The following is a 144,179-nucleotide window of genomic DNA, read 5'->3' as shown; positions in this document are numbered from 1 at the left end:
GAACCAGCAGTTACTCTGACATAGACTGGATTACCTCCAGTCCAAAATATAAGCGTCAGCAGATGTACAGAGGAAGTGCTGAGCTAAGCTTGGCATTCTTGAAAGCAGAGCCAAATAGGGATTTTCCGTAGGTACAGTCAGCCCGGAAATGGAATTGGGCAATTTTAATCCATCTGTCTCACCCTCTCTGCTTGCTTAGAGACTCACAGAAGCAGGAGTTGCCCCCCTGGCAGACAGTGTTTAATAGGAACAATTGGTTTCTCTGCATGTAACCTGCTCATAAGCACCAGACCTCTCTCTTGCCATCAATGCTTCTCCTGTTCCCAATCTCACCCAAATTTCTGAGTGTTCCTTCTCTTCTCAGAGACTATCCCTGATACTACTTTTGTTTCATTTCATTCAGATGGAAATGGTAAAAACTTGTCTGATCTTAAGAATATCTGAAATATTTATTTTTAAATGTAGCTTCCAAGTGAAGTTAAAGTCGCTCAGTCGTGTCCAACTCTTTGTGACTCCATGGACTTTAAGTCCATGGAATTCTCCAGGACAGAATACTGAGTGAGCCTCTCCTTCTCCAGGGGATCTTCCCAATCCAGGGATCAAACCCAGGTATCCCTCATTGCTGGCAGATTCTTTAGCAGCTGAGCCACAAGAGCAGCCCAATAGTAGCTTCCAAGAGACTTCCAGAATAATCACAGCTGTGTAAATTAGCATCCTAAACCTCCTGGAAAGCATACCCCCCAAAAAGAAAACAATAATAAAACATAAAAACAAATATATAATTTGTATACATAGATGTTCATAGCAGCATTATCCACAGTAGCCCCAAATTGGAAACAACCCAAATATCTGTCAAAGAATGAATGGATTAACAGAATGTGGCATATATACATAATGAAATATTATTCAGCCTTAAAAAGGAATGAACTGGATATATGCTACAAGATGGCTGAAACAAGCCGGACACAGAACAAATACTGTATGATTTCACTTATTACCCAGGGTGGTCGAATTTACAGAGACAGAAGTAGAACAGTAGAACATCTTCCTTTGGGGCAAGAGGAAGATGGAGAATTAGTGTTTAATAGGTTAACAGAGATGAAGCCTAGGAGATGAAAAAGTCCTGCAGTGGACAGCTGCACAGATTCTTATAACAGAGTTCAGAAAACAGCAGGGAAAATAATTCACTCTCTGGACGTCCCTGGTAGTAGAGTGGATAATAATCTGCCTGCAAATGCAGGAACACAGGTTCTATCCCCGGTCTGGAAAAGATTCCATAAGCTGAGAAGCAATTAAAGCCCATGCGCTGCAATTACTAAGCCCAAGTGCCTAGAGCCTGTGCTCCACAACAAAAGAAGCCACCGCAGTGAGAAGCCCGTGCAATTCAACTAGAGAATAGCCTCTGCGAGCTGCAACTAGAGAAAGCCCATGTGAGGCAACAAAGCCCCAGTGCAACCAACAAATAGAAAGAAAACAAAAAAATTCCCTTTCTGAAGTTGAGGAACTCACTTTGCAGCTTAGAGGCAATATCACTTCTTTGCAAAAAGTGCTGTGGAAATCTGGATGATCGAGGCTCTAATAGAAGTCTTCCTGGACACCATACGGTCCAGAGAAGCAGAGGTGGGGGGACTACCCAAAAATCACACAGCTAATTCAAATCTTTGGGAGCAGTATGTTTTTGTACCAACAGAGGAGGAGAGAACCTTTGGTTACAAAGCATGAAGGCCACCCTGACCTGCTTCTCTTGCTGCACAATAGTATGCAAAAAGATGGTTTAAGAAAACCTATCTCATTCATTATTAGGCAATAAAAAATTTTCTGGCCCAGCACTGATACATATAATTTTTTTAATGTAAAAACATTACAAACTTATCAATGGGCAAATCATACCAACCAGGAGAAAAATAGCTATCAAGAAACATGAAACTGTAATCAAAATTTTCACCATTAATTTAAGAAATCTTAATGAAGTAATTGCATCTCTGGAAGACACTCACAAAGTAGAAAAACAAGAATTCTGGAAAGAGATGATGAAACTATAATAGGAGATAAAATATGAACTGAAAGAAGTACAGGAAAAAAGTAATCCCAGAACAGATTAGGACAATATAGAGCAACCAAAAAGAGAGTAGATGCAGAAGGAAAACTAAGGATCACAGAGTATAACAATAAGAAACATGAAATACAGGAACATCCCTGGTGGTCCAGTGGATAGGCCTCTGTGCTCCCAATGTGGGGGACCTGAGTTTAATCCCTGGTCAGGAAACTAGATCCTACATGTCACAACTAAGACCCTGACAGCCAAATAAATACTGAATTTTTTTTTTAAAAAAAAAAGTGAAATAAAGGTTTTAAAGGAAGGCAAATTATACAGGAAACAAGTAAAGAAGCATCCACATACACATAACTTAAAACCTTGAAGAAGAAAATCAAGATAATATTATAAAAAATAAAGATATCCAAGAAAACTTTATACATGGGGACATGAGTGTACATTTTGGAAGAACATACTAAATACCAGAGAAAATTCATCCAAAAAAGATGGGGATAAAAAATAAGTCAGTCAATCTAAAAAAGAAATGGAAAATATTATTTGAGTCAAAGTTGAGGAGTGTAACCTAGGAAGAACATCTCAGAAAGCTCTGAGAACTCTGCCCATTAGAAGTCATGGTATAGTTATGCAAGTTTTTTCAGATGGGGGCTGTACATCAAATGATGTATTATTGACAGTTTGCATAATCCAGATTTAAGCACCGCGTAAGTAATGTTATCTTTAAGGAGATGCCTTATGTTTTTAAAGAAACTTTTGTATTTTTTATTGGAGTATAGCCACAATGTTGTGATAGTTTCAGAGGGCAGTAAAGGGACTCAGCCATACATATACACACATATCCATTCTCCCCCAAATTCCCTCCTATCCAGGCTCCACATAACACAGAGTTCCCTGTGTTATACAGTACGTCCTTGCTGGTTAGCCATTTCAAATATAACGCTATTTACCTGTCTATCTCAAACCCCCTCACTATCCCTTCCCCAAATTCCTCCCCTCCTCCCCCCGGCAACCATAAGTTTGTTCTCTGAGTTTGTTTCTGTTTTGGTAGCTCATTTATATCATGTCTTTTTAGATTCCACATCATACAATGTTTCTGCTTCTCTGTCTGATGTACTTCATTCAGTATGATAACCTCTGGGTCCACCCATGTTGCTGCAAATGACATTTCTTTAATGGCTGTGTAATATTCTTTATTCATTTTTCAGTTGATGGGCATTTAGGTTGCTTTCATGCATTAGCTACTATAAGCAGTGCTGCAGTCAACATTGGGATGCATATATCCTTTCAGGCCATGTTTTTTTCCATATACATGCCCAGGAGTGGGACTGCCAGGCCATATTGTGGCTTTATTTTTAGCTTTTTTTAAAGGAATCGCCATACTATTCTTCATAGTGGCTGAACCAATTCACATTCCCACCAACAACATAGGACAGTTCCCTTCAAGGAGATGCCTTATTGACGCTAAAAGAATACTGTTCTTTGATAGTTGAGCAAGTATTCCTGCTGATGGGGAAGTTAGGTTGACGTTGCTTAATACAGACACACAACGCACAGTGAGAGAAGAGAGAAGGCCAAAGGGCAGACAAATTTTTTTTCTTTACATTTTTCTTGTCTTGCTACGAAATTCAGATTTTAATTTTACAAGTGTATTACTTGTGAAAGTTACTGGGCTGAAAATATAAATTAAAAAAACTGTTTGCACAGTGAGGCAAAAGATTAAACCATTTATAAAGGAGGAAAAAGTCAGGGTAGCCCCAGATTACCCCACAGCAATATTCAATTCCAGAAGACGTTAGAGGTTTGATTGGATACAGATTTCTTTTCTCAAGGTTGTGGCTGGATTTGATAATTCACTGATTAATTAATTTGATAATTACTTAATTCAACAAGCATTTAGAAACTTTTCAATAAATGGTTGTATATGTGGACAACAGAAGTATCATCTGATAACCTGTAATTTTCCTGAGGATTAAAATCACATTCTATTAATTTATATGCCTTTGGGATCTTTAGAAGCTCACAGACTAACAGGGAAGACAAACATGTAAACAAATTATCACAACAGAATTTGATAAGGGTCAAATATCAAGAAATATCAATAACTTCAGATATGCAGATGACACCACCCTTACGGCAGAAAGCAAAGAACTAAAGAGCCTCTTGAAAGCAAAAGAGGAGAGTGAAAAAGTTGGCTTAAAATTCAACATTCAGAAAACTAAGATCATGGCATCCTGTTCCATCACTTCATGGCAAATAGATGGGGAAACAGTGGAAACAGTGACTGACTTTATTTTGGGGGATTCCAAAATCACTGCAGATGGTGACTGCAGCCATGAAATTAAAAAGACACTTGCTCCTTGGAAGAAAAGTTATGACCAATCTAGACAGCATATTATAAGCAGAGACATTACTTTGCCAACAAAGGTCCGTCTAGTCAAATGTATTCTTCCAGTAGTCATGTATGGATGTGAGAGTTGGACTATAAAGAAAGCTGAGAGCCGAAGGACTGATGCTTTTGAACTGGGGTGTTGGAGAAGACTCTTGAGAGTCCCTTGGACTGCAAGGAGATCCAACCAGTCCATCCTAAAGAAAATCAATCCTGAATATTCATTGGAAAGACTGATGCTGAAGCTGAAACTCCAATACTTGGGCCACCTGATACGAAGAACTGACTCACTGGAAAAGACTCTGATGCTGGGAAAGACTGAAGGTAGGAGGAGAAGGGGAAGATTGAGGATGAGTTTTAGTAAGCTCCAGGAGTTAGTCATGGACAGGGAAGCCTGGAGTGCTGCAGTCCATGGGGTCACAAGGAGTCTGAGACAGGACTGAACTGAACTGAACTATCAAGATAGGAACAATAGGAAGGGTGTATTCAGGAATGGCAAGAATTTCAGGGAGAGGTGGAAGAGGAAGACCTTAGGGCCAGATCATTATGAAATTTGACTTTCAACTATAGGTGACAGATATTTTCAATGAAGGGTTTTAACTTTGGGAGTGATAAGGACAGTGCATCTCTCTGTTCTGTGTGTTCACAAGTATAGGGATATTAGTCTTACTGGAGCTCAGATGCCCAGAGAGAGTTAATCATACTTGATAAGTCATGACTTATTATCATTTGTTTTGTCCTGACAAAACTCTCCTTTTGTTTATTCTCTTTTTATCCTAATACTCTTTCTCATTGCCCTTAACTCCTACCATATGCAATCATATTAGGTTTAATGATATACATTGTTGTTCATTGTTCAGTGGCTCAGTTGTGTCCGACTCTTTATGACCCCATGACTGCAGCATGCCAGGCTTCCCTGTCCTTCACCATCTCCCAGAATTTGCTCAAATTCATGTCCATCGAGTCAGTGATGCTATCCAGCCATCTCATACTCTGTCATCCCCTTCTTCTTCTGTCTTCAATCTTTCCCAGCATCAGTCTTTTCCAATGAGTCAGTTCTTCGCATCACGTGGCCCAAGTATCGGAGTTTCAGCTTCAGCATCAGTCCTTCCAATGAATATCAGGGTTGATTCCCTTTAGAATTGACTGGTTTAATCTCCTTGCTCTCCAAGGAACTCTCAAGAGTCTTCAACATCAGTTCAAAAGCATCAATTCTTTGACATTCAGCCTTCTTTATGGTCCAACTCTCATATCTACACATGACTACTGGAAAAACCATAGCTTTAACTATAGGACCTTTGTCACCAAAGTGACATCTCTGCTTTTTAATATGCCATCTAGGTTTGTCATAACTTTCTTCCAAGGAGCAAGTAACTTTTAATTTCATGGGTGCAGTCACTGTCCACAGTGATTTTGAAGCCCAAGAAAATAGTCTGTTACTGTTTCCATTGTTTCCCCATCTATTTGCCATGAAGTGATGGGACCGGATACCATGATCTTAGTTTTTTGAATGTTGAGTTTTAAGCCAGCTTTTTCACTCTCCTCTCTCACCTTCATTAAGAAGCTCTTTAGTTCCTCTTCTCTTTCTGCCATTAGAGTAGTATCATCTGCATATCTGAGGTTATTGATATTTCTCCCAGCAGTCTTGAGTTCAGCTTGAGCTTCATCCAGCCGGGCATTTCACATGATGTATTCTGCGTATAAGTTAAATAAGTAGGGTGACTATATATATATATATAAGATTTATGTGTAATGAGATATATATTAAGATTTTACTTATTTTTGGCCACACTGGGTCTTTTTTCTCTAGTTGTGGTGAGCAGGGTCTACTCTTCGTTTTGGTGTGTAGGCTTCTCACTTTGGAGGCTTCTCTTGTTGCATAGCACGGGCGTTAGGTGTGAGAGCTTCCATAGTTGTGGAACACAGGCCCAGCTGCCAGGTGGCACTTCAAATCTTCCCCAACCAGGGATTGAACCCAACTCCCCTGCACTGGCATTGACTTCTTAACCCTTGGACCACCAAGGAAGCTCTAACAATATTTTTTTTATGTGTTCTTTTAAAATATGCACACTTTTAATTTATGTAAATGATAGTTTGTCATATAGTTCATTCTTAGTGTTTTATTTTCTTTTTTTGCTGCCATTTTTTTAGCACTTTTTAACTAAACATTATGGTTTTAAAATGTATCCATATGGCTCTGTGTATATCTAATCTGTTTACTGTAATTGCTGTATAGTACAAAAGGGTGTACAATCATTACATTTTACTACCCACTCTTCAGAAGATAAACATCCAACTTCTTACTATCATACCAAAAAAAAAGCTACAGTGAAAGTCCCCTTATGTGTCCTTCATATATCTGTATGATAATTCCTTTGGAATATATACTCAAGAGCTGGGACTTGACTTCTCTGGTGGTCCAGTGGTTAAGACTCATTGCTTGCAATGCAGGGGAAAATAGTTCTATCCCTGGCTGGGGACGATCCCACATGCTGTACACCCACCACATCCCCCCCAAAAACCCAAAACACATACTCAAGAGCAGAATTACTGGTCACAGGGTATGCATATATTTTTTTCCCTGAAATTAATATTAATTTAAAAACCTTTCTTAATTGGAGTATAGTTTTTTTACATGTTGTGTTAGTTTCTGCTGTACAACATGCATATACTTAATTTGACTAAATCATGCCAGGCTGCTCTCCAAAGTAGCTACACTAGCTACACAAGGCTACTCTTTCACCAATAATGAATTTACCCTAAAATTCCCTCCCCTTGCCTACACTTTCTAGTATTGGCCAGTTTATTTGGTATGAACTGGTATTTCATTCCTGTTTTTATTTGCATTTCTCTGATTACCAACCAGCTTCTTTTCATAAACAGGTTCCCGCATCTGTAAACATCTTTGGCCCTTTTTTTTTTTTTTAATTCTTAGCAATTTTTACCCATTGGGGCTGCTGTCTTTTGTAAGAATACTTTCAAAATAGTCTACATTCTACTGTCCTCAGGTAGGTTTAGACATTACAAATATTTCTTCCTAGTCTTTCCTTTGTTAACATCATTTATAGAACTACTCAGCTTTGATATAATCACATTTGTTAATTTTTTTCCTTACAGTTGAAGCTTTTATTTAAAAAGTCCTTTCTGACCTGAAATCACAAATATATTCACCTACATGTTCTTCTATTAACTTTGTCATTTAACCTTTTACTTTTAGATCTTACATCCATCCATAGTCCATTCTTTTATATGGTGTTAGGTGAAAGTAAGCATCTTAATTTCACAGCTGCAATCACCATCTGCAGTGATTTTGGAGCCCCAAAAAATAAAGTCTGATACTGTTTCCACTGTTTCCCCAGTTATTTGCCATTAAGTGATGGGACCAGAAGCCATGATCTTTGTTTTCTGAATGTTGAGCTTTAAGCCAACATTTTCACTCTCCTCTTTCAATTCCATCAAGAGGCTTTTGAGTTCCTCTTCACTTTCTGCCATAAGGGTGGTGTCATCTGCATATCTGAGGTTATTGATATTTCTCCCAGCAATCTTGATTCCAGCTTGTGCTTCTTCCAGCCCAGCGTTCCTCATGATGTATTCGGCATGTAAGTTAAATAAGCAGGGTGACAATATACAGCCTTGATGTACTCCTTTTCCTATTTGGAACCAGTCTGTTGCTCCATGTCCAGTTCTAACTGTTGCTTCCTGACCTGGATACAGGTTTCTCAAGAGGCAGGTCAGGTGGTCTGGTATTCCCATCTCTTTCAGAATTTTCCAGTTTATTGTGATCCACACAAAGGCTTTGGCATAGTCAATAAAGCAGAAATAGATGTTTCTCTGGAACTCTCTTGCTTTTTCCATGATCCAGCAGATGCTGGCAATTTGACCTCTGGTTCCTCTGCCTTTTCTCAAACCAGCTTGAACATCTGGAAATTCACGGTTCACGTATTGCTGAAGCCTGGCTTGGAGAATTTTGAGCATCACTTTACTAGCGTATGAGATGAGTGCAATTGTGCGGTAGTTTGAGCATTCTTTGGCATTGCCTTTCTTTGGGATTGGAATGAAAACTGACCTTTTCCAGTCCTATGGCCACTGCTGAGTTTTCCAAATTTGCTAGCATATTGAGTGCAGCACTTTCACAACATCATCTTTCAGGATTTGAAATGGCTAAACTGGAATTCCATCACCTCCACTAGCTTTGTTCGTAATGGTGCTCCCTAAGGCCCGCTTGACTTCCCATTCCAGGATGTCTGGCTCTAGGTGAGTGATCACACCATCGTGATTATCTGGGTCATGAAGATCCTTTTCATACAGTTCTTCTGTGTATTCTTGCCACCTCTTCTTAATATCTTCTGCCTCTGTTAGGTTCATACCATTTCTATCCTTTATCGAGCCCATCTTTGCATGAAATATTCCCTTGGTACTAATTTTCTTGAAGTGATCTCTAGTCTTTCCTATTCTGTTGTTTTCCTCTATTTCTTTGCATTGATCGCTGAGGAAGGTTTTCTTATCTCTCCTTGCTATTCTTTGGATCTCTGCATTCAGATGCTTATATCTTTCCTTTTCTCCTTTGCTTTTCGCTTCTCTTCTTTTCACAGCTATTTGTAAGGCCTCCCCAACAGCCATTTTGCTTTTATGCATTTCTCTTCCATGGGGATGGTTTTGATCCCTGTCTCCTGTACAATGTCACAAACCTCCATCCAGAGTTCATCAGGCACTCTATCTATCAGATGTAGTCCCTTAAACCTATTTCTCACTTCTACTGTATAATCATAAGGGATTTGATTTAGGTCATACCTAGTTGGTGATGGACAGGGAGGCCTGGCGTGCTGTGATTCATGGGATCGCAAAGAGGCAGATACGACTGAGCAACTGAACTGAACTGAATGGTCTAGTGGTTTTCCCTACTTTCTTCAATTTAAGTCTGAGTTTGGCAATAAGGAGTTCATGATCTGAGCCACAGGCATCTTCCGGTCTTGTTTTTGCTAACTGTATAGAGCTTCTCCATCTTTGACTGCAAAGAATATAATCAGTCTGATTTTGGTGTTGACCATCTGGTGATGTCCATATGTAGAGTCTTCTCTTGTGTTGTTGGAAGAGGGTGTTTGCTATGACCAGTGTGTTCTCTTGACAAAACTCTATTAGCCTTTGCCTTGCTTCATTCCGTGCTCCCAGGCCAAATTTGCCTGTTACCCCAGGTGTTTCTTGATTTCCTACTTTTGCATTTCAGTCCCCTATAATGAAAAGGACATCATTTTTGGGTGTTAGTTCTAAAAGATCTTGTAGGTCTTCATAGAACCGTTCAACTTCGGCTTCTTCAGCATTACTGGTTGGGGCATAGGCCTGGATTATTGTAATATTGAATGGTTTGCCTTGGAAACAAACAGAGATCATTCTGTCGTTTTTTAGATTGCATCCAAGTACTGCATTTCAGACTCTTCTGATCATGATGGCTACTCCATTTCTTCTAAGGGATTCCTGCCCACAGTAGTAGATATAATGGTCATCTGAGTTAAATTCACCCATTCCAATCCATTTTAGTTCACTGATTCCTAGAACGTCGACTTTCACTCTTGCCATCTCCTGTTGGACCACTTCCAATTTGCCTTGGTTCATGGAGTGAACTCCAGGAGTTGGTGATGGACAGGGAGGCCTGGCGTGCTGTGATTCATGGGGTCGCGGAGAGTCGGACACGACTGAGTGACTGAACTGAACTGAACTGAACTGAAAACTCTGCTACACAAAAGCTCTTGAGTGATCAAGCCTGGTCCTTGGTCCAAAAGCTAAATCTTCTTCAGAGATCATGAATCCAACACTGTTCACCATAAGCTGCTGCTGCTGCTAAGTCACTACAGTCGTGTCCGACTCTGTGTGACCCCCACAGACGGCAGCCCACCAGGCTCTGCCATCCCTGGGATTCTCCAGGCAAGAACACTGGAGTGGGTTGCCATTTCCTTCTCCAATGTGTGAAAGTGAAAATGAAGTCGCTCAGTCTTGTCCGACTAGTAGCGACCCCATGGACTATAGCCCACCAGGCTCCTCTGTCCATGGAATTTTCTAGGCAACAGTACTGGAGTGGCTTGCCATTGCCTTCTCCAGAAGGAACAGGCACCTGGTTTCAAATCACCTTTATTAAATGCAGATGTATATGAAGTCTAATTGTTCACACTGTCTCAACCAAAAGATCATTATGGTCATTATTCCAAAGAAGCTAGATTCAAAGAGACTTAGAACTGGAAGGGGATTATTGAGATCATCCAGTTTAGTTTGCTCATTTTCCAAAAAGGAAACTGAAGATGAGAAATGTGACTTGCTCTCAGTAACCAGATCATGTGCTCCTTTGGAATCCAAAGGAGTACATCAGGCTATATATTGTCACCCTGCTTATTTAACTTTTATGCAGAGTACATCACGAGGAATGCTGGACTGGAAGAAGCACCAGCTGGAATCAAGATTGCAGGGAGAAATATCAATAACCTCAGATATGCAGATGACACCACCCGAATGGCAGGAAGTGAAGAGGAACTAAAAAGCCTCTTGATGGAAGTGAAAGAGGAGAGTGAAAAAGTTGACTTGAAGCTCAACTTTCAGAAAACTAAGATCATGGCATCTGGTCCCATCACTTCATGGGAAATAGATGGAAAAACAGTGGAAACAGTGTCAGACTTTATTTTTGGGGGCTGCAACATCACTGCAGATGCTGATTGCAGCCATGAAATTAATAGACGCTTACTCCTTGGAAGGAAAGTTATGACCAACCTAGATAGCATATTAAAAAGCAGAGACATTACTTTGTCAACAAAGGTCTGTCTAGTCAAGGCTATGATTTTTCCAGTGGTCATGTATGGATGTGAGAGTTGGACTGTGAAGAAAGCTGATCGCCAAAGAATTGATGCTTTTGAACTGTGGTGCTGGAGAAGACTCTTGAGAGTCCCTTGGACTGCAAGGAGATCCAACCAGTCCATCCTAAAGGAGATCAATCCTGGTGTTCATTGGAAGGACTGATGCTAAAGCTGAAATTGCAATACTTTGGCCACCTCATGCGACAAGTTGACTCACTGAAAAAGACTCTGATGCTGGGAAGGATTGGGGGTGGGAGGAGATGGGGACAACAGAGAATGAGATGGCTGGATGGCATCACCGACTCGATGGACATGAGTTTGAGTGAACTCCGGGAGTTGGTGATGGACAGGGAGGCCTGGCATGCTGTGATTCATGGGGTCGGGGAGAGTCGGACACGAATGAGCGACTGAACTGAACTGAACTGAACCTCAGCAGCAACTGCGCCAAGCCTAAGTTATCCAGTAAATGTGCTAAATTTATATTCATGAAAGAAGGATGAGAAGGGTCACTCTCATGATGTTTATATTCAAGCTGTTCTTTTGGAAGAAGGTTTGCCAAAACAAAGATTTCTAAAACAGGGAAAAGCAAGAATGTGACATAGAATGTGTCACTGAGAAATACCTTTAAAATTTTTTTATTGTGGAAATTTTTAAAAATTAATGAAAAGAGAATACAATGTATGCCTGTGTATCCATCACCACCTTAAATAATTATTGACATTCTGCCATTCTTATTACAATATGTATTATTTTCTTTTGCTTTGTTTGGCTAGAATATTTTTAAACCAAAACTGAGACACTGTATTATTCTATTTATAAATATTTCTAGATGTATCTCTAACAGATGAGGATTTTTTAACAACATAACCACAACTGAAACAGATGGGGGCTTCCTTGGTGGCTCATTGTTAAAGAATCCACCTGCCAATGCAGGAGACAGGGGTTTGATCCCTAGTCCAGGAAGATCCCATAGGCCACAGAGCAACTAAGTCCCTGTGCCACAGCTATTGAGTCTGGGCTCTAGAGCCCAGGAACTGCGACTACTGAAGCCCATGTGCCCCAGAGCCCATACTCTGCAAAAAGAGAAGCCACTGCTATGAGAAGCTCTCATATAGCAACTGGAGAGTAGCCCCTACTCTCTGCAACTAGAGAAAAGCCCTTGAAGCAATGAAGACCCAGTGCAGCCAAAAACGATTATTTTTTAAAAAAGAAAAGGAGAGAAGGGGGCAGGGAACAACCTTTAAAAGAATGACCTTAAAAATGCATGCATGCGTGCTGCGACACTTCAGTCACGTCGGACTCTTTGCAACCCTATGCGCTACAGCCTGCCAGACTCTTCTGTCCGTGGGATTGATTCTTTAGGCAAGAATACTTAAGTGGGTTGCCATGCCCTCCTCCAGGGGATCTTCCCAACCCAGGGATCAAACTGGAATCTCCTGTGGTTCCTGCAGATTCATTACCCCTGAGCCACCAGGGAAACCCGACATTAAAACACAGGACACGAAAAAAACTGGTTAGAAACAACTAGGTCCAAAATGGCAGAAAATCTGACTTGCAGTGGACCTTGAGCCTCATTATAAACTCATTATAATACATTAGCATAAGTCAAGTGACACACCCATCATTGCCAAGACATTCCAAGTATAACCATCAGAGATCAAAAAGTGGGTGATTAAAAAAAAAGATGCATGGCAGCCTAATTTCTAGAAATCTCTGCCCCTTCCCTAAACAGTTGGAATAATCCTCCCATCATTAACCTATGAAATTACCCAGTCCATAAAAAACTAACAAAGCCATATTTTGAGACCTCTCACTTTCTGAGATGGCCCATACTCTATGGAGTGTGTTTCTCTCTAAATAAATCCATTTCCTACCTATCAGTTAGTCTCTCACTGAATTCTTTCTGCGATGAGACATGAACTGAGCTTTATTAGGTCTTGAAACCAGGTGTATTATCTCAGTTAAAAAACCATGGGTTCAGGTCCCAATTTGAATTGCATGGTTTCACAGTAATATTATCATACCCCTTAAAATTAACAATAAAGCCTTAAAAGACTAACATCTAGTCCAGGAGAAATTTAGCTGTATGGAAGTTTTCAAGAATGAATCAAGATTGCAAGTCTTTCAATAAGGCTTGATAAGCTTTCAATAAGGCTAAGAATTCAGAAGAAAAGAACTTCAAAACTAAAAGACTGCAATCTCATTTTTTTCTTGTGCTGCTCTGCAAATATAAATCTGGACACTCAGATTCCAGAAGATGATAAAAATAGTCTATGAATCAAAACCATTAATCATATTGTTATTTTTAGTTATGCTTCTTCCTGATTTTAACTCAAAATCAGTTTAATATGTTTAATCACACCTTTTTTTTCAGGGAAAAAATATTTTAGGTTGAGGTGGAAAATTCTGACCGAAAGATACATTGAAAGCTAAATCAGAGTGGCTGTGAGTCTGTATCCACGACCTTGTATGAAGTGTTACTTAGTCACTTGGGAAGTCTTGTATTAATAATCTGTCCTATGACTCAACTATCTGCCTCATAGAGATAGCACAAAACACCCTCAAAAAATTCACACCTAGAAATGTAAAAACGTCACAAAAAATAAATGATAATTGGGTGAGAGGTCACATTACCTTCCATGCTAAAACCAGATGCTAATAACAGAAATTTTGAGATAGCTTGTAAAAACAAATTTTGGCTCTGAGTAAACTTTACAGTCAAAGTACCAGTGTTTTACTTCTGTTGGAAGACCCCTCCATACACAGGTGCTCAAGAATATCTGCTGACTGGGTTTAATGCTGGAACCAAACTTTTTCAACATAGTGACTATTAAATTCCTTATTATGTAAAATGCAACAGATATGTGTTACTTCACATTCTGGAACTGAGTAGGAGAAAAGTTTTTTTCTCATACATGTTTTGCTCTGCACTCAGTGCTTTTTCTGCTGTCCCCAATTTACACATTCATATTCAGGGTTCGTGCTGAATTTGCATCTGTGTGGACGGAGACTGCAGCATCTCTACTTCAACTCCACTCCGAAATTTCAGGAAAACCAGAGGACTGTCCACGGGGTAGGTAATAATGGGGGCATTTTCTGGACACTGATAGGAAGGTACTTGTCAACATTTTACTTTTACACTAATTCTTCTGGATAGAAAGTCTAGTCGGTAAGAACGTCAGACCTCTCCAGACAATTCTTCTTCATCTTTTCCTGACCTAGAATTCACTAGACTTAAGCAGACTTTACATTATCATGTATGCTTCTAATCACATACCAGCTTACATAAAAACAGATTCCATAAGCCCACATATTAGTCTGGCAGCACACCTGTATTCCCAACAGTAACATGAATAAAACAATAGCGCTTGGCCTCTCTCTGAAATCGTAGGCTGAATTTTGCTGGAGGGATGGTATGGGCAAAAAAATTTGTATTACCTTGAGCCAAAATCAAACCAACCAACCAACTAACCAAAACTGATGTGGCTTGGGCTTCCCTGCTGGTCCAGTGGTTAAGAGTAAAGCCCTGGTTTGGGGAGATCTCACATGCTGCGGAGCAACTAAGCCTATGTGCCACAACTACTGAGCCTGTGCTCTAGAGTCCAGGAGCTGCAACTACTGAAGCCCAAGAACTCTACAGCCTACGCTCTGCAGTAAGAGAAACCACCACAATGAGGACTAGTCCCTGCTCATTGCAACATGAAAAAGCCTGCACACAGCAACGAAGTTCAGTTCAGTCGCTCAGTCGTGTCCGACTCTTTGCCACCCCATGAATCACAGCACGCCAGGCCTCCCTGTCCATCACCAACTCCCGGAGCTTACTCAAACTCATGTCCATCAAGTCGGTGATGTCATCCAGCCATCTCATTCTCTGTCATTCCCTTCTCCTCCTGCCCCCAATCCCTCCCAGCATCAGGGTCTTTTCCAATGAGTCAATTTGTCGCATGAGGTGGCCAAAGTATTGGAGTTTCAGCTTTAGCATCAGTCCTCCCAGTGAACACCCAGGACTGATCTCCTTTAGAATGGACTGGTTGGATCTCCTTGCAGCACAAGGGACTCTCAAGAGTCTTCTTCAACACCACGGTTCAAAAGCATCAATTCTTCGGTGATCAGCTTTCTTCACAGTCCAACTCTCACATCCTTACATGACCACTGGAAAAACCATAGCCTTGACTAGACGGACCTTTGTTGGCAAAGTAATCTCTCTGCTTTTTAATATTCTATCTAGGTTGGTCATAATTTTCCTTCCAAGGAGTAGGCATCTTTTCATTTCACGGATGCAATCACCATCTGCAGTGAATTTGGAGCCCAAAAAATAAAGTTTGACACTGTTTCCACTGTTTCCCCATCTATCTCCCATGAAGTGATGGGACCAGAGGCCATGATCTTTGTTTTCTGAATGTTGAGCTTTATGCCAACTTTTTCACTCTCCTCTTTCACTTTCATCAAGAGGCTTTTGAGTTCCTCTTCACTTTCTGCTATAAGGGTGGTGTCATCTGCATATCTGAGATTATTGATATTTCTCCCTGCAGTCTTGATTCCAGCTTGTGCTTCTTCCAGCCCAGCGTTTCTCATGATGTACTCTGCATATAAGTTAAATAAGCAAGGTGACAATATACAGCCTTGACATACTCCTTTTCCTATTTGGAACCAGTCTGTTGTTCCATGTACAGTTCTAACTGGTGTTTTCTGACCTTCATATAGGTTTCCCAAGAGGCCTATATGGTCAGGTGGTCTGGTATTACCATCTCTTTCAGAATTTTCCACAGTTTATTGTGATCCATACAGTCAAAGGCTTCGGCATAGTCAATAAAGCAGATGTTTTTCTGGAACTCTCTTGCTTTTTCCATGATCCAGCAGATGTTGGCAATTTGATCTCTGGTGCCTCTGCCTTTTCTAAAACCAGCTTGAACATCTGGAAGTTCACGGTTCACGTATTGCTGAAGCCTGGCTTGGAGAATTTTGAGCATCACTTTACTAGTGTGTGAGATGAGTGCAATTGTGCGGTAGTTTGAGCATTCTTTCGCATTGCCTTTTTTTGGGATTGGAATGAAAACTGACCTTTTCCAGTCCTATGGCCACTGCTGAGTTTTCCAAATTTGCTGGCATATGAGTGCAGCACTTTCACAACATCATCTTTCAGGATTTGAAATAGCTCAACTGGAATTCCATCACCTCCACTAGCTTTGTTCATAGTGATGCTTCCTAAGGCCCACTTGACTTCACATTCCAGGATGTCAAGCTCTAGGTGAGTGATCACACCATCGTGATTATCTGGGTCATGAAGATCCTTTTCGTACAGTTCTTCTGTGTATTCTTGCCACCTCTTCTTAATATCTTCTGCTTCTGTTATGTCCATACCATTTCTGTCCTTTATTTAGCCCAATATTCCCTTGGTATCTCTAATTTTCTTGAAGAGATCTCTAGTCTTTCCTATTCTATTGTTTTCCTCTATTTCTTTGCATTGATTGCTGAGGAAGGCTTTATCTCTCCTTGCTATTCTTTGGAACTCTGCATTCAGATGCTCATATCTTTCCTTTCCGCCTTTGCTTTTCACTTCTCTTCTTTTCACAGCTATTTGTAACGCTTCCCCAGCCAGCCATTTTGCTTTTTTGCATTTTCTTCCATGGGGATGGTCTTGATCCCTGTCTCCTGTAAATGTCACAAACCTCCATCCATAGTTCATCAGGCACTCTATCAGATCTAGTCCCTTAAACCTGTTTCTCACTTCCACTGTATAATCATAAGGGATTTGATTTAGGTCATATCTGAATGGTCTAGTGGTTTTCCCTACTTTCTTCAATTTAAGTCTGAATTTGGCAATAAGGAGTTCAGCACAGCCAAAAACAACTAACTGAATACATTTTTTTAAAAAAACTGATGTGGCTTGACTAAGTTTTTCTTATTAGCTATACTCTTTTCTCAGTCATCTTTGTGAACAGGAATAATGCCTTCAGTATATTTGCTTTCTTAGAACACTACATCAGAATCATAGGAAGAATTTTTAAAAACAAGAACCCCCAGCCCTTTATCACAAATCCCAAAGTGTGAGACCCAAGAATCTGTGATCTTAAGTTCCTCAGATGCTTTTTATGTGGCCAGCACCAAGAGTGTGTGAGAGTCACTGCCCAGAATACCTAGAACATCACTCTATATACAGTTACTTTATATAAATTTTTTTAATATTTATTTATTTGGCTATGCTCAGTCTTACTTGTGGCATGTGGTATCTAGTTCCCTGACCAGGAATCAAACCCAGGTCCCAGGTCCCCTGCATTGGGAGGGTGAAGTCTTAGCCGCTGGACTACCAGGGCTATAAAAACCCTACAAAGGTTTTATACACACAAACACATAGACATATATTTGATGAATGAATGAATAAGTCAAGATTGTGGAAATCAGCAACTCTCTGAATTCTAACCACACCCAAGATCTACTGGTGTAGTCTTTTTTTAACATATATGACTTCATTTAATTTTCCTAAAGAACCTTTGATCTCATCCCTCTTGTACAGATAAGGTCTAGTCTCTTCTATCTTGCAACTTGCATTGTCTGACCTAGACAGATGCTGACTGAATTCTGATCTGTGTTACCTCACCCCATTCCACGCCAAGCCGCCACCAACAATCTACTCAACCAAAAAACAGTGATAAGAAAACTGCTTTATTTTTACCCCTCCACTGGTAAAGTAAATAGACTGAAATCATAAACCCTGGCCTCACAGAAATACCTCCTGATATTTAACATAACTACTTATTGGTTATCTACTATAGACTGTATATGTTGCAGGCACAGTATAGGATACTGAAAGACTTGATATTTAACCTTGAATATTCAAGTTGATAAGACAGAAGGATGTGTCACCTCCTGTGCTGGGAGCCTTTTGATATCATCTTATTTATTCCTCAGAGCAATTCTGCAGGGGAGAAAAGTATTATCATCTCTAGGTTACAGTTGAAGAAGTTGAGGCTTAAAGAGGTTAAATACCATCTCACAATTATATACTGACAGAGTTTGTATTTCAATTTCTCTTCTGACTCTAGAATTGAAGCTATAGACCCTAAACTACTATATATTGTTCAATGGAGATTATTATCCATTCAATGTTATCCACTCCAGAAGTATGTAATAAGCATTTACTATATACCAGGTCCTGGCACAGATGCAGATACACAGCGTCTCTGTCTGCATACAGTTTCTAGTTTAACGGGAAAAGGAGGTATTTAACAGGAAATGCAATGAGGATTATAAGGGAGAACGACAGGATGTTATTCAGGAGCCGGTAACCAGGAACTTATTTTGGTCTAAGGATTCAGGAAGTAGCCAAATCCTTCTAAAGTCAGGAACTTCACTTCCCAGCTGCAGGATCTGGGGAGAATTACACTTCCTTATCTGCAAAATAATGACAATAACACCAGTTACAGATTTCGTGAAGGTTAAGAGATACAGTGTATGTAAAGCACAGAACCTGACAAAAAGTAACCAATCAATAATCATTAATTAACAGCTAATTTAAATTTTCATTTATATTTAAGAATACACAAAAGCAGGGGTAAAACAGAGAAAAGAGTAGTAGGAGAAGGAAAATGCAGGGCAAAGGCCCTAAGGCAAGAGGGGCAAAGTATCACATAACTTGCTATAAGATCCAGTCCTGGAGCAGGTCCCCAACCTTTTTGGCAGCAGGGATTGGTTTCATGGAAGACAATTCTTCCACAGGCCTGGGGAAGGGGGATGGTTTCAGGATGATTTAAGTGCATTACATTTATTATACACTTTATTTCTATTATTATTATATCAGCTCTACCTCAGATCATTAGGCCTTAGATCCCAGAAGCTGGGGTCCCCAGCTGTAGTTTATCTTTGTACAAAAGCAACTGAAGCACCTAAAGGAATTTAAGACAAGAGACTTGTTGAGATTCAAATTTTAAAAGACAACCCCAAGGAAGGGTGGAGAGAATTTCTATTACATATATATATATATATATACACACACACATATACATATATATATATATATCTGGTGGCTCAGTGGTAAAGAATCTGCCTGCCAATGCAGGAGACTCAGATTCTATCCCTGGTCCAGGAAGATTCCCCTGGAGAAGGAAATGGCAACCCACTGAAGTAATCTTGCCTGGGAAATCCCATGGACAGAGGAGGCTGTCAGGTGGGCTACAGTCTGTGGGGTCACAAAGAGTGAGACAAGACTTAGCAACTGAACAACAACTATATATGTATTTGTGTGTGTGTAATAATTTCCAATTAGTTTGCACATGCAGCTTTAGTAATTTCAGTGATGAATGTGTTACCTTGTGGTAATAGTTTCACAGGTATATACATAAGTCAAATTTTATCAACTTTTACACTTTAAATATATGCAGTATGTGCATGCATGCTAAGTCACTTCAGCCGTGTTCGACTCTCTGAGACCCTATGGACTGTATCCTGCCACCCTCCTTTGTCCATCGGATTCTCCAGGCAAGAATACTGGAGTGGGTTGCCATGACCCTCTCCAGCAGATCTTCCCTACCCAGGGATTGAACCCATGTCTCTTATGTCTCCTGCACTGATAGGTGTGTTCTTTACCACTGGCACCACCTGGGATGCATATGCAGTATATTTTATGTCAAATATACTTTTCACTTTGACCCAGCTTTCTGGAGCTATTAGTAATTGCCCTCCACTCTTTTCAGTAGCATACAGGACACCTTCTGACCTGGGGGGCTCATCTTCCACTGTCATGATCTTTTTGCCCTTTCATACTGTACGTGGGGTTCTCATGGCAAGAATACTGGAGTGGGTTGCCATGAACTTCAGCGGATCATGTTTTATCAGAACTCTCCTCCATGCTCCGTCCATTTTGGGTGGCCCTGCACATAGTTTCATTGAGTTACACAAGCCCCTTCACCATGACAAGGTTGTGATCAATGAAAGGGATTAAACATAACAAATTATTTTCTTAAAAAATAAGCTGCTGCTGCTGCTGCTAAGTCACTTCAGTCGTGTCCAACTCTGTGTGACCCCATAGACAGCAGCCCACCAGGCTCCCCCGTCCCTGGGATTCTCCAGGCAAGAACACTGGAGTGGGTTGCCATTTCCTTCTCCAATGTGTGAAAGTGAAAGTGAAGTCGCTCAGTCATGTCTGACTCGTGGCGACTCCATGGACTGCAGCCTACCAGGCTCCTCCGTCCATGGGATTTTCTAGGCAAGAGTACTGGAGTGGCTTGCCATTGCCTTCTCCGAAAAAATAAGCAATTTTTATCAAAGATAGGAAGACAAATTGTCAGTGGCCAAAATACTCTACTTAGATGACAGATGGTGAGGGCTTAGATTATGATGGTGGCAACTGAAATGGAGAAAAATCTTGATGCTTCATTGGATTTGGAAGGTATGAAGGATAAAGTCTGAAAGAGAAGAATCTGGGGATTTTCCAGATTACTAGTTTGAGCAAGCTAGGTAGATGGTAGTATTGTAAGTTAAGTTCCCTAGAGAAGAAACAAAAACTAGCATGCAGAACTTTAACCAGACTTCTCTTGGGATCAACACCAGTGAAAGGGGGAGAAGAAAGCAGAATAAGACTGAGAATTAGCTAGCCCTCTGTGGAGCTCTGGAACAGAGATGGCCCTTCAAATAGTCCACAGAGGAGGTGGAAAGGCCAGACCTTTACACCTTCACACCAATGGGACAAGAGGAAGGAGAAGCAGCCTTGGGCAGTTCTCTTCAGATGAGGCAATCCCCAAAGAGGACTCATATCTGCAGGCCACTGCCAGCCAGCCATCTCTCAGGAACTGGAAAAATAAGTCATTTCTTTCTAAAGGGAGATTTGGGCAGCATACATCAGGGTCCTCCACTGTTGGGGACCCTCTCACTGAGAGACACAGGACACTTAGTTCTTAGACTTTACATTTAATGAAGGCATAAACAGCACTCAAGGAGGATTCTATAAACAGTTTGATAACAAAGTCTAAATCTGATGGTTACAAAAGGGTTTTAGAAGACTTACTTTCTGAAATCACACCACTGCAGGAAAAACTCTCCAATTTAAGATGATAATGATGAAGTTTCTTTGAAAATAAAAAAAAATCTGAGGAGACTGACTCTATTTCTCTATTTCTCTCCATCCACACTGTAGGATTCAAACCCACTTCCCCACCCCAAGCCCTGATTACTCCTTTGATTATCATTCTAGCCTCCCAAAATAGCTGCTCCTATGCCCAGCCAACCTGTTCTCTACATTTCAAATACTTACAATTTATACTAGCAGCTAGCACAGTGCCTGGTGCATAGTACCTGCTCAATTAATACTCGTTGAAAGAAAAAAATGACTAAGGAATAATACACATTACACTGTATTCAATGTGTAATGCCATGAAAAATCATGAATTTCACCTAGACTTAATAATATCCCAGTTTAAATTCATCCAAAGGCTCCTCTTGCCCCTGGGGTAGAATCTGACTCAGTTTATAAGGTTCTTGGCAGTATAGTCTCTATCACCTCTGCAGTTTTGCTTTGTACTCCTACCTCTCTTCTTTCTCCTTAAGTCCTCAAGGAGTCCTCGAATATGCCATGTTCCCTTTGGTTTAGGGGTGTGTTTTCACATGATGTTTCCTCTGCCTGGACCATTCTTCACCCTTCTCTATATATAAGCCAACTGCCTCTCTTTCCCTAAACACTGTCCCACCAAATATTGCCATACCTCCCCCATCACAGACACACACTCACTCTTAAAGAACATACATCCACATATGTAGCTAATTCCTATACAATGTTAGGATTCATATTCCCTGACCAGCCCTCTCTGCAAATCTGGGTTAGGTGCCCATTCTTTCGGCTCACATGCTACCTTTTGATTTCCTCATCAGAGCATTTATCACCATTAATTATAACTGCTTGTAATTTTTTTAACCTCACCCCTTTCTCACCCCACTTGATTATACTCTCCCTGAGAGCAGGAGTTTAGACTGTCTTATTCATTTTTAATCTCCTTTGTAGCTGGCACGGTGCCTAGAATATCATGCATGCTCAGCTGTGTCCAATTCTTTTTGATCCCATGGACTGTAGCCCGTCAGTTTCCTCTGTCCATGGCATTTCCCAGGCAAGAATACTGGAGTGGGTTCCCACTTCCTTCTCCAGAGGATCTTCCCAACTCAGTGATCAAACCTGCATCTCCTGCAATGGCAAGCAGATTCTGTACCACTGTGCCACCTGGTAAGTTCTTAATAAATATTTGCTGAAGAAAAAAGAAAGCATAACATATATTAAATGTTACATATTAAAATCAAAGCAAATAATACAGATTCATGATACACATCATGACATTTACAAATAGCAAATATGACATTTGAGGAATGTATTAAGAATTCCCATTCATTTTCTGCTATTCACTTCAAAAAGGTGAATTCTTCCCATGACATAAGGTTATCACATTGACCTCGTGAAGTTCTACGCAACATTCACTTGCAAGATTGATGTCAATTCTTTAAAGCAAAATTCCCTCTAGGCTGATTTAGGGAAACTTTCTTCTAATACAAGGTGACAATAGTTAATTATGATTTGTTAACAATCCACTTCATCTTAATAAGCCCTTAAACCCTCAACTATTACCAGGGGCTGGCTGGCCAGCCCAGAAGTCACATTGCTAGAGAATAGGCAACAAGTTGTTGCTCCTTGTTTTTTTTTTTTTTTCCACTGTACCTGGAAAAAATTACTTTATGCAAATTTCAGTGAACAAAAAGCAATAATGATAATCTTGAGTCCAAATATTCTTTCATATTTTGACTTTAGATTAAAGGTCAAGAAGCTTTCCTGGTGGTCTACTTCCAGTGCACTTCCACTGCAGGGGCACAGGTTCACCCCCTGGTCAGGAAATCTGTATGCAGGTCAGGAAGCAACAGTTAGAACTGGACATGGAACAACAGACTGGCTCCAAATAGGAAAAGGAGTACGTCAAGTCTGTATATTGTTACCCTGCTTATTTAACTTATATTCAGAGTACATCATGAGAAAAGCTGGGCTGGAAGAAGCACAAGCTGGAATCAAGATTGCTGGGAGAAATATCAATAACCGCAGATATGCAGATGACACTACCCTTATGGCAGAAAGTGAAGAGGAACTCAAAAGCCTCTTGATGAAAGTGAAAGAGGAGAGTGAAAAAGTTTGCTTAAAGCTCAACATTCAGAAAACTAAGATTATGGCATCTGGGTCCATCAATTCATGGCAAATAGATGGGGAAACAATGGAAACAGTGTCAGACTTTATTTTTTGGGGCTCCAAAATCACTGCAGATGCTGATTGCAGCCATGAAATTAATAGACACTTACTCCTTGGAAGGAAAATTATGACCAACCTAGATAGCATATTAAAAAGCAAAGACATTACTTTGCCAACAAAGGTCCGTGTAGTCAAAGCTATGGTTTTTCCAGTGGTCAGGTATGGATGTAAGAGTTGGACTGTGAAGAAAGCTGAGCGCCGAAGAATTGATGCTTTTGAACTGTGGTGTTGGAGAACACTCTTGAGAGTTCCTTGGACTGCAAGGAGATCCAACCAGTCCATCTTAAAGGAGATCAGTCCTGGGTGTTCATTGGAAGGACTGATGCTGAAGCTGAAACTCCAATACTTTGGCACCTCATGCAAAGAGTTGACTCATTGGAAAAGACCCTGATGCTGGGAGGGATTGGGGGCAGGAGGAGAAGGGGATGACAGAGGATGAGATGGTTGGATGGCATCACCAACTCGATGGACATGAGTTTGGGTAAACTCCAGGAGTTGGTGATGGACAGGGAGGCCTGGTCTGCTGCGATTCATGGGGTGGCAAAGAGTCGGACACGACTGAGCGACTGAACTGATTCTTTCTGTGCTTTTTAAATAATCACTTTAAATCACATCCTGTCATTGAGTTGAGGGAGATTTCACTTTAATGGTCATGTGGCATAATGCTCTACTGGTAAGAAAAGAGCCTAATCTAGTCAATAGCATCATCACTGTCCCTCCAGGTTAGAGAGCAAGTGATGATGAGATACAGTTCTTGAGTGAAAGGACAGAGAAAGTATGCAAACAGACTTCCAGACAAGCTGGGAGAATGATGATATCAGCCTTGCTTGAAGCTAGACCTAATTTCAAACATCAACTCTAGCGCCAATCAGCACTGTGAGGTCAAAGTAAGCCCCAGATCCTTTTGAGCACAGTTCTATCAACTGCATTGCAATCTGCCATGTAAAATGATATGTGTAAACTACCGCATAATTGCACTCATCTCACACACTAGCAAAGTAATCCTCAGAATTCTCCAAGCCAGGCTTCAACAGTGTGTGAATGGTGAACTTCCAGATATTCAAGCTGGATTTAGGAAAGGCAGAGAAACTAGAGATCAAATTGCCAACATCCGTTGGATCATCAAAAAAGCAAAAGAGTTCCAGAAAAACATCTGCTGTTGCTGCTGCTACATCACTTCAGTTGTGTCCGACTCTGTGTGACCCCATAGACGGCAGCCAACCAGGCTCCCCTGTCCCTGAGATTCTCCAGGCAAGAACACTGGAGTGGGTTGCCATTTCCTTCTCCAATGCACAAAAGTGAAAAGTGAAAGTGAAGTCGCTCAGTCATGTCCAACTCTTAGTGACCCCATGGACTGCAGCCCACCAGGCTCCTCCATACATGGGATTTTCCAGGCAAGAGTACTGGAGTCAGGTGCCATTGCCTTCTCCGGAAAAACATCTACTTCTGCTTTATTGCCTACGCCAAAGCCTTTGATTATGTGGATCTCAACAAACTGTGGAAAATTCTTCAAGAGATGGGAATACCAGACCACCTGACCTGCCTCCTGAGAAATCTGTATGCAGGTCAACAAGCAACAGTTAGAACTGGACATACAACAGACTGGTTCCAAATCAGGAAAGGAATGCATCAAGGCTGTATATTGTCACCCTGCTTATTTAACTTATATGCAGAGTACATCATGAGAAATGCTGGACTGAATGAAGCACAAGCTGGAATCAGGATTGCTGGGAGAAATACCAGTAACCTCAGATATGCAGATGACATCACCCTTATGGCAGAAAGCAAAGGAGAATTAAAGAGCCTCTTGATGAAAGTGAAAAAGGAGAGTGAAAAAATTGGCTTAAAACTCAACATTCAGAAAACTAACATCATGGCATCTGGTCCCATCACTTCATGGCAAATAGATGGGGAAACAATGGAAACAGTGACAGACTTTTTTGGGGGCTCCAAAATCACTGCAGATGGTGACTGCAGCCATCAAATTAAAAGATGCCTGCTCCCTGGAAGAAAAGTTATGACCAATCTAGACAGCATATTAAAAAGCAGAGACATTACTTTGCCAACAAAGGTCTGTCTAGTCAAAGCTATGGTTTTTCCAATAGTCATATATGTATATGAGAGTTGGACTATAAGGAAAACTGAGCACCGAAGAACTGATGCTTTTGAATTGTGGTGTTGGAGAATACTCTTGAGAGTCTCTTGGACAGCAAGGAGATCCAACCAGTCAATCCTAAAGGAAATCAGTCCTGAATATTCATTGGAGGGACTGATGCTGAAGCTGAAACTCCAATACTTTGGCCACCTGATGCAAAGAGCTGACTCATTTGAAAAGACCCTGATGCTGGGAAAGACTGAAGGCAGGAGAAGAAGGGGATGACAGAGGATGAGATGACTGGATGGCATTATCGACTTAATGGACATGAGTTTGTGTAAGCCTCAGAAGTTGATGGACAGGGAAGCCTGGCATGTTGCAGTCCATGGAGTCGCAGAGTCGGACATAAGTGAGCAACTGAACTGAACTGTATTGAAAGGATTCAGAATAGTGCTGGCCCCCATTAAGCTTGTGATAATTTTTTAAAGTTTTTATTGAAGCTGTTACAATACTGTATGTATTTTATGTTTTTCTTTTTGGTCACAAGGCATGCGGGATCCTGACTAAGGATCAAACCTGTACCCCTTGCATTGGAAGGTGAAGTCTTAACCACTGGACCACCAGGGAACTCCCAGCATGTGATAATTTGCAGCTATGACAGGGTCACATGCAGTAGTTAATGCAGCACTAACAGCCAAGTGAGAAACACAGCAACAATGTGTTCAGTTGCTGCCAGGGGCTCCTCAGGCCAAACTTCTTCGTTTTCTGCAACCTGGCTAACTCCTTAAGATTAAAAGAACCTTCTCTGTTTATCATACAAGGCTCCCTTCCTCTTGCGTGCATACACACTAAGTCGCTTCAGTCATGTTCGACTTTTTGAGACCCAGTGGGCTGTAGCCCGCCAGGCTCCTCTGTCCACAGGATTCTCCAGGCAAGAATAACTGAGTGGGTTGTCATGCCCCCCTCCAGGGGTTCTTGCAGACCCAGGGATCAAACCCATGTCTCTTATGTCTTGGCAGGTGAGTTAGTGGTCTCCAGAAAGGGCATCTTCTCAGCAGATCATAGAGATCAAAAGGAGACCTTCATGTGGAAGAACTTTAGAACTAAGATCTATGTCTCTGCTTCATTGTGGCCAGCATAGGGTAACTAACTGCCCCATTCTGCCCTGGACTGTTTCCTGGATCATAGAACCTTCAGTACTAACACCATGACAGTCTCATGCAAACTGAGATGACTCATCATCCTAGCATTTTCCAAGGTTGGGCAGGTGGCCTGATAATATGTAGCCTAACAAGTGGTGGGATGGTTAGTTAGCATCACTGACTAAATGAACATGAATTAGAGCAAACTCCAGGAGACAGTGGAGGACAGAGGAGCCTGGCACGCCACAGTCCACGAGGTTGCAAAGAGTCAGACACGACTTAAGTGATCGAACAACAACAATAAATTTTATTAATACTATAATGATTAAGACTTTTCGATTAAAACTCTCATGTAGGTAATAATGAACATTGAAATGAAGAGTTTCATTTCATTGCAATTTACACAGGTTATTGAAAACTCTGAGAAGCTTTTTCTCAATTTTCTTCGAATCACTATTCCTCTTTTCTTTATAAAGTTAACAATGGTCCAATCCATCGAGTATTTTGCTTACTATTAATTCCCATTTGAGGCAATTAACTCACTGATACTCTCAGCAACACAAAGAACTATTTCTGAAATAACTGTTTAATTAACCCCAGCAGAAACAAGAATGGAGAATACAAAGAAACAGAATCTGAACTGGGCATGAAATTTTGTACCACACGAAATTCTCTTCTTTCATAGAAGCCTAAAGGTTATTCAAAATATCTAGTTACAGTGCTAACAAAGAAATGTACTATCATGAAACAATGCCATTTGCAGGAACTGTGGATGGAACTCGAGATTATCATGCTGCTGCTGCTGCTAAGTCACTTCAGTCGTGTCCGACTCTGTGTGACCCCACAGACGGAAGCCCACCAGGCTCCCCCGTCCCTGGGATTCTCCAGGCAAGAACACTGGAGTGGGTTGCCATTTTCTTCTCCAATGCATGAAAGTGAAAAGTGAAAGTGAAGTTGCTCGGTCGTATCCGACCTTTAGCGACCCCACGGACTGCAGCCTACCAGGCTCCTCCATCCACAGGATTTTCTAGGCAATAGTACTGGAGTGGCTTGCCATTGCCTTCTCCGAGATTATCATACCAAGAGAAATAAGTCAGAGAAAGACAGATATCATATGATATCACTTATATGTGGAACCTAAAAATAGATGCAAATTAACTTATTTTCAAAGAAGAAACAGACTTCGGACAAAACAAACATTATTACCACAGTGGAAGGGGTGGGGGAGGGATAAATTTGGATTTTGGGATTAACAGATACATACTATTTTATATAAAACAGATAACGGAACTACATCTTGTAATGGAACTATATCTTATAATGGAAAAGAATCTAAGAACACAGATGCATATATATATATATATATGTCAATTAAAAAAGAGAAATGCATTATCAACCTTACTTCTTTTCATTACTATGTGGCAGTAAATGATTTGAATTCATGGCTTCATTTACACATTTTATATACAATTGGTTGGTCAACAAAAAAGTTAAACATGACTTATACTTTCAGAAATGCTACAGGTAGCAACCAAAGTTACAATTTTAGACTTAATAACTGAGTACTATATTTGTGTTTATCAGCAACATCTCAAGTTTCTCTTATTTGGCCTAAAACATTTAGAAATCGCCTTTTCTGTCTTTTCAATTGCCACCTGCCTAGCTTCTCTGTAACCATTTCTACTTTGCACTCCGGAGATCTCTCCCTTTCCTTTTGGCCTCAGGATCCTTACCCTACAACTTTACTCACTTCCTGACTGCAGTAACTTCCAACCTGAGGCAAAACCGTACACCAGTCAGTCACTTTCCTCCATCTCCTTCCTCTTCCCCTCCTTCCTTCTCCATGATATTCTCAGTTCATTAATGACATCATACCCTCTTGACTTAAATCCACTGCTCCAAGAACTTAGTGCCTCTTCTCAGCTAAGAAAATTCTGGGGGGTGGACAGTAAATCCCAATTATTCAAATTTCTTTGACACACAACTTGCAATAAATGAACAATTGCTTTTAGCCAAAATGTACCTTTTATTCCATTATTAAAAAGAAGGGTCTGCTAAGCACATTAATAATAGTCTGAGGAATAATGAAAATCTTTAAAGTAATATTCCATTATTTTATACATAACGGAATATTTTCATATAACATACAACATATTTAGTATGTAACTTCTTAGAAGTTCACAAAAGTAATTTTTCAAAGCACTGGCAATATATTTTCTTTATTGGCAAAATTACAATATCTGTTGAGGTTTACAAAATGAGCTTACAATTTCATTCAGTATTTGGGAATTATGGTTTCCATTACATCAGGCTCATACTATTTCACAATTTACTAAATATGATTTGCTGGACTATTGGTGAAAGGAAACTAAAATAGGTACACACAAACATTTAAGAAACACCATTACTAACAAAGCATGAAACCTTCATTGGTTCTTTTATTTTTCATCTCATACCTCATAAATTTTCAGTATCTTCAGGTTTACAGATTCAATTCCAATGAGAAGGGTAGAAAACAATGAAAGCACTAGCAAATAAGGCTGGACAATCACAAACAAAGTAGGTCATACTGTTTGGAGAATCAATTTGTTTTCAGTAAAAAACTGCCCTTATTTCATATATCAACTGGCAATTTGATAATGTTATCTTAATGTTTAAGAAGCAGAACAGGAAATTAAATGCATATTTTCATTCAAACTGTAATGAAAATATTTTTGTTGTGACAAATTTATCTACACCAAAAATGTGTTAGGGGAGATTCGGAAATAATCCAAAACAAAATAAAACTTTTTAAAGAGTACTATTTGGCTTTGGGTGACAATATACAACCTTGACGTACTCCTTTTCCTATTTGGAACCAGTCTGTTGTTCCACGTACAGTTCTGACTGTTGCTTCCTTACCAGCATACAGGTTTCTCAAGAGGCAGGTCAGGTGGTCTGGTATTCCCATCTCTTTCAGAATGTTCCACAGTTTATTGTGATCCACACAGTCAAAGGCTTTGGCATAGTCAATGAAGCAGAAATAGATGGTTTTCTGGAACTCTCTTGCTTTCTCCATGATCCAGCAGATGTTGGCAATTTGATCTCTGGTGCCTCTGCCTTTTCTAAAACCTGCTTGAACATCTAGGAGTTTATGGTTCACATATTGCTGAAGCCTGGCTTGGAGAATTTTGAGCATCACTTTACTAGCGTGTGAGATGAGTGCAATTGTGCGGTAGTTTGAGCATTCTTTGGCATTGTCTTTCTTTGGGATTGGAATGAAGACTGACCTTTTCCAGTCCTGTGGCCACTGCTGAGTTTTCCAAATTTGCTGGCATATTGAGTGCAGCACTTTCACAGCATCACCTTTCAAGATTTGAAATAGCTCAACTGGAATTCCATCACCTCCACTAGCTTTGTTCGTAGTGATGCTTTCTAAGGCCCACTTGACTTCACATTCCAAGATGTCTGGCTCTAGGTCAGTGATCACGTTATCATGACTATCTTGGTCGTGAAGATCTTTTTTGTACAGTTCTTCTGTGTATTCTTGCCACCTCTTCTTAACATCTTCTGCTTCTGTTAGGTCCATACCATTTCTGTCCTTTATCAAGCCCACCTTTGCATGAAATGTAAAGATGAGGAATGCTGGGCTGGAAGAAGCACAAGCCGGAATCAAGATTGCTGGGAGAAATATCAATAACCTCAGATATGCAGATGACACCACCCGAATGGCAGGAAGTGAAGAGGAACTCAAAAGCCTCTTGATGAAAGTGAAAGAGGAGAGTGAAAAGGTTGGCTTGAAGCTCAACATTCAGAAAACAAAGATCATGGCATCTGGTCCCATTACTTCATGGCAAATAGATGGAAAAACAGTGGAAACAGTGTCAGACTTTATTTTTTTGGGCTCCAAAATCACTGCGGATGCTGATTGCAGCCATGAAATTAAGACGCTTACTCCTTGGAAGGAAAGTTATGACCAACCTAGATAGTATATGAAAAAGCAGAGACATTACTTTGCCAACCAAGGTCTGTCTAGTCAAGTGTGTGGTTTTTCCAGTGGTCATGTATGGATGTGAGAGTTGGACTGTGAAGAAAGCTGATCACCGAAGAATTGATGCTTATGAACTGTGGTGCTAGAGAAGACTCTTGAGAGTACCTTGGACTGCAAGGAGATCCAACCAGTCCATCCTAAAGGAGATCAATCCTGGGTGTTCGTTGGAAGGACTGATGCTGAAGCTGAAACTCCTATACTTTGGCCACCTCATGCGACGAGTTGACTCACTGGAAAAGACTCTAATGCTGGGAGGGATTGGGGGTGGGAGGAGAAGGGGATGACAGAGAATGAGATGGCTGGATGGCATCACCGACTCGATGGACATGAGTTTGAGTGAACTCCGGGAGTTGGTGATGGACAGGGAGGCCTGGCATGCTGTGATTCACACGGTCGCAAAGAGTTGAACACGACTGAGCGACTGAACTGAACTGATTTGGCTTTGGACATTGTACCAATACCTAGTGATGGCAGTCACATTTTCCCCAAGATATTTGAAATAGGGATGATAAGACCGCTTCCTGAAAGTTAAACTTTAAGATCATATATAATGGATACGAGCAGAAGTAGTCAAAGTCACCTTTAAAATGCAAACTTGCCTGCCTTGATTGTGACTTGATTTTTACTGAAGAATATTGCTAAAAGTTTTGGGGGCACAAATGCACTCATCTCACATGCTAGTAAAGTCATGCTGAAAATTCTCCAAGCCAGGCTTCAGCAATATGTGAACCGTGAACTCCCAGATTTTCAAGCAGGTTTTAGAAAAGGCAGAGGCACCAGAGATCAATTTGCCAACATCCGCTGGATCATGGAGAAAGCAAGAGAGTTCAGAAAACCATCTATTTCTGCTTCACTGACTATGCCAAAGCCTTGTGTGGATCACAATAAACTGTGGAACATTCTGAAAGAGATGGGAATACCAGACCACCTGACCTGCCTCTTGAGAAACCTGTATGCTGGTCAGGAAGCAACAGTCAGAACTGTACATGGAACAACAGACTAGTTCCAAATAGGAAAAGGAGGAGGTCAAGGCTGTATATTGTCACCTTGCTTATTTAACTTATATGCAGAGTACATCATGAGGAACGCTGGGCTGGAAGAAGCACAAGCTGGAATCAAGATTGCTGGGAGAAATATCAATAATCTCAGATATGCAGATGACACTACCCTTATGGCAGAAAGTGAAGAGGAACGCAAAAGCCTCTTGATGAAAGTGAAAGAGGAGAGTGAAAATGTTGGCTTGAAGCTCAACATTCAGAAAACAAAGATCATGGCATCTGGTCCCATCACTTCATGGCAAATAGATAGAAAAACAGTGGAAACAGTGTCAGACTTTATTTTTTTGGGCTCCAAAATCACTGCAGATGCTGATTGCAGCCAGGAAATTAAAAGACGCTTACTCCTTGGAAGGAAAGTTATAACCAACCTTGATAATATATTGAAAAGCAGAGACATTACTTTGCCAACAAAGGTCCGTCTAGTCAAGGCTATGGTTTTTCCCATGGTCATGTATGGATGTGAGAGTTGGACTGTGAAGAAAGCTGATCGCCGAAGAATTGATGCTTTTGAACTGTGGTGTTGGAGAAGACTCTTGAGAATCCCTTGTACTGAAAGGAGATCCAACCAGTCCATTCTAAGGGAGATCAATCCTGGGTGTTCATTGGAGGGACTGATGCTGAAGCTGAAACTGCAATACTTTGGCCACCTCGTGCAACGAGTTGACTCACTGGAAAAGACTCTGATGCTGGGAAAGGTTGGGGGCGGGAGGAGAAGGGGACGACGGAGAATGAGATGGCTGGATGGCATCACCGAGTCTGTGGACATGAGTTTGAGTGAGCTCCGGGAGTTAGTGATGGACAGGGAGGCCTGGCGTGCTGTGATTCATGGGGTCGCGGAGAGTCAGACACGACTGAGCGACTGAACTGAATTGAACTGAACTGAATGGAAATAGAGAAAGGAGCATACAGAGGCACTTGAGGGCCAGTGTCCATGTCAGGAGAGAAGAAGCCCAAATCAACAGAGCAGCAAGATATCCCTACTGTACTGGAGATCAATATATAAAGCTGCAGCTACTGGAAACTGAGTATTGCTATCTTTGGGACGAAATTGTCCTGTCATGGAGATAGATGAATCAAGAACAGTCTATACACACAACTCAGCTTGTTCTGAATTTGTGCTCATCAAGCAATCTTCTGATAATGTCTTTGGTTTCCTGAGTAAGTTTGTCTATATAGAAAATGCACTGGCTTTCCATCGTGAGTATTCAGGTATGCAAATTACAGGTCCTGGAAATTAATAACTATTCTGGTTGCACATGCCAGTCTTGTGACCTTGGTTAAGGTAAGTTCATCTGATTGCTGGAGCTGTTCCATGTTGCTAATGAAAGATACTTCTGTTCTAACATACTACATACAACATTCCAGAGTATTCTGGAAAATTCACCAAAGTAATGCTTCCTGTCTGCTTGAGGGTGGCCAGCAGGCCTTTCCCTGGCTGCACCACCTAAGCACTTCCACTTCAAAAGATCATTGATATGAATGGTGTGGGGGCTGAATGCCTGTGATTTACCTCTCTTTATTATTTTATTTGTTCCAACACTTCTACAGTGACAATTTCATAATCATAATGGTGTAGAAGACAGCTAACCTGTTTGAGCTTTATTTAAAGCCTTAAAAAATGCAATCTTTTAAAATCTGAAACACAAGGCTATATAGTTACACATGCATGCACACTACATATACATATATATACACTGTATAAATGTACGCACACATTTATCATTTGTTTCTCAAAACAATTTTATGAGTCATGAACTTTTTTCACTACACATTAAAACTCTTCCTGGGACTTCTCCTGTGGTTCAGAGGTTAAGACTATGCCTTCCAACGTAGGGACAAAGGTTCAATCCCTGGTGGGGAAACTAAGGTCCCACACGCCCATGGGTGCAGCCAAAAATTGTAAAACAAAAAAAACCAAACCATTTTTTTGACTGTAAAATCTTGGTATTATAGAAAGGTGAACATAACATTTTTTTTAAAATCTGATGGCTCTGAAAACTATTCATGTGTTTGCCATTACAAATAGTTCAGAATACATTTTAAAGTTTTTTCTATAAATATGTATATATATGCTTTTTTAATATGTGTGTTTTTATAGCATATTTACGGCATAAGCATATTATGGCTTAAGCATTTCCCTTATCTTTAGACATTACTCAGAATTTAATGGCTTCCAAATATTCCATAATATATCATAATGCATTTATCTCTATATCTTTAGCAACACACAGGAATTGGTGTTATGAGTATTGAGTGTTGTGTTTTGCACCTTTCTAGAAAACACCAACATATTGCCAAATATCAAGGTTAAATTTTATGCATAGCTTAATTTAATTTTTTTATCCATAGCTTAATTTTAATTAAACTGCGAAACTGTTGCTTGAACCAAAAGTCATACAACTAACCAGTACCTACCAAATGCGCTCACTTCTCTGAAGCATAACAACCGGTAATGGTCTCGAGTTCTTGGAGAGATCTCAGACAAAATCTTTACCCTGCAGCGCGAGCTCTAATCGTAGGATCTCCCTCCGTCCAGCAAGAGGCGCCGTAGCCTTCCGCCAGGGTTGGGCCGCCACGGAGTTGTCACGTGATCCGGCCGTCTCCGCGCCGTGGGGGCGGTCTTGCGGGGATTCGCCATACGCACGCCGCCGCATGACGTCGTACGTAGGGGCTGGCTAGCCGCCATCTTGCTTCTTTTTCTCGCTCGCTATCTCCCTCTCGGGCGGCAGCGAAAGTGCTTTGGCGGTTTGTCCATCCTGTAGCTTCGGCTTCCCAGGTCCCGTGGTCCTTCCAGCCGCCCCCTACTCCTATTTCCCCCTTCCCTTTCCCCGTATTAGAACTCGGCGGAACCCCTCGAAGTGCGCAAACACACTCAGCTTGACACTCACCCTGGCGGGTAAGGAAAGCGAGGGCGTAGGAACTGCGATCAAAGCGGGCCCCATCGGGGAGGGCTGGCGTGGGGCGGCCGGGGGCATGCGGAGCCGCGTGCAGTGGGGCCTTCGGGTCGGGCATCCCCTTTTTTCTCGTTTACTACCATCGTCTCTGCTTCTGGGGGACCCTCGGCCTCCTGCTCGGGGAGCGGGAAACCGGAGTCGGATCCGCCCCATGTGGTCTGCAGCGGGAGTTCCGGACCCGTCGGTCTCCTCTCACCCAGGCCTCAGCTCAGGCCCTGCAGGGGGATTACGCGTGTTGCCGGTTAAGGGAAGGGAGTTTTCCTTCCCGCGGGATAGACGGGTGTGCGGTTTCTTTTCGTAATGTGGGCACGCGTTCCCCAGACTGAAGGGCTCATGTAGGCCCTTTAATGCCTGCCTCTTCTTCGCGTTCAGTGAGGGTGAAATTTGCAATGAGTCGTGTGCGGGAGAGACTGGGTTAAAGATCGGCTCAGTCAGGGGCTCTTGAGGGAATCAGCACTATTCCTCCGTCCGCTAGGGACGTGCTGCCCCCACTCTAGAGGCGGGTTCGGATAGCCTTTTCTCCCCCTAGGCCTCTCCATCCCCTAACCTGCAGGGTGAATCCCACCCTGCAGCTTCCCGTCTTTGAGATAGCGTTAGTATGGGTGTTACGGTAAAGGCCCCACTTTAGGACTTGAAGAAAAAGGTATGGCGGGTGGGAGCGGGCAATTGGAATCCTGTTAAATTCTTCCTTTCCTCGAGGGGAATGTGTCTCATTCCTTTAAAGTGATGTATATTTGTTTTGACCTGATCTGTTTGAGGTTTCTGACATGCCTGATGTTTGCTGGCTTCTAAGGCTACCCGGATTTCCGCATTGACCGATCTTCAACCTAGGTCCATAGATTCATACCTTGCCAGGGTACTTGAATTGTACAGTAGGCGGCTGTGCTGTAGGATTTTCATTTGGAATGCCCTCAGAAGAATCAGGATTCTTGATTTGAGGGCTTGATAACTTATTCCTACAGATAGAAATGATAGGATGATAACTTAAGCGCCCACCAAGTCCGAGTCCAGCATTTGTTAAAAGTAGATTTAACCGCCCCTGTTGGTAATTAAGATGCTGCTTTGACTGGAGCCATTTTTAGGTGTGTGCCATCAGATGCACTGCAGCATCTTTTCTGGCCCACCTCAGATGCATTGATCTCCTAAAAAGAGGAGGAATAGATGGAATTTGAGTTTCTAGCATACAGTCAACTAATGATTCTCTCGTTTTCCTTAGTGGAATCTTCAGAATATGGACTTTTAATTTTACTTTTATATTTTGGTCGAGTGAGTTCTATATATGGTTGTTTTCCCACCTCCACTAGTTGACCTTTACTGAGCACAGAAATATGCCCTTTACAGACATTCTCTTTGTTAATCTTACAGCAAGCCTTTGAGAGAGGTATTATCATCATCCCCATTTTACAGATGAAGAAATGAAATTTGAGAAATTAAAGTGGTTTGACCAAGGTCACACGGCAGTTTTTGATGGTGTGCATAGATTCAGACCCAGATTGTCTAAATAGAAAGGGGATGCTGTGAGCTATCAAGCTGTCTCCCTGTTCTTTGTAATTTTGTAAACTGTAGTAACTAAGATACAGTATTATTAGCCTAGTTTTTGTTTTCCTTGAGTCAGTATAAAATCATTGTTGCATGTGAAGGTTAAAGTATTGCAAGATGTAAAAAGTAGATTACAGCTATTCTGGGGATGGGGTAGAAGCTAATTTTTGTATTTTCAATGATTTAAAGGCCAATTGAGTAAAACTCTATGGTATAACATGAGTTTTAAATTCTGCTATCTGGCCTATACTGATAAAATATTTTCTCATCTGTAAACTGAAGATGATGATAATAACTCCTTCAAAGTCTTGCTATAGGGTTATCATAGATAATGTATGTAAAGGGCTGATTGCTGTGCTCAGTACATACTAAGAGGTCAGCTAGCAGTGGAAGGAGAATGGCAGGATAATGGTAGAAGAAAATACTGAGCAGAGGGTAACCTGTTTATTATCAGAATAGAGTATACCTTCTTTGAGAACTTAATAAATAGTTCCTCCCCCCTTTTTAAAGATATTTTTAGACCTAAATATCTTTTTTACAAAACACTTATGTGTTAGGTTTTGTTTCTTAAAGATTTCTTCTTGTTCTGGAGTCAGTACACCTGGTATCAATATATTGGGCATGGCTGAAAATATAGAAGTTCTGGCTCATCCCAGTTCCTGTCTCTCCTCTACCCTTACCCCTCTGTCTTTACTGGTAATATCTCTTTGAAGACTAAATTATGTCCTCCAAGACTATATTAAACCTCCAAGTGGTTTCCTCTCTCTGTCATCCCCCAAACACCACTTCGGTATGTAAGTCACTTGAGTAACTTGTGTTTCAGATTCTATTTATGCTGTATTTGTGTAAAGCAAGAATTGATCACTGATAAAATGTTAACACAAATTGGTATAGAACCCTATTCTTACCATGAAGGGGATCCAAAAGTTGTATCTGCTTGAGGTATGACTAATATACCTTCAGTAAAGCAAAACTTGTCAGTTTATTAACTGGCTAACCCCGTGAAAACGTCTCAATCCGTGTTAACTGTTGTTTAGAAGTCTTGAGAATTGATATGTTAGTTTTGAGTCATAACATTTAAAAATTCTCAGTAATGCCATTGATGCATCAGTCAGTACATCTTTTGGGGTAAAAGTGTTCTCTGGGGAGGCTAACTTCAGCAAACTTTTTATTGTGTGTCCACCACCACCACCCTCCCCCCAGGCTAAATATAGTTTGACCTTTTTGCCAGTTATATTTCTAGTCATTATTTTGCTTTTGATTGACAGAATGCCTGTCACATTTTGGGGCCTGTGTGTGAACATATTTGCTGGCAAATCAGAAGAAAGGCTGTTACTGAGTTTCAACAGTTGTCTGGTTGGCAAACAAAGTTTTATGTGATTAGTCTGTACCTAGAGTCGAACACAAGATACCAATGAAATTATCTTTGTCAGTATAATATACTGATCCATATGTGGTGGTGCTGGGTGTTCTACATTAAAAAAGAGTAGGACATCATCAGCATTTGTGGAGCACTTCTAGTTTTAAAAAACATTATGGGTATTATTTACATAACATTATCTAGTAGTAGTCTGTTTACTTGTCTGTTCTGATACTAGTCTGTTTTCCCTTACTAGACAGTTGCTGTGTTCTTATCACTTTGTACAATAGTTGGCATATGCCTAGAGTTTATTATATGTTAATGAATGAGATCAGGAAACATAAAGATTAGACCCACAATTAAGGTTCAACTGACAAATAGTAGGGCAAAAGAATACCCCGTCATCCCCCCCTTTATTTACCTATTGGAATCAAATGCTGTCAGGTAGTTTGTGTTTCTGTACTGTACATTGTGAGATTTACTTGCATCAGATTATCCTTCCTAATTTTTAGATTTATTCAACAAACATTACAGATTCTTTTAATTTTGTAAGGCACAGTGCATCAGAGGAAAATGGCTTTTGGTTCCTGCTGCCAAGATGCTCAGTCTTTAATATTAAAAGTTACTGTGTAATCTTTGGATTCATACTAGAAAATTAAAAATATACAGGCAGGCAATGAAAATTTGGGCAGAAAATTTATATATGGAAAACTGTCTATAGTATAGGTCAAGTGTCCAGTTGATTACAAGTAAAGGCATGATGGCCAGAAGAGACCAACTGTAATTATTAATATTCAATGAGCACTTACCATGCCAGGCACTGAACTAAGAACACTTTGAGGATTCTCTCATTCCATACAGTAAGCCTACAGTGTGGATTATTTTATTAACATGACACAAGTAGAAAACTGGGATTTAAAGAGATTTAGACATTTGTCCAAAGTTACTTAGCTAGTAAGTGAGATTTGAATCATTGACCCAGGGCCTCAGTGCTTAACTTGTATACTACATGAATTTCCTAGTGGCCAGTGTTTCCCAAACTTTAGTCATTTCGTTTTTGCTTTATCTTCATCTGTCAACATTTTTCTTTAATTCAGCTTACTGTCTTTTAATTAAATGAATTTGAAAGAAAAATTTACATGATTATTTGGTGTTAGAGTTTTCCCTCAACATGTGTTGAAGTAAACATGTAATTTTAAATATCCCTCTATGGACCACTTAAAATCATGTAATATACCATCAGTAGTCATTTGTATTCCACCCTTTGGAACAAAACTGCTGTAAGAAATGAATACTGCAGAATCAGGCAGCAGTTAGAATTAATGAAGGCCAGAAGTGGTGAAAGTCTAGAAATAGATTCATCAAACAGGAGATGGTAGCATTGCAGGAGTAGAGATATAAATTGGAACCTTAACTACATACTTGGGTCAGCCATGACCAGGATAAACTGCAAGGTGGAATGAGTTTATTTAGAGGAATGTAATAGGATGTCTAAGACAATCTATGGTAAGAGAAGGAGAACACTAATGAGTAACTTGTCACTACAGAAATCAAAGTGGAAGAGAAAAGTCTGAAAATTAGGTTTTGTTAGAGCCTTATGTAGCCAAATTCAGAAAAATATGTGAAAACTGGCTCTTGGCTTTGGCTTGAGTGATTGGTGGTGGACCCTAAGAGAATATAGGTCAGGTAATGAGGTTGAAAGGTTAAGTATGGAGAAATTAGTAGTGAGACTTCTTAATTTTTGGTAGGTTGAATATTCAAATGAGCTCTGGACTAGGAGTTTTAAAACCTAGGGTTAGTCCTTTTGTCACTTTGTGCCAAAAGCTGTTAAACTTTTGGGGCAAGTGACTTGGCTTCTTCAAATTGTAGATACACTGTATTCATCTGGAAAATAAAGATCATGCCTGTTTTCCCTATCTTAGAGGATTGTTACAAAGATCACATTAAATGTGTTTCCTATGCTTTTTGAATGTAGTAGTCTTTGATATCACGTGAGTCGTCCCTGATGGCTCAGACGGTAAAGAATCCACCTGCAATGTTGGAGACCCAGGTTTGATCCAGGTTGGAAAGATTCCCTGGAGAAGGGAATGGCTACCCACTCCAGTATTCTTGCCTGGAGAATTCCATGGACAGAAGAGCTTGGTGGGCTACAGTCCGTGGGATCGCAGAGTCAGACACATGAGTCTTAACCACATTTAAAACAGAAAAACATGAAAAATAAAAATTTGAAGGCTTCCATTGAGGATATTCTCAATGAGACTGGAAGATCTCCTCTTGGATGTATATGTAGTTAGAGAATGGGTGTTTACAGAAGTTAAAATTGATCTTCCTTCCTCATTCTTTCCTGATATATAATCTGAAAGTGCAGGGCTGCTGTCTATGGTTGTACCGTTTGTGTACTGCACAGAGATGCCAGGCTGAGGGAGGTAGCAAGGGCTGAAATCCATCCCATAATCTGCTTGCAGAGTCCTGTGCCCTGTGTAGGCCTCCTAGGGGAAGTTGTGCCTCCTCTTCTCCCTCCCAAGGCATCAACCCCCTCACCAAGACGGATACCTGTTTTCCCAGAGGGTGTGTTTTTCTATTTGCACAAAGGCCCTGTGAAGGCCAGTGCTCTGAAAGGCTCCTTAAGGAGAGATGTTAAGGATGCGTTTAGAACAACGTCAAAAACAATTGAGAGACTGGAGAAATGGTCTCTCAGAACAGAAAGCTTAGAACTTATTACCAAGATGGGTTAAGTAGTTGCACAACACTAAGTACAGAATTGCAGTTTATCTAGTGTATTTTAAAGATGGGCACTGTAGCTTATTAAATATTTCTAGTAATTTGGGAACAGTATATTAAAGTATACATAGATTATCAGCTTTCAGAGAGGAAAGAGCATACATGAGTGAAACTATACTTACTATTTAATCTTTGAAAAAAAAACTAAATACTTTGGCAATATGATTATTGCTTCTTGACCTGTACTTTTAAGTAACTTAATGTTTGGTTTCAATTTTGTAGATCTTAACTGAAGAATATTACATGAAAAATTGCTTCTGAAATGGGACAGAGGAATTTTATTTCAAAAGCAAGGAAAGGATGTTATTGAAATAAAGCTAGAGATATGGAAGGTTGGTTATATTTGCTGTATAAGTGTTAAAATTTAGATTAAGAAAAATTGGATTTTTCAATGTATAGTTCTGTAAGTTTTGATATGTGTAGTTACATGTGGCTGCATAATACAGAATGTAGAAAGGTGAAATATCTCCCAGCTGTAGAATCACAGTCTTCTGACATTTTGGAGGCAGACAGATTATCTCTCTTGATGAAGAAAGAACTGTTGAATGTGGATTGAAAAGTCAAGAACAGCTTACATGTGCTGATTGCTTGAAATCTGACCTCACCATCACCACCACCAACCCCCAACCCCCCTTTTTTTTTCTTTGTATTTGTCACAAACCTGAAAACATAGTATAAAAATGGAAGTATAAAGAGCTCTGTAAGTTAACATGTCTGGAAACAGATCGTTTTAATGGTGGAGGAATAGAGCCGGTGCTTGGTGGGGAGGGATGCCAACAAGTTTTCTTCACTTAAAAATTTCAACTTTAAATTCCAACCCTTAAAGACAGCTTTTTAGTCATATGAAAAATTTTGAATAATTAATGATGTTGGATGACCATCTTAAGAGAGTGCTTCTCTTTTTCTTCCATAATATCCAACATACTTAATCTTATTAAAAAAAACAAAGTTGACTAAGAAATTATTTATGCGTTAGTTTTTATTACGTATAAGTTTGAAAGTGTTAGATTACCATTTATTAAGCTCATTATTAAGTATTAGACACCATTTAACAGCTCTATACCCACTTAAGACTCACAACAGGCCAGAAGATGTAGCCCACAGGTGGGGAAAGAAAAATTCAGAATTACATTTAATGACAGAAAATGCTTATGCCATAATATGTATATGCTACAATTATGCTATAAAAATATCACCCAGCTATTAAATGTTACAGCTGAGATTTAAACTGAATCAGTTTTTAAGAGAAGTAATTGTGTAATAGGAACAGTTTTAAAATATTTCAGGTTGTCCAAAAGAGTGCCCTGACAGTCAGCTTACAGAGGAAGTGATAGGCACACAGTTTCACTTTGCTGGTTTATAGTACAGAAGATTTGATAGCTACATTTCTTTTCTGATTGTTAAGGCTTTCTTGGCCCCAAAGTCTTAATTTCATGTTTAAGTTACTAAGAGCAGCCTGAGTGCTTCTACCATTTTGATTAGAATGTCAACAGATCTATTTATATTACACTTTGTTTTTTAAAATGACAATTTTTAATGCTTTTGCTGTAGTGATATTGTAGTAGAGGCATTCAACATATAGCGATATTCTTAGCTTTGCTATTACAGAAGCAGATGCTCTTAAGAAATATTGGCCGTCACGCTTTGCTTTATTTTTTTTATTTTTTGTCGAAATGTGGTTGATTTACAATATTATATTAGTGTCAGGTGTATAGCACAGTGACTCAGTTATACATATATATTCTTTTCTATTATAAGTTATTACAAGATGGTGAATATAGTTCCCTGTGCTATACAGTAGATCCTTGTTTGTTTCTTTTATATATAGTAGCTGCTGCTGCTAAGTCACTTCAGTCGTGTCCGACTCTGTGTGACCCCATAGATGGCAGCCCACCAGGCTCCCCCTTCCCTGGGATTCTCCAGGCAAGAACACTGGAGTGGGTTGCCATTTCCTTCTCCAATATATAGTAGTATGTATCTGTTAATCCCAAACTCCTAATTTATCCCCATCTCTTTTCTCATTGGGAATCATGTTTGTTTTCTTTGTCGGTGAATCTGTTTCAGTTCATTTGTTATTTCCCTAGATTCCACATATAAGCAGTATCATATCCTTGTGTTTCTTGTCTGAGTTACTTAGTATGCTAATCTCTAGACCCATCCATGTTGCTGCAAATAGCGTTATGTCATTTTGACTTTAGAATTACTGATTATGAGCCTCCATGGTTGACTCAGTGGTAAAGAATCTGTCCGCAGTTCAGGAGATGTGAGTTCGATCCCTGGGTCAGGAAGATCCCCTAGAGATGAAAATGGCAACTCACTCCAGTTTCTTGCCTGAGAAATCCTATGAACAAGAAGAACCTGGTGGGCTACAGTTCATGGGGTCACAAAAGAGCTAGATACGATTTAGCGACTAAACAACAACAAAGTGATTATAACAATTAAAAATGAAAGTGACCGTAGAACTTGACCAGTTCAACCCTTCATTCAAAGCAGAAGTTACCTTTTAAAATATTTTTGATAAAGGTTTATCTTGCTTCTGCTTGAATGTATCTGGTGCCCAGGAAGATGCTGTAGTTGACCTTTAACATTCATATTTTAAGATCTTCTAAGTTTCCAAATATTTGAACACCGTAATACCTTTCAGACCTCTTCACTGTCTCTTGGCTTCCATCATCTGCACCAGGATTTGGCTTTCTTTTCAGAGCTCTTCTTCCCCTCCACCCCCTTCCCCAGAAATAGTTATGTATCTCTTCACAAGAGTTACTGTTTCTCTGAAAACAAAACAAACCATGGGCATGGAACAACAGGAGAGATAGAGAGTATCTTAGGTTTATTTCCTAGAAGCAAGCTTCTCTCACATACCTCATGGTGTTGGGTGCACATTTTGTGCCTCAGCAAAAATACCTATCACTTCATTTCACAGCTCTTTGGGTTGCTTGGCTAATGGTGAAAGTAGAGAATGAGTTTAAGATATAACTTGTTCCACCTGTGGATAAACTGAACAGAAAGTTTTTCTTTCGTATCCAGTTTAGCTTGTTTTTACTGCTTATCTTAATGAAGACAAGAATTGAGTGTAATGTGATAAGCAAAAGATTCAGTAGAACTGTCACAATTCCAGAGTTGCACATTAGATTTCTGTTAAAGTAGCAGTTTTTATAAAACAGTAGTATCACACCTCTAGCTGTCACTAACTGTCCTTTTTGATATGAACAGACTAGATCTGTATTCTCTATATATGAAAGTCAGTTCTTGAACTTTGACTATATAGCTATTTATTAGATCCAGTTTAGTTCTATTCAACATTCAAAGATCTTTTTAAATCTTTAGAAAGTCATTTAATGTATTGTTACTCTTTGAGATGTGTGTGTCATATGTGGTGTCTACTTTCCAGGTCTTTATTGAGGTTTTTGGCAAATAAGAAAAGAAAGGACAGGGTCCAATATATTCATATTTCTGGTCCCATTAATTCATATTGACTGTTCAAATATAAAATAATTTTCAGCCTCAAATATTCTGCGATTCTCATTTGTCTTGTATTTAAGGAGTACATAAAATTAGTACTTTGATTAGTGTGTTTAAAGTCAAGCAGCTGGAGGAGGGATTAATCAAAAGTAAGCTTTTTGGAAAGATAATATTTTACAACATTGTAAATTAACTAATATTCCAATAAAAGTTAATTTTAAAAAGAAAGGATTTTGTGAATGCTAGTTGACTTGGAACTCAAGAGTGTGGTGAATGTCTTGACTACTTTAAATAGAAGATCTAGTTAAAATTTGAGTGATGAATGCTGTTTTCTGAAGTTATATATCAATCTTCTCTATCTTTGTTAGCTCCAGCTACCATAAGAAAAATACCATAAGCAAGGTGGCTTAAACAACAGAAATGTGTTTACCACAGTTCTGAAGGCTGGAGTGCAAGACCAGGATGCCAGCATACCTGGGTTCTGGGGAAGTCTTCCTGGCTTACACATGGCTGAATGCCTTCTAGCTGAGTCCTCACATGACTGAGAGAGAGCTCTAATGTTTCTTCCTCTTATTAGAGTTCAGTTCAGTTGCTCAATCATGTCTGACTCTTTTTGACCCCATGGACTGCAGCTTGCCAGGCTTCCCGGTCTATCACCCCCTCCTGGAGCTTGCTGAAATTCATGTCCATAGAGTCGATGATGCCATCCAATCATCTCATCCTCTCTCATCCCCTTCTCCTCCTTCCTTCAATTTTTCCCAGCATCAGGGTCTTTTCCAGTGAATCAGTTCTTTGCATCAGATGGCCAAAGTATTGGAGCTTCAGCTTCAATCCTTCCAATAAATATTCAGGACTGATTTCCTTTAGGATTGACTAGTTTGATCTCCTTGCAGTCCAAGGACTCTCAAGAGTCTCCTCCAATACCATAGCTCAAAAACATGAATTCTTCAGTGTTCAGCCTTGTTTGTGGTCCAGCTCTCACATCCATACATGACTACTGGAAAAACCATAGCTTTGACTAGACAGACCTTTGTTGGCAAAGTAATGTCTCTTTACTTATGCTGTGTAGGTTTGTCATAGCTTTTCTTCCAAGAAGCAAGGATCTTTTAATTTCATGGCTGCAGTGATTTTTTGGAGCCCAAGAAAATAAAATCTGTCACTCTTTCCATTGTTTCCCCATCTATAGGCCATGGCCTATAGATGGGACTTGATGTCAGGATCTTCGTTTTTTGAATGTTGAATTTTATGCCAGCTTTTTCACTCTCCTCTTTCACTTTCATCAAGAGGCTCTTTAGTTCCTCTTTGCTTTCTGTCATAAGGGCGGTGTCATCCGCATCCCTGAGGTTATTGATATTTCTCCAGGCAATCTTGATTCCAGCTTGTGCTTCATCCATCCTGGCATTTCGCATGATGTACTCTGCCTGTAAGTTAAATAAGCAGGGTGACGATATACAGCCTTGATGTATATCCTTTCCCAGTTGGACACCAATCTGTTGTTCCATGTCTGGTTATAACTGTTACTTCTCAACCTGCATACAGATTTCTCAGGAGGCATGTAAGGTGGTCTGGGATTCCCTTCTCTCTAAGAATATTCCAGTTTGTTGAGATCCACACAGTCAAGGGCTTTAGGGTAATCAGTGATGTAGAAGTAGATGTTTTTCTGGAGTTCTCTTGCTTTTTGTATGATTCAGCAGATGTTGGCAATTTGATCTCTGGTTCCTCTATCTTTTCTAAATCCGGCTTGAACATCTGGAAGTTGTTGGTTCACATACTATCAAAGCCTGGCTTGGAGAATTTTGAGCATTACTTTGCTAGCGTGTGAGATGAGTGCAGTTGTGGGGTAGTTTGAACTTTTGGCATTGCCTTTCTTTGGGATTGAAATGAAAACTGACCTTTTCCAGTCCTGTGGCCACTGCTGAGTTTTCCAAATTTGTTGGCGTATTGAGTGCAGCACTTTCACAGCATCATCTTTTAGGATTTGAAATAGCTCAGCTGAAATTCCATCACCTTCACTAGTTGTGTTCGTAGTGATGCTTGCTAAGGTTCTCTTGACTTCTCATTCCAGGATGTCTGGCTCTAGGTGAGTGATCACACCATTGTGATTATCTGGGTCATGAAGATCTTTTTTGTACAGTTCTTCTGTGTATTCTTGCCACCTCTTGTTTGTATCTTCTGCTTCTATTAGGTCCATACCATTTCTGTCCTTTATTGTGCCCATCTTTCCATGAAATGTTCCCTTGGTTCTTCTAATTTTCTTGAGATCTCTAGTCTTTCCCATTCTACGTTTGTCCCATTCTAACCCACATATATGTATGTTCCCATTCTATAGTACTTATAAGAGTACTAATCCCATATGAGGCCCAATCTCATCACCTCAGTTAACCCTGCTGCTAAGTCACTTCAGTCGTGTCTGACTCTGTGCGACCCCATAGACAGAAGCCCACCAGGCTCCCCGCACCCCTGAGATTCTCCAGGCAAGAACACTGGAGAGAGTTGCCATTTCCTTCTCCAGTGTGTGAAAGTGAAAAGTAAAAGTGAAGTCGCTCAGTCGTGTCTGACCCCTAGTGACCCCACGGACTGCAGCCCACCAGGCTCCTCCATCCATGGGATTCTCCAGGCAAGAGTACCGGAGTACCTCCTAAAGGTACCAGCTCAAAATACCTTATGTTAATTGGTGTTTAGGGCTTCACCATGTGAATTTTGGGGAGACACAATTCAGTTAGTAGTCACCCCTCCTTTTACAGTATATAGTGCATTGATTCTTATGCTTTTTGCATTAATATACTTCAAAATGATGTTTCTACAACAGTTGAAATACATTTGTTGATTGAGATATCACTGTCTTGTTGCTTTAACTTTATCCTTGATAGTCAACTCTATTGTAATAGAGTAAGTTTTGATAATAAAAACTTCAATCCTTTAAAATCTCTTAACCTCAAATTATATTTATTATTACGTATTTTAAATGATATTTATTATTACATGTTTGATGTTTATTTCTTCTGTAGTGAAAATTGAGTTCTGATTTTCATATGGTGAGTTTGCCTTGGTTACTGGCTTTGACATCAAGTCATCACTTCCTACTTGAGTTTTATTAAAGTTATTTCTTTATCGGTAAGTTTTGGTGACTTAAGCTTTGAGCTCTTATATCCAACCTGATATTTTTACATTCTGCATCTCTGTAGCTCAGATTTAAGTAACAGTTTGTCTTCAAGAGACATTACCAAGTTAGAATGTGTAGAACTTGGATCCCTCTTTATGTTAGAAATGGGAGACATAAATATCAAAGATTACTCAAGGTTTTAAACTAAAGGTTAGGGGAAATGGTTATGGTAAAATCAGGGAGAAGAACATGTTTTGGAAAGCAGATAAACTTTTTTTGAAAACTTCTTTTAGGGGAGGGGAAATAATCTTAATCTCCCAAAAATGATATAAAAATAGTTCCAAGAGGGACTTCCCTGGCTAAGACTCCGTGTTCCCAATTCAGGAGGTCTGGGTTTGATTCCTGGTCAGAGAACTACATGCTCCATGCCTCACCTCGAAGTTTACAGATGACATAAAGATCCTCAAAGCCACAGTGAAGATCTCAAAGATCCCACATGCTGCAGCTAGGACCTGGCTCAATAAAATGAATAAAAATAAATATTTTAAAAAACAGTACAAAGAATTTACACATCTGTTCATCCACATTCCCTGACTATTAACGGTTTATTACTGTATTTGTTTTACCGTTTTCTGTGTTGTACATGTGTACACACTCAATGCATATTATGTGTACTTTTAATGTCTTGTTCTAAACCCTGTCATTACCTGTAAACTTAAATTCAAATGACAAGCTCCTATGCCTCCACTTTTCTCACACAGATAGTACACTTTCTCCTGGTTTTTATTTTGTTGTTGTTGTTAAATGAACAAAGCAATCAGTAATAAACTTGATTCAGCAAGCATTCACTTCAGTTCAGTTCAGTCGCTCGGTCGTGTCCGACTCTTTGTGACCCCATGAATCACAGCACGCCAGGCCTCCCTGTCCATCACCAACTCCTGGAGTTCACTCAAACTCTTGTCCATTGAGTTGGTGATGCCGTCCAGCCATCTCATTCTCTGCCGTCACCTTCTTCTCCCACCCCCAATCCTTCCCAGCATCAGTCTTTTCCAGTGAGTCAACTCGTCGCATGAGGTGGCCAAAGTATTGCAGTTTCAGCTTTAGCATCAGTCCTTCCAATGAACACCCAGGATTTATCTCCTCTAGAATGGACTGGTTGGATCTCCTTGCAGTCCAAGGGACTCTCAAGAGTCTTCGCCAGCACCACAGTTCAAAAGCATCAATTCTTCGGCGATCAGCTTTCTTCACAGTCCAACTCTCACATCCATACATGACCACGGGAAAAACCATAGCCTTGACTAGACGGACCTTTGTTAGCACAATAATGTCTCTGCTTTTTAATATGCTATCTAGGTTGGTCATAACTTTCCTTCCAAGGAGTAAGCGTCTTTTAATTTCCTGGCTGCAATCAGCATCTGCAGTGATTTTGGAGCCCAAACAAATAAAGTCTGACACTGTTTCCCCATCTATTTCCCATGAAGTGATAGGACCAGATGCCATGATCTTTGTTATCTGAATGTTGACCTTCAAGCCAACCTTTTCACTCTCCTCTTTCATTTTCTTCAAGAGGCTTTTTAGTTCCTCTTCACTTTCTGCCGTAAGGGTGGTGTCATCTGCATATCTGAGGTTATTGATATTTCTCCCTGCAATCTTGATTCCAGCTTGTGCTTCTTCCAGCCCAGGGTTCCTCATGATGTACTCTGCATATGAGTTAAATAAGCAGGGTGACAATATACAACCTTGACCTCCTCCTTTTCCTATTTGGAACCAGTCTGTTGTTCCATGTACAGTTCTGACTGTTGCTTCCTGACTTGCATACAGGTTCCTCAAGAGGCAGGTCAGGTGGTCTGGTATTCCCATCTCTTTCAGAATTTTCCACAGTTTATTGTGATCCACACAGTCAAAGGCTTTGCATAGTCAGTGGTTTTCTGAAACTCTCTTGCTTTCTCCATGATCCAGCGGATCTTGGCAATTTGATCTCTGGTGCCTCTGCCTTTTCTAAAACCTGATTGAACATCTGGGAGTTCACGGTTCACATATTGCTGAAGCCTGGTTTGGAGAATTTTGACCTTGACTTTACTAGCGTGTGAGATGAGTGCAATTGTGCGGTAGTTTGAGCATTCTTTGGCATTCCCTTTCTTTGGGACTGGAATGAAGACTGACCTTTTCCAGTCCTGTGGCCACTGCTGAGTTTTCCAAATTTGCTGGCATATTGAGTGCTGCACTTTCACAGCATCATCTTTCAAGATTTGAAATAGCTCAACTGGAATTCCATCTCCTCCACTAGCTTTGTTCGTAGTGATGCTTTCTAAGGCCCACTTGATTTCACATTCCAAGATGTCTGGCTCTAGGTCAGTGATCACATTATCGTGATTATCTTGGTTGTGAAGATCTTTTTTGTACAGTTTTCTGTGTATTCTTGCCACCTCTTCTTAATATCTTCTGCTTCTGTTGCTGCTTCTAGGTCACTTCAGTTGTGTCCGACTCTGTGTCACCCCATTGACAGCAGCCCACCAGGCTCCCCCGTCCCTGGGATTCTCCAGGTCCATACAATTTCTGTCCTTTATCGAGCCCATCTTTGCATGAAATGTTCCCTTAGAATCTCTAATTTTCTTGAAGAAATCTCTTGTTTTTCCTATTCTGTTGTTTTCCTCTATTTCTTTGCATTGATCGCTGAGGAAAGCTTTCTTATCTCTCCTTGTTATTCTTTGGAACTCTGCATTCAGCAAGCATTAGATAATCACTTGTTAGAGTTTTTAATTCAGTCTTTTTGAAATTTCCAGTCCCTTCTACTCTCATTGTTGTACAACTTCTCTTCATTCTTGTGAAGTGTAGACTTTCTTGAAATGTTACTGTAATCATTCTGGCAGTATCCTTACCTCCCTTTTCTTTACACCTATCTGACACAACTCTAATTTCTTATTCAGCCCAGCTGCTTACAAAGCCTCCCATTACTCACCACTCCTAGATGTGCTGCTGGATGTTGTTGTTCAGTTGCTCAGTCGTGTCCAACTCTTTGTGACCCCATGGACTGCAGCATGCCAGGCTTCCCTATTCTTCACCATCTCCCAGAGTTCGCTCAAACTCATGTCCATTGGTGATGCTATCCAACCATCTCATTCTCTGTCGTCCCCTTCTTCTCCTGCCTTCATCTTTCCCAGTATCAGGGTGTTTTACAGTGAGTCATCTCTTCGCATCAGCTAGCCAAAGTATTGGAGCTTCAGCTTTAGCATCAGTCCTTCCAGTGGATATTCAGGGTTGATGTCCTTTAGGATTGACTGATTTAATCTCCTTGTAGTCCAGGAGTCTCTTAGGACTCTTCACCACCATTCGAAGGCATCAGTTCTTCAGCGCTAAGTCATTTTTATTGTCCAGCTCTCACATCCATACGTGACTACTGAAAAAACCATACTTTGACTATGTGGTCCTTTGTTGGCAAAGTAATGTCTCTGCTTTTAAATAAACTGTCTAGGTTTGTCATTGCTTTTCTTCCAAGGAGCATGAGTCTTTAATTTCATGACTGCAGTCAGTCCACAGTGATTTTGGAGGCCAAGAAAATACAGTCTCTCACTGTTTCCATTGTTTCTCCATATGTTTGCCATGAAGTGATGCCATGATCGTAGTTTTTGAATTTTGAGTTTTAAGCCAGGTTTTTTTCATTGTTAACAGTCTTCAAATCACAGTCTTGGGAATACTTGTGTCCCTGGTTTCCAGCTTCTTCTGCGTTTTCAACGCCTCATTTTACTAGTTGACTTTCTTTCCTCCCAGTTCTTTGAACAGCTTTTCCAGCCTTCTCAGCCTGTACTCAGTTGATGGAGATCAGCATGTCTCTTTCATTGTTCCTAGTATTGCCTGGTAATATAGTAGACACTGAGTAAATGTTTTTGTGCTTGAGTGGGGAAATTAAGCATTTTTATTTTGTAATTCTGTCAATAAATTTAAGTGAAGGTATTTTGTTTTATCCACAATTAAAAATACTGTAGCTTGATGGAAGAGTTTAGTTGGAAATTATCCTTACTGAAGCAGTGAACAGTAGATTAGATGGCCAAAGAGGAAAGCACATAGAGAAGAGTGAGCTGACAGAACCAGCTCTCCTGTATAGGGATAGGAAAAAAATGATACAAGTGTCAGTTACAGGAACCAGTGAAAATGGTTTACACATAAGGTCTTTATATTTGTATGTGATGCTTGACTGTTATTAGTATATATTCTTCATTTATTTGTTCAATAAAACATTTGTTAAATGCATCCAGTGTGCTTCTCTGGAAATGTTTGCAGTTTCTTTTTAATGTTAAACAATTTAAATAAGTGGGACGTTGTGCTGTGTTTCCTAGAGAAACTATAAACAATCACCATAAGAACGATGAGGGAAGAGAGGTAAACAGATCTTTGATACCTAGAAGCTCATGGAGGCCAGAAAGATTATAATTCTGTCATTTAATTGAATTTTGCAGGTTGGTGATTTACAAAAGTATGAGGTTCGCCCCCCCCCCGTATACTAGATTTTAAATATCACTTAATATTTTTGGTGTGGAATACTTATAAATCCTTTTGTAATTATAAATCAGTCACCTTAGAATTTTGCCATTTTTGGCACTGAAGAAATTTTAGAAATGGTACCTAATCTCTTTATATGTGGATATCCCTTAAGATTTTTTCCCACAAATATTCAGCCTGCAATACCTATCCTTTCGTGAAAACCATCTTTGTCTTACCATTGTTCCATTCTTTCATTTCAAAAAGTTGATGTTTATATTATGGTAAACTGCTGCCTTTCAAATTTCTCTTGAGACCTTTTGGAAACAAGACTGTTTGCTTTGAAAGCACTGACTTCCTTTTTTTTTCCACTCTCCTCCATTTCTTCCTTTCATTTTAACTTATTTTTTGGTATTTGTTCAAAAAAGGTAACATATTCACTGTTCGAAATTTTGAAAATGTAGGTGCATGTTTTGCTACATCTAATTTCAGTGGGAAGAACAACTAGTTTCTTACCAGCTTTGCTCAGTCATAGAACTTTGAATTTAGATGTTTACTTTTTCTTTCTTTAAACAGAGAAAGAGGATATATTATTCACATAGCTTTGTTTTTGCAGACTGACCCTCAAATCATAATGATTTAGACTTTTAAGTACATAGTAGACAGGGTAGTAATATAATATATATATTTTAAAAATCAGTTTTAAGTCCAGAAAATGCAAATATTCGTGGTTTATGATATATAAACCATGTATATATTAAATATAAATATGTATGTATGTTTGTATTTTGACCTCACTGTGCAGCTTATGGGAATCTGTTTCCTGACCAGTGATTGAACCCAGGCCACCACGGAACTAAAAACTATTCTTTATAGTATACAAATGATAAAAAACTTTCAAAATTAAAAGAGATACAAGTAGAGGATATAGTTCTTTGGTCTCTCATAACTGTCCATGTGTTTTTTTGAAATCAGAAGATAGCAAGTTTGAAGAGAGAATTGTACCCTTTTGTTACTCAAGATGTGAGTCTGCTGAATGCAGCCATGCATCTGCTCAGAAATTGAGCCTTTTTTTGGTATTATTTTCTCCTCGATTGGAGAAGGAAATGGCAGCCCACTCCAGTATTCTTGCCTGGAGAATCCCCACGGACAGAGGAGCCTAGTGGGCTCCAGTCCATAGGGTCGCAAAGAGTTGGACACAACTGAGCGACTTCACTTTCACTTTTTTTCCTCCTCCATTGGCTCTTCATGGCATTTAGAACAAACACATGGGCAATACTTTTTTATCTTAGGCTAAAATATTCTGCAAAATTTGACCTCTGTCTACTTGACTTCCTCTCCTGCCTTGTTTTCAAGATCAGAATTGCTTTGTTTTTCTGGTGGTTTCCAATCATAGCTATCCTTTAGAGACACTTGGGGAGCTTTTTAAAGAATGCCATTGTCAGGACCTAGCCCCAGAAATTCTGATTTAACTGGTCTAGCACTGAGACCTGGACATATATTATCTTTCAAAATCTTCCTGGATAAGTCTTTGCAACCTACGTTGAGAACCACAGATGGATTTTCTTAACTCATATCCCCTTGTTCATAGAGGTCTTCCAAACCTTCATCACCCTGTCTAAAGTCTCTTTCCTCTCTTTGCTGTCCCTTTATCCAGTTTTTTCATTTCCATGTTTTCATTTACTTGTTTATTGTTACAAGTTCCATGAACACAGGGGCATCATGGGGAGTTGATAATGGACAGGGAAGCCTGGCATGCTGCAGTCCATGGGATCGCAAATAGTTGGACGCAACTGAACATTTAAAACAACATTTGGCAGTTTATTAGTTCTCAGCACATGTGTTATATAAGTGTTGTTGAGTGAATATTGTCACTGCAGCAATAGGGAGGTACTTCAGAAGACTTCTTTCTGTGTAACCTGTAGAGGGTTGCTTTGCTAAATTATATTTCAAAGACTATACTAATTACTCCAGCAGGCTTTAAGAGAACATAGGTTTCATTATTTCAAGTTTTAGTATCCAAGGGCAAGAGTACACAAGAGAGAAGATATGTTGTCCCTTGGATACAGTGTTGTTGACGTGGGTTAGGTTCCCATGCCAGTGCTCAAAAGGAAGAGCCATTTCTCATTACCACACTTGGAAGCACCTTTTACCATATAGGTAGGAATAATGACAATGGTGTTGTACTCAATGAACACAAAGTATTTTCATACATGTATGTTGGATATTACCTTTTTCTGATTTTTATTCATTGTGTAAACTACAAGGCAGATCAGGAGAAGTCAAACGAACTCACCAGCTTCTTTTGCTTTCTTCCCCTGTGCACGCATGGTAAGTCGCTTCAGTCGTGTCCAGCTCTCCACCAGGGTCCTCTGTCCATGATTTCTTCAGGCAGGAATACTGGAGTGGGTTGCCATGTCCTCCTCCATGGGATCTTCCCAACCCAGGGATTGAACTTGCATCTCTTAGGCAGGTTCTTTACCATTAGCCTTACCTGGGAAGTTTCTTTCTTCCGCCATCTTCTCTAAATCTAGTCTTTCCACCTTACTTAATGTCTAGTTTTTCATGCTCATATTTTTCATTCTTCTTAGTGTTAACGTAAAATTTGACTCATTGACTCCTTGTCCTTGACTCCTCTTTCCTACCCTCCTGTGTCTAGTCTCCATTTTTCAGCCACGGGCTATCTCTTGTCCCTAGGCTGTGACAGTCTGGTATCTTCATATTCCACATCTAGGCCCCTGCAATCCATCCTCCACATTGTTGCCAGAATGATACATGTATTTTTGGCCATGCCAAGAGGCTTGTGGGGATCTCAGTTCCCCCACCAGGGATTGAACCTGGGCCCCAGCAGAGACAGTGCCAGATCCTAACCACCGGGGAACTCCCAGAATATCTTTAAAACAAAAAGACAGCCTCTACTCAAAGTTTATTTGCTTCAGAGATAAAATTTTAAATCCTAATGGTCATCCAGCCAACCCTCCCTTTCTTAATAGCTTCCACTTCACCACTTTTTTGTTTTTGAACATGATTAGCATATCAGTGTTGGAGAAGGCACTGGCGACCCACTCCAGTACCCTTGCCTGGAAACTCCCATGGACGGAGGAGCCTGGTAGGCTGCAGTCCATGGGGTCACAAAGAGTCGGAAACGACTGAGCGACTTCACTTTTACTTTTCACTTTCATGCATTGGAGAAGGCACTAGCAACCCACTCCAGTGTTCTTGCTTGGAGAATCCCAGGGACAGGGGAGCCTGGTAGGCTGCCATCTATGAGGTCAAACGGAGTCAGACACGACTGACGTGACATAGCAGCAGCAGCAGCAGCATATCAGTGTGGGAGGGCCTTTGCATTTGCTTTTTCTTAAGCCTTGAAGCTGCCTGCTTCTCTGTTAGATTCAGGTCAGAAGCTCTCTCTAGAGAGGCTGATAATGATCCACTGATCTAAAGTACTTTAGTTCTACCCTTTCGTACTTTCTCATGTGCTGTTTGGTTTTATTTATGGTATTTGTCACCATGTGAAATGATTTTATTTACCTGTTATTTGAGTTATCAAACTGAAAAGATTTGTAAGAGCAGATTCTTAGCTCTTATATCTCCAGTCCACAGAATAATATACATACTAGATGTTCAGTAAATGTTTCAAAATATGGATCACTTAATGACTGACCTAGGTTATAAATAAATTTTATCACATACCATATCATAGTGAATATCCTTATGTGTATGTGCATGTTGCACGTTAGTATTTTTTTAGGATAGATTCTTATACTTCAGTTTAGAACCCAGCAGCACAACTTAAAAACATTCTTAGTTCCCAAGCCTTACAAAACAGGCCACAGACTGGATTTAGCCATAGGCCTTAGTTTGCCAAGGCCTGCATTTAGTTCACTGTAAATAGCATGTGAATTGTCTCTGTTTAATGTCAGAATTCTCTTGTGAAATCACCTGGGCCAGACACTGTTTGAGGATGGGCAGTTTTTGAATAACGGTTTTTTTCCCCCCTTATTGTTTTTGCCTATTTATTTTGAGCCAAATCTAGTAATTTCTGTTTTCCTAGAAAATACTTATTACAGAGCATTCTCTTCATGTGTGTATTTCATTGTATTTATCTCATTCTTCTTAGTGTTTAACTTAAAATTAGAGCGATTCAGCTGATTTCTGTATTATTTTTTCCAAAAGAGTCAGCTGTTGAATTTATCAGTTATTATTCTGTTTTTTGTTTTAATTTGATTTTTCTTTTCTGCACTTTTTGAGGTAACTTAAAATTATTTGGTAACTAAAGTACTTAAGAGCATTCCTTTCAATTATATGATGTATGCAGCATAGTTTGACAAGAGATGTGTTTATTTTTCATTTCCAGTTGATTTTCTTGTATGTTTCTAGTTTTGTGCTTTGGTTAACTTTATAGCCACAAGAATCTTAAACTGCTTTCTTATCAATCCCAGGAACAAAAGCAGTTTGTTGATTTCTTGCTTATTATGTTCTGACATTTTCTTTTGCTCCACTATTAGCCCTATTTTTACATTGTTTTTCATTATTCCTTATCAGGCCTACCAGTTTCTCCAGTTTCATATCTTGCCAGCCTATTTCCCTCCCTGCTGTCCCCGTCTTCTTCCCTTGTACAAATTAAAAACACTATTTTATGTCTCCTATACTTTTAATATTCTTCTTTACTTCTGACATTTCTGGTTGCCTTGTGGGGTGTGGGGAGAGTCCCCACACCAAGCAATTAGATTCTCGAGCCGTTATCCAGCTATCTTAAAATCTTAACTCATGTCTGACCTAGGTACCTGGAGATGGCATCACATCCCAGAGATTAGTACAGGCTCAGTCCCATAAGACTGTCCCTCATCCCCCCAGCACTTCAGATGCCAGTCGAAAGTGCAGATTGTTACCCATGCTTCTGACTGGCAGGCTGGCTATAAATCGGGTTTGATTAATTTGCTAGAGCAGTTCACAGAATCCAGGAAAACAATTTACTTATTAGATCGCCAGTTTATTACAAAGTATTAAAGACTCTTTGTGACCCCATGGACTGTAACCCACCAGGCTCCTCTGTCCATGGAATGCTCCAGGAGGGTTGCCATGCCCTCCTCCAGAGGATCTCCCCAACCCAGGACTCAAACCCAGGTCTCCTATTTTGCAGGTGGATTCTTTACTGTCTGAGCCACCAGGGAAGCCCTCTCTTTCTTAAGTTTGCCCTGGTAGATTTGTATGGTAATATTCTTGTTTGCTTTCAATCTAGAGGGCCTTGATCTTTTTAAAAATATTTTTTATTGACAAGTAATAAGCTGTACATACTTAAAGTGTACTATTTGATATTTTGCATATATACATCATGAAACTTACCATAGTCAAGATAATGAACATATCAATAAAAATTCCTTCTGTTCCTACCCATTCCCTGTACCATAGATACGTTTGCATTTTGTAGTGTTGACTACAACGTAAAAGTTGAGAATTACATTTTATTTGGTGGACAAAACTGAAGACTTAAGTCTGGGAGTTAACTTCTCAGGTGACTCTTAGAAATCAGTTCAAAGAGGTAAGGGAGGAGCCAGGATATATAGAAATTTTACAAAGAAACCCAGGTAGTTGGAACATCGAAAAATTACTGTTAAAGAAAACCAGACATCTCAAGTTAATGAACTTAGTGTTTTTCTATGTATGATTCAAGGGTCTGGGCCCATTGAAATCATTCCTTTTATATGCACCTTAACTGTCTTGGGCCAGTGTCCTCCTTTTCTTCATCCTGAAACCCCTCAGGGTGCACAGTTGGCATTGGCAGCTGTAGCTGCTGGCTTGATGGCAGTAACATCCTTTGTTTACTGATAATGGAAGACAGTATTTTTCATCCAGAGTTAAATTCTGTATATAGTGTATATGTTGGAGATCTAGCTTCTTTCATCATAATCACTTTGAGATTTATCCATGTAGTTGCATTTACCAGTAATTCATTTTTATTGCTTGGATATTCATTTATTTTATACAACAATATGGTTTTCCAGTCACCTGTTGGTGGACAGTTGGGTTGTTTCCAGTGCTTGCCTTTTAGAAATAAAACTATGAACCAGAGTACAAGTCTAAGTCTTCACATGGACATATATTTTCATTTCTTTTATGTAAACATTATTAGCAGAATTGTGATTGTATGGTTGTTGGATGTTTTTTCTTCTTTAAGAACCTGCGAACTGTTTTCCCAAGTGTAACATTTTACACTCCCATGAGCAGACTTAGAGTTCCACTTCTTCCACATCCTTATCAACACTTGGTTTAATCTGTGGTTTTAGCCAATACAGTAAAAGTATAGAGGTATCTTACTGTGGTTTAAATTTGAATTTCCCAAATATTAATGATACTGAAATGCTGAGCATCTTTACATGTGTTTATTTGCCACTTATGTATCTCTGGTGTCAAATCCTGTGCCCTTTATTTTATTTTTTTAATTTTTATTTAATAAATGGTACAAAGCACAATGCCATAAACATTAACAGTTAAAATTTCACCAAATGAAAAAAATACTATAGAATACACAGTTGCAAAAAGCTACATTAAGTTATTTTACAACTGCCTCAAGCTGCAAAAAGAAAAAAAACCCAATGCCATACCTAAGTTATCCCTCTCTCAAAATAATGCCATTTATATTATAAACCACAAGCTCCCCATCAAAAGACGGGAACTGCTTTTGTTAATTCATATATATATATATATATGACTGTATCACTTTGCTGTACACCTGAAACAAACACAACACTGTAAATAAAATATAGTACAATATAAAATAAAAATAAGTAACAGATCTTTGGGGCTTTACACTGAGTTAGAGTTCGTATCAGAGGGATAACAGCACCACAGCCGCACTGAATCCTCATGAAGGAGGCACACGAATGACTGGGTTACAAGAGTTACAGGAATGAGAGCTGCTCACTTCCCAGAAACTACAGCTCACAGAAAGATAACAAAGGCACGAGATACAGACCATTCACTTATGAATGTGTAAAACTCAAGAAAGTCCACATCACTCCTACAACATGTCGGAAGTGCCTCAGAATTCACACAATACCAGCTTTCTCATGGTTCTGGTTAAATTACATATACCAGTTTATAACAAATGGCAAAATCTGTAACTGTTCAAAGTCTTAAAAGATTACTTAAGAATAGTTTCTTGTATTTCTATGCCACCTTTATAGTTCTGGTTTCTCATTTCTTAATTAGTAAATTCAGCGTGCAGGTTCTATCCCAGGCTAATTTATACACTTCCGGAAGGAACGGCCTCTTAAATCCACAGAGTGTTGTGGTGGGGAGCCCCCAACCACGTCAGATTCGTTTCACATATGATAATATACATGTTTCAATCCATTCTCCCAAATTATCCCACCCTCGCCCTCTCCCACAGAGTCCAAAAGACTGCTCCACACATCCAAGTCTCTGGTGTTGTCTCATATACAGGGTTATCGTTATCCTCTTGCTATATTCCATATATATGTGTTAATATACTGTATTGGTGTTTTTGTTTCTGGCTTACTTCACTTTGTATAATAGGCTCCAGTTTCGTCCACCTCATTAGAACTAATTCAAATGTATTCTTTTTAATCGCTGAGTAGTAAAAACAATTGGATTGTACTGTTACTAGGTATGAGAGTTCTGTACATGTTCTAGATAAAAGTCTTTCATCAGATACATGATTTGCAGATGTTTTTTTCCCAGATAGTAGCTTATGTTTTCGTTCTCAACAGTGAGAACTTTCAAAAGGCAAAAGTCCAATTTAGAAATTTCACCTTTTATGGATTGTGTTCCCCACCCCCGATATGGCTTGTTCAGAGTCCTAACTACTGGACTGCTGGGGAATTCCCTATAGATTGTGCTTTTAGAGTACTAAGCAGTCTTTATATAGTGTGATCCAGGGTTGCAAAGACTTTCTCCTATGTTTTCTCTAAAAGTTTTATAGTTTCAGGTTTTACATTTTGTCTGTGTCTGTGGTTCTTTTTTTTTTAATAGTTGTTATTGACATATGATATTGTGTAAGTTTAAGGTGTATTTATAAAATTGATATACATTTGCTTAATGGTATTATTTCTCTAGTTAACATATCATTAATAATTGGATTTCTTCAAGTTTTTTCTTCAGTTTGTGAGTTCTTGTATAACATTTGCATTTTGTCAAATGTTGAGATATTTTTCCTGTTGACTCAGCTTTTGGGGGGTTGAACTATGCTGGATCTTCTCTGTAGTACATGGGCAGTGAGTGGACTTAATTGTCCTTTGGCATGTGGGATCTTAGTTCTGTGACCAGAGATTGAACACTGTTCCTTTCATTGGAAGGCAGATTCTTAACCACTGGACCACTAGGGAAGCCCCCCAACTTAATTTTTTTTTAATTTTAATTGAGGGATAACTGCTTTACAATATTGTTGTTTCTGCCATATATCAACATGAATCAACATATGAATAGGTATATGTTCCCTCCCTCTTAAACCTCCCTCCCACCTCACCTATCCAACCCCTCTAGGTTGTCACAGAGCACCCGTTTTGAGCTCCCTGCATCATACAGCGAATTTGTGGTCATTGTATATGTTTCAGTGCTGCTCTCTCAATTCATCCCATCCTCTCCTCCCCCCTCTACAGTTCCTCACATGCTTTGTAAACATTCCGTTGGTCTGCATCTGAAACCCTTAATGTGAAATAGATGCCTGTGTTCCAGGTAAAGTTGAAACACTGGTCAAAACAAAGGAGAAATGTAAACAGGCAATGGGATTCTTTAGGAACACAGAATTCTGGGCTAGAGATATAAATTTGACATACACAGTTGGTAGTTGAAGCCTTAGAAGTGGGTGAGATTTCCTGCAGAGACAAATTTAGAAGGGGAAAGGAAGTAGTGACAGGATGGGTAGCACAGAAGGGAGGCTTGGTCTTGGATGGAATGTAAGGAAAGGTACCCTTTCCTTTATTGCAGTGATTCTGAAGACTGCTTACATGTTTAGAATTGCCTGAGGAGTATTTTCAAAATAAGAATTGATAATCAGATCCCACCTCACAACTCTAGAAACTGGTATGTTTTAAAATCCCCAAGTGAGTTTAATTTGCAGCAAGGATTAAGGACCACTACTTAGCATATATATGAAGGTGAAAGTTGCTCAGTTGTGTCACCTGAGCCACTAGGGAAGCCCAGGAATACTGAAGTGGTTAGCCTATCCCTTCTCAAGCGAATCTTTCCTACCCAGGAATCAAACAGGGGTCTCCTGCTTTGCAGGCAGAATCTTTTACCAGCTGAGCTACCAGGGATGCCCTAGCATATATACATATGTGTGTGTATATATATATATATGCTTGTAGTAAATCATTATATCTTGAACTTTTTTGTTTTTTCAGTCACTGAGAGGGCTTTTTAAAGCACAGTGGTCTTGTCCTCAGTTTGATTCAGTAGGTATGAGTTTGATCCTGAGAATTTGCATATCTAACAAGTTTCTGGATGATCCTGAGAACCACTTTCAACAACAGGTGAAGGAGAGGCAACCCTTCAGAAAGATGGATGTAGATGCAGGTGGACTTGTAGGTTTGCCCTAAGGAAATTTAAGTTTCTTAATGTTATTGCTTTTTTTATGATGTAGGCAGGTGAGAGTCTCCATGAGTAATTGTGGTATTAAGAGAGGTTTGGAGATTCTTAGGTGTTAAATTGTCATCAAATGAGGGTGAAAGAAGTTGACAGTTTTTATTTTACACCGGTTACCTTATTTTCACCTGAAGAAGGATCTCCTTGAATCTTAATTTTGTCATCTAGTGAATATACACTGTCCTCTTTTTGTCACTGGAGAGGAATATTCTTCCTGTGTATCTTTGTTCATGTTATTGGTAAAAATGTGTCAACAGGAGAGATTCTCTGAGTATAGCTGTCTTCACACTATCATCATTAGCACCCTTGGGATAAAATTAATCACATACATCCTTCCACCTATGATTGCAAGCGATCTATATGTTAATGTAGTTCTTTGGTTGCAGGTGAGTGGTTTACACAGTTTATGTCAAAGAAAGACTCTCTATTGTAAATGTATACTTGGAGAAGCTAAGTAATTACAGTTATATGAGGCAGCATGGTATAAACCGACTGACCAGAAGCCTTGATTTCAAAGCCAGTCTTGATTACCTATGAACATCAGTTTCCTCATCTGTAAAACCAGAATATTAACGATATCATAATGTTTTTAGTCTAAAATGAGATAATAGATGTGAAGATTATGGATAAACTTTATGGAACTACATAAATACGGTATGTTAGTTGATATGAATGTAAAATCATACCTCTGGATGTGGTGCTTATTCTGTAATTGACAAATGTAAAACCAATACATGAAAGGATCTTTATGATGCTAGTATGTACTCAGGCATTCCTTGACTCTGAATGCTTTTTGCATTATATCCTGTTCTGTACTGTCTTTAGCACCCATGCTTTTAGCTACTGTTAGTTTCTTGTTAGATTCACTACCTCCTGCCCTGCTCCTACTCTCAAAACAAAGCAAACATGTACAAAAACATAATTCCTAAGATTGATAATGTATACCTTATTAAATTGAAGAGAAATAGTATGGGAGCTAATCCGTATCTCCTCCCCTGTGTATTATTAGGCTAGTTTTTAATTAGGGTATATTAATTCCAAAGATGAACATTCTCTTTGTATATGAATGTTCATTAAAATACTGTTTACCTCTCTTATATACAGAGACTTTTGACAAGTGTACACTGTTTCTTGAACACTTACTCTGTAGTGAAATAGAATATTGTTTTAAAATATTGTGTCTTAGGTTTATGAGGGAGTGTTCTACCCTTTGCAGAATGCAGAGAAAATAGAATGTTCTTTCTATTCTAGACTGTTAAACAAATAGATTCTTATTAGACACATATTGCCTGAAAACACAGCCATGCAGTTTATAAGAAAAGGATGTTATCCTTCTGTCATGTTTGGATTCCATATGTGTAAGCTGATCATGCCAGTCATCTCAGTCCTATTAAGTTGAATAATATTTGTTTATTAAATAGACAGTCTCCATCGATTAACTGTAGTTCAACTATTCATCTCAGTATGGCTTAAAACCCTTATTCTCTATAGAACAGTTAAGTGGTTACAAACCATAAATAATATACTCACCAAGCACGTGGCAGTTTATTTTGTTTAACTTTGTCACATGTTGGTTGTTGGAATTTTACAGTATTAAACAGGCTCATGAAATTATTATTAATGTGAGTTATTAAAGATTGATGTAACTTCTTATTTTTACTTTTCAGAATTTCTGTGAACATTTGAATTTACTCAGTTTTTAGTAAACTAATTCTAAAATGTTCCTCTTTATTTCTCTTTCTTCTGTTAATCTTACAGACTGATTTTAAGGGGTGTGGCAGAAGGTTCTAGACTCGATGAGTTTCCACCGAAATGTCGGAGAAGTCAGGCCAGAGCACAAAAGCAAAGGATGGGAAAAAGTATGCGACACTCAGTTTATTTAATACTTACAAGGGTAAATCATTAGAAACTCAGAAAACCACAGGTGAGTAAAATCAAGTGGCTTTTATGTTTTTTATAATTTTCATGGAGTCATTTTATTACTCTAAGTGACATACTAGAGCTGTTGCTGTTAGGATCTAGGCAAACCTGTGTTAAAGCAGCCCTGTTTGTATTGGGCTTTTTATGTACATACATATCTTTGAGGGGATATGAAGTTTTTAAAGTTAAAAGTTTATAAGTGTTTTTAAATATGTTTATTTTTTTCCAGTTTGTTGTCAGCAGAAAATAAGTTAAATTTTATGGTTCCAAAGGGGAGACTTGGTTAATGAGATTAATAGGTATAATGCTGAAATTATTTTAATCAAGTGTAGTTGATTTACAGTGTTTGTTAATTTGTGCTGTATAGCAAAGTGATTCAGTTATACGTATACATTTTTTAATATTCTTTTTCCATTATGATTTATCACAGTATATTGAATACAGTAGGACTTTGTTTATCCATTCTATATATACTAGTTTGCATTTGCTGATCCCAAACTCCCATTTTACCCACTTCCCCTGGGCAACCACAGGTCTGTCCTATATGTCTGTGAGATTGTTTTATATCATATTTATTGTTTCACAGACGAAGTTTTAAGTTTAAAATCAGTTCCTTGGAAAAAAGTACAAAACAGCACTGTCAGTGTTTTCTTTTTTGCAGTTTATAGAATTAGTTCAGCTGTTAGAATTTTTCAAGCATCTGTTCAGTGACTTGATAGTTAATTTAAATACGGCTTCTACCTTGGGTTATGTTGCAGGTTTGTGGCTTAGTTTTAAAATTTTTTTCTTAAAGTATTAGAAAATAATAACTCAAGATTCCATTAATTCCTGTTGTCTTTTGTGTTGTTTTAAGAATAAAATAGTTACTAAGAAAGTTGATGTTACTGATCTTTAGTTGCAGCTCGCCATGGATTACAGAGTCTTGGAAAAGTTGGTATTTCTCGGCGTATGCCTCCACCTGCTAACCTCCCAAGTCTCAAAGCAGAAAACAAAGGCAATGATCCTAATGTGAATATTGTACCTAAAGACGGCACAGGATGGGCATCAAAACAAGAGCAACACGAAGAAGAAAAGTAAGTCAAAGTCTACTAAAAAATTAAATCATTCCCCATTCTTTATGTTTGAGTCCCTTCTATGTGCTTGGTGTTATGCTGTGTGTATTACATATATCATGCCCTTTAAAATGTTTTAGATATAGTCAACTCTTGTGTAATTTTTACTGTGAGTGGGTTTAGTGGCAGTATTTTCAGGTGTCAGGGTAGAACAGATGACGGAACGCAACTTTCCTTTTATCGTACACTGTGTTAGGCTCCCTCCTATTCCTCACCAAATCAGGCATTCTCTTTCTATGATTTAAGAGTTGATTCTGTTCAATAATTTCCACAAAGCTTAGAGTTTCTGTCTGCCTCGTTCTTGAAACTACGTGATGTACATCATAGGTAATCAAGTAATACTATTTGAATGAATAAAGAATTAACAAGAAAACTGGCATGGAATTAGTAATGTCCCTCTTAATCATAATTCATTCAGTAAATATTTAGTATTCTGTGTCAAGAATTATTCAGGGCTCTTGGTTTATTGAACGACCAAGCCAAGTAGTGGTAATTTTTAAAAATAAGAAAATGAGTACTTGATACTTTTTGTCTAAAACTATTAACTAAAGCTCTGTATTCTGGGGAGCTTTATATGATAAATGCTACTACTTGGGTGAAGCTTATCAAAGGCTTACTGTTCTCTGTTTCTTAGTTAATAGAATTATTTTGTAGTAGCAAGGCAGTTTTATGTCTGAGTATACCAGAAATATATTGCATTTCTTAAGTCTGTTAACTGTTTCATTTTTAAGCCTTAACTCATTGCAAGGATTGAATGAAACTGTGAAAGTGAAGTCGCTCAGTCATGTCCTACTCTTTGCTACCCCATGGACTGTAGTCTGCCACACTCCTCCATCCATGGGATTTTCCAGGCAAGGGTACTGGAGTGAGTTGCCATTTCCTTCTCCAGAGGATCTTGCCGACCCAGGGATCAAACCCAGGTCTCCCGCATTGTAGGCAGACGCTTTACCATCTGAGCCACCAGGGATGTCAGTTGAAACTGTAGACCCTTATAAAACCTTTTACTCATGGGGACACATCAGACAGGTTGCTATGACTTCTTTTGATTAACAGTAATATGTAGTGGTGAACCTATTGACTACTGAATGGAGAGCTTGTTTATTAATTAGCCTTAGCTCCTGGCTAATCCCACCAGTCCAGACTGTATGTATGCCTATAATGTTATTTCTAACTATAAATGTTTACTTCTTCAAAAGTAATTTTTGGTAGCTATGTTCAATAATGAGTGCTTCTATTTTTTCTCTCTATCTTCCTTCCCTCTTCCCTTCTTTTCCTTCTAAAATTAAAAACAAAGCTGTCATCTCCTTGGGTTATTCAAGGGTAGAAATAAAAGAAGACAAAAATAGCTGTACTTCACTTAAAGGAATGTTGCAGAGGGAAAGCATGGGGGGTGCATCTGAGTAAATACGTAGCCAAAATCATTTGTATACAGATTTAGCTTAAGTGCAATATTTAATTTGTTTAAACATACAATATCTGAAATAATGGATTCATATTTTTTTAAGAGCACCAGAAGTTCCACCAGCACAACCAAAACCTGGGGTTGCAGCTCCCCCAGAAGTAGCACCTGCTCCCAAATCATGGGCCAGTAACAAGCAAGGTGGGCAAGGAGATGGTAAGTAGACGTTAGCTGGGGAAACTGGTTAGGCTTGATAGTTACTGAACAGCCATACAGAAGATAAGGGACAAATTATACTGTTTTGGCAGGGGCAGAGAACACTGTCAAAAGATATTATTAGACCCTTAAAAGATCTTTTTAAAAAATCTCTTGGGCTAGTTAAGTTTCAGTGTTGAGACCTATATATGAGCCAGTAATAGGAATCAAAGAAGTAGTCTTTAAGATACCCCAAGCCCCACATTACTCTGTCTTTACCCTCTGTAACCAGACATAATCTTGTGCCTTCAATTCTGAGACAGAAAATACCCAGACATTAATGTTGATTGTTGTAAACCATATTAATCTCCATCCGTGCCCTTCAACCTTTTCTGTTTCAAGCATGCTACTCCCAGTTTCCACGGTAGAGAAGATCTAGGAGAATAGCCATAAAGCACAGTAGCTGTAATACTTCTTTCCCCACTAGGAATGATGGACTCCCTAACAAAATTTAATTTCCCCACTTGTAAACATATCTGTAAAACATTACATAGAGAAACCCATCTAGGCCCTCAAGCTAATAAATCAGTTCTTTTACTTTATGGAAGTATAAAATAAATAGGCAGGCAGGTAGATAGGCAAATGAGTGGATAGTGAGGTGCCATCAGTATCTCAGCAGTTAAACAAAAACATCTTAGCCTCACCATATTTGTAGTGTTGATTCATAAATTCTGTTTCAGTAATGTTGTTTGAACTGATTTTTAGTGTTGTTTATTAGCAAAAAAAAAGTTAACTTGTGTTGAAAATGAAAGGAGTCATAATAAAAGAGAAACAGAAGTGAAACTCTCCTCATTTGCTGTACCAATTTTAATGAGTCTGCCAGAACAATGTCTGGCAGATTCCTTTCTCAGATTTTTTTTTTTTCTCCTCATGGCTGTTCATTAACTTTCCAAGGGATTCTAATTCTAGATAAATTGACAGTTTTATGGATATGAACAGTCACCATTGCAGTGTGGAATAAATTACCAAAAAGAGGAGAGAGCTCTATCCTGGGAGGGTTTTTGAATTATCTTCAGTATCTTCCTGTTTTTTTGTTTGTTTGTTTGTTTTAATGTGTAGGAATCCAGGTGAATAGTCATTTCCAACAAGAATTTCCCAGCTTACAGGCAGCTGGGGATCAGGAAAAAAAGGAAAAAGAAGCAAATGATGACAATTATGGACCTGGACCCAGTTTACGCCCACCAAGTAAGAATATTTTCTCTTAATAAAAGTTTAGAGTGAGATTATGTTTGTGTTCTGTTTTGATACAACCCCCTGCCTGCTGCTGTTGTATGTAGTTTGAAAAGGCAGACAGTAACTATAGTTGATTGCCACTCAAGTATGGTTTTACATGAACCGCATCAGTTTAACTTGAGAACTTGTTGGAAGTATGTGTCTTGGGGCTCACACCCAACCTACTAAATCAAAAGTTAGCATTTTAACAAAATGACTAGGGAACTTACATCAGTATTTGGTTATTTTTACAATAGTAAAAATTTTTAGCAAACCTCCCCAATATGAAAATGTTTATGTATAAATTATGTCCATTCATTTGCTTTCTGCTCATATTCAGGGATCCCTTGCTTTCTGAATTCAAACTGAGGAGCTAATCAGTTTGGATAGTAAGAGATACTGTATTATATGCATTATAAAGCAGAAACTAAAAATAGAAATGTAAAATCTTTGAGAGATTTTAAAATGTCTTATTAGTTATGTTGGATTCATAATGTTACCAGATATCTCATAGGACCCTGGACCCTACAGGGTATTCCTCTTTACAGGAATAGTTACAAATCCATGTTATTTTATAACCTGATACATTTTGTATTTCTTTGGCTCATTTCTTGTTAGATCTGAGTAGATAATCTTTTTTTTTTAATATAATTTTTATTTTTAATTATTGTTATGTGGTTGATGAGTTTATATTAGGAATAGTGTCAACTCCACTATTTTCTTGTTTAGTTTCTTTTCACCAGTTATCTGTTGTTGTGTAATATATTTGGCAGCCTAAGATAACAAATTGAAGTGGACATTTCAGTCTCTGAGGGTTAGGAATCTGGCAGCCACTTAGCTGGGGGTTCTTCCTCAGGTTTTGTTGGTTCTCTCTCATCAAAATTACAGTGAAGCCCTCATGTGATGCTGACTTGACTAGGACTGCTGTGTCAAGCTCTCTCGTGGCTCATTTGTGTGTGGGCAGCTCACAACATGACTTCCTTAGAAAAAATAAGGAGGGACAGACAAACATCTCTCACCCAAGATGGAAACCCCTAGGCTTTCATAGCCTATTTTCAGAGAAGACCGCCAACACATCTGTATTACTCTACAGGTTACACAGACCAATCCTGGTACACAGTTGAGCTTGGACTACACAGGGTGTGAATAGAAGGAGATAGAGACCACTTGAGCCAAACAGGGTTTCCTTGTAAAACCAATTATCTGTTTTATTTGGTTACGTGTAGTTGAATCAGGTTACACAGACACTAAATCTGTGCAGTTGGGCACATGTAATAGGCAGTGATAGATGGAAAATGAATAAGAGCATACGTCACTATCAGTCCTTTTGGGTTATAGAACTCCCTTCCCTCAGGACTGCTCTGGTAGAACTGTGATTTTAATCTCTGTTACCAAAAACTGGTGACACTTGATAGGGAGTTCCTGATATTTTCTTCCCCAACCCCAGTGTTTGCTTCTGGAGGTACCCTCTGAGGTATATCCTACTTTGGAAGTCACTGCTCTGACTACCTAAATACCTTCAAAGCCTTGGTATCTAGTACAGCCTAGATTAGACTTTCACTGTTCCTTCACTATGCTTACTTGATTTCTAGTACAGAGTAGATTAGACTTTACTGTTCCTTCACTGTGCTTACTTGCTTAAATATTCTTGAAATATGTCTCACTTGGTTTCACTCTGGTCCATTTTGAGATTTTCTTTGTTTTCTTATTTTCCTATCTCTCTTCATACCAGATGTTGCTTGTTGGAGAGATGGTGGTAAATCTGCTAGTTCGTCTTTAACATCTGACCAAGATGAAAAGCCTGGCCAGGATGAAAGCACAGCTGGAACATCAGAGCAAAGTGATATCCTCAAAGTGGTGGAAAAGAGGATAGCTTGTGGTCCTCCACAGGCTAAACTGAATGGACAACAGCCTGCCCTTGCTTCCCAGTACAGAGCTATGATGCCTCCTTATGTGAGTATTGTTGAATCAGCAAGGGGTTAAATAAGAGGTTTTTGATCTGGATACCAAGGAAAGAATTGGAATGGGGAAAAGTTTAGGTCTTTATTTTCATTAACATCTAACTAAAAATTAACATTTCCATTGATTATGAATTTAGGAATCAATCACAGCAGTACCTGAGTTTTACCCTTAATAGGCATCATAGGTATTTTCATATAACATTACATTATTTTAAGATACTGCAAATATTTTTATACTCAGCATAACTTCAAAATAGTTATTATTGTTACTTATTGAAGCATGCATGTTACTGTATCACAAATTTTGTTTTTTAGATATCATGGTGACAAGAATTTTAGTATAATTAATTTTTTAGTAATCCTGTGTTTTCAATTATGCATTTAAAAAACATTTTTATGAGATGAGGTCCATAGGATTTATTGGACTGCTAAAGGGGTTGTTCATGGCACAAAAAAGGTTAATACCTACTTTAGTTCTAAAGTTTTTATTAATATACCTTTAAGTGTTTTTAAAATCTTTTTATAATGAAGTATTTTAACATTCAAAAACAGAAATGGTTAGAAGAAAGCATGAACTTTCTTCCTCCCGTATATGCCATACATCTTCAACAATTATCAATTTGTGGTACATCTTGTTTCGCTTACATTTCTCACCACTTGGGATTACTAAACAAATCATAGGTAATATCATCTCACCCATATATATTTTAGATTAGATTTTAAAAGAGAAAGACTAGGGGAAAACTCACGGTGCCTTTATCACACCTAAAAAAATTTTTTTTTAATACTAAGTCATTTTTCCAGTTTCCCTGGTTATCTCTTAATTAGGATCTAGATACCATCTATTCTTGATATTGGTTGATATTTTTCTTAGCAATTTTATTATCTATGGGTACCTCTTTTCCTCCATCTGTTATTTTCTTTGGAGCATATCTATTACAGTTTGTTATCCTGTGGAGTTTCTCATAGTCTGGATTTTGCTGATTCTGTCCTTGTAGTTTCATTTAATATATATTTCTGAGGGGACTTCCCTGGCAGTTCAGTGGTTCCACACTCCCAGTGCAGGGGGCACAGGTTCGATCTCTGGTCAGCGAATTAGATTCCACATGCCACACATTGCACCCCCCACCTCAAAAAAAGAACCTAAGCGTGGCAGGGGAAATTTAATTTTTAAAGTATATATTACTATATATACTTCTGATCCCCATATTTCCTATAAATTTGTTGCCCTCTTTTTGTTTACTCTCAGTCTACTGTGAAATTACATGGTGAGTTACATGAGTTCAAGTAAATAAATATACATTTTATTTAACCATTCTAAGGTAAAATATACATTTTATATAACCATTAGAAGACCCTTGCGAGTCCCTTGTACTGCAAGGAGATCCAACCAGTCCATTCTAAAGATCAATCCTGGGTGTTCATTGGAAGGACTGATGCTAAAGCTGAAACTCCAATACTTTGGCCACCTCATGCAATGAGTTGACTCACTGAAAAAGAGTCTGATGCTGGGAGGGATTGGGGGTGGGAGGAGACGGGGACGACAGAGAATGAGGGGGACGACAGAGAATGAGATGGCTGGATGGCATCACCGACTCAATGGACATGAGTTTGAGTGAACTCCAGGAGTTGGTGATGGACAGGGAGGCCTGGCGTGCTGTGATTAAATCATGGGGTCGCAAAGAATCGGACACGACTGAGCGACTGAACTGAAGAGGGAAATAAATTATTAATACAATTGCTTGTTGAATATTTTCTTTAAAAATTGGGGTGTATAATAAGATCAGTCTTAAGTGCTAACCTGACGTTGAGTAATGATATGCATCCAAATACTTGTCTCCTGCGGAGAAGGCAATGGCACCCCACTCCAGTACTCTTGCCTGGAAAATCTCATGGACGGAGGAGCCCGGCAGGCTGCAGTCCGTGGGGTTGCGAAGAGTCGGACACAACTGAGCGACTTCACTTTCACTTTCATGCATTGGAGAAGGAGATGGCAACCCACTCCAGTGTTCTTGCCTAGAGAATCCCAGGGACAGGGGAGCCTGGTGGGCTTCTGTCTATGGGGTCACACAGAGTCGGACACGACTGAAAGCGACTTAGTAGTGGCAGCACTTGTCTCCTGGTATTTTTCAAGTTGTGCTTCAAGGACCCCTGAATTTCCAGATGTGGGGGTGGAATAAGGGAAGTTAAGAGGGAAGATCAAGTGAGCTTTGTTACCAATTTCATCAATGAATTTATTCAAATGAAGTGTTTCACTAAACAAACATTTTTAAAAATATTATATATTGAGAACTTACAGTTGTTTCTACAATGTTTTTGAGGCAAATTCCTAAATTTTAAACATTTAACACCACATGAATTAATATCTATGCCTAAGTAATCAGCAGAAAGATCTAATGCAACTTAACCTGTGACCATTTGCCTCCAATTATCTATTTGCTAATTTCATTGTGGAAGTGGGATGGAACAGAAAATTATCTGGAGTATTCCCCAAACACAAAGCTTCCCCAGTTGAGTTTCAACTGTTGCTTATCTTAATTAACTTTTGCTTCAACCCTGCTTAGAAATTTCTTCTTTACATAACACAATCATATAAGCATAGCTTTTCTTCAAGTATGAAGTAATTTCCTCATCTATTGTTTTTTTTGTGTTTTAAAGAAAAACTAATCCATTCCAGGATATAAGTTATGTATTTAAGGTAATACAATTTCATTTTTTTAAAACATAATTTAACCTGGATATATGCAGAGTAAGTAACCAAGCACTGCTTGACATTTCTTCCCTTATAAATCATAGGCTAATTCCCTTGGTATTTACTAGTTTTCTTCATACTCTATCTTACAAATTCTCCTAAAGTCAAATTCACAGAGCCAAGTTCCCATGGAGAGCATGATCTTTGGTCCTTTGTATGTAACTACTATCTATGTAATAACTTGATTCAAAATCCACTTATGCCCTACCCATAGAAAATTCCTCAATTAGCTGCCTGCCCACTTCCTCCCTCACCTTTCTCGGGTTATGGGCTATCCTTATATCGGAACTGAGTTCTTGACCAACAAATCTGCTCTCAGTTAATCCACTCTTGCATTAGGATGAGGTTTCACATTGTATCCTTTCACATCTTTAAACTTGGTTAAGAAAATAAGTTTTCTGAGGTGCATGCATGTTGTGTTTGTTATATTTTCAATTGCGTGCACAGTTAAAATGTAATTTTGTTAATGAGATAACAGAAGTTCTTAATACGGTGTGTCCTAGTTCTTACATCTTTGTAATGACTTGGTAGAAGCAGTAATTTTATAAATGGCTTATTATTGACAGTGAATGATAATCTATACCAGTAGATAAAATTCTATATTCACAGTGCTATTTATTTTAATCATTTCTGTGTATTATAATTTCAGGATTCAGTTCAGTTCAGTTGCTCAGTCGTGTCTGACTCTGCGACCCCATGAATCACAGCATGCCAGGCCTCCCTGTCCATCACCAACTCCCGGAGTTCACTCAAACTCATGTCCATCAAGTCGGTGATGCCATCCAGCCATCTCATTCTCAGTCGTCCCCTTCTCCTCCCGCCCCCAATCCTTCCCAGCATCAGAGTCTTTTCCAGTGAGTCAATTCGTCGCATTAGGTGGCCAAAGTATTGGAGTTTCAGCTTTAGCATCAGTCCTTCCAGTGAACATCCAGGATTGATCTCCTTTAGAATGGACTGGTTGGATCTCCTTGCAGTCCAAGGGACTCTCAAGAGTCTTCTCCAGCACCACAGTGCTGGAGTTCAAAAGCATCAATTCTTTGGCGCTCAGCTTTCTTCACAGTCCAACTCTCACATCCATACATGACCACTGGATAAACCATAGTCTTGACTAGACAGACTTGGGCTTAGGGGTAACTTTTTTTTTTTTAATAACTGAGTAGCTAAATTTACCAATTTTTGTTTGCTTTATACAGATGTTTCAGCAGTATCCTAGGATGGCCTATCCTCCTCTACATGGTCCCATGAGGTTTCCACCTTCTTTGTCTGAAACAAACAAGTAAGACTATTAAATGATTAAAGTTTGCAGGGTATATATATATGTATGTATATGTATATATGCTTGTTAAGATTTTCAAGAGGTTGAGTAAATCGTGGGGATTTTTTATTCTGTCCTCAAGGTACATTTGTCATCAACAAGTAATTGGTTAACTTTCATCAAGATAGAACAAAAATACTTTAATCTTCTAAAACATAAATAATCTTGTAAAACATTAAATCACTTGACATAAAATTCTGAAAACTGAAAATTGTGGCCCCCGAAATGGATGGCACTTGTTTACTCCTTCTTCCTTCCATGACGCTTGTAACCCCCATTCTTTTTTTCCTTAATTGTAAACCTTGAGCAGCCTCCTGAATGATGATTTTCCTTCAAGTTCTTTATTTTCAGATGAGTAGTACTCTTAGCCATATAGACATCTAATGTATATTTGTTTTATTTTAAATCTTTGAAAATTTTGCTGTTAAATATCTGCATAAAAAATATCATTATGTATTGTCTTAAATTTATGTGTTAATCTTACAGTCTCTTCATACACATGTCAGTGCAGAATACTTTGTGTATCACCATGTAGAAAGCACTAATGTTGAAGTGAAATTAAGTAAATTCCAATCTTTTACTATTTTCCTAATTTAGTATCATTAAAACTTAGTATCCTTTTTACCTCATAACCTGTCACTGCTTAGAGGCCTTCGAGGAAGAGGCCCACCTCCTTCATGGGCCTCTGAGCCTGAACGTCCCTCCATCCTTAGTGCGTCAGAACTGAAGGAGCTTGATAAATTTGATAACCTAGATGCTGAAGCTGACGAAGGTTGGGCAGGTAGGAGACAAGATTAATAAAGCACTTTTAGATTTTATACACTTTGAAACAGTCAGTCTGAGTTCTCCTTAATTTAATAGGTGCTCAGATGGAAGTGGATTATACAGAACAGCTGAATTTCAGTGATGATGATGAACAAGGAAGTAGTAGTCCTAAAGAAAACAGCAGGTAAGTTGTGATATCTGTTACTAATAATAGTGTGAATTTGTTAATGTAACATGGAGCATTTATTTAATTTTATGTTTTCCTGCACTGGATCTTTGTTGCTCACAGGCTTTCTCCAGTTGTGGTGAGTAGGGGCTATTCTGTAGTCGTGCACGGACTTCTCTTTGTGGTGGCAACTTTTGATGCGGAGCACGGGATCTGGAGAGTGCGTGCTTCTGTAGTTATGGCCTATGGGCTTAGTTGCCTCTTGGCATGTGGAATCTTCCTGGACCAGGGAATCCAGGAAGTGAGTCCATGTCCCCTGCAGTGGCAGTTGGATTCTTAACCACTGGACCACCAGGGAAGTCCCACATGAGCCATTTATGCCAAGAGTTTTCATTAATAGGTATTTCCTCCCTGCTTATAGAATTTCTACATTCTACTCCGAGGATTTTTACTGAGTGGGAAGGTGATTGAAGAGCCAAATTTTCAAAGTATGAATAATCAAGAAATTAAGGGTCTGATGTTTCTAAAGAAAATAACTTATTTTTTAAAAAGAAGCTGTTTATATGGCTGAGTCCCTAACCCGTTCACTTGAAACTGTCACAACATTGTTTGTTAATTGGCTATACCCAGTACAAAATACGAAGTTAAAAACTACATACATGCTTGTCATCTAATGGACATACTTTGAGAGACAGTATCAGGGATCACTTAAAACTTGTTACTTGCTTGACCTGATCCATATTTATAAAATTGGAGAAAAATTACTTGGGTTACAACAGCTGCTTCAAGTCTTTGATTTTTTTAAACTTAGCAAGGAGCAATAAGTTCTTGGGAAATGGGAGCTTTTCCTCTTTTTTTTTTTTTTAAACATCAAGGCAGCGAGGTCAGGAATATTTGGGTCATAAAGCATAAAAATTGGGCTCTTAAACAGGAGTTTGCATGTACACATCGGTATAGTTTTTCAGCCATAATGTTGTAAACATTGCTGTTTGATGATCAGCTGTGAGATGCCTGTGATTTGTCGTTACTTTTAAAATACTATAGCTTGATTGCTCTTTTTCATTAAATCAGAACAAATTAGAGTAAATGAGAATACATTAATTCATTATCTAAAGTATTAGTTGCATCCAGATGAGAGTTTTGGGTGAGAATAATAGAAAATGATGGAATCATATTGTGTGTCAAGTGTGAGTGTCTGTATTTGACAAGTACTCTATTGCATCTTATATCTTGTGATCATCTGGCCAAGCCTAGGCCCCATCACATTGTAGATAATAGTGTATATTTCTTGAATGAATAAATTAGCACTGCTCAATTAAAAAGCCACCTCATTCCTTGATACATTTTTCCCCTAAACTGTATGAAAGTAATGTCTTATCATTTGGGTTTTGATTCTTCAGTGAGGATCAATGTTCAAAAGCATCTGAAAACCGAAAAGAACCAGATGAAGTTTCCAACACCAAATCATCTTCTCAGATACCTACCCAGCCATCAGTAGCAAAAGGTCCCTATGGGAAAGGACCGCCATTTAATCAGGTTTGTGGTAATCATGAGATTCTTGTCACTGCAGATAAGGGACAAGGATGAATTAATCTTATAATCATAGAGTTGGAAAAACACTTCAGTCAGTTCAGTTCAGTCGCTCAGTCGTGTCCAACTCTCCGCGACCCCATGAATCACAGCACGCCAGGCCTCCCTGTCCATCACCAACTCCCGGAGTACACTCAAACTCATGTCCACAGAGTCGGTGATGCCATCCAGCCATCTCATTCTCCGTCGTCCCCTTCTCCTCCCGCCCCCAACCTTTCCCAGCATCAGAGTCTTTTCCAGTGAGTCAACTCGTCACATGAGGTGGCCAAAGTATTGCAGTTTCAGCTTTAGCATCAGTCCCTCCAATGAACATCCAGGATTGATCTCCCTTAGAATGGACTGGTTGGATCTCCTTGCAGTATAAGGGACTCTCAAGAGTCTTCTCCAACACCACAGTTCAAAAGCATCAATTCTTCGGCGATCAGCCTTCTTCACAGTCCAACTCTCACATCCATACATGACCACGGGAAAAACCATTGCCTTGACTAGACGGACCTTGGTTGGCAAAGTAATGTCTCTGCTTTTTAATATACTATCAAGGTTGGTCATAACTTTCCTTCCAAGGAGCAAGCGTCTTTTAATTTCATGGCTGCAATCAGCATCTGCAGTGATTTTGGAGCCCAAAAAAATAAAGTCTGACACTGTTTCCACTGTTTTTCCATCTATTTCCCATGAAGTGATGGGACCAGATGCCATGATCTTTGTTTTCTGAATGTTGAACTTCAAGCCAACCTTTTCACTCTCCTCTTTCACTTTCATCAAGAGGCTTTTGAGTTCCTCTTCACTTTCTGCCATAAGGGTAGTGTCATCTGCATATCTGAGGTTATTGATATTTCTCCCGGCAATCTTGATTCCAGCTTGTGCTTCTTCCAGCCCAGCGTTCCTCATGATGTACTCTGCATATAAGTTAAATAAGCAAGGTGGAAAAACACTTAGGAAATGGAAAGTATATATTTTTTCTTAAAAAGACATAAACCGTAGATTTATTGCATATGAATGCGAACTGTCAATACTATAGTAGCTAAAAGTATCAAGTAGAAACTAAAGTTTCACTCTTTTCCCTCTTACAGCAGTTTGGTCAGGATGGAGTGGAAGGATAAATTATTTTTCCAAACTAACATAGCTAAAGTGTTCTAGAATTTATTGAATGCTTTGTAAATCTTAATTAGTATTCATGTGTGAAATTATATGTTATCCCAGTAGGGAAATCACACTAGGGAGTAAAGAAATCTATGAAGCTGAGCTATTTTGAAGAATTTTTTTTTTTTAAAGGAAGCATATGGGCAATAGCTACACTTGATCTTGCTTCTAAAATGTAATAAGAACTGCATTACAATGTGAGAATTTAAAGTGGCTATCTTCCAGAAAGCCTCCTTTACTAATTCATGGTATACTCAGCATGAATTTGTTGAATTCATACAAAACAAGTGGAGGAATGGTGCTTTCAGGGAGGTTAAAAATAAGTCGCTAACAGTGCAGTGATAGAGTGCACATAGTTCTTAGAAACTTCTCTGTAAAAGATTTCATAAAAGACTTGCTACTTAAAGCAAGAAATAGCCAATAAAAAAAAGGGAAAGGAGCAATTCCTACTTCAGAGTAGAGAAGTATGAAAACTTCATGGAGAAAACATGGCCCTATGAAGAAGTCCATGAGTTTGAGTGAACTCTGGGAGTTGGTGATGGACAGGGAGGCCTGGCGTGCTGTGATTCATGGGGTCGCGGAGAGTCGGACACGACTGAGCGACTGAAGTGAACTGAACTGAACCGAACAGTATGAACTCCCCAGCAGTATGATACCGGAGAGGAGTAAGAGAACTATGTAAGAACTAGTAGTTGTTGAGTAGTATATGCTATACCAGAAGTTTGAATTTCATAAGCCATTGTTGAGTCATTGGAAAATAAATTTGTGAATTCTGGAAAAGTAGGTTTTTTAAAGTAATTTTTAAGTAAAACCTGTATTTTGTGTGACTTTTAACTGGGAATGACAAACAGAAAAATATAGACTATATCTTGATATGCATGTGTGTGATACTGATATATAAAAACAAGTGAATAGTCCATTCATATCTGGTTCCAGTGTTTTAGATGTTTCTTTTCTTTATATAAACTTTAAAAGTTTAGTCTGCCATTAGGAAAAAAGAATTGGACCTATATAAATAAAAATTTGAAATTAAAGGCATAATTCTCCATAACCAGATGACTTGGGCTACAATTCTAGAATTTTTACACTAAGAATCTACTCTTAACAAAGTTATTTTGTGTTTGTAACCTTATTGAAATGCCTGAGTGATTCTGTAGAATGTAGTTATATTATAGGGACTGATGTACTTTTATTTAAAAAGGGAAACAGTAATGATGTTTTACTTTTTGCAGCCTTTTGGTCTCACTGAAAAACATTACAGTCAGAAATATTTGAAGTAGATATTTTTTATCTAATTTTGTAAAAATTCTTTTCTTTATAATAGGAACGTGGACCATCATCACACTTGCCACCACCTCCAAAGTTGCTTGCACAGCAGGTAAATCTTAACTAAATGCTTGTTAATGGTCTGTAGGTATTATTTGCCCTATTTGTTATAGTGGAAAGGTTCTGTGTTTCTTATTGATAATTTTTATGAAATAGTTATCAACTTTACCTTGTAGCTGCACCTCTTTCTTTAGCCGTTCCCTCTTCCTTCTCAGCTGATGAGCATGCTCCTAATTTTTCTAAGAAAATAAGAAGCACCTGTTCTTCCCAATCAAGTACCTTTCCTGTTCTTTTTTTCTATTGTCCTTGTTCCTTAGGACCACCTTTCTACTTGTTCCTGGATCCCATCTTTGTCAGTTACCAGTAATATTGTCTCTCACCTTTAAGAAATGTTTTAAACACCAACCCTTCTTCAACTTCCACTACACTTGACACCTCCCCATCACCACCACCAGTTTCCTCCCTATATCTGTGTTCTCCTTCATGGCAAAATTGTTTTAGTGAGTTCTTTACACTTACTGCCATCACTTTCTCATTAACCCTCTCCAGTTATACTTTCATATCCCAGTATACCTTTGAAAAAATGTTATTATCAAGGTTTAGTAATGACTGTTCCATCTTGCCACAATCAGTTCTCTTGTATTCATTTACTTAATCTGAGCAGCGGTTAGCATAGGTAATCTCTTCATCCCTCCATCCTTCTAAAATTTTGCTTTTGAGATATCACAGATATTAACAGTTCACAGGTCTTCCTTCCCTGATCACTCTGCTGTGATAGGTGCATGTACCATCACCATCATCTGCGCTAGCCATTTTCCTTTTAACCACTGCATGCTCTTTGTAGCATTTCTATACACATACAAGCTAAAACTAAAATATTTAGCAGAAAATGTAGAAGAAAGTCTTTATGAACTTGGGCCAACAAAATGTTTTGGATAACACAAAAATGACATGAATTAGAAGAGACTGATCAGTTTGATTTTTGAAAAACATCTCTAAGGCAAAGAAAAGATACCACAGGAAAAATATTAGTAATTCAATCTGACAAGGAACTTACATTGGGTGGAGGGGGTGTGCACATACATGTATTTAAAAACTCTTGCAACTTAACAGTGAGACCAAAAAGTCCAACAGAATGATTTGAACATTCATTTCATAAAGTAAGGTATACAGATGGCTAATAAGCACATGAAAAAATAGTTCCCAGCAAAATGAAAAATAAAACCACATTGAAATTTTGTTACACATCCAGGATTTTCAAGGCTGATGGCACCAGATGTTGGCAGGGATATAGAGCAGGTGACACATTCATACATTGCTGATGGAGCCATAAAACCTGTAATCACTTTGGAAAACAGTTTGGCAGTTTCTTATAAAGTGAAACACATAGTTGCTATATGACTTGGCAGTTCCATTCCTGGGTATTCATCTAAAGGAAACCAAAACATGCATTTACACAAATACTTAAGCAGGAATGCCTGTAGCTGTCTTATTCCTAGTTAAAAAACTGGAAGCAATCCAAATGTATGTCCATCCACAGACAAAACAGCATACCTCTGATGCCGTAGTGTCCAGCAGTAGAATTGAACAAACAGTTGTTGCGCACTGTGACCCCAAAACCACTGCCATGAGCGCCAGAAGCCGGATACAAAACAACATAGCATTGTATCCATTTCTGTGAAATTTTAGGAAAGGCAGAACTACTCTATACTACAGAGGTAGATTACTGGTTGCATGGGTCAGGGATTCATACAGAGGACTGATAAAAATGCTCTATATGTTGAATGGGGCAGTAGTTACATAAGTTTATCATTTGTCCAAATTCATCAAACTATACAGTTAAAATATATGCATCATATTTTATGTAAATTATACTTCAATAAAGTTGCTTTTCAAAAAAATGCATTCAGTTCAGTCGCTCAGTCGTGTCCGACTCTTTGCGACCCCATGAATCACAGCACGCCAGGCCTCCCTGTCCATCACCAACTCCCGGAGTTCACTCAAACTCATGTCCAACCCATGAGTTTACAGTGTAAATTAGGTATGCTTATATAATTGTTTTGTTCTTGCAGCTTGTCTTTGAGGTATAGATTAAGTAACAATACCAGAGAGATGAAGCAGTTTTTCTAAGATAGCACTGTTAGTAAATGGTAGAGTTCTGGATTCATGGTTTGTTTGGTTGGTTGGTTGGTTTTAGTATTTAGTCCAGTGTTTTCACCATATCATTGTTTTCTCTTTTGTAGGAATTCTGAATAGTTACATGGCTTTTAAGGTTTCTTCACCCTGGTAGCCATTAAAAATCAGTATTTTAAAAGCAGATTTTTAAGTTGCTTGATGTTTCAGCTCTTCATGTGCTTTTTTTCATTCTTCTTGCCTTTACTTAGTTGCTTGCATTGATTTTAGACTTTGTAGTAGTTATTTTAGAGCACATCAATTGAAAAACACTAACGTCATTAATGGTGAAATCTGCTTTGGCTATTAAAAACAATTTTTTTTTTTTACAATTAAAAGTCAAAATAGAGTAGCTATGGTTCGGACATCCTGGGAAATAACTATTTCCCAGATATCCTGAAAAATGATATTATGGGTGTAATTTCAGATTAGACGCTGTGACCTAATGTAGAACTTAATGCTCCTGTAATGCATTTTTGCTTCTGTACTTTGCTTGCTGTTCGTAAAACCAAAGTTACTCCCAAAAAAAAAAAAAAGAAAATTAAATCAGTAAAACTCAGTCTCTCAGGTGATCCCCTCTCCACCATGGGCTCTAGATATGAATCTCTATTTAAACATAGACTTCTAAAAAAATAAAAAGAAAAAAGAATTCTCTCCCCAGGCTGCTTTCTAGGAATTTCTTCTCTGGCGTGTCAGCAGCAGCAGTGTCTCTTTGTGCTTCACTTAACATGTTTGACTATCCACTCTTTCCTTGTAACTATACCCCGATCAAGATGTGGTGCCATGTTGCATCTTTATGGACTTCTTTTCTCCCTCTTTAGGCATTCCATCTCTGGCAGTTACTACTAAAGCACTCATATTCTAAATTTCCTTTGTCTCTAAATTTAGATTTTGAAATACATGTTGTGGCAGCTTCTAATTTTACTCAACAAATATTGAGTGAGCAGTAATATCTGACACAATAGATAGGTACATGCTTAGTAAATGTTAGATGGCTGGATTAACTATACTAGAAACTTATCTAGGTGTACTATTTTCCCCACATTGATTTTGCATTTAATATGTATGTTTTTCAGGGAAATTTTCTGATATTCTGTGGAGAGTTTTGCTCCTGCTGTATATATGTCTGTGATATATCCTGTGTTGTCATACTCATCTGAGAATTTATTTTAAATTTTCAGCATCCTCCTCCAGACCGACAGGCAGTACCTGGAAGACCAGGCCCTTTCCCCGCCAAGCAGCAGGTCCCCGATGAAGATGAAATATGGAAGCAAAGAAGAAGGCAACAGTCAGAACTTTCTGCAGCAGTGGAACGTGCTCGTAAACGGCGAGAAGAGGAAGAGCGAAGAATGGAAGAGCAAAGGAAAGCAGCATGTGCAGAGAAACTTAAACGACTGGATGAAAAGCTTGGCATAGTGGACAAACAACCCTCTCCAGAGGAAATTAGAGAAAGGGAGCGAGAAAAGGAACGAGAAAAGGAACGGGAACGTGAGAAAGAACTTGAAAAAGAACAAGAGCGGGAGCGAGAGAAGGAGAGGGAAAAAGAAAGGGAAAGGCAACAGGAAAAGGAAAAAGAACTGGAGCGAGAACAGGAGAAACAGAGAGAAATGGAGAAGGAAAGAAAGCAAGAAAAAGAGAAGGAGCTAGAACGGCAGCAAGAAAAGGAAAAAGAACTGCAAAAGATGAAAGAACAGGAAAAGCAATGTGAGTTGGAGAAGAGAGAGAGAGAGAAAGTGGATGAAAAAATTGAACACAAAGAACCTACTTCAGAACCTCTGGTAGAAAAACCAGAAAGTGAAAACAACTGTAACAAAGGTATGAGAGTCTTGTTTGTCCTTATATAAGCTTTGCAAAAGGCTTCCTATTACTTATATCGTGAATGTTGAATGTTTGTGTATTTTTAAAATATGTAATCCAAATAAGGGGCTTCCCTGGTGGCTCAGAGGTTAAAGCGTCTGCCTCCAATGCGGGAGACCCGGGTTCGATCCCTGGGTCGGGAAGATACCCTGGAGAAGGAAACGGTAACCCACTCCAGTATTCTTGCCTGGAGAATCCCATGGACGGAGAAGCCTGGTAGGCTACAGTCCACAGGGTCGCAAAGAGTCGGACACGACTGAGCGACGGAACGGAACGGAACGGAATCCAAATAAAAGTGATTGATGTTTTTTCTTTATAGGTTGAATTTAATTGGATACTTTAATTGAGTACTTGAAAATGTGGGTTTTGTTCTGTAATTATTTTATTATGATAAAATTGATGTAGCATAAAATTTAGCATCTTAACCATTTTTTATTAAAATGATATTAAAAGCACTCATAATGAGCTATCACTGCCATCTATCTCCAGAACTCCTTTCATCTTGTGAAATCAAAATTCTGTATCTATTAAACAGTAACTCCCCAGCCCCTGGGTGGTGATTCTGCTTCTTTCCTGTGGGTCTGATTGTAACTCTTGTCAGTGCCTCGTGTGGGTGGAATCATATAGTATTTGTCTTTTTGTGACTGACATTTTTGTTTATCGTAATGTCCTTAAGTTACATCAGTTATAGCATGAGTGAAAGAAAAAAAGGATAGAATTTCCTTCCTTTTTAAGTCTACTAATTCATCATATAAATGCACACACACACCATATTTTGCTTACCCAATCTGTTGATGGACACTTGGGTCGATTCCATGTTTTACCTATTTTGAATAATATTGATGTGACTGTGAGTGTACAGATATCTCTTTGAGACCCTACTTTCCTTTCTTTTGAGCCAGGCATACCTCAGAGATGTTGCAGGTTTGTTCCAGACCACAGAAATTAAGCAAGTCATGTGAATTTTTTGATTTCCCAGTACATATAAAAGTCTTGTTTACACTATTCTATAGACTATTAAGTGCGCAGCAGCATTCTGTTTAGAAATATGAATATATGCACATACTATATATATGTGTGTGTATATATACATATGTGCATACCTTACGTATGTGCATACCTTAGTAATACTTTATTGCTTAAAATGCTAACCATCACTAACCCTTCAGTGAGTCATGATCTTTTTGCTGGTGTGAGAGAGTCTTGCATCAGTGTTGCTGCTGATGATCTGGCTGGTGGTTGCTGAATTTGGAGTGGTAGCTGTGGCAGATGTCTTAAGATAGCAATGAAGTTTGCTGCATCAGTTAGTTGGCTCTTATTTTACAAATGATTTCTCTATAGCATCAATGCTGTTTTATAACTTTTATCCACAAAAAATCTTTCAAAATTGGAGTCAGTCCTCTCAAACCCTGCTAATGCTTTACCAAGGAAGTTTATGTAATAATAATATAAATCTTTTGTTGTCTTTTTAACAGTCTTCATAGTCATCCCCAGGAGTAGATTCCATCTCATAAAACCACTTTCTTCATCCGTTGGAAAGCCGATTATTGTCTATTCAAGTTTTATCATAAGATTGCAGCAATTCAGTTGTATCTCGGCTCCACTTCAGATTCTAGCTCTCTTGCTGTTTCTACCACATCTGCAGTTACTTTCTCCACTGCAGTCTTGGACCCCTCAAAATTGTCCAATACTAAGTTGAATAAAAGTAGCAAAAGGAGGCACCCTTGTCTTCTTCCTGATCTTACAGAAAAACTTCTCAGCCTGTCAACATTGAGTGTGGTGGTAGCTGTGGGTTTCTGATAAGTGGATTTTATTATGTTGAAGTAGTTTCCTTCTATTCCTAGTTTGAGTATTTTTATCATAAAAATGTGTTGAATTTTGTCAGAAATCCTTTTCTGTATTAATTTTGATGATTGTGTTATTTTCCTTTCAGTCTGTCAATGTGTAGTATACTATACTGATCAATTTGTATATATTGAACCATCCTTGCATCCCAGGATTATATCCCACTTGGTAATGGTAATTAGTATACTTTCAGTATATTGCTAAATTCTTTTTTCTAGTATTTTGTTGAGAATTTTTGCATCAGTGTTCATAAGAGATATTTGTATTTATCTGCAGTTTTCTTGTATCCTTGTGTGGCTTTGGTATCATGGTGATGCTGGTCTTGTAAATTAATTAGGAAATGTTCCCTCCTCTTCAGTTATTGGAAAAGTTTGAGAAGAATTGATGTTAGTTTTTTAAATGTTTGGTGGAATTCATCGGTGAAGCCATCAGGTCCAGGACTTTTCGCTGCAAAATTTTTGATTGCCAAGTCAATCTCCTGACTAGTTAAAAGTCTGTTCACATTTTATATTTCTTTATGATTTTTAGACTTGGTAGATGTTTTTGTTTTGGAGACTTTGTACATTTCATTTAGGTTATCCAGTTCGTCGGTGTACAGTTGTTCATAGTTCTCTCATAATCCTTTTTATTTCTGTAGAATTGGTAGTAATTCTACCAATTCATGCTACCAAATTCATTTCCATTTCTAATTTTAGTAATATCAGTCTTTTTTTCCTTAGTTTACTCTGCCAGCTAAATATTTGTCAGTTCTGTAGAGCTTGTCAAAGAACCAACTTTTGTTTTCATTGATTTTTCTCTGTTTTTCTGTTCTCTATTTTCTTGATCTCTGCTATGAATTTTATTTCCTTCTGGTAACCTTGGGTTTGGTTCTTATTCTCATTCCTTAAGTCATAACTCTAGGTTATTGATTTTGAGAGCTTTCCTGTTTTTCTTTAATGTAACCTTTTATAGCTATAAATTCCCCCCTTTGCTTTTCCTGCATCCCATAAGTTTTTGTATGTTGTGTTTTTGTTTACATTCGTCTCTTAGGTATTTTCCAACTTCCCTTGCACTTTCTTTTTGAATTTTTTGGTTGTTTAAGAGTGTTATTTAATTTCCTGGAGAAGGAAATGGCACCCCACTCCAATATTCTTGCATGGAAAAGTCCATGGACCAGAGGAGCCTGGAGGGCTGCAGTCCATCGGGTTATATGACTGAGCATGCATGCGTGAGGGTGGAGAGAGATGGGTTGGTAGCAGTAAACTAGAACTAAAATAAAAAAAATAAAGTTATTTAATTTCCACAAATTTATGAATATTCCTTACTTCTCTAGTGGTTTCTAACTTCTTTCCATTTTGGTTAGAGAAAAAACTTTCTGTATCTGTCTTATGAACTCTTTTGAGAATTAATTTGGGTCCTAACATTGTCTGTTCTGAAAATGTCCTTGAAAAGTTGAATGTATGTGCTGTTTTTGGGTTGAGAGTTCTGTATATGTCTGTGAATCTAGTTGGTTTGGTGGTGGTTTAGTCACTAAGTCATGTCTGACTCTTGTGACCCCATGAACTATAGCCTGCCAGACTCCTCTGTCCATGGGATTCTCCAGGCAAGAATACTGAAGTGGGTTGCCATTTCCTTCTCCAGGGGATCTTCCCAAACCAGGAATCAAACCTGGGTCCTCCTGCATTGTAGGCAGATTCTTTACCAACTGAGCTACAAGGGAAGCCCAGAGTTGTTCTATTTGGTTTGTTAAGTCCTTTTTCCTTCTGTGTGCCTGTTCTATTCATCTTTGAGATGGGGTTGTTGAAGCCTCTAAATGTACAAGTACATATCCCCCAGTATTTTGCATCATAGTTTTTTTGGATGGTCCTATTACTAGGTGTGTAAATGTTTATAATTGGTGTGTCTTGATGTATTGAACCTTTTATTAGTATTTAATAACCTTCTTTGTCTCTTGTAAAACTTTGATTTAGAGTCAGTTTTATCTCATGTAGCCACCCTGCTCTCTTTTGGTTACTATTTCCATAGAAAATCTTTTCATTTTCAGTTTATTTGTATCTTTGGATCTAAAATGAGTTTGTTGTAGATATCATATAGTTAGATGACATTCAGTTCTATTTTGTCAGCAAAATAGTATTGGCTTCATACTTGGATGGTGATTCTTTTACTCTTTCCTGATTCCACAGCATTTAACTAAATGAAGTCTCCTTTGTTTATACATGGGTTAATACCTCTAAAACTTAAGTTGAATAGAGCTTAATGGAAATGTTGTATTGTCATAATTAAGTGATTGCTCTGTTCATAATTTCATATTTGTTTTTCTAGCAGCTTAGATATATAAAAGCTTTCATAGGTTATCTATATGCTTACCAGAATGCTTCCCTCCCCCACCCCCCGCAAAAAAAAAAAAAACTTTGCTGGACTTCCCTGGTGGTCCAGTGGTTAATACTCTGTGCTTCCACCACAGGAGGCATGGGTTCATACCTGTTGTGCGGCACCACCCCACCCACAAAAAAAGCCGTTGCTAGCTGTAATCCGGAGAAGGCAATGGCAAGCCACTCCAGTACTATTGCCTAGAAAATCCCATGGATGGAGGAGCCTGGTAGGCTGCAGTCCGTGGGGTTGCTAAGGGTCGGACACGACTGAGCGACTTCACTTTCACTTTTCACTTTCCACTTTCACACATTGGAGAAGGAAATGGCAACCCACTCCAGTGTTCTTGCCTGGAGAATCCCAGGGATGGGGGAGCCTGGTGGGCTTCCGTCTATGGGGTCACACAGAGTCGGACACGACTGAAGTGACTTAGCAGCAGCAGCAGCTGTAATCAGCTGATGTGTTCTTCCCAGAATTGGTTCATAAACTCTAATTAATAGAACTATGCTCCAAATTTAAAGTTTGGTCTTAGAGTTAACAGTTATTTAAGATAGAAATAGTTTTGTTTCAGTACATTTCTGTTACGGAAATGCTGAAATTTTTTTTTACCATAAAACCGATGCTGTTTCTATAAGACAATGCTGCTTGAAGTTATAAAGCTATTTAAAGTTTTCCTTTTAAGTTTTTAATCTATATTCTGAGTTACCTTCAAATTTGGTCCTTAATGTCACTATAAAGAGAAATAAGTGTGTTTTATCTCAACTTTTTCTTACTCAACTTTTTTAGAAAATAAGATACAGCCCATGCAGATTGTTGAGTTACCAAATTTGACAGATTTCTTATATTAAGCAGTGTAGAGAAAATTTGATGTTGATTATGGGCTTTTATTATGTATTATCCTAAGCACTTAGCTCAAAACACTTAAAAAAGGTAAAGCAAAATTTCTCACCACAGAAATGAAAAATATTTTTATACTTTGAAATTGATAAATTCTGAAAGAAGTCTTAGAGAATTTTATTCACAGTTAATGAGAAAAGACTATGAATTAGAAATAAGGAAATTCATTTTAGTCATAGTTTTGCAAGCAAGTATATGTATTGACCCTGATTAATTTACCATCAACAGTGACTATATATTGTACATGAACTAATTTGGGTATTGTTTTTAGTGATCATTATTTAGTGTCACTTGTATTTTCATTCACATTTTGTATGCCCTCTGATGGCAATTTAACTTTAGCTGGGTTTACCAGCTAAAGGTGTACCCATTTCATTTTTAAATGTGGCACCTTCTTGGCTCTCTTTTCCCTCTAATATTTTATCATTTTTAAAACATCATATTTAAAACATTTTTAATATTGAATGTAATACAAAGTGTGACTTTTGATTCTTTAGTACATGGTTTTACATTGGCTTTACATTAGCTTTCCCCTTAAAATTCACCTCTGATTCTCTGAGAAAAGAATTTATAACATAACATGGCTTTGTAGTTGTAACACATGTTATTTTCTAGAATGAATATAACTCTGGTTTCTTTGGGATGAGAACATTTTTGGCTGAGGGGATCTGTATGGTTCTCCTTTTTGTGTATCTTAATTGATACTCTTTACATAGAATAATGATTTATATATTTGAAGGTAACTTTTGTCATTTATATATTTGAAGATACTGGTGTCATCATTCAGTTGTCATGATCATTTGTTTTATGATCATTGAATGATCATAGTTTAGATTCATTAGTTTTCTTTTTTTTTTTTCATTAGTTTTCTTTATAGATAATAGTCCCCTGATCAAAAAATTTTATAAGCCAACATGTTCTATTTTAAGTATTTATAGGCCATTCTTGTTTTCATCTAAATGCTAGTGAACCACAAGTAAATGTTGATAGTAGTGTTAATATTTATTGAAACTGTGAAAAATAGAATTTGAAATGGTTTATTATCACAAAATATCAAATACAGGCTTTTGCATGATAAAACATCTGGGCATGTGAGTTCTATCTTAAGAATCCAGCTTTGAGAAAATCTGAGGTTTTGTTAAACTAATGTTACCTCATTGCATTGATGGTTAACAGTATTAAAATACAAAATGGTGTTTTGGAGTAAGGATACTTTCTTCTTCATTAACTATAAAAATATGTCTGATTATTTCACTCCAGTATGAACAACATGTATTAATGTTAAATGTCATAGATGAGTATAATTATCTTTCACCTTTTCTTTGGACAGAGGATGACCCAGTTTTCACTAGACAAGATAGCAATCGCAGTGAAAAAGAGACCACACAGATAGCACATGAAACAGAACCAGAATCAGGATCTCAGCCTCGGCCTGCTGTATTATCTGGCTATTTTAAACAGTTTCAGAAGTCTTTACCACCACGATTCCAGCGGCAGCAGGTAACAATAAAATCATTTTATCTTGTACGTGTGATTTAAAAGGTTTTTTGTTCAGTAGTATGAGAAATAATCTAACATAAAATTCAAAATACCCAAAACATACAAATTTTCTCTGAAAAGTTTGCCTCTTTTAAATTAGTAAAGTTTGTTGATATGGGCTTTATACGTTCCTATTTTTCTTCTGCCTCATATTCCTTTCTAGGAAATGGTTTCTTGCAGTATAATTGATGAGTGATTAGTTGCTGAAGTGTAAGGCAGAATGTCATAACTTAACCTTTGTTCTCTTGTCTTGCCATCTCTCACTGTCAAATGTGTTTTGAGTTCTTTTCCCTCAGGGTTTCAGAAAAGCCTGTTTTCTGATATAATTGGTTGTATTAATTTATCACATGGAACTAAAGGCTCAGAATGTGAGATCCTGCCTATTTTTTCAGGAACAGATGAAGCAGCAGCAGTGGCAGCAGCAGCAACAGCAAGGTGTGCTTCCACAAACGGTTCCTTCTCAGCCATCCAGCAGTGCTGTCCCTCCACCACCACATAGACCTCTTTACCAGCCCATGCAGCCTCACCCCCAGCATTTGGCTTCCATGGGTTTTGATCCAAGGTGGCTCATGATGCAGTCATACATGGATCCTCGAATGATATCAGGTAGACCTGCTATGGATATTCCACCCATTCATCCTGGTAAGTTGAAATTGGCATTGTCTCCTAGCTTACTTGCAGTTGTGCAAGTTTAGAGTTTTTCATTTCCCCCACAAGTTTAGTCTTACTTCCTTTGAGAGTTAAAATCTAGTAAGAACTTTATGTAGGACTTCTTAGTCATAAAATGATGTATCTTTTTTCAGCACGGAGTAGTTAAACTCCAGATACTGTACCAACAGTGTGGTAAGACCAAAATACTGTACTTTTTGTTTTATGAATATTATTTCAAAAATTTCAGATGGAAAATTACTGTCTTAATTATAATATCCATTGTTTGCTACATTGTTTTCATTCTTTTGGGTGTTTTCGCATTTTAATTTTATCCTTATATTATATTACAGCTATTTTCTCTGTCATTTACCAGCCTACCACCTGAGTTTCCTAATAGTTTAGCTAAAAACAAATAAAATAGCTGTGTTTAGCTAAAAACAAATAAAATAGCTTAGCTAAAAACAAATAAAATAGTTTAGCTAAAAACAGATAAAATAATCCAGTACCAAGATGGTATAGAGGAAAATTTAGAGGTGATAAAAATATGATCAAGAATTACATCTTGATTTTAAAATTTATACTGAAATTTTTATTTTTTTTAATTTGTTTATTTTAGTTGGAAGCTAATTACTTTACAGTATTGTAGTGGTTTTTGCCATACATTGATATGAATCAGCCATGGGTTTACATGTGTTTCCCATCCTGAACCCCTCTCCCACCTCCCTTCCCATCCCATCCCTCTGGGTCATCCCAGTGCACCAGCCCTGAGCACCCTGTCTCATGCATTGAACCTGGACTGGCGATCTGTTTTATATAGAATAGCATTGAAACATGTATATTATCATATATGAAAACTTTAAATTTAAGACACATAATTTATGCATGCTGCTGCTGCTAAGTCGCTTCAGTCATGTCCGACTCTGTGCGACCCCATAGACGGCAGTCCACCAGGCTCCCCCGTCCCTGGGATTCTCCAGGCAAGAACACTGGAGTGGGTTGCCATTTCCTTTTCCAATGCGTGAAAGTGAAGTTGCTCAGTTGTGTCCAACTCTTTGCGACCCCATGGACTACAGCCTACTAGGCTCCTCTGCCCATGGGATTTTCCAGGCAAGAGTACTGGAGTGGGGTGCCATATGCATACAGACCAACTAATTAAATTAATAAGATTTTCTATGGAAAACGTTTTTCTGAAAATTCATCACTTGATGTAATTCTCAAAATGTTTAACATGCAAAGAGTCATGGTACTTGTTATCTGATTTTTATAGGCATTATCTTTTCTTTCCTTTAAAGTAAAATAGGCTATTCTAATGGTTTTGCTTGTATTGCTTCCTGGATTTTTAAATCTATTTATTTAACAGCAACAATAAAAATCTCACAGAAAAATTAAATTTTCACTGATGATTTTTTGAGTTAATCAGTTTTACTTGCGAAAAGTATTTCTTTAAATATAGAGATGTCCAAATAGTAATTAAGCATTAACCTGGATTCTGTGTCTATAATGATTCTGTTTCCTTTGTTTTCTCCCCACACCCCCATCTTTTTCTGATCTTTTGTGTAGGAATGATTCCTCCTAAGCCATTAATGAGAAGAGATCAGATGGAAGGGTCACCAAACAATTCTGAGTCATTTGAACATTTGGCTCGCTCTGCAAGAGATCATGCGATTTCACTCTCTGAGCCTCGAATGATGTGGGGGTCAGATCCCTATCCTCATACTGAGCCTCAGCAGGCCACCACTCCCAAGGCAACAGAAGAAACTGAGGATGTAAGGTAATTATTAAAGTCATTAGCAAGCCAGTAGAATATTGTGGGGAAATGAAAACTCTGTAGTCTCCCTGGAGATAGTTCTGACTTAGAACTGAGCCACAGATCTGATTTTCTCCCATTCAATATGCCTTATTTCATTCTAGGATGTATTTTCCTTTTCCCGGCATTTAGTATTGATTGATTAGGGCATTTTGTAACATAGTTCTTTCTGTACACTTATTTAAATACTGAAATTTAGTGGTAGCTGTCAAAATTTTCAAGATTCACCTGTCCCTGACATATAGTCTGGCTAAAGGGTTGATATAATTCTTCCACTTATTGAGAAATGTTAGACATTTAATTATCAATATCTTATGGAAGTTTTCTAAGGTCAAATTAAGGATAAACACTACTTTACAGTTACTTTGAAGTATCAGACAATTGGTGATCTTCAGTGATTTATAATGATAAGTTAGAGCTTTTGCCCTTTTAAGGAATTTGTTTTATGATGTTTTAAAATTCTGATTCATTGGGAAAGATGGACCTACTCTAGTGTACTCTGGTTATAAGTGAAAATTAGCAGTTTTGATGGATATAACTTTCACATAAGCATGGTCTAAACTTCTTTTTCTTAAGGACAGAGTTTCATTTCTTTTTAATTGAGGGGAGTAGAAATATAACACAATATATACCCTCCTGTCAGATTTTTAAGTATATAGTACAGTGTTGTTAACTGTAAGCATAACATTGTATAACAGATCTCTAGAACTTATTCATCTTGCACAAACAAAATTTTTTGCCCATTTAATCACAACTCATTTTCCCCTTCCTCCTAGTCCCTGGTAATTACTTCTTTATGGACTAGTTTTATTAGTAGTTTATATAAGTGTGATCATACAGTATTTGTTCTTCTGTGACTGGTTTATTTCACTTAGTGTAATCTCATCTGTGATGTAGCATATAGCAGGATTTTCTTTCTTTAAACAACATGCTGTTGTATGCATATACATGTTCTTAACCCATTCATCTGCAGTAGACATTTAGGTTGTTTCGATCTCTTGGCTCTTAGGAATAATGTTGCACTGAACTTTTTGTAGAGACAAGGTTCTTTATGATTGGGATCCACTTTTTATTTTTAAATTGGAGGGATTATTTTGCTGTACATATGAAAAAGATTTTTGCTGTGATGGCTATTATTTCTTTGAATTCTCATTTTTGTAGGCCTGAAGCTCCATTGGATCAGGAACAGATAACTGCTGCTTATCCTGTAGAACATGGTCAGTTAGAGGCTCATCCAAAACCAGACTTTGTCAGAGAATCAAGTGAGACAGACGTACAGAAGTTTTTAAGCAGATCAGTGGAAGACATCAGACCTCGTCATACTGACACAAATAGTCAGTCTACTTGTTTTGATGTACCTGATCAAAAGACTATAGCCACTCCTCAAGAAGAGCGAATTTCAGCTGGAGAAAGTCAGCCTGCCCGGAAAAGAAGTGTTTGCCATGGATCTAACCATACTCAAAAATCAGAGGAGCTGAGGAGTGAGCCATCTGCAAGCATTCCTAAAGTAACTAGCAGAGGTATTGAATTAAAAGAACCAGCAGAAAGGCAAGAGGAAAAAACAAAAAAAGAGGGCTTTATCCGATCTTCTGATGGACCAAAACCTGAGAAATTGTATAAATCTAAATCGGAAACTCGTTGGGGCCCGAGGCCTAGCTCCAACAGAAGAGAAGAAGGTAACGAAAGGCCTGTGAGAAGATCAGGTCCTATTAAAAAACCTATACTTAGAGATATGAAAGAAGAACGGGAGCAAAGGAAGGAGAAAGAAGGAGAAAAGGGAGAAAAAGGAGAAAAGGTCACTGAAAAAGTGGTAAAACCTGAAAAAACAGAAAAGAAAGAACCTCTTCCTCCACCACCCGCACCACCTGCAGCACCAGTTCAGCCACAGTCGGTTCCACCACCACCTGAACCAGAACCAGAGAAACTTCCATCAGTAGAAACTTCACCTTCAACTTTGGTACAAAAGCCACCTCAAGATACCGAGAAGCCTTTGGAGCCTGTAAGTAGTGTTGAGGTAGAGCCTACAGTTAAAACCATAAACCAACAAACTGTCACAGCACCAACAGTCAAGGAAGAAAAGCAGCCTGAGAAAGTCATCAGCAAAGACCTTGTTACAGAGAGAACGCGACCAGATTCAAGACCAACAGCTAAGAAAGAATCCACTTTACCCCCTAGGACCTACTGGAAAGATGCTAGAGACAGAGATTGGTTTCCAGATCAAGGATACAGAGGTCGAGGCCGAGGTGAATATTACTCCAGAGGGCGAAGCTACAGAGGCTCTTATGGAGGACGTGGCAGGGGTGGTAGAGGGCACACTCGAGATTATCCTCAGTATAGAGACAGTAAGCCGCGAGCAGAGCATGTGGCCCCAGGACCCCTCAGGCAGCGAGAAGAAAGTGAAACACGAAGTGAGAGCTCTGATTTTGAAGTTGTTCCCAAAAGAAGAAGACAGCGAGGTTCAGAGACTGACACAGACAGTGAAATTCATGAAAGTGCAAGTGACAAGGATAGTTTAAGCAAAAGTAAGCTTCCCAAAAGAGAGGAACGGCCTGAAAGCAAGAAACCTATAAAGCCTCAGTCTTCTTTCAAGCCTGAAAATCATGTCCGAATAGATAGTAGACCTCTAGAAAAACCTTTTGTAAGGGACGATGATAAATCTAAACCAGGCTTCCTTCCTAAAGGAGAGCCTACAAGGCGAGGCAGAGGGGGAACATTCAGACGTGGTGGAAGAGATCCTGGAGGTCGCCCATCACGCCCTTCTACCTTACGAAGACCTGCTTATCGGGATAATCAGTGGAACCCAAGACAGACAGAAGCTCCTAAACCGGACAGTGGGGAGCCACCAAGGAGACACGAGCAGTTTATCCCTATCCCAGCAGATAAACGGCCTCCAAAATTTGAGCGAAAATTTGACCCAGCTAGAGAGAGGCCCCGAAGGCAGCGTCCTACGCGACCACCAAGGCAAGATAAACCTCCCCGATTTAGACGACTAAGGGAGAGGGAGGCTGCTTCAAAAACCAATGAGGTGGCAGTGCCCACAAATGGCACAGTTAATAATGTGGTTCAGGAACCAGTTAATACTGCTGGGGATATTTCTGGGAATAAGACACCAGACTTATCTAACCAGAACTCTTCAGATCAGGCAAATGAAGAATGGGAAACAGCCTCTGAAAGCAGTGATTTCAATGAGAGGCGTGAGAGGGATGAAAAAAAAAATGCTGATTTGAATGCACAAGTGGTGGTAAAGACGGGAGAGAATATTGTACCTCCAAAGAGGGAAATAGCAAAGAGAAGTTTTTCTAGTCAGCGACCTGGCATAGATCGCCAGAATCGGCGTGGTAACAATGGTGCACCCAAATCCGGAAGGAATTTCTCGGGTCCTAGGAATGAAAGGAGAAGTGGCCCACCATCAAAAAGTGGAAAGCGAGGGTGAGTATTTTATGTTACATGTAATTACTTTTGCATCTTTTTTGGGGGGAGGGTGTGGGGAATGCTACTCATCTTGTGGGTTCTTAAGTCCCCAACCAGGAATTGAACCCAGGCCCTCAACAGTGGAAACGCAGGGTCCGCGAATGGCTGCTTTTGCACCTTTAGAGAAACTAAAAGTATGCTTCTTGGTTGAACTGTGCAAAGGCACCAGTCTATAGAAGATCAAGACATTCTTCTCCTGTAGGTTTTTTGTTTTTTCTTTCTATTCTAAAAGTGTAAGAGTGCTTGAGAAAGAGGTTAGTGGATCACAAAAGTCCTTGCCTATTGTTATGTTATATCTCCCCAAAGAGTCCTGTTAGACATTTGTAGCTTTGGGGAAATCGACACACCCAAGGACAGGACATATACAATGTCTTCCATTTGGTGGATCATCTTGCTGATGATGAGCAGCCTGCCTTTCTTGATTTCTCTCTGGAGAACTGTGGTTCTCACAGGTATCCTCTGGGACTTAAATTAGTATGTTATATTCAGTCCTTCTGTACTGGTTTCTAGAGAGTGAATGTTGAAACTTAAAGGATATATTCCCCTCTCGAGTTGCAAACCTGCAATAAACCATCTAGCTTACAGAGAGGCCTAGAAAGCAAAGCCCTGCCCTACCACCAGGACCACCCAGTAACACAAATAGCATGTCATTGTTTTTAAAAGAATTTTTCTCAACTGTGCTAAATTTGGTCTGTTTTTTTTAAATATTAAAATGCTGGTTATAGTAAATTATTATTTTATAGTACTAAGAAAATTATAAAGTAGCATTATTTCTAGTTTTAAATCTAGGCTCTGGTACTTCAATTTGTATAAATTCTCTGCTTCCTCACCAGTAAAATGAGGAGAAAGCAGTAGAACTTTAAAAATGTATGAAGGTTCAGTGGCATGATATTTATGAAACAGTGTAACACCTGGTATATAGTAAGCAACTATTATTATGGTGTGCCTGTTTTTTAAAAAAAAAAAATCCCAGATTTGCAGCTTGAGCTGATAAGAAATTTATTCAGACAAAATATTATCTTAATCTGCATTGGTTAGTTACACTTAGCATGTCAGGTTACTGTATCAGTCAGTAAAAAATATTTTCACTTCCTGATAATTTAGAGAGAGTTCCAGGAAAGTAATACTACCAGTTGTGTTTATTGAGTACCAGTTTAACACAGAATTTAAACTTCCCTTTAAAAGTCAAAAGAATAGGATAACATATAGATAATATAGTTACATTAACAATGTAGTTGTTGACTATAACCAAGCTATTTGAATTTCAAGTAGTAATACTCAAGGTTTCAGCTACTTTAGCAAGTCTTTTGTACCATATAGATGGTAGCAACTTGAACCTGCAGACATAGCAGTTACCAGCTATAGATTAATGTTTTCTAAGTGTCACATTTAGAAGAAATGAATTCATAGTTCACATATTTGAGATCATGGTTTTTGTCAGGCTCTTGATCAGCTTTTAAGTAATACTATATATTGAGCTGGAAATGAATTGATAAGCCCATTTTTCATGGTGTATGTTCTTGAAGTTTTTATAAAATGAACCCAAGAAAAGAATTTGTTAACAGGAAAAAACCCTGTGGAAATACTTTTGGTTTGTGAAGTGAGTTGTTTCCATATCAAAACTATTTTTTAAAATGTTTATATTATATATATGTATGTGTATAAATCTGATTGAACTTTTGAAACGAAGACTTGTAAGCATAGAATTCTTTACACTTTTTTTTTCATATACTGCCCTCTTGTGGAGAAGATCCACCAGTGAATACTTAGGACTAGCTTAGATCCCTGGAGAAGGCAATGGCACCCCACTCCAGTACTCTTGCCTGGAAAACCCCATGGATGGAGGAGCCTGGTAGGCTGCAGTCCATGGGGTTGCAAAGAGTTGGACACAGTTGAGCGACTTCACTTTCACTTTTCACTTTCCTGCATTGGAGAAGGAGATGGCAACCCACTCCAGTGTTCTTGCTTGGAGAATCCCAGGGACGGAGGAGCCTAGTGGGCTGCCGTCTGTGGGGTCGCACAGAGTTGGACACGACTGAAGCGACTTAGTAGCAGCAGCAGCAGCTTAGATCACAGAAATTTTCTGCTATGAACAATGTCGATTAGCTCATTTATAAACATAATGAACACTGTAAGAATGGATACAGTAAGAACTTTCAGGGAATAATTAGGATTCTAGAATTTAACTGCTAGAAAGAACTCTGAGGAGCTAGGCTTATTTCCTTTATTGGGAAGCTCCATCTTAGTAAAGTTGTACCCAACAAAAATCACTAAGGTATTTCTATCCCACTGTTATTTCTTCTTAGATTATTCTTTAGAAACTGCCACTAAGGGCATTTTTCTTTTGATCAAGTATATGGAGACAGTGGGCTTCCCAGGTTGTTCAGTGGTAAAGAATTCACCTGCCAATGCAGGAGATGCAAGAGACACAGGTTTGATCCCTGGTTTGGGAAGATCCCCTGAAGTAGAAAATGGCAACCCGCTCCAGTATTCTTGCCTGGAAAATTCCATGGAAAGGTGAGCCTGGCGGGCTACAGTCTGTGGAGTCAAAAAAGAGTCGGTTATGACTGAGCAGCTAAGCCCCATGCCATGCACACATGTGGAGCTAGTAATAAAATCAGATTATTATTTTGTAGGCCATTTGATGACCAGTCGGCAGGCACAGGTGGTACTGATCCTGTCAATGGCAACTCTGCACACCATCAAGAAGGAGTACTTAATGGTACAGGACAAAAGAACTCCAAAGATTCTACTGGGAAAAAAAGAGAAGACCCCAAACCAGGCCCTAAAAAACCCAAAGAGAAAGTGGATGCACTGTCACAGTTTGATCTCAACAACTATGCAAGTGCGTTTCAGATCACCTTTATCTGGCTGTCTATCTGTTGTCTGTCTGTCCATCTGTTACATTTAAGTAGATATTGTAAATAAATTAGTCATCAAAAAAGGAAAGTTGGACTTCAGGATAGAGATAGAGACTGATTATGAATCACAGATAGAGCTTTAACTGAAATAACACCAACTTTTACCATACCTGTGAGTGCTTGATAAAATTCTTGTTAAAGATAATCCACAGTTTCACTTTTCTTAAGAAAATAAATCAACCACTCTTCCTCGCTAAACAGATGTGGGGGATGCACAGAAAACCAAATGAAGATGCTTTGTATATATGCTGTGTTTGAAAAGAGAAGTGTTAACCTCAATAAATTATAACCTTGAGAAAATTGGTATCTAAGGTATGGTAAACAGAGAATAATAGGGTGGGAGGTAGTGTTGCTGTGGATAATTACTTTCAGAAAGCCATGGAGTGATAGGATGTCAAATGTGAAAAATAACACAGCCGGAAGGAAATATATGATGATGTTAACAAGGAATCTCTAATAAGAGTAGACACTTACACAGACAAATATTGGTATTTCCCATTCATCTGATGAGACGTAAGCTCGAAATACTGAATAAGATGGAGAGATTTACTAAGTTGAGACTAGATAGTAGTAATGGGAAACTGGTTAGGTACTATTGTTATTGCATATTAGAGATGTTGATGAGTTTTCTTTCATCTAGTTAATGGTTATTTATACATATTCAATTTTATTTGGGCCCAGGACCTTAACACTATTATTTATAGACCAGCTATTTTCAAAATGGGGTAACATCACCTGGAAGTTTGTGAGAAAAACAAAATCTTGGGCCCTACCCCAGGTCTACTGTATCAGAAACTTGGCATGTGAAGCAATCTGTGTTTTAACAAGTTCTCCAGGGGATTCTAATTCCAGTGCACGTAAACTTGAGAGCTAATTCTGGACTACCATTTTAGGATTCATGTGGAAAAGAAAGAATCTTAAGTGTATGTTTTAAGAATTTTTAGATTCTTTAGAATTGTGGTTCTTAATAGGGATGATTCTGCACCCCAGGGGCATGTGACAATTTCTAGAGACATTTGTGGTGTTGCAGCTGGTGGCTAGATGCTACTGACATTTATGTATTTATCTATATTTGTCAGCCTTAGGTCTCAGCTACAGTGCGTGGGCTTCTCTCAAGTTGTGGCGCACGGTCTCTAGAACTCAGGGTCTCAGTAGTTGGTTGTTTATAGGCTTAGTTGCTCCTTGACATCTGGGACATTAGTTCTCTGACTAGGGATTGAACCACATCCCCTGCACTGGAAGGTGGGATTCTTAACCACTGGGCGTCCAGAAAAGTCACCTACTGACATATTTGTGGGTTTAGGCCCAGAAATGCTGCTAAATGTTTTATAGTACACAGAACGGCTAACTCACAATGTTAATAGTGCTAAAGTTAGAAAGCTGTGATTTAAAGTGGTTAAAGTAAATCCAGAGGAAATTTGGATGCTAATGTGGTCCTAATGCTTGTGTGGTCCATGAGAAGAGAGACTAGCATCCATCTAGACATCACATTTGGAAAATGATAAGTGAAGATAACAAAAGTCCACAGAACATGGCAGATGTGTCTTCTCAAATATTTGTTTACTAGTTTTTCCAAACAACTTCTGGAATACGTTTGCAAAGTATTATTAAGACAGTATAAAAAAGTAAGTATTGTTTCTGAATTGATAATGAAAATTGAGCTATTAGTTTTAACTTGTTGAAGTTTTGTGGGTTTTTTTTTTTTACAACATTTAAAAAAAATTGTTTTTGGCTGTGCTGTGTCTTCATTGCTACAAACACCAGCTTCTCATTGTGATGGCTTCTCTTACTGTGTGTGGAGCACAGCCTCTAGGCACACGGGCTTCAGCAGTTGTGGGGCAGCAGTTTAGTTGCCCCACGACATGTGGAATCTTACTGGACCAGGGATCAAACACGTGTGCCCTGCCTTGGCAGGCGACCTATCAGCCACTGGACTACTTTTAATTAATTTTGAGTCATCTTTAGGTTCTTTGAAATAATGTAAATTTCCTGAAATTAGTTCCAAATGTTACATAGCACCAGACAAGAACAGGGTGTTGATCACAAAGTATTGTTCTCGTGTCCATAAATGCTTCACGTAATTGAGTGAACTATTCAGAAGATTTCTAAAGGAGCTCTTTGGCAAGAAAATGAAAATAATTAGTGATGATATGACTATGAAGACAAGCTTTACACACACTTTTTACACACACTTTTTACACACACTTTCTAGTTTAAGTGAAAAACCAAGACAAATTTAGAATTATGAAGAGATCTCTTGGAGTGCATAACACCCTTTGAAATGTTGAACTAAAACCTTGCATTGAGGTAAGCATATGCTCTGTTTTACACAGTTAATTTCTTAAAAGGATTTAAAACACAAGTAGAAGTGCCATAGATAAATCAGAATCAATGTTTTTCCTTTTAAATCAGATTTTTATTAAACAGACTAACAGTAATAGGTTTGTAAAGAGTGAAAGCCAATCTTAGTATTTTTTTTTCCCTGTCAGTATTTCTATGAATGTGAATTTTTAGCTATTTAAAAAGAACTGTTTGCAGGTAGATTCCCTTTGATCTACTTTGGGTCATATTCTCTTGGCAACCCCCGCAAGTTATCACCGTTCTGAATTGTGTGTATATCATTGTCAAGCAGTTTTTGATTATGTGTTCCCCAATCACAACACAGTATAGGACTTTCCTAATGGTACAGTGGATAGGAATCTGCCTGCCAATGCAGAGAACATGGGTTCGATCCCTGGTCTGGAAAAATCCTACATGCCCTGGAGCAACTAAGCCCATGCACCACAGCTGCTGAAGCCCTCATAGGGCCTGTGCTCCACAACTGGAGAATAGCCCCTGTGCTCCACAACTAGAGAAAGCCCACACACAGCAACAAAAGACCTAGTGCAACCGAAAAATTACAATAAATTAATTAATTATATTAAAAAAGAATCCACCTGCTTAAAAAATCCCCATTAATTTGCAAAATTAATTTATTTGAATTGCCTCACCTTTTTCTTATATTCATTGTGTAAGCTTTATACCTACAACCCAAAATCACATCACCTGGACTGTTTTTATTTGTCTTTTAAGTGTTAATGGGTCTAAATTTTTTATACTCACTTAGAATGTATAGGATAATTTAACAAGGTAGAATAATTATTAGACAATGCATTGAAAGTATATCTTGAGTTATTCTTCTGCTGGTTATTATGATATATGTACATGAGAGTCCCTTGGACTGCAAGGAGATCCAACCAGTCCATTCTAAAGGAGATCAATCCTGGGTGTTCATTGGAAGGACTGATGCTAAAGCTGAAAGAAACTGCAATACTTTGGCCACCTCATGCGACGAGTTGACTCACTGGAAAAGACTCTGATGCTGGGAGGGATTGGGGGCGGGAGGAGACGGGGACGACAGAGAATGAGATGGCTGGATGGCATCACCGACTCGATGGACATGAGTTTGAGTGAACTCCAGGAGTTGGTGATGGACAGGGAAGCCTGGCGTGCTGTGATTCATGGGGTCACAAAGAGTCGGACACAACTGAGCGACTGAACTGAACTGATATCACTTTACATTCCCTTGGAACTTTAACATATATTTCATGTTTTTAATAGCTCCACGTTGTCAACAATAGCCTTATATAAACTAAAGGCATTGAGAATCAAAAGAGCAGCTTAGCTTGTCAGCACCATGTTGTTAGCAAATCAGCCTCTCAGAGCTTATTGCATCCTTTGAAAAGGGGAAACAGTAGTAATTTAGCCCACCTCTTAGAATGGTTAGACGCAAATAAGATAAAAGTGCTAACATAGATCTTCACAGCATGATACACATCTTGAGACTGGGAGAAGTAAAGAAAGTAAAGAAGTAAAGTAAAGAAAAAGACTTTTTTGATTCTTTTTTTAAAAAATGTATATCAGTTATAGCAGGTAATTTTAGGACTTGATTTATCTATGAAATCTTCAAATTTTAGTAATGGCTATTTTATGGTGTGTAAAATTGGTTATTTTATGAATTATAAGTGTTAGATTTTTGCCTTTTTTCTTTTAATCACTATTGGAGCAAACATTTCTGTTTTATCTTTTCAGTTGAAAAAAATTTCACTTTAAATCTTATTCTGTTCCTATAGGTGTTGTTATAATTGATGACCATCCTGAAGTAACAGTAGTTGAAGACCCCCAGTCAAATTTGAATGATGATGGTTTTACTGAAGTGGTATCCAAAAAACAGCAGAAGCGTTTACAGGATGAAGAACGCCGAAAGAAGGAAGAACAAATCATACAGGTTTAGTGTTTCAATTTATTGCTGCTTATTTGGATTATTGCCCAAAATATACTAGGAAATGGTTGAGGTTTCTTCCAACCTATAAGGTCAGGGCTGTATTTACTATTCAAGTGCTGAGAATGACCTGATTTTTCACAACTTTAAACTTTTTAACTGCAGTGAGATCAGTTTTAAATAAAATGTAATTACTGTATGTCACTGTCTGCCTTAGAGATTATCTTTATTTCAGAGCAACTTATTTGCCCCATCTTACTTCATTGCAGTGTTAAAGTTTTTAAATCATCTTGGAAATCTAATGAACACAGCTGCCATGATCTCTAATAACTTACAGATTCTTGACCTATACCAGTTTCTCTTATAATCTAAATTAGTTTATTTAAATGCATAGTACGAATCACAGTAAGTTAAATTTTTCTTTTTATCGACCCAAACACCCATGTTGCTAAATGCTGAACCAGTATAAACATAAATAGAGCACGTGGGTCACAGTGATAAAGAGCCCTAATAGATAAGAAGGTTTTAAAACAGGAAGCACTGTAAAAATCCTATGTGTGTGACAATATTGAGTTTAATTGAGCATAGTCTTCGAACTAGATATTTTCAGAAGTCATTTATTGTTACTGTGTTTTAAGAAGGTAAGTTAGTGCATACATTCTATATAGCATAACACTCACCAATACTCCCAGAATTAATGTTTCTGTGGCAAACATCAGTTGAATGGAACCAATAATTTTTTTTTGTCAGGTAGAGTCAGATTTTGCTGCCAAATGAAATTAGTGCGAATTTACTTAATTTCTTTAATTTCAGAATTGTGGAAAAGAGCTTGTGGAACTGTGTATCAAGAATATATGTTTTTTCCCCTATAGCATATTCAGTTCAGTTCAGTTCAGTCGCTCAGTCGTGTCCGACTCTTTGCGACCCCGTGAATCACAGCACGCCAGGCCTCCCTGTCCATCACCAACTCCCAGAGTTCACTCAAACTCATGTCCATCTCTCATAATTTAAAATCTCATTAGTAACCTTGATGTTTTTATTCTATAGAGTAGGTATTTTGTAAAGGAACTAAATTAGCAGTAGGTAACTTTGTTGGAAGAGATGTTCATGAACTATTCCATTTCAGCTATATTATTGACACAAATGATTTCTGCAAATTTTTTAAGGTCTGGAATAAAAAGAATGCAAATGAAAAGGGAAGAAATCAGACTTCTAAGCTCCCACCAAGATTTGCCAAAAAACAGGCTACAGGAACCCAGCAAGTACAGCCTCCAGCTTCAGCTCTAACCTCAGCTCTGGGTCCAGGGTCAACTTCAGCTCCGGTTCCAGCCACAACCCCAGCTCCAGTTCCGGCCTCAACCCCAGCTCCCCTTCTAGCATCACCCGCAGCTTCTATTCCAGCCCCCGCTGCAGTCCCAGTCTTAACTTCCACCTCAGCTCCACTCCCAGCCTTAGCCTCAGCCTCAGCTCCAGTTCCAGCCTCCACCCCAACTACAGCCACGGCCTCTTCTCCAGTTCCAGCTCCAGCCCCAATCCTTGCCTCAGCTTCCTCTCCAGCCTCTGTCCCCATCCTTACCTCAGCCTCAATTCCCATCCTTGCCTCAGCCCTAGCACCAGCTTCAGCTCCACCTCCAGCCATCTCAGCCCCAACTGTCCCTGCCTCAGCCCCGACAGCCCCAACCCCAACCTCCACCCTAGTCCAAGTCCCTGCCCCAGGTCAGACGCAGGGACAGACTCACAAACCAGTCCAGAGTCCACTACAGACTACAACACAATCTTCGAAACAGCCACCTCCTTCAATTAGACTACCTTCAGCTCAGACACCAAATGGCACAGATTATGTAGCCACAGGGAAACCCATCCAGACGTCGCAGTCACATGGCACTCTTACAACTGAATTATGGGAGAACAAGGTGGCCCCACCAGCTGTGCTGAATGACATTTCTAAGAAATGTAAGTGTTCAACAGAGAAGTGAGGGGTCGGGAATGGTGTGGGAATTGAGAGTTAGTTTTCAATTTTATTTATAAACTCACGGGGTTTTTTCTAGCCATCTCTTTTTTTCTTAGTAGGAAGCAGTAACAGTAATCTGTCATCTTGGCTTCCTTTCTTAAAACCTTTATTTCTAAGACAAGTGTGTTACACTTTTAACAGCCATATTTTATGGACACAACTTTTTGTTGATAAAACAATGTACAGTGTTTTGGGGGAATCATATTTATTCTGGTGTGCAAGAATCTCTTTAAATGCCATGTGAAAAGTCATTCTTGTCTAGCTACCATTAAAAGAAAAGGTTAAATGGACTATGAATTATTAACCTCTAAATTTTAATGGTTGTATTTCCTGTGACGACTTCTTTTCAGTAGGTCCCATTAGTCCACCACAGCCACCTTCCGTCAGTGCGTGGAATAAGCCCCTAACATCATTTGGATCAGCCACTTCATCAGAGGTAGGAGCAGATTTAGTTATGGCTTTTGTGGGGTTATTGTGGCAGTTTCCTTAAAACAGTTACTCAAACTGTTGGCCTGTATCAGAATCACCTGGAGAGCTTAATTCCTGATCCTTAGTCTGCAAAAATCACCTTCCACAAATCTTGTGTTTTAGATTCAGTTTCAGTGTGACCTCTTAGGGACCTTTTTCTAAGTGATTTAACCATATTTTAATTGTTACACATCTCATATCTAAACTTGTTACTTATTTCCTTTATCCATTATAGTGCAAAGTCTGCAAGTTAGATTGATAGTGTCTGCCTGGATCAGTACCTTGCACAAACAAGATGTTACATAAATTAGAAATTTAATTGATAAATTCCTAGGGTGTGTGCACTCCATTACCAATCACAAAGTGCTTTCATGTATATTAATTTTTATTTTCAGAGCAGAAGTGGGTGACACTGGGATTACTGTCTCTTTTCTGCTCCTCCATTAATCTATTCATCTATTTGTCATTGTATTTGTTGCTTTACATTTGTTTTAAATGATTGTTTACATTTAAGTTAAGGGTGTGATTTGCCCTACAGTTCAGGGCAATTAAAGCCAGAACTTTAAAACTTAAGTCTTGCCCTAGTTTTTATCAGTTGTTTTCTAGTACAGATCAGTAGTGGGTTACAGGAATACTTTCTTAAAATGTAACCAATGTCAGTTATGGGACTTTTCAGATGACGCTATAGTAAAGAACTTGCCTACCAGTGCAGGAGATGTAAGAGGCATGGGCTCAGACTCTGGGTCAGAAGGATCTCCTGGAGGAGGCCATGGCAACCCACTCCAGTATTCTTGCCTGGAGAATCCCATGGACAGAGGGCTACAGTCCATGGCGTCGCAAAGAGTCGGACATGACTGAAGCAACTAGCATGCATGCGTTATCAATTAATCTCAATTAGATGTAGATTGCTTCAAACCTTCTATTATACTTTTAAAATTTGTAGTATTACATAAATCATTCAGTCAAATTTGAACTCTACTTTGAAGCAAGTTTTTAAATGTTCTAGGGAACAAAGAATAGTCAAGAAAGTGGAGTTGAAATTGGAATTGACACAATTCAGTTTGGTGCTCCAGCTTCAAATGGGAATGAAAATGAAATTGTTCCTGTGCTTTCGGAAAAAACTACCGACAAAATATCTGAACCTAAAGAACAACGGCAGAAGCAGCCACGGGCAGGCCCTATCAAAGCCCAGAAGGTAAATACCGTTCCTGTTCCAGATAGAGTTGTATGAAAGCCACTAACATATGAGGAGAATAAATAAGTTTTTTAACTGGATTTAGTTTTCGATGAAATGTCTTTGACCATGACATGTTTTTGTCATAAACATTGAATTTAGCTTCCAGATTTGAGTCCAGTTGAAAACAAAGAACATAAACCTGGTCCTATTGGAAAGGAACGTTCATTAAAAAATAGAAAAGTAAAAGATGCCCAACAGGTGGAACCAGAAGGACAGGAGAAACCAAGTCCTGCTACAGTCAGAAGTACAGATCCTGTGACAACAAAGGAAACCAAAGCAGTTTCAGAAATGTCTACTGAAATAGGAACAATGATCTCAGTTTCATCCACAGAATATGGCACTAATGTGAAGGTAAGCAACAGGCAGTGATTACCAAGTCAGTTGGTGCAAGCCAAGTCTAACATGAATGGGGAAAACAGCAGCAATATACTTTTCTTTTTTTCTTTTTGGTTGAGGCATATAATTCTGTAGCTTATATGGGTTATTATTTATACAGAGATTTTATTTCATGGTGTGCATATGTGATATAAATTATTACAATAAATTATTTCTTTCTGTGGAAATTAACTCAGTTCTGGACTACTGAGTAGTTTAAAGTGAAAAAATATTTACACAAGATGAGAATGCTTTTCAGTGAGTTTATAGACTTTGAAAGAATTGCTGCATATTTCTTTTTATTTTGTTAATGGAATTGTAATGGACCCCCTCCTTATCTTGCACACTAATGAGATTCTGAGGTCAGGAAATAACATAAAATTAGTAACTACAGTTACTAAGAGAAGGAAAAGGAAATGGCACCCCACTCCAGTACTCTTGCCTGGAAAATTCCATGGACGGAGGAGCCTGGTAGGCTACAGTCTATGGGGTCGCAAAGAGTTGGACACGACTGAGCGACTTCACAAGCCAAAGTAACTCCAGTGTAGGCAGTTTTCTTCCAGAGTTGGAACAAGTCTTGTTTCATTGGTTGAGCACCAGAGGAATGAATGACTTGTATTTAGGGTCTACATTGAATGAAAAAATGCGTGTCTTTAGAAATACTTATTAAGGCAAGATAACACTGTGTGACTTACGGGGACTGACACTTGCAGGAGTAGCAAATTTATATCTGCCATTTGGTGTTCACTCTGGAACATATGCTCACTGAAAAGAAAGGTGGATGGAACCTTTCGTGTTACTTGAATATTTTTCTCTTTTTAATTGCCATGCAACTTAGTTGATGGAGGTGAAAAGCTCGTGTGATCTAACTCTACCATGTTTAAAGGAAAGATTCATGGTGATAAACATGGAGTTTATCCTGAAATCTAATTGTGACAACTAAGATCTTGACATTCATTTATCCATGTTTTATTTTGAAGAAAACAAAACATCAGTAGTTGAAAGTAAGCTCTAGATTTGAGTAAAAGAACTACACAGAGTTATTTTAGAAATCCACAGAAATAAATATTTGGTACTGTTGACAGCCTCCTGTATTGCAGTATATATTTTAAATGTATAGGACTCTAGCAGTGGTTCAAGTGTGGTAGGTCCATGTTTGTTTTATCCCACTGTTGGTCTCTAAGATTTGAGTGTTAAGGTTTGCTCTACTGCTTTCTTCCAAAATGACTTTACAACTGTTAGGCTGTCATTAAAAAGTGACTTAACTCAATTTAAAACTTTTTTGTTGTTTTTTTATTTTTTTTCTCTTACCACTCCACAGGAGTCTGTAACAGACTATACTACACCTTCTTCCTCTCTGCCTAACACTGTGGCTACTAATAATGCAAAGATGGAGGATACTTTGGTTAATAACGTAAGTAATCAACTGGAGATGTGGCAGGTTTGGATAGGAACCTGGCTGCTGTTACCTAAAACACATTTTATGATCAGTATTAAACTCTTTTCAGGGTAAGAGTTAGCATTGGCAGTAAGTTTGTATTTAGGAGCGCTGTAATGTAATTAGGGGCAATAGTCAAAGCTGAGTTATTTTTCCCCTGAAAATCATCACTTTATATTTAATATCCAGGCTTGTGATGCTTAGGCTTGATTTCACATGTATTAATCCTGTTAAACTGGTTTTGGTAAAAAAATTTTATTCTTAGTTTTCACATTCTACTGATTCATCATTTAATTTTGTTGGCAATTTTGTTCTTAAATGACACCTTTCTATAATGCTGTGAAAGGTCGTTCACTTAAAAGACACTTAGATTATTACTGAAGATTTATGTGTTTCTTTTTGAATTTGAAAAATGATACTGGACATTAACAACTTCATTCCTCTTTTGAATACTGAAGGGTTTATCTTCATAAACCCTTGAATACTCTATTAAAAGATGACAGTCAGTTATATAAATCTGGCTCTCACCTCCCAAAGCAACCATATTATAATTTAAGAATCTGTTAAATATCGGTACATTCCAGTACTTTGCCTAGTTCACAGACTGACAGTTGACAAATGGGTAAGTGGGGGAAAAAAAGCATTTAGAAGTTACGTGTGTGGCTCTTGTTTTGGAGAGCAGATACAGTGGAAATTTTGTCATCTGCTCTCTTTTTTAAATATAGTCCTCTATAAACAAAGGCTTTTTTTAAAAAAATAAAAATAATAATAACCTTTACAGATACATTTAGAGAGCTCTTAAAAGGCTTCAGTTCTATAACTTTGAGAATAAAAACTCTCAATTATGTTTTATTACGATGTCTTTGTTATGTTTTCTGTTTTTCTCTTTAGTGTCAGGTATAGAGGGTTTTAGGTGAAATGCATTAGGGATCATTTAATCCAGCTTTTGTAGTCTGGCTGAAGGAAAAGGTGTAGAAAGGAAGAAGTCACACTTTTTGTCTCTGTGATAGGAGAGCACTTTTGGAGCTGATGTAATTTGTCCAATTTCCTCTTCCCCTGACCTTTTGAGGCAAGGTTTACTTAACTTTATGTAGGAAGCAATGGAGTACTAGGGAAGGGCAAAAAGGCTTGGTCAGTTTAATTCCTAGTGTCACTACATGGATTATCAAGTAATGATAATTGAAATTGAATCAGTAATGTTTCAGTAATCAATAATGTTTAATTATATTTGAATTGTGGTGCCTTTTCTCATTTTAGAAAAATACAGAATATGTTACCTTTTCCAGAGTATTATGATGCCTTCTGCCAAACAACCCTTTTCTAAAAACTTAATTTATAAAATATGAATATGGAAGGAAAGATCATTAATCTCAAAACCCGTAAAACTCATTGAAAATATCCCCATGAACATTTTAATGGTCTCCATCTGATCTGCAAGGCTAATTAGCATAGTGACTTATGTTCAGAGGACTACTGAAGGGAAGATGCCCAGTCTTGCATAGAAGTAAATAGTCTGTGTTTGATTTTTAACAATGTAGTCAGAATATATTTGAAAACAAGCTCAGTTTGGGTCAGGGAGCATTTATTAAAAGTCATCAGTTTGAAATGATTTCACAATGTTGCTTATTTGTGCCAAGTTTGGTGGTGATTCTGAGCTTAATATAGTGTTAAAAACAAATTTCCTATATGGGAAAATTTTTAGGACTTTTTGAAATGTCCCTTTTTTATTCATTAGGCTAGGGGTTCCATTTTATGCATAGAAGTGTGGTCTCTTTAAAAATTAAACTGGGGAATTCCTTGACAGTCCAGTGGTTGAGACTCTGCACTTCTAGAGTGCATGAGTTTAATCTCTGGTCAGGGAGCTAGGATTCCCACAAGCCACTTGGCCTGTCTAAAAAATAAAAATTAAACTGAAAGATGGCTTATTTCTCTTGTTGAGGCTTAACACACTTTTTTTTAAGGATCTTAACTGGTTTATTGGTTGTAGTACCTAATATTACAGTTGTTTTGAATCTTGAATGATTCAAATCAATTTAAATCTTGAAGATTTAAATGCATGTGGTCTTTTTGATCATTATAGCGCAGCTATTTTAAAGATTTTTAAAATAACCTGTTAGATTGCCCATAGTATTACAAAGTGATTATTCTTAAACCTCTCCCCCGCATTTCATTTTATTTAAACAACTGACTGAACCAGCAAAATCAGTCATGGAGTAGTACATAATAAAAATCTTAAGATCCAGAGAATTAGAGGAAAAAAAGAGATAAAGGTAGCAAGTTTCCAATATCTTCAATTTTCTATTAAATGACAGTACTATCACAATTATATATTGCTACCACAATTTGTTTAGTGTAACAAGGTGAAGGTGATAATTATATCCTTTCCTCCCAACATTACTTTTGTTCTTGAATCTAGTTGTAAGTTGACTAGGTTGCTGTGGAGAGACTTTCTTATATTTACCATGTTAAATGCTTCATATAGAACCTGTGGGTACTGTAAATGGTAGAGATTATATTCCCTAGAGCTTTGCTTTACAATGTATGGTCCAAGGACCAGCAGCATCGGCATCACCTGGGAGCTTGTTGAAAGGCAGGATTTTGTGCCTTCCCCAGACGAAGCGAGTCTGAATCTGCGTTTCAGCAAAAACCCCAAGTGTTTTGTGTATACATTAAAATATAGGAGCATGGCCTTTAAGTTTATATCTTATATATGTGACCGATTCTTTTTCTGTCGGTACTGTATAAGCAGATAGTATTTCTTTTCAGAAGTTTAATCTAAGATGTCCAGAGTTACCAATTAGTGTAAATGCAATGTAACTTCAGTCAGATATTCCTGTTGGTTCTAGTGAAAATAACCTTTAGAATACATTAGCAGTATATTTATTGGGGCTTTTGTAGCAGACTTAGTTAGATTGTGATATGTGTTGCCTACCTTTTCAGGTGCCCCTGCCCAACACCCTCCCCCTCCCTAAGAGGGAGACTATACAACAGAGCTCCAGCCTAACTTCAGTTCCTCCCACTACTTTCAGCCTCACCTTCAAGGTATGTACAGCATCCATCTCTAAAGGTCCTTGATTATTGCATGCAAGGGGACATAAGTTAATACTCTCCTATTCTTACTAGTTTTGTGCAATAATCAGCAATACTAAGCTGAGGAAATGGAGTGATGTCAAGTTACACCTTAAAATTTTATTTCTTTTTAACACCAATAGTAGTAGCTTGATATCTTCATATTTAAAATGAGGCCTATGCTTGTGAATTTTGTCTTTAAAATACAAGAGAGCATTTTATATTTGGTTTGTGTTGGGTTCTTAGAGACTGTAGTAGTTCCTGGAAGCAGTTGTGCAGAAAGCAACTAACCTGGTGTGGCATGTTGTTTTTTATCATTAGTACCCATAATGGTTAAGAATGCTAGTTTTCTGTCTTTCCTGTAAGTCATGTGTGAATTGAATGAATGCAAAGTGGTAGTTCTGAAGATGTAATTGATTAAAACAAGTAATTTTTTATTTGAGTTTTGTTGGATAATTTTTGAATAAGAGTCCAAAAGAGATTTTACACAACACATGCTTTTTGTTGTCAAGTTTCGGCTTATTTTTTTTTTAATCTCCTATTATACTTAAAATTTTGAGCTGTGCTACATGTTACTAATACTCTTGTACAATTGAGTTATTTGAAAGTATTTTATATCAGTTGTTCACCTCAAGAGTAGTCAGTGGTTAAAAAGAACAGATGTACAGATATGGAATTAAGTGAGCATTATTTTTAACTGCATTTATTTGTCTCTTCAGTGCTATGTATTTATAGTTTTATAACCTGGTCCAGTATTTATCCTCTACTATAGCAGGACTTTCTGATGCTGCACTGGTTGCCAGTGAATCTTTCTGATGATGGTCAAGAGAGGAAGTAACTAAGTTGTTTTATAGTGTGGTCAGTGTTTGTTTCTAGACTCTTGGTGTTTGATTCTCCAGCCTCCTGACCACTTGTCCCCTTGACCCCCACCAACATCTTTTTTTTTTAATACCCCCAACTTCTTTTTAAGAAGCTGCTTAAATATAAGTTTGAGACAATAAAATTTTTACAAGACAACCACTTCTGCTTTGTGTCATCTCCATCTTTACCCAGTTCTTACTGTTTACTGCCAGTTCCTCCTACTCAAAGTCAAAGCAGTGGTTTTTCCAGTGGTCATGTATGGATGTGAGAGTTTGACTGTGAAGAAAGCTGAGCACCGAAGAACTGATGCTTTTGAACTGTGGTGTTGGGGAAGACTCTTGAGAGTCCCTTGGACTGCAAGGAGATCCAGCCAGTCCATCGTAAAGGAAATCAGTCCTGAATATTCATTGGAAGGACTGATATTGAAGCTAAAACTCCAATACTTTGGCCAACTGATATGAAGAACCGACTCACTGGAAAAGACCCTGATGCTGGGAAAGATTTGAAGGCAGGAGGAGAAGGGGACAACAGAGGATGAGATGGTTGGATGGCATCACCAATGTGATGGACATGAATTTGAGTAGGCTCCGGGAGTTGGTTATCTATAGGGAGGCCTGGCGTGTCGCAGTCCATGGAGTCGCAAAAAGTAGGACACGACTGAGCAACTGAACTGAACCTCATACTAAGCCTTTTTTGTTGTTTTTCTCCTTGAATGACTATCTCAACCTGTGTTTCATACTTATATCTTATATTTGATTTTTCAAATAAGCAAATATAATATCATTACTTAGTCTTTAGGCTGGGTGTTGATTCTTCACATTGCTTTTCACTGGATGTTTTTAATACCCCCCAAAATACAGTTGAATTAAACTAAATTTAAATTGTATTAGCCTAAGACTTTTTCTAGTTTCTTTATTTTTTTAGTGTAATTTTATTTTATACTGGAATATAGTTGATTTACAATGTTTTGTTAGCTTCAGATGTGCAATGAAGTGATTCAGTTCTACATATGCATATATACATTATTTTTCAGGTGTTTTTCCTTATTGGTTATTACAGAATAGTGAGTAAAGTTCTCTGTGCTATACAGTAGGTCCTTGTTGATTTTCTGTGTTTTTTTTTTTTTAATGCCTCTCTTTATTTGAGAGATTTATAAAATATGGAAATCTCTAATATGGGTATTACTGACAGTATATTTGTCAAAAGGAAAAATGAATATAGTTAAGTAATTATACTTTTTAGGTTCTTTGAATTTCTAAAATTAGAATCTAAATTTTCTTGCTGCTTAAGAAATGAAACCAATGTGTATGGCTTAAATATCATGTAAAATTGGTAAGCTATAATTTATTTCCAGTACAACAAACCTGGTTATAAAAGGCATTGTAGTCTTTAAAATTGCTCTGAGTCATAAAATCTCAATACTAGCAAATTGCATTTTGTTGGACTTCTTAAGTGTTAGTGTGTGGGTTTTTTTGCTTTTGTTTCTTACCCTCTTAAGACTCTGTTTTTAAATAAAACACATTTGAAATCAGCAGGGTGACTGTGAGGAAAAGGAAAGAATGATATTTTGAATTTGTAGTAATGATATTAGCCATCAAGGTTAAATTGTATATAGTGTGTTTTTTAAGAGGGAAGTTGGGAGATGTGTAATATTTCTCAAATTATTAAAGTTAAAATCAGGTTGAAATTTTTATAAAGTTGGTACTTCAGGGACCTACAAACTTCCCAGCAGTGGTATTTTAAAATCTTATTTGTGAAAACTGTTTTCATGGGGCTTACCTCGTGGTTCAGATGGTAAAAATCTGCCTGTAGTATTAGAGACCAGGTTCAATCCCTGGTTGAGAAAGATCCCCTGGAGAAGGAAATGACAACCCACTCCAGTATTCTTGCCTGGAAAATCCCATGGACAGAGGAGCCTGGTGGGCTACAGTCTATTTAGTTGCAGAGTTGGATACAACTAACACGTAGTATACATATACCCATATAAGTCATTGCTGCTGAATTTTGTAGATTATCTTGGATTTTTTCCTTTCCACTCAATATTTTGACTAGTAGAACAAGAAACTTCACAGTTTCTGTATCTGTTCCTTTTCTGTTCAGTGAGCCTCGGATAGTTGAGGATCTACATCTTTACTCTCCAATTCAGTATCTGCACACCACGTGTAGTTACTGAGCACTTGAATGTGGCTAATCCAAGTGGAGGTGTGTGCTGTAACTGTAAAAGGAAATAGATACTGGATTTGAAATGTTCCTTTTTAAATTAAAACATCTCAATTTTTATATTGATTATAGGTTTTAATTATTGTAGATATATTGGGTTGAATGAAATATGTTACCAGAATTAGTTTTACCTCTTTATTTTTTAAAGTGTGACTACTAGAAAATATAAAATTACGTGTGGCTTACATTTATGTCTGTTGAACAGCTCTAGATAGATTAAATAAGGCCCATTTCTACTTTTTAAGAAACTAAGACTACAGGTAAAATCAGCACCCACAAATACAAATGGTGTGGCAGTCAGAACCTGAAATGCTTAATGGGGTCTGGACATGAAACAAGAAATATTTCTACCGTACCCAAGCCTAAAGCCTGTCTGGTTACATTGCCTTTAAAACACTGTGAACATAAAATAGCCAAACAGAAGATACATCTCACTTGCCATTCAAGAAGTGTTGGCTTAAAGCTTAGAAAGATTGGAGAGAATGGATATTTAATGGAGGACCTTTAGGGTCTTGCTTACTAGAATCAGAGCCTTAAATCAGTCTGAAAGGACGTGGTATTTCCATTTCCTTATTCACTGGTAGGAATAGGGACTCATATTTAGATGATTAAAGCTGTCACTATATTTCACTGACCTGCTTGCCGGAGCTTTCAACAAACTCTGTAGAGACGAAATTAAAACCCATTGCAATTTGAGTAAAGGAGAAAGTGAAAGGTTTAAAAGCCTTTTGGTCCTAATCTGAAAGATTGTATTTGGAATACATTTATGTATATATATTTATTTATGTATGTGTATTAGTTCTGTGTTAGGATAGTGATTTTTTTTTTTTTTTTTGGCTTTAAAAAATGTTCTTTTTGTTCCAGATGGAGTCTGCCCGCAAGGCGTGGGAGAATTCTCCAAATGTAAGGGAAAAGGGGTCCCCAGTAACTTCCACAGCACCTCCAATTGCAAGTGGGGTCAGCAGTAGTGCCAGTGGACCAAGCACTGCTAATTACAACTCGTTCTCAAGTGCATCGATGCCTCAGATTCCTGTTGCTTCAGTCACTCCCACAACTTCACTATCAGGTAGAAATCCTCGTGTACCTTTTCTTTAACTATCTTAAATTATTTAAAATTTCTTTAATATCTTTTCCTATTTACTCTCCCAAAAAATATATTTATAAAAGACGTAAGATTGTACATGAGATAATTATCAGCTCTTTCATAAACTTCTTACCAATTTGCCTCCTTCCCCTCTCTTTACCCTCTCCCAGTTTTAGCTTGGTAAATATTTAATGATGGCTTACTAAAGTACTTCAATTGATCTTCTTCTTCTTTCCACCCCAATTGTCAATACAGATACCCAGAAGTAATTGGTGGGAAATTGCCTGTCTTGTTCCTCTAAATTTTTTTATAAATTTTACCTTTTGATTTTTATTATTTAACTCATACAGCTAATTAGACCCATTCAGAAATAACACAGAATCACAAAGCTTTTATGCTTTCTGTGATCTGTATCTAATTTTAAGGAGCTCTTGGCCTAAGTCTATTGATTTGACATATTTTCTGGGGAAGAGTTACAGGGTAGAGACTTTACAGTCTGTTTTTGAATAAATGATATCCATTGGCTTTGGTGCTTTGGGTTTTATGTTGTTTTTAAGGAGAGTCCGTCAGCACCCAAGTTAGAAGATGTTTTTCTTAAGTGTTTCACTAGTGTGTAATCCTTTATCTCATATGGGGCTTCATCATTCTTAAAGAACCAGAGATGTTTCTGAAGTATTTGACTCTATGAAGGTATACCCTTTTATAATATGCATAACCATGTTTCTTCTGAAAATAGAAGTTTCATTTTAAGCTTTCCTAATACTGTCTATATTTCCAATACAGTGGGAAACTCTTGTAAAATATATGCAGCACAGAATTTGCTTTCTCTGGCTAGTTTTCATTTAATGATTGCGGTAATGATTCTCAGTATTCCAGCTTTCTGTGCTAGTTTTAAGCTCCAGAAGGACTAGACTTTGGGTTGTACTATAGTTATTTGATATCTGGAATTAGACATGTATTAAGACAAACCCAGAGGCTCACATCAAAGACAGTATTCCAACTGTACTTCTTCCACCACCCGTTTGCAAGACATCTTCATTATATTAACAGCTTAGGCCCCAGACTTCTTGGGGATAGGGAGTGAGGTTATAAAGGAAACAGGAGGAGAGTACAGTAGGAAGATTAGGAAATAAAGAGATTGAGGAGCTTCCTGCTTTCTTCTTTGGAACCCAAATACTTCCTTTCCTTGGAGTCTAGATTCCCTACACTTCCCTCAACTAGGATAAGTTTTTAACAAGGACCTTCTTGCCTGGTCATCCAAATGGAAGAATAGAGATCCTTCTCTTAGAACATCATTTGATGTCTGAAAATAATAATGACTACTACATCTGACTTTTTAATCAAATACCTGTATTGTTATTTACTGTAGTATTATTAATAGTTCGTCTTGTTTTTAAAGTATTACTAACTACAAGGAGAGAAAAGAATAGTCTTAAGTTTGTATGTCTTTCTAGGAGCAGTTTATGTTAAATTTTTATATTACATTAATAATAATTATTCTTAAGGTACAGCACTTTTTTCTGTGTTTCTTATGTATATGCCTAGCCTTTAATAGATGTTCAAATATTTATTTGATGTTTTAAAGCTCCTTAAGGTATTTTGCCACAAAGAGGAAAAAATCTAACCTTAAGTTTCTGTGACATTTGGGGAGCAGTTGTGGTCTGTCAAGACCCATTTATTTATGTGCTTATATTTATGTATCACCATAAAGGAATAAAGTTCTTGTTTTCTTTTGTGATTCAGTTTGACACTAAGCTATGACAATGTTGTAGGCTCTCAGCCTTCTTGTTTTGTGAGTTTATATTTAAATTTTCTATTTATATTTCTCCAGATTTCGTAGTCCTATTTACATCTGATAATTGTTTTTTCCTATTATAAGCCACTTCATATCAACTTTTGGTCTCAGATGCAGTATGTAAGTACATAATAAGTACTTAGCATAAATATTAATTTTCCAGTTTCCAGTTAGTGCTTGGATTTACTTGAATTTGCTTGAATTTACTTAAATATGCACTACACTTCTCTCATTTTATCCCTCTCCCCAATGTAGGAGCTGGTACATATACTACCTCTTCTTTGAGTACAAAATCTACAACCACATCAGACCCTCCTAATATCTGTAAAGTGAAACCCCAACAATTACAAACGAGCAGCCTGCCTTCTGCAAGTCATTTTTCACAATTAAGCTGTATGCCTTCCCTTATTGCTCAGCAGCAACAGAGTCCACAAGTCTATGTGTCTCAGTCTGCAGCAGGTAAGGTTTTTAAGATTGGAATATAAGGGATTTAGAAAATGAAGCTGTTTTAATGCTTCTGTCTTTTTTTTTTTCTCTTTCCCTTACCTTTTCAAGTTTGTGGTTTTTTATTTGCTTTGCAAATTTGTTTCCTCATAGAATTGAATGCTGTCTCTCTTTGGTAAGTATTCAGGGGCTCCTAACAATTGTTTCTTTCACATATGTTACATAGATAGTAGACAGATTAGTGTACCCATGGATTCCAAGTCTGCAGATTTAATCAGCTGTGGATTGAAAGCATTCGAGAAAAATTTCACAAAGTTCCAAAAAACAAAGCTTGTACTGTCTGTGTAGGGATAACTATTTATGTAGTATTAACATTGTATTAGGTATTATAAGTAATCTAGAGATTTAAAGTATATGAAAGGACATGCTTGGGTTATATGCAAACAATGTACCCAATTTTACATAAGAGACTTGAATATTTGCAGATTTTGGTATCTGGGCTGGGGACAGTGATGGTCGTATCCTGAAACCAACCCTCTACAGAGGATCAAAGTTTGTTATCTGAAACCTGACAAACTGATGATAAAGTACATGAGGGAAGAATGAACCTAAGAACAACAAAGAAAGAAATTTATATATTGGGAGGGGTAACATTCTACTAAATGCCACAACATTCAGTTCAGCCGATCAGTCGTATCCGATTCTTTGAACCCATGGACTGTAGCACACCAGGCCTCCCTGTCCATCACTAACTCCCGGAGTTTACCCAAACTCCTGTCCATTGAGTTGGTGATGCCAACCAGCCATCTCATCCTCTGCTACACCTTCTCCTCCTGCCCTCAATGTTTCCCAGCAGCAGGGTCTTTTCAAATGAGTCAGCTCTTCACATCAGGTGGCCAAAGTATTTGAGTTTCAGCTTCATCATCAGTCCTTCCAGAGAATACTCAGACTGATCTCCTTTAGGATGGACTAGTTGGCTCTCCTTGCAGTCCAAGAGTTTCTCAAGAGTCTTCTCCCAACACCACAGTTCAGAAGCATCAATTCTTCGGCGCTCGGCTTTCTTTATAGTCCAGCTCTCACATCCATACCTGACAACTGGAGAAACCATAGCCTTGACTAGACGGACCTTTGTTGGCAAAGTAATGTCTCTGCTTTTTAATATACTGTCTCAGTTCAGTTCAGTCGCTCAGTCGTGTCCGACTCTTTGTGACCCCATGAATCACAGCATGCCAGGCCTCCCTGTCCATCACCAACTCCCAGAGTTTACTCAACCTCATGTACATCAAGTCGGTGATGCCATCCAGCCATCTCATTCTTTGTCGTCCCCTTCTCTTCCTGCCCCCAATCCTTCCAGCATCAGTCTTTTCCAGTGAGTCAATATTTCGCATGAGGTGGTCAAAGTATTGGAGTTTCAGCTTTAGAATCAGTCCTTTCAATGACTGATCTCCAAGACTGATCTTCTTTAGAATGGACTGGTTGGATCTCCTTGTAGTCCAAGGGACTCTCAAGAGTCTTCTCCAACACCACAGTTCAAAAGCATCAATTCTTCGGCGATCAGCTTTCTTCACAGTCCAACTCTCACATCCATACATGACCACTGGAAAAACCATAGCCTTGACTAGACAGACCTTGGTTGGCAAAATAATGTCTCTGCTTTTTAATATGCTATATAAGTTGGTCATAACTTTCCTTCCAAGGAGTAAGCATCTTTTAATTTCATGGCTGCAGTCAGCATCCGCAGTGATTTTGGAGCCCAAAAAAATAAAGTCTGACACTGTTTCCACTGTTTCCCCATCTATTTCCCATGAAGTGATGGGACCAGATTCCATGGTCTTTGTTTTCTGAATGTTGAGCCTCAAGCCAACCTTTACACTCTCCTCTTTTACTTTCATCAAGAGGCTTTCGAGTTCCTCTTCACTTCCTGCCATAAGGGTGGTGTCATCTGCATATCTGAGGTTATTGATATTTCTCCCGGCAATCTTGATTCCAGCTTGTGCTTCTTCCAGCCCAGAATTCTTCATGATGTACTCTGTATATAAGTTAAACAAGCAGGGTGACAATATACAACCTTGACATACTCCTTTTCCTATTTGGAACCAGTCTGTTGTTCCATGTCCAGTTCTAACTGTTGCTTGCTGACCTGCATACAGGTTTCTCAAGAGGCAGGTCAGGTGGTCTGGTATTCCCGTCTCTTTCAGAATGTTCCACAGTTTCTTGTGATCCACACAGTCAAAGGCTTTGGCATAGTCAGTGAAGCAGAAATAGATGTTTTTCTGGAACTCTCTTGCTTTCTCCATGATCCAGCGGATGTTGGCAATTTGATCTCTGGTTCCTCTGCCTTTTCTAAATCCAGCTTGAACATCTGGAAATTCATAGTTCACGTATTGCTAAAGCCTGGCTTGCAGAATTTTGAGCATGACTTTACTAGCATGTGAGTTGAATGCAGTTGTGCAGTAGTTTGAGCATTCTTTGGCATTGCCTTTCTTTGGAATTGGAATGAAGACTGACCTTTTCCAGTCCTGTGTCCACTGCTGAGTTTTCCAAATTTGCTGGCATATTGAGTGCAGCACTTCCACAGCATCATCTTTTAGTATTTGAAATGGCTCAACTGGAATTCCATCACCTCCACTAGCTTTGTTCGTAGTGATGCTTTCTAAGGCCCACTTGACTTCACATTCCAAGATGTCTGGCTCTAGGTGAGTGATCACATCATGGTCATCTGGGTTGTGAAGATCTTTTTGTACAGTTCTTCTGTGTATTCTTGCCACCTCTTAATATCTTCTGCTTCTGTTAGGTCCATACCATTTCTGTCCTTTATTGAGCCCATCTTTGCATGAAATATTCCCTTGGTATCTCTCATTTTCTTGAAGAGATCTCTAGTCTTTCCCATTCTATTGTTTTCCTCTGTTTCTTTGCTGAGGAAGGCTTTCTTATCTCTCCATGCTGTTCTTTGGAACTCTGCATTCAGATGGGTATATCTTTTTTCCTTTGCATTTTGCGTCTCTTCTTTTCACAGCTTTTTGTAAGGCCACCTCAGACAGCCATTTTGCTTTTTTGCATTTCTTTTTGTGCGGATGGTCTTGATCCCTGTCTCCTGTACAGTGTCACGAACCTCCGTCCATAGTTCATCAGGCACTCTATCAGTTCTAGTCCCTTAAATCTATTTGTCACTTCCACTGTATAATCATAAGAGATTTGATTTAGGTCATACCTGAATGGTCTAGTGGTTTTCCTAGTTTCTTCAATTTAAGTCTGAATTTGGCAACAAGGAGTTCATGATCTGAGCCACAATCAGTTCCCAGTCTTGTTTTTGCTAACTGTATAGAGCTTCTCCATCTTTAGCTGCAAAGAAGATACTCAACCTGATTTTGGTCTTGGCCATCTGGTGATATCCATGCGTGGAGTCTTCTCTTATGTTGTTGGAAAAGGGTATTTGCTATGACCAGTGCATTTTCTTGGCAAAACTCTATTAGCTTTTGCCCTGTTTCTTTCTGTATTCGAAGGCCAAGTTTGCCTGTTACTCCGGGTGTTTCTTGACTTCCTTCTTTTGTATTCCAGTCCCCTATAATGAAAAGGATATCTTTTTTGGGTGTGTGTCCTAGAAGGTCTTGTAGGTCTCCATGGAACCATTCAACTTCAGCCTTACTGGTCTGGGCATAAACTTGCATTACCGTGATATTGAATGGTTTGCCTTGAAAACGAACACGTTAGAGTTAAATTGTAAATAAACGATTAAAAAATATTCAGGCTCACTCATGATTTAAATTCAGAATAAAAGGACAGTGAGGCTATTTTTGTCTTTCTATTTGGGAAACATTAGGACGATTGATAATACTTAGCATATTTAATAACCCAGTATCTGTAAGGATCCATAGGTATTATTAATAGGCTCTCAAAGCACATTGCTAGTGAGCGTATAAGTTGGCATAATTCTTTGAGAACAGTATCTCAGAATGTTTTATGTGTTCATCATCACTATCTGTGGTTTGAGGGCTTCTCTTTGCAGTGGCTTCTTTTGTTGCAGTGCACATGCTCTAGGCACTTGGGCTCAATAGTTGTGGCACATAGGCTTAGCTGCTCTGCAGCATGTGGGATCTTCGCAGACCAGGGATCAAACCTGTGTCTCCTGCATTGGCAGGTGGTTTCTTTACCACTGAGCCACCAGGGAAGCCAGTTTGGAGTCTTACTGTATAGATAAACCTACTTGTTAATCAGAGATATATGTAGAGGGTGTTCATTCATTGCAGTACTGTTTATAATGATAATAAAAGCAGTATGGAAAGTTCTCCCAAACATACTGTTATATAAAAACAACGTAACACAAAGTAGTGAGTATAAACATGGAGAAGAAATCTGTTAAGAATCTATACCAAATTCTTTCAGTTATTAGGCTCTTAAAGCACATTGCTTGTGAGCATATAAATTGGCATAATTCTTTTGAAATATTTTGCTAAGTTCTAATTGCCAGATTTAAAATTAGGGTGGATTTGCTGGTTCATTTTCAATTTTTGTGGATTATATAAAATTTTGCTAGTTTATACCCCAGTGGCAGTATATGAAAGTGTTTGTTTTTTTCCTACCTTTCACAAGTATGAGAGTGTCATTTTTTTAATTTGCATATACCTGTCAGGTAGAAGTGTTACATCTTTTTCCTCTTGCATCTTTTCACATTTCTAGTTTTTCCTTAGCTATATGAATTTTCAGAAGGCTCACTTAATATGAAGTCTGCTTTAAAGTTTGGCTTGGGGTTACTGTTTGGAAGATTCTGAAGGTGAGACTCATTGCTTCTTGTTTTTCCTGCTAATCTGTAGCTCAGATCCCAGCTTTCTACATGGACACCAGTCATCTATTCAATACCCAACATGCGCGATTGGCTCCACCATCCTTGGCTCAGCAACAAGGCTTCCAGCCGGGTCTCTCTCAGGTAAATATCACAGGCTTCTTTCACCCTGTCGTGTTTATAGTGTAGTAGTATTTGGGGGTTCAGTTTAGAACTAGTAATGGATTGAAAAGAAATTTTGTATGTTTACATTTTGTTTTGTTTTCAAAGGGAACTGATACGTAGCATTAATGTTTTGTTTCATGTCTCACATTTTTATTTTCCAAGTGTGTCGCTTGTGTATATGGTGTTCACATACTGTTTTTACATTTCATTGCAGCCAACTTCAGTTCAGCAGATCCCAATCCCTATTTATGCCCCACTGCAAGGACAGCATCAGGCCCAGCTGAGTTTGGGTGCTGGGCCTGCTGTTTCCCAGGCTCAGGAACTATTCAGTTCTTCACTTCAGCCATACAGGTAAATGCTTTAAAATTATGTTTGTGGTGATGTTGGAAACAATGTAATTGCTGAACCTTCTTGCCATATCCTGTCTATTCCCTCCTTCTCCCCAAAAGCAAGATGACCTTATAAACTGCATTATATAATTGTGTTGCATATATGTCATGAACTTCAGCCTCTGGTAATTTCTTTCAGACTATTGAACAAAGTGAAGCTTCAAAGCTTCTTGAAGAAGAGGCTAACAGCAGTCCCATAAAAATTAGAAATCACAGAGAAAAGCTGCTTAAGGATCTAAAGATGAAAGTGCCACCTCACTGCTAACAACTGTAAATCAGACTTGCTCTGTGTAAGAGCTAGGGCACGGCAGATGATAGCAGTATGTAAGGAGGCAGAGGCCAGGATGGAAAGTAATAGAAGCGAGAGAAGTGGAGTGTCTAAAACGGAGAACAGAAGTAGTAGTGATGAGTATGTTGTAGTATATGAGTATAGAAGGAACCATTCTTTTGAAAGATTCATCCTGTTATCTTTGCAATTAAGCAAGTAATAAAAACTGATCTTTATTGAACTTTATATATATTACTCAGCCCTTGACATACACTAACTTATTTAGTTTTCCCAAAACCAGATAAAGTAGATTAAGTCATCCCTGTTTGACATTTGAAGAGGTTGTGGGTTTTATTTTGTTTTTATCCTAATGTTACAGTACAAATAAGTGGCAGACCCTGGATTTAACCCAGGTGTCTCTCATCTCCAACTTAATGAGACTGGCAGGGTGGACTAAGAGTTGAATGATAGCAGTGATCATGGCATAACTCAGTTATCATCATGGTACACCTGTCATTAGTACTCATGGTAATGGCTCTGAACCATCACAAACAAAAAGAAATTGCTTTCAGAACATTTAGTACAAATAAGCTTGCAAAATTAGGCATTTCCTTTTAGAAATTTGCTTTCAAGTGATTCAGGTAGAATTTCCATACTTTATAGATTAAAATTGGCATCAATTGATACAGCTCATTTCTACAGATCATGTTTTATTCCTAAAGAAGGTGGTCTCAGCTAGTCACACTTTCTCAAAGAAGCAGAATTATTGGTAAACTTAATAAATGTGGCTCTCACTTTTGTTTTTTATTAAAGATTATTCATAGCATTGAGTAATCTGTATAATTAATACTAATTGTATAATTCTGATATTACTCTTGTCATTTAGTTTGGTTATTCCAAAAAATTCTCAGTACAAGTAAAATTATTTACCCTAACTATAATTACAGTCAGTCTCTTTCATGTTATTAAATTTGAGATTATATTGAAATTTGTAGTAAAACTTAAAAGTTGAGTAGAGGGATGTCCAGTGGTTAAGACTCTGCACTCAAAACAACAGCAACCAAAAAACCAAACTCCACAAATGTAAAAATCCAGAAAATATATATTTATAAAAAAAAACTTTAGCAGATTTAGAAATAGCAAATAGATTTAATCTCAAAACCAATTTCCTTTTAATTGGCTGTTTGAAACACTGTTGAAAAGTTTGCTACCTTTGAGCTATGTTAAACAGAGTTCAGTAATTAGTAATGTCTTCAATAGTCATGGGAGATGGATTTGCAATGCACAGACATTCTGTATTTGTAACCCCATTTTAACAACTGCCTTGGAAGATGAACTTTTTAAGTATATATATGTAATATGTGTGTGTATATGTAAATGCCTGTGTAATTGTGACAAATGGCTACCTGGAAGACACCAGTTTCGACTTTGAAAGTAGTTGTTTGTGTCCCTTCCACATCATTCTGCTGTTTCATGTTCTGAACCTAATTAGCGTAGTATTTATTAACAGGGAATTGTTGGAAGTAATTTCTGCTGGGATGGGGTAGTTTTAACTGTCCTGATGTTTTCACATTTTATGTTTGAAGCATTATAAGTAGATGTTGTAAAAATTAGTTGTGTCCCTAGAAAGGTGTTCCTGCTTAATGGATTTTGTTCCTGCCTCCATCCCAGAAATAATAGGGCAGTCTGGGGTTAGATTTCAGCATTGTATGTTTTTAAAAATCCTTCACATATGCGATACAATATTATTAACTATAGTCACCGTGTTGTACATTACATCATCTTTATAAGGGAGTCTTATACCCTTTGACCATAATACTGTTTTGCATATTTGAACATTGCTAAGAGAATAGATCTTAAAAAGTTTCTCATCACAAGAAAAAAAAAATGTGTCACTAAAAGACTCTGATGCTGGGAAAGGTTGGGGGCGGGAGGAGAAGGGGACGACGGAGAATGAGATGGCTGGATGGCATCACCGACTCTGTGGACATGAGTTTGAGTGTACTCCGGGAGTTGGTGATGGACAGGGGGGCCTGGCGTGCTGTGATTCATGGGGTTGCGGAGAGTCGGACACGACTGAGCGACTGAACTGAACTGAACTGATGTGTAGTGACTGATGTTGACTAGACTCATTGTGGTGATTATTTTGCATATGTTTGAATACCAAATCATTCATCGTACACCTGAAACTAGTGTAATGTTATGAGTCCATTATGCTTCAATTAACAAAACAATTTTGTGGGTGTTCCTGTTGTTAACTACTACTCTGCTTTATTCCATAGAGGTCTTGAAATATATGTACTATATGTTTATATATGTATACTATGTATATATTATCTGTAATGAAATACAGATATTAAAAATCAGAGCTGTTAGTGCTATAAATTGGAATAGACTAGTAATACCAAGAGGAAAACAACAGATTTGGTTTTGAGCTTACTGATGAACACAGGAAAATAGAATTATTCTCATTGTTAAAGAGAAGAAAATCTTAGCATTTTCTCAGCAAGAGTAATAATAAGCCCTTTCCCAGAAGTTTAACATGCGGAACTTCACTCTATATAGGGCTCAATACATCTTGTGCTTTAGACATGATCTGTATTCTCTACCTCTTTAGTTATGCTAAGTGGAGTATTTGGTTATTTGAGATACTCATTCTTAAGAGTCCAGATTAAAACATGCCTTTTCTCTTTAATATTTCTGTAGATCTCAGCCCGCCTTTATGCAAAGCAGTCTGTCCCAGCCATCTATGGTCCTTTCTGGTACTGCCATCCACAACTTTCCAGCTGTCCAACACCAGGAACTTGCCAAAGCACAGTCAGGTCTTGCCTTCCAACAGACTTCAAATACTCAACCTATTCCCATATTGTATGAACATCAGCTGGGTCAGGCATCAGGACTAGGAGGTTCTCAACTGATCGATACACATCTTCTCCAGGTAAGGCAAGAGCTAGAATCATGCACTGTTTTTGTATTCCTGTTCAGCAAATTATTTAAAAAGAGTTTTGAAAGAAAACAAAAAGTTAAAAGACACAGTGAAAAAGCAAGATCTTCCTTTCTGTCTAATGCTAAGATTCTTTGAGATAACTTGAAGTCATAACCTTTGATACCTGAATTGGAAAGTTTTTCAATCTTACTTCTTATAAAATATTTTCTAGGCTAGAGCGAATCTTACCCAGGCTTCAAATCTTTATTCTGGACAAGTACAACAGCCTGGTCAGACAAATTTTTATAACACTGCCCAGTCACCAAGTGCTCTCCAGCAGGTAAACTATGGCATGGTAAATTTCCTCAATTTTCTTTTTATTATTATTGTTGCTGTTGCTTTTGTTGTTGTTGGGGGGTTTAAATAGAACCAAGATGGGGAGATGGTTCAGTGGCCTCAGGCTTTTTTTCTGAGGAATTTAGGAATTCTCTGAGGTCCACTGGTAGTGGGACATGTTTCAGTCTGATACCACCCCTCTTCTCACCCCCAAGTCCCATAAAATCAGTAATGCTCTTTACCTCTTTTTAAAGGGGACTTCTTTTTATTTATTAATAAATATTTATTTCATATCAGTTGCAGTGCACAGGGTCTTTTTTGTGGCATGCAAGATCTGTAGTTTGGCATGTGAGATCTTGTTCCCTGACCAGGTGTCAAACCTAGGCCCCTGCATTGGGAGCGTGGAGTCTTAGCCACTGGTTCACCAGAGAAGTCCCTAAAATGGATTTTTATATAATCAATTATTTTAACAAAAGATTCCACAAGTCTAAAGATTTGAAAACCATTGTCCAGGACATGCAGTTACATATAAGTGTGATAAATGCTTTACCCATTCATGCTAGAGGTGAAGGAAGACCCTGAAGACCACCCACATCAGTTTAATATAATACATCGGACTGTGTAGCAGAATATGATAGAGTAAAAACAACAAAAACATTTCTTAATGTGAATGTAATAATAATATTCAGTGAAATGTATATGTTTATGAAACTGTTTCCTGACAATCTCATAAATTGGCTTACTCTTTAAAAAGTCGGTGGAGGGCTGGAGGAGAGAGACAGCCATTAGTCATTTTCTCATAGCTATTTTTGGTGGGTATTTTAGGGGGTGAAAATTAAGAAAATATCACCATATTGACATTCAAATTAAATACTATTTGTATGACAACAGAAAGATTTTCTTATCAAAGCTCATTCTGACCACACCTTAAAACAGTATAAAAAAATCTCTATTGTAAAAATGAAAGTTGTAACTACTTTCTTAAAGTGTATGTTCGTGATTTTATTGTATTCTGGGGTTATTAAGACATACTGTGGATTGATTCAAAGACAGTCATAATTATTTCATACAGAGTTTCTCTACTGCTAATCTGTTTTATTGTTGCACATTTAATAAAAGAATGGAGGTAGTCACTAATCAAGTTATTATGTGAAATATATTAATAGATTGAAGTATTCTGTTTAAAATCTTACTCAAAAGTATTTGAAGAGTCATGTATATAGTTAAAGGGATATACATACAACAGATTATGCAAATTGCTGCAGTTTCTGTTTTCTTATTTTCTAGGTTACAGTACCTTTACCAGCATCCCAGCTTTCTTTGCCTAATTTTGGATCTACGGGGCAGCCTTTAATTGCTCTGCCTCAGACTCTTCAGCCCCCATTACAGCATACTGCCCCACAAGCACAGGCCCAGAGCATGAGTCGTACTGCACAAGTAAGCCAGCCTTTCAGGGGATTGATCCCTGCTGGAACACAACATAGCATGATCGCTACCACGGGAAAAGTAAGTGAAGAGAAATGTATGCAGTTTCTTTGAGAAAGAATTTAAGGCCATGAGTTTAGATTTATGTATCTGTATAGTCTATAAGAATCAAGTCCATCAGCTTCTTCCACTCCCCAAAAATGTCAGGCTCAGTATACTTATTTTTTAATCTACTCACTATTAATATGTTTAGGCCCCTCTATTTTTACTTATAACAAAGAAATCATAAAATCTTGTTCTAAGGTTCTTTGCTCTGTGCCAGATGAAATTATCATAGATAAAATACTAAACACAGCACTTTAATTTATGGAGTTGCAAAAATGTTAAGTTTACTTTATGCTCTTCCTCAGATGTCTGAAATGGAACTAAAAGCCTTTGGAAGTGGCATTGATATAAAACCAGGCACTCCTCCAATCAGTGGCAGAAGCACCACACCAACATCTAGTCCTTTCCGGTAAAATGGGCATTTAAATTTGCTTATAGAATTTCCAAATAGCTGAGTACCATGTTTGTTAGATACTTAATATGTCACTTTTCCTATAATAAGCATAAGACATTCTCATGTCTCTTAACCCACAATGTTAAGCTGCTATTTAAGCTTAATTATAATAAGGAATGTATTTGTTATACTCTGTTTTAAGGGGGAAAAAAATTTAACCCTGGGAAAATAAAGCTAGTATGCTTTCTCACATCTGCACTTCCATTTCCAGCGTAATGTTTGGTAACTCCAGTAAATTTTCATCAACTGCCAAGTGTGATGAATCTTCCAAAAGCAATGTCTCTAAAAGTCTAACAGCATTACTATGTGGCACTCCTGTTACTGACCAGTGATGGCTTCTTTCCAAGGGCTACTTCCACAAGTCCGAACAGCCAGTCCAGCAAAATGAGCAGCATTGTCTATCAGAAGCAGTTCCAGTCAGCACCTGCCACTGTGAGAATGACACAGCCGTTTCCTACACAGTTTGCACCCCAGGTGGGCAGATAAAAATGAGAAATGAGTATTACTTACTTGCAGTGATTGCTAATCTGGCTAATTCTCTGATTTTATAATCCTGCCATATTATAACCAGTTTAGAAACAGCTTTTAGTAAATTTATGACATTCAAATATATTCTGTACAATTTTTAGCTAGACAAAAGTAGTAACCATATAGTTCTAAAGCAGACAATGGAAATATAGTCAAAGATTCCCCACACAGCTCTAAAAATTTATTTCAGTCCCAAACCTTTTATCTTTTGAAGAAGCTGACTTCAGAGAAGGGTCCCAGTGCTTAACGTTTTCTAGTTTTAAAGTTGGGGAGGTGGGTTTGGTTTTTGTTTTCTAAAGGTAACTATATGCAGTTGATGAAGAAATTCTAAAAGACATTCTAATATATGTGTAAACATGTTGGCTTCTCTTCCCTTCGCTAATCATATGGAAGGACTAACTAAAGTTGACAAGAACTCATATATTTGTTGATTAGTACTATTTTCATTTATCTTCAGATTATATTTGGTATATGTGCCTTTTCTGCAGTTATATCTTTTTGAAAAGATATCCTATTTAATAGCTTTTCTATTTCCCCTTCAGAATTTGTAGCTGAAATGCTAGAACCAACTGAAGTGCCATAGCATGCTTTGCCTAATTTTTGTCAGATTCTCCAAGCATGGAGAATGCTTCTTCTTGGTCCTGTAATAGAATGGCACAAACCCATACACTTCCTTTCACTGGCAGAATGGGCACAGATTTACTCTGGGATAAGCCAACCTAGTCTAGTTGGCAATTTTTTTTTTTAACAGTTCAATGTTGTATGTTTTGTTTTTTTCACTCAGATTCTCTCTCAACCTAACCTGGTCCCTCCATTGGTAAGAGCCCCACATACTAACACCTTCCCAGCGCCTGTTCAGAGGCCACCAATGGCACTGGCCAGTCAGATGCCTCCTCCGCTGACCACAGGCCTCATGAGCCATGCTCGTTTGCCACATGTAGCCAGGGGTCCTTGTGGATCACTATCTGGAGTCAGAGGTAATCAGGCCCAGGCTGCGTTGAAGGCTGAACAAGACATGAAGGTTAGTACAGTGTTAACAGCCAACAGAGCACGAATCTGTCTCTGAACCATGTCTTAAGATGCCTCTGGACCCATAACTACATATCCAGGCATTCATTGTCTTAACAGACTTGACCAGACTAACTACTTTTGTTCATCCCCACCTCCTTTTTTTAATTTAATTTTTTTTTCTTCCTATTCCCCCCACCCACCTCAAACACACACACACTTTTCTTTTTCTTATGTTTTTGTTTTTTGTTTGTTTCTTGTTTTTGCAACTGTAGTGAACAAACAAGTTTACATTTTAAACTCTGTGGCCAAATGAATTGTTTATAGAATAAATATTTGAGATCTGAGTTTAGCTGCTACATTTTTTGGGAAGAACAAATAAGTAATATGAATTATTACAGGCTTCCCCATTTTCTTTTTTTTTTTTCTTCCGTTCCCACCCCCACCCCCATCCCAAGATATATAAATCATTGTTATGTGAAAACTCTGGAATGGGTAAGGCATGTTATCTTGATTTTTCTTCCTTCATGAGTCATCCAAGCATCCAAGTATAGTTTTCTTCTCAATCTGGTTTCATATCTTTTTTTTTTTTTGCCATATTCCACAACTGATTGTGTAGTTGTAGATGAAGAACTCAAAAAGCACTTTGGGATCCTTCGTGATAAAAGGCACTGATAAACATGAGGTTTGCTAAACACAGATGGGTGCCTTGAGGAGTCTGTGTGGGGACAGTTCTTGCAGCATAAAGTTAACCTGTCTGCCAGTACATCTAGCTGAATAATTTATTTATGTTTCTATATTTACTTAGACTTGACTTTTGAAGTCTGCCAATTTTGTCAGTATATATATGTCAGGCAAGCTGAGAACAAAGAAAAGCTTACTGCTTTCAAATGGGAAATGTCCATAGTCACGCTTTATTCTGAATTAGAAACATGTTTAGGACAATCCTGTTAGAAAATTCAGTTGATTGAGTAGCTTCTTTCTGGGTTGATGTCCCTTGTTTGTGATCCTGAATAATCAAATTTAAAGAGTGCCCTGCAGTGAAACACTTGTTGAATGTTATCTACTTTTATTAAGGCTGTGTATCTAGGATTTCCATCCATTCGTAACTATTAAAAATACTATATGTGTAGAAATCTTTGGAAACCATTTGGCGTTGGTTTCCAGTTCTGTTGCCTCCTTGCCACTTGATTTTCCTACATCCGCATGTTGGAAATGACATTAGAGCTTAATAATGGGGTGGAAAAGGATACAGATATCATGAAATTGCTTCAGATCTTTGAATAGTATAGGTTACATGTAGAACATGAAGAGCTTTTGTTATATGCAAGAGGTATAGAAACTTTAGTCTTAATTGTATATGTTATGGTGGTATAATTTACAGATTGACGTAAGTATATTCTTTGGGGGCACAGCGTCAATAAAACTAGGAAATTATTTTACCAGCTCAGAATGTGGTAGGAGCTATCAGAACTTAGTGATCAAGTGAAGTTGTAGTTACTAATTTCTGATGCTCTTCCCCTGCAGAAGAGAGCTGTGGGAAGAGGACTCAGCCACAAGACATTTGGTCCTAGGTGTTGGTAATGCCACAATATAAGTGCTTCCTTTTCATTTTATTGTAGACCACATATTGATAAATAGAAGTTTTAAGTATTACATTTATATGTTTTCAAATTTGCAAGCAGGCTCCCTAAATAAAATTTGATATCAATAAGTTTTCTTACAGAAAAGATACAAACCAACAGCAATTTATATTTTATTATTTTTTTACAAGGGCAAACTTTGGAAAGATGGTGGGAGGTGGTCCTATTTTCAGTTTTTTGTTTTCTTTTGTTTTTAATCACATGGAATGTTTTCAAAAATAGGAAGAAATCTATCCATTAAAAGCTGACAGATCAATGAGGTACTTTGGGGCCAAACCAACGTGGGGAAAACTGATTTGTGATTGGTAAAAAAATTTGAACTGAGATTGATTGACAGGCTTTGGTTATACTGCAGCATTTTCAGTTGTTGTTTCTCATTTTTTAAGGCAAAGCAGAGAGCAGAGGTTCTTCAGTCCACGCAACGGTTCTTCTCTGAACAGCAACAGAACAAACAGATAGGAGGCAAAGCCCAGAAAGTGGACAGTGACTCAAGTAAACCTCCTGAAACCCTGACCGACCCTCCTGGTGTCTGTCAGGAAAAAGTAGAAGAAAAGCCACCCCCTGCACCTACCATAGCCACCAAACCTATTAGAACTGGACCAATCAAACCTCAGGCGATCAAAACCGAAGAAACAAAATCTTAAAGGCTGTGGGTTATTGCAGGGGGTAGGGGAAGGGAGAGGGGAAAGAGGGAGAGTGAAGTTAGACAATGCCGTCAGCCAAAGTGGTAAAGTGGTCTCTGACATTATCCTGTCCAGAGCTTAGAGGTGTGCAAGGGACATAGGAGCAATTTACACTGACACACAGCTGCTGCACCAGTAAAGTGAGGCTTTGCCAGCTTGCACCTACTGTATAACACGCACTTTGTTGACGGCCATGCATCTTCAGTCAGAATTTGTACATGAATATGTGCACACACACTTGAGTGCATATAATGTAGAGCTGAAATCCTTACGGTTAGATGAAACACCAGAAATGTGAGGGAAATAACGCCACAGCTCAGCCTGAGAATGTGATGATCCCAGCTAAGACATCAGATGTGGTTTCTGTGCTCCCTCACGCTCTTGGGATATGGTTACAGCATTTATGGGCTTGGTGGTGAAGAACAGAAGATAACTGGTGCTGGATAGAGGAGCCTTATGTTTTATTATGGCAGCTTGCTATTTTTGTAACATGGTGATTGAGTTGAACACAATCAAAGTACAGTAACTGATCTCCCCTTCTTCCTGGATGAGTGAGCAGATGATGAAATACTGACATCAGCGTCCTTGAACATACCCAAGTGGGCAGTGTTTGGCTACTGCTTCTGTTTGAAATGATGCTGTGTTTTGGTTGTGGCCCGGAGCTTTGAAGTACTACTTGGCATCTCCTTTCTTCCATGAAGTTCTTAACCATTCAGACATGAGAGTTGGTCAAATACTACTTCAGTTGAGTCCTGCTTGCCTCTCCTCAGTCATCTTTGTATGAATCCAATGATTGGTTTTTGTTTATTTTTTTAAACGGTTTTTAGCTGATGTTCATGAAGAGCAGTGAGTACCTAGAACTATGCCAATAAAGAAAGGAAATCCTATCTAAAAAGGTGCATTTCTGTACCAGAGCTGTGTCATAACCATCCTTTGGGCCCTCTGTTGGAAAAGTAGAATCAAGTCTCAAATAATGCCTTTTTAATTATATCCTCTAGTATTATAGATGTAGGACAGTACTGTATCATACCTCTGTGAATGTAAAATATCTTGTACCTGCTTTATGATATGTAGTAGTGACCGTGCTTTATCAGATCTGTTTTTAATGACGTTATTCTAGAATGTTTTCTTTCCAGATGATGATTGAGAAACGTAATTAAAAAAATGGTGCCAGGTACCACAACAGTAACAGAACTTTGCTGTTTTCTGAGGTTTTGTTTTTTTACCTTTTTTTTTTTAATGGAGTGTGCTGGATGTCTCTATAATTTTGTTCAGATGACTGCAGAACTTGGAAAAGCTGTTGCTGCTATTGATGCATAACATACTGCTATTGGTCTTTTTATATAAATAAATAAATCTATATATATATACATATATATATATATAATTTGAATTTTTGGAAACTTTAGCTGTGCTGTCAACTTTGGAAAAAGTATCCCAGTTGTACCGTGTTGGGTTGGCATTGTACAGAAATTAACAGCCATATTGGTCTAGAAACGTTAAACATAATTTTTTCCATTTGTACAGGGGTAACGCGCTGTATTAAATATGTAAGGTCTTATCTACATGGGTTTGATTACAGAAACTAATAAAGTATTCTCTAAATAATGAGTCTTGGAGCTTCCTATCCATTCCTAAAATCTGAAGTAAGAGTACATTATGCTCTAGGGGAAAAAATACCATCCCAAAACTTGATTTCTGACTTGGAAGAACTATAAAGCTTATTCAGTGAAAGAAAAGACTGTCTTTTGAGGATAGTATTTATGCCCCTGTTCTCACGGTAGCCATGTCCATTTGAAAACAGTCTGTCGAGGAAGAGGAGAGTCATCTTTCTTGGTGTTGTCAACTGCTGAATGTAGACAACAGAATCACCATTCTTCTGGCTGGAAATGGAAGGACCCAAAATAAATCCTAGTAAAGTTTGGGTAAGACTCACCCATTTACTCCATATTTCAACATAGAATCACTCCAAAGAATTATTGTCAAAAACACACACGTTTCCCTGGACAGAGAAATATCAAAGGAGAAGGATATTTTACCTGAACTAGAGTTTAAGCAGGAGATGAGGCTTTGATATAATTTAGTCAGTTGATCAAGGACATATATGTGTCAGGTGCTGGGAATGTAGAAGACAGTTCTTACTTGAGCGTAGTCTAGTGGTGGCTTGAAGTCTTGCAGGTTGCGGTCACTGATACCTGACTTCTATTTCCTGGGACCATTTTCCAGTCACTCTGTCTTCCCCCTGCCTATATATGACCATACTGCTTAACTTGATTGTATGATTAAAACCTAAAATTATTTGGGTAGTAATAATTTATTGACACACTAGCTAATAAGTAAATTTATATGTAAATATCGGTCTTGCTGGTTTCTGAGCAAAGAAAGCAAAGTCAACAATTTATCCACCCGAAATGAAAAGGGAGCTCCCAAATCCATTAGTATTCAGTGGCAAATTAAAAGACGGAAGTTTCATTCATCAGGCTTGAGGTTCCAGATGAGAAGGTCCTAGGTTCAAGGATGATGTAGAGGGACGGAGAGAGGATGGATTAATGTATTCTGGCCCTTTTTGCCAAGAGACGTGCTTAGTTGTGTCCAACTATGTGTGGCCTCATGGGGACTGTAGCCTGCTAGGATCCTGTCCAGGGGATTCTCCAGGCAAGAATACTGGAGTGAGTTGCCATTTCCTACTTAAGGGGATCTTCCCAACCCAGGAATCAAAACCACTTTCCAAGTCTCCTGCATTGGCAGGCGGGTTCTTTATACCACTTAAACCACCTCGGAAGCCCTTGCCAAGAGGGGGTGTTCAATTTCAAGTCTCACAGGGGGAAAACAACTACTCATTACCAACTTTTCTTCCTCAGCAGCCCAGAATGATGTGGTTCAGGTGCTTTTTTTTTTTTTTTAACCTTCCTGCCAAAGGTACACTGAGGTATAACCAGGGAGAATAGAATGGCCAAGTAGGCCTCCCACACAAAGCAATCACTTTCTTAACCATAGGGAAAGGCACACGGGTACTCCTGTGTATTCCAGGAATATCCAAAAAAAACACCCAAGGCAGAAGTCACGATCTTTCTATAACGTGGTCTTGGTAGTGTTCAGTCAGTAAGGCATGTCTAACTGACCACATGCACTGCAGCACGCCAGACTTCACTGTCCTTGGAGTTGCTCAAACTCCTATCCATTGAGTCAATGATGCCATCCAACCGTCTCATCCCCTGTCACCCACTTCTGCCTTCAGTCTTTGTCAGCATCAGGATCTTTCCCAACGAGTCAGCTCTTCCCATCAGGTGGTGAAAGTATTGGAGCATCATCAGTCCTTTCAATGAATATTCGGGACTGATCTCATTTAGTACTGGCTAGTTTGATCTTGCTGTCCAAGGGACTCTCAAGAGTTTTCGAGCACCACAGTTTGAAAGCATCAATTCTTCGATGCTCAGCTTCCTCTATGATCCAACTCTTAAATCCATACAAGACTACTGGAAAATCCATAGCTTTGACTATAGGATTTTCATTGGCAAAGTGATGTCTCTGCTTTTTAATACACTGCTGCTAAGTCACTTCAGTCGTGTCCGACTCTGTGTGACCCCATAGACGGAAGCCCACCAGGCTGCCCCGTCCCTGGGATTCTCCAGGCAAGAACACTGGAGTGGGTTGCCATTTCCTTCTCCAATGTGTGAAAGTGAAGTCACTCAGTCGTGTCCGACCCTTAGCGACCCCATGGACTGCAGCCTACCAGGCTTCTCCATCCATGGGATTTTCTAGGCAAGAATACTGGAGTGGCTTGCCATTGTCTTCTCCTTTTTAATACACTATGTTTATCATAGCTTTTCTTCCAAGAAGTAAGCATCTTTAATTTCATGGCTGCAGTCACCATCTGCAGTAATTTTGTAAGCCCAGGAAAATAAAGTCTGCCACTGTTGCCATTTTTCCCCATTTATTTGCCATGAAGTGATGGGACCAGATGCCATGATCTTCGTTTTTTGAATGTTGAGTTTTAAGCCAACTTTTTCACTCTCCTCTTTCAACTTCATCAAGAGGCTCTTTAATTCCTCTTCACTTTCTGCCATTAGGATAGTATCTGCAATATTTTGACCACCTGACGCAAAGAACTGATTCATTGAAAAAGACCCTAATGCTGGGAAAGATTAAAGGCAGTAGGAGAAGGGGATAACTGAGGATGAGATGGTTGGATGGCATCACTGACTGGATGGACATGAGTTTGAGCAAGTTCCAGGAGTTGGTGATGGACAGGGAAGACGTGTGCTGAAGTCCATGGGGTCACAAAGAGCCATGACTGAGTGATTGAACTGATTGCATATCTGAGGTTGTTGATATTTCTCCCAGCAGTCTTGATTCCAGCTTGTGCTTCAGCCATACAGACATTTTGCATGATGTTCTCTGCATATAAGTTAAATAAGCAGGGTGACAATATACAGCCTTGACATACTCCTTTCCCAATTTTGAACAAGTCTGTTCCATGTTCAGTTCTAACTGTTGCTTCTTGACCTGCATACAAGTTTCTCAGGAGGTAAGTAAGGTGATCTGATATTCTCATCTCAGAATTTTCCAGTTTGTTGTGATCCACACAAAGGCTTTAGGGTAGTCAGTGAAGCAGAAGTAGATGTTTTTCTGGAATTCTCTTGCTTTTTTTATGATCCAACAGATGTTGGCAATTTGATCTCTGGTTTCTCTGCCTTTTCTAAATCCAGCTTGAACATCTGGAAGTTCTTGGTTCACATAATGTTGAAGCCTAGCTTGGAGAATTTTGAGCATTACTTTGCTAGCATGTGAGATGAGTGCAATTGTGGGGTAGTTTGAACATTCTTTGGCATTGCCTTTCTTTGGAATTGGAATGAAAACCGACCTCAGTCATGTGGCCATTGCTGAGTTTTCCAAAGTTGCTGGCATGTTGAGTGAAGAACTTTTAACATCATCATCTTTTAGGATTTGAAATAGCTCAACTGGAATTTCAAAACCTCTACTAGCTTTGGTCGTAGTAATGTTTCCTAAGGCCTGCTTGACTTCCCACTCCAGGAAGTGTGTGTGTGGACTTTACACTCCACATGCTCTAGGTGAGTGATCACACCATCATGGTTATCCAGGTCATTAAGACCTTTTTTGTACAGTTCTTCTGTATATTATTTCCATCTCTTCTGTTAGTTCCTTGCCATTTCTGTGATTTATTCTGCCCATCTTTGCAAGAAATGTTCCCTTGATATCTGTAGCTTTCTTGAAGAGAGCTCTAGTCTTTCCCATTCTATTGTTTTCCTCTATTTCTTTGCATTGTTCATTTAAGGAGGCTTTCTTATTTCTCCTTGCTGTTCTTTGGAACTCTGCATTCCCCTTTGCTTTTCACTTCACTTCTCAGCTATTTGCAAGGCTGAGAGATACCCTTGGTCTATGTTCTACACAACTAAGGGAGCCTAAGAGAAGTCTCAGTGCCCTTGTAAAGTTAGTAATAATATTGATGTACATTTTTCTATTATGTTAGAGAATACACGTTCTCGTTTTATTCTATTTTGTGAGTGGAAAACTATAGTCATTAAATTTGTGACGAATTTGTGAGGGTTTGTGAGGAAAAGCTTACATTCATGGTAGTACATATGGGCAGTATACATATATGTTCATTTTCATCCTGGGTTTTATATATGTACATACACACATACATACATATGTTTATATAAACATGTATGTAAATACTTAAGACCAAAACAGGGTTAAATTAGGGATTTTTGCAAATATTTTCTCGATCCTCACAACTGCCCTGGGAGAGTATTGCTTCTTTTTTGTAACTGCAGTATACTTGATTTATAGTGTTAATTTCTGCAGTACAGCAAAGTGATTCAGTTATACACATATATATTCTTTTCCATTATGTTTTATCGGAGGATATTGAATATAGTTTCATATGCTCTACAATAGGACTTTATTGTTGATCCACTCTTTATTTTATACAATGGTTTGTATCTGCTAACCCCAAACTCCAGACCCTCCCTCCCCATCCTCCTTGACAACCACAAGTATGTTCACTATGTCTGAGTCTGTTTCGTAGATGGGTTCATTTGTGTCATAGATTAGAGTGATATCATATGGTATTTATCTTTGTCTGACTTACTTAGTGTGACCATCTCTATGTCCATCCATGTTGCTGTAAATGGCATTATTTCATTCTTTTCTGTGGTTTAATATTCCATTGTGTCTGTGTGTGTGTTTGCCCCACAACTTTATCCGTTCCCCTGTTGATGGGCCTTTAGGTTGTTTCCATGTCTTGGTTATTATGAATAGTGGTGCTATGAATATTACTCCTCTTTTACAGGTAGAAAAACAGCCTCATAAAAGCTAAAATTACTTGCTCAATATCATTTGGCTCAAAAGTGAAGAGTCATGAAATGAATCAACCCCTTTTATTTGAAAGCCAAAGCACCTGCCACCTCAGCAGAAGTGCTGAGTCATCAGGAAGGAGGGGGAATCAATCATGATAATGCTGCTGGGAGGAGGGGAGGACATGAATTAGTTTTTAAAATGTCAATAGGTAACAGGTCTAGATGTCATGCTTTCTGGCCTCTGTGCTTCCTCATTGCCCATGTGGCTGAAGTACCTTCCCCTGTTCTGCATTCAAGACCCAAGTCCTCCATGCAACATCTTTGGGGATTTCTCATCAAGGTCACAGGGAACACCTGTGTCAGCTGTTACCTTCGAAGGACATGAATCAATCTACTAACACAAGCTGCTGAGAAAGATTGACTACAGGAGGATAAAAAGGTCCAGGAGGCAGTTGGCAGCAGTGAGCTGGTTTGGGTCTTTTCACTCACGGAGACTATGGAGTAACTGATCTGTAACAGTCTGTGCAGAATAAGGGTGTTTCCTTAAAGACCATGAGCTGAGGTGTGGAAGGGGTCATATCCTGAGCTGATCTGACATCAAAGGTGAGTCCGTTGGGCTTCTTCCTGAGAACAAACTTCTGCAGACAGAACATCAGGCTGGTGAGTTCAGGCCCTTGCAACTCCTGAGAACAGCCATGTCACCTCAAGAGTGTGACCGGGTGTCCAGGAATGGGTATTCACCTCTTATTCCTTCGGAAATGGCTTGGCACCGAGGCAGAACTGGAGAGTCGCCTGACTCTGCAGTGGTGTCTTTTAAGCCAGACTGACCTTAGGTTCGGATTGTAGCTCTGAGCCCCCTGGGGAAGCTGCCTAACTTCTCTGTTGCTGTTTCCCCATCAATTGGTTCAGTAGGGATCATAATAATATATTGCAGTTACTATGGCTATCAAATGGGATACTGTAAAAGGATATCCCACAACGTCTGACTCTTAAGAGCTCCCACTGCTGCTGTGTCTCTTCTCAATATCGAGCCTCCAGTGCCTTGAACAAGTAGTCTTGTCAACCCCATGTCCCTTTTTTTTCAGCTGTGCTGGGCCTTCGTTGCTGAGCGGGCTACTCTCCAGCTGTGGTGTGCGGGCTTCTCATCGCAGTGGCTCCTCTTGTCGCGGAACCCCACCTCTAGGGTTCGACTGCTTCAGCAGTTGTGGCGCACAAACTTAGTTTGCTCTGCGTTGGGTGGGATGTTCCCGGATCAGGGTTCAAACCCGGGTCTCCTGCATTGGCAGGCAGATTCTTTGCCACTGAGTCACCAGAGAAGCCCCCTTTTCCTGTTCTTTAGAAGTGTCCCAGGAAGAGGGCTCTGTGTGCCTCAGTGATGCCAAGCACCCTGTGAGGGAGTGGTGCTCACTACAAGGGAAGCAGCCAGGACAGGGCCCAGCTGTGCAACCCCGGGAAAGACAGTTTACCTCTCTGGGCCTCTGTTGCCTCAGCTGTTCCCTGGGGAGAGCCATAGCTGCCCTCGGTTTCCATATCACCAGATTGGGGTAATAACACCGGCTCTATCTAATTGTGGGGAGACCTGGCTCTTCCCCAGGGCAGGCATTGGAATGAGAAAACGTCTGCCTCAGGACAGGGGTGGGGCAGGGGGTGGGAGAGAGGTGGGCTGTGGGGGAACCCACTGAGAAAACAGGCAGGGAGAGTCCTCTGCAAACCCTGCCGTGCTGGACCCAGACACAGCCGTTTCGACCCCTGAAGCAGGTTTGCTGGTGCTTTTGTTTTAGATTCACAGGTGCCGGTGAATCTCGATCCTCTGAACACAAAGCCATGGCTGGGAAAGGCTCCACCGGCTACAGCATTAACCTCCCCTACAGAGACCTGGCCTCCGAGGTGATGAGGCGCAGGATCGCCATGAGCAGGAGGTACTCGCAGGGTCTGCAGTGGGGGCTGGGACGGAGCGCGGACTGATGCTCCCCAAGGGCCGAGGACTGCCTCTAGAGGCAGGTTTATGTAAAGGCGTCTATCCCTTGCAGCAGGGCAGACTGTATGGATGAGAAAAGACTTTGTCACCCACGGTGGGAAGCAGACCTTTGTCACGTGGTCCTTCAGTAGACAACGATAAGGGTACTGGGATGGACTTCAGATCAATGGCTCTTGAGTGAGGGGTGAGGGTCACTTTGATAATCAGATGGAAGTTATGATATGCCCTCCCAGTATAAAAATGTGTAACGCTGCAAGGTTTGGGGGCAGCATGGATGCCCGGAAGCTCGTTCTCCCTCCCAAGTAGACAGTCAGCTCCCTGTAAGGCAAGAACTGTTTGTCTCCTTTACCACTCTATGCCTGATGCTCAGGACTGGGCTAGCACGCCCGTAGATAGGGGAGACCTCAGCAGGTTGTCTGGCCCACTTCAGAAGAGAGTTTGCCTGCCTTGAAGTAGCTAGCCGCCTGAGCTGCATGTTGGAGTTCTCAAAAAGTCCACCATCTGACACCTTCCCTGGATGGTCAGTGGATAAAATACAGGATGCCTAGTTAAATTTGAATTTTAGGTGAACAACAGAAGGAGTTTTTTTGGTCTAAGTCTGTGTGATTTGTGATATACTTACAGTAAAAGAAGGGAACTCCCAGGTGACTCAGTGGTAAAGAATCCTCCTGCCAATGGAGGAGACATGGGTTTGATTCCTGGGTTAGAAAGATCCCCTGGAGTAGGAAATGGCAACCCACTTCAGTATTCTTGCCTGGGAAATCTCGTGGTGGGCTATAGTCCATGGGGTCACAAAGAGTTGGACACAACTGAGCACACACATCAAATATAGTAAAAAATGTTAGTTGTTTATCTGAAATTTGCCTGGACAACCTATGTTTTACTTTGCTAAATCTGGCAAGCCTACAATGTCCCCAGTAGGTTGTTCTGTCTTCTCTCTGGTCTGAAATCCCCAGATCCAATAGGATGCCCAAGACATCTCATGTATAAAGGTTTATAACAAAAACATTAGGACTCCAATTTCTATGAAAACTAAGCTCTTTTGAAATTGATGTTTGACTTGACTTGATGCTGTAACTTCGCTGTGTGTCAGGAGGTCATGTGTAGGTTCTGAGACTATCCCGATGGAAGGTTGGGAGACAAAAAGCTGGAGGAAGTCCAGCTCCATTGGCCTGCTTCACTTACTTGCAGCACATGCTAACATGTTGCAGTTTGTCTGGGTGGTTTCTGTGGTTTTAAAGTTATAGCATCTAGTCTCAATGAATGTAACTCTCAGTAGAGACAAGTGGCCTAACATAGATTTCTGCCAAGAAACCTGGCAGAAATTATTGAAATAATTCTAATAATTCAAATACGGGTAGACAATTGGCAGAGCTGACACTTTTGAGTTCCATGGATATAGTATGAGCTTTAAAATGGTGATTTTATTCAGTTCAGTTCAGTTGCTAAGTCGTGTCTGACTCTCCGCGACCCCATGAGTCACAGCACACCAGGCCTCCCTGTCCATCACCTACTCCCGGAGTTCACTCAAACTCATATCCACAGAGTCAGTGATGCCATCCAGCCATCTCATTCTCTGTTGTCCCCTTCTCCTCCCACCCCCAACCTTTCCCAGCAACAGAGTCTTGTCCAGTGAGTCAACTCGTCGCATGAGGTGGCCAAAGTATTGCAGTTTCAGCTTTAGCATCAGTCCTTCCAATGAACACCCAGGATTGATCTCCTTTAGAATGGACTGGTTGGATCTCCTTGCAGTCCAAGGGACTCTCAAGAGTCTTCTCCAGCACCACAGTTCAAAAGCATCAATTCTTCGGCGATTTTATAAAACCTGACAAATTTGGCCAAAAGTAAAAAATTTGAAATAGGGACCTCCATCCAGTTTGTTCACAGTGCTTCTTGACTTCAGTGTTTATTGGAATGTAAGATTTTAGTGAGTTGATTTTAAAAATCATGTACAATTTCTTAGTTATCATAGATATGGAAGTGTTAAGGGCTTCTCAGATGGTGCAGTGGTAAAGAATCCACCTGCCAAGCAGGAGTTGCAGGTTCAATCTCTGGTTTGGGAAGATCCCCTGAAGAAGGAAATGGCAATCCACTCTGGTATTCTTGCCTGGGAAATCCCATGGACAGAGGAGCCTGGCAGGCTACAGTCCATGGGGTCACAGTCAGACATGACTGAGCAATACCCCTATCATGGAGGTGTTACATTTTACTGATGGGGTTACATGGCAAATTTGATGTGACTGATTAGACCGTGAGAGTGGGCATTGTCTCCAGGGGGCTGTGGTCACTGTGCTTTAACATCCACTCAAGAAGAAAGAGATTTCACAGTTCTGGGGCCTCTTCTGGCTTCCTTCCCTGCTACCCCCTCCCCCATTGCCCCACACCCCCTTGGTAACATTTGGGATCAGCTCTGACTGGGAGATGCAGCACTGAGCTTGTGGTCAAGAGAGATCTGAGTTTGGATTCCAGTTCTGTCTTTTACTGGCCACATGACCTGGGTGAATCACCTGTCTCAGCTTCCTCAGCTGAAAAAAACTGGTAGGGGTGAGCTCTCATTGAAAATCTGAATGTAGTAAGTTTCTGGTTAATTTCCAAGTCCTAGACCATAGCAGGTACTCCAGGAACTGTTAAATCTGAATCTTGAATCTCTTGACTGGCTAGTCCTATTCCCTTGAAGGCAGGGTTTGCCAAGCCCTGAGTAGAATGGAGATGCATGGTGCATTATAGCAGAAGGGGAGGAGAACCCAGCAGACTGGGTGTGGGGCGGGGAAGGGGTGTATACAGGTGGGGTGGGGTCTAGGCTGAAGTGAGCCTAGGCTGAACTGGCCAGAGAATGAAAGTGGAAGTCATTCAGTCGTGTCCCACTCTTTGAGACCTCGTGGACTGTAGCCCGCCAGGCTCTCTGTCCATAGAATTCTCCAGGCAAGAATACTGGAGTGGGTTGCCATTTCCTCCTCCAGGGGATCTTCCCAACGCAGGGACCGAACTCAGGTGACCAGATGCAAATAAAATCTTGAGAAAGAGAGCCTGCCCTAGAGAAACTACAGAGAGCTGGCTGGTAGGGGTGAACCCCAGCTACGTTGGTTCTGTGGGACCAGAGGAGATGGTTCAATTCTCTTTGAGAAGAAATGACATGCAAAGTGTAAATAGAGAGTATGTCATTTTAGGTAAGGCAGGAAGTCATCTAAAAATGCTGAATGTTCTCTTTAGGGGCTGGGATATGGGTGTTCTTTTTTCCTTATTTTTAAAAATCCCAGTTTTATTTAAATAACATTCAGTGTGCCTTTCCTCCCAGAGAAGAAAGATTTACCAAGCAAAGTGATGACGCTGGGGAAATACCCTCAGATGTGGAATCCAGACAAGCCCTTCCGAGTGCAGCTAGCCCCAAAGTACCCCCAGCCCCACCTCCCTCTCCAGCTGAAGACTTCCTAAGCACCTAAAACATCGGTCATTTTGAACTGGACTTTGACAGAAAACTCCAGAAAATCTTTTCTGCGAAGTCATTGGGGTTGGTTTTGAAGAATGTCTTGGAAAACCTTAATTCTTTCCTAGTTTTCTTCAACCACCATTGAGCACTGTTTACACTCTCTCGTGCACTTAATCTTTGGTCTCAAGCCAAGTCTCTGATGTTCATATTCAGTACAGTCAATTTTTGTTGTGCTAGAGAACAGTTATGGTAGTCAGTTGTATTTGAATTAAAAAAAGAGTGATCAGGCCTCCAATGTTTGTTAATAAATGTGGATGAATGAAAAGTCCAGGCCTCTGTGAATTTAAAGATCTGGGTTCCAGAGAACTCTGAGGGGTTTGGATTTTCAAAGCTCAGCTGGGGCACACTAGTTTTATGTTCTTTTGTAGCTGCGTCCTGTCTTCTGGGCTGGGACTGGACTGTATTTCACATTTATGAACAGCATTTTCAAAATTTGCTTCTTGGAGGTTTAAGTGAACTTCAAACTTTAACAGAAGACACTTAACTGAAAAAGCAGCCAAGTGCAAAGTGACCTAGTTAGGGAGGAGAAGAATACTGCTCAGATCCCATGCTCAAGACACCCCAAAGCACCTCTAAGGACTCCCAAGGGCTCTTGTGAAGAGCCTGAAAGCATCAAAGAGGTGATCATCCGAGTCCACCTCTGAGAAATGTCCTCAGGTGCTGTTGGGGAGGAGGAAATTTCCTCCTCTATCCCTCTTGAGTTCTGGTGACTGGATTAATAAAAAAAATTGATGCCAGACAGATGAACAGATGAAATTTTGATTCATGCGTGTGAAGGTGTCATGGAAATGGGACCAAAGCAGGAAGTTTTTATACTTTTTAGACCAAGAAACAACACATTTGTGAG

At 38.8% G+C, this 144,179-nt stretch overlaps 1 protein-coding gene across 14 annotated transcripts; it reads left to right on the top strand.

The window, feature by feature from the left end:
* Positions 1-34,544: 34,544 nt before the first annotated feature.
* On the top strand, positions 34,545-132,351 carry PRRC2C (proline rich coiled-coil 2C). Of its 14 annotated transcripts, XM_055419644.2 has the most exons (36): positions 34,545-34,764; positions 62,908-63,073; positions 63,965-64,142; positions 65,687-65,796; positions 66,895-67,020; positions 68,780-69,000; positions 72,954-73,036; positions 73,723-73,856; positions 73,937-74,024; positions 75,407-75,542; positions 78,061-78,114; positions 81,416-82,049; positions 88,513-88,682; positions 89,114-89,363; positions 90,933-91,143; positions 92,341-94,608; positions 97,287-97,495; positions 101,684-101,838; positions 102,999-103,785; positions 104,194-104,279; positions 105,318-105,506; positions 105,648-105,899; positions 107,245-107,337; positions 110,302-110,403; positions 114,376-114,577; positions 116,646-116,849; positions 121,646-121,758; positions 121,994-122,130; positions 125,143-125,374; positions 125,595-125,717; positions 126,986-127,204; positions 127,534-127,637; positions 128,030-128,156; positions 128,995-129,231; positions 130,746-130,798; positions 131,248-131,463. In XM_055419644.2, exons 2-36 carry the CDS (start codon positions 62,962-62,964, stop codon positions 131,318-131,320), a joined length of 8,472 nt encoding a protein of 2,823 aa, XP_055275619.2. In that variant the 5' UTR covers positions 34,545-34,764; positions 62,908-62,961; the 3' UTR covers positions 131,321-131,463. The 14 variants fall into 14 exon arrangements, with proteins under 14 accessions (XP_055275619.2, XP_055275617.2, XP_055275614.2 ...); XM_055419642.2 differs by lacking the exon at positions 130,746-130,798 and having other exon boundaries at positions 63,971-64,142; positions 125,595-125,702; positions 131,248-132,351; XM_055419639.2 differs by lacking the exon at positions 130,746-130,798 and having other exon boundaries at positions 63,971-64,142; positions 131,248-132,351.
* Positions 132,352-144,179: the final 11,828 nt, after the last annotated feature.

This window comes from Moschus berezovskii, chromosome 17 (genome assembly GCF_049115385.1).
Source record: "Moschus berezovskii isolate FMDL1 chromosome 17, NW_MosBer_1.0, whole genome shotgun sequence".
Lineage (NCBI taxonomy): Eukaryota > Metazoa > Chordata > Mammalia > Artiodactyla > Moschidae > Moschus > Moschus berezovskii.
This window is presented reverse-complemented; position numbering and strand designations above follow the sequence as displayed.

Bases quoted from the DNA above. Each gene is read 5' to 3' on its own strand.
- PRRC2C (XM_055419636.2), top strand. From the start codon at position 62,962: ATGTCGGAGAAGTCAGGCCAGAGCACAAAAGCAAAGGATGGGAAAAAG. The intron at 65,797-66,894 runs GTAAGTAGACGT...TTTAATGTGTAG, and splicing joins GCAAGGTGGGCAAGGAGATG to GAATCCAGGTGAATAGTCAT. The intron at 122,131-125,142 runs GTAAATGCTTTA...ATATTTCTGTAG, and splicing joins TCTTCACTTCAGCCATACAG to ATCTCAGCCCGCCTTTATGC.